Source organism: Diprion similis, chromosome 1 (genome assembly GCF_021155765.1).
Source record: "Diprion similis isolate iyDipSimi1 chromosome 1, iyDipSimi1.1, whole genome shotgun sequence".
NCBI lineage: Eukaryota > Metazoa > Arthropoda > Insecta > Hymenoptera > Diprionidae > Diprion > Diprion similis.
In genome coordinates, this window is record NC_060105.1 from 14,056,291 (window position 1) to 14,200,469 (window position 144,179).

Genomic DNA, 144,179 nt, shown 5'->3' on the forward strand with positions numbered 1-144,179 from the left:
AAGCAAAATTTTCTAACGCAATTCTAACAGCTTCATCGCTTACTTTTAAATTTCAATATTATCCTTTACAAATATTGTTACATTGTTTCCCAAGTGCAGTAATGCAGTAACATTGGACAAGCACGCAGGCACAATGATATTTTAAAACGAATTTCGAATTGAAGTTCTCTTTTTTTGATACAACAAATGTTAATCTGTACATGGGTTACCCTATACGGTAAACATACATTAATCCATTCCCAGTTAAACAGTGTAACTAGGCTCGTTGTACTAAGATTTATAAAAGTTGTGTGGAATTGTCAGATTACGTTTCATTGCCAATAACATTAATGAGGGATTTTTATTTTGTATTGCTATTTCCAACCAATAGAATAAAGTATATTACAAAGGGTAGTATAAAAGTAATTCATGAATTGATCATTATTTTACTTCCTGATTTAAATTGCCCATATTTTTACTTAAAATTCACAAAACATACTCGATTTCACCTGTACCAACCAATGATTGTAACCTTAGTATTCGATCACCTCCAACAAGTGGGCTCCTTTTTCCATATGATACAGTGTTGATTTCTATCAATTACCAGGCGTTGGTATTTCGAGTAAACTAGATAAGCCTAATCGTTCAGTCACTGTTAATTGAGTCTTTGCAGCATCCTTCAGACTGAAGATGTGTGTCAACTCCATCTCTGTGCGACCTAGTGCCAACGCTTTATCAAAAAGTTCAATCGCCTCTTTAAGATTACCTCTGAAATCAGAATGGAAAGTAAGGACTCAAAATTATGAAAATTTTGAAACAATATTTTTTATCCATAATGACACGGCAGAAATCATACCTTTGTACTTCAATGGTTCCCAATGTCTCGTAACCGAATTCACATTTATCATCCAATTTCAATGCTTTGTTGATATACTCGATCGCCTTATTGATGTTTCCATTCCATTGTAAGTGCAATAACCCCCTGTGTACGTGAATGTTGGCATTATTTGGATCTCTTTCAATTGCTTTAGCAAAATAAGAATCTGCCTTAGCGTAATCTTGCGCGTCACATAAGATCTGTATTAATAAGAAAAACATCTGTTAAATTGTCATTTTCTTGAAAAAAAAAAGAACTCATTCAATTGAAGCCGCCATTTATTATTCACTGTTAGTACTTTGTAGAAGTAATTCTGTATTTGAGATGTAATAAGATAAATACTAAGTTTCAAAACAAGAAGCAAACAAAACTAATCTGAGTTCATTTTTTCATATTATGCAGGTAAAAACAAATACATGTTTAATCCTAGAACGGTAACAGGGGGTGAAAAAACACCCCACACGAATTTAAATTCTCTGTCGCAAGGAAACAGCTTGCATTTTCGATTAAACTACAGTTTCGATTGATCACATTTTGGAACTTCCGCAAAGAGGGTTTTGAGTCACATGATTGTTTATTAGAAAACGAAGAAAATGATGCAAATGATATGATGTACCCGAGAGATGGAATTTACAAGATTAGAGCCTTTTTTCACCCCTTGTTACCAGAATAGGTGAGAAAAAAAAAATTATGTTACCGTTATAGAGTTAAAATATTCTTGACCTCGAGATTCGTGTGTAAAAAAAATATGTACCTGTGCGTAGAGTGTGTAGCATTCTGCACAGTCCGGAAATTTCTCAAATGCCCGTTTAAATTCCGTCATGACGTCAGTTACCTTGTTCATGTCCTTTGACACCACAGCATGCCGATAATCCGTATAACATTTTTGAACAAACGCAATGTCAAAATCAGGATTAAGATCCACTGCTTTTTGGAAATCGTCTTTAGCATCATTTATTTTTTCCAAAAGCAGATTCACCTGTAATCAATTACAATGCTAAGTTTTATTATTTTTATTTGGTTTGATAAACATACGGTACCTTTTTATTCTGTGATACAAGAATGAAATACTATTTTTGATCACTGAACTATCCCCAAACTGAAATGTGAACTGATATATAAGGTGACCCGTGTCTACTGCGACAGTGAGGGCTGTTTCGGAGGTCAATGACTCTTTATCGCACTCATACAGTTTATAGGTATCCATAGCATGTCAAACCTATGTTCCAGACTATTTATTTTGAGAGGAATAGTTTGCCCCACCCATGTAGACGAGTAAGTGGATTGGTGAGCAGAAAGAGAGACGATAGAGAAGTATCAGTTCTCTTTTTCTACTTTCTACCCAGTATGAAAGAGTGGGATTCTTCCATAATAAGTCATTCGAGCCCCGAGTCAGAAAATGTAGAGGACAAGCACTGTATATGCCGCTAGCAAATAGTAATGCTACAATTAGACAACCACACCGGTATACAACTATCTTTTTTAGGATAGTTTGTGACGGCTTTGTCACACAGCAATTTACATTTCAGTTAGACTATATTTCAGCGTTCATGATGATGTGCTTACCTGTCCCCTGTGATGGTAAATATCTCCACATTTTGGGTCAATCTCGATCGCTCTTTCAAAATCAAGGAAACACTTTTCAGGGTCCTCTAATTGCATGTACATACTGGCCCTTTTTATCAAAGCATTCACTTTCAGTTCGTCATTCGTACTATTGCTGTCTATGATTTTCGCAAGATCTGCACTAGCGTCCTCGTGATGTCCTAATAATAGATAGAACGTAGCGCGAAGAAGGTATACCTCCATACAAGATTCTGGTACAAAATCAGGATGTTCAATTTCCTCAGTACAGTAAGATATCACATCGTCATATTTCTCTTCCCTGATTGTCTGCTTGGCTTTAGCATAGCCTCTGCAATTGCGAAAAAAAATATTAATACAATTTTGCGTATTTTTTTGACAAAAATCTCCAAACAACATGCATAATCTTTGGAAAATATATCTGAGCTATACAAATCACTTTATTTTAACAAGTTTAAAATAATCTCTGCAATAACCGATAAGACTGAAATTGTCAGCACTGCAACAAAGCAGTAACACTCCTCGATATAGTGTACCCCTGATATCAGGATTTCAAGATATCACATGATTTCATAGATTTCACGACCTTATAAGCGTCACTAATGTTTCCACTAATGGTTCACCACTCAGACTTAGAACAGTAGCCGTTGAGATTGAGTTAATACATGTTAAATTACGAGGATAAAGGATCATTGACTCTTATTGACTGTGAAACGTTAGAGAAGTCCGAAGATGGAAAATATCTTCCTTTTTTGGAAAACCCGTCGGGTTGCAGTAATAGAACATTGTGTATCATGGATGGAGAGAAGGCGATGACGCAAATTAAATTCCCTTCTGCCCAAGAGTACACGATTGTTTTGTGCTACTATTTTTGAAAGATTGCCTGTCACGCACGTCTAACGGGCACAAAAATAAGCAGTTTTTAAGCGCACTTCGCATGCTGGTGAACATACAATATTGCGCTCAGTACAGCCGTTGTGCCGTGCTGTACCGGGCGCAAACTTGTGTCCATCTACTCACCAGTGCATGTTAAACCAACAATTTGGCCCCTGCTTCATATCTGGGAAAAGGTAGTTCTTCAAAAGGGATTGAACGTAAGAAAAAAAAATCGAATTCACTATTTTAGAAGATAGCAATAAAAAGTTAACTTATTAACTCTGAAACAAGTTCACGAAATAGATTTTGGCATATGTTCTCAATTTACGTACGTAGTAGGCTCAGCGATTTCAGGTTCGTCAAGTTTAGTCAGAATTGGGTCCTTACTGAAAGCACTGAAGTATGTTTTGATGAAGTGCTTACTCGGCATAACTGATTTTCTATTTGCCATGTGTTCCTTTGCATGTTGCTTGCCTAAAGTATTATAAACACATTTTGGTACTAAAATATGAGTATTTGAAAATAATCTGAAGCATTTTTCATTAATTCGAGTTACATATAAGAAGGTCATGAACAGTTCAATTTGTAAATTAGAGTAGAATTAAGATTACACAATATTTTTGTTCTACATGAACATTAGAATAAGAAAACTAAACAAACATCACTGGATAGATTTCTTACATACCAAGCTGTTTCAGAATTCTGTCAGCCATCACAAGCGTTGATTGATTAGAAAATTGTTCAAGGATGCAAGCAGCTGTAACATCTTCCAGAACAGACACTAGCTCCTTACTGTGTTCGAGAGCTCGTGCTCTGCGTTGCAGCGCTTTTACATATCGAGGATTTAATTCCAATGCTTTTGTACAGTCTGCTTTGACTGCGCTGTATTTTCTCTGTGTGATAAAATACGTGATTAGATAGCTGTATTTTTTGCATATTTAAGTCTTATAAGCTTTAAAGAAATTCTTTTAACTACTTTACATTACAGGTATTATTTCTAATACATACATTAGTTCAAAACATTACTATATTACAAAATATGACCTTAGGAGGTGGATCACATAACTTACAGCTTAGGTTTAGCATTTTCATATTTTGGTAGCCTTCAGCTAATCAAAAACATTTCCTAACCAATTTTCTGGTTCGATGCTAATGAAATTTAGATGATAAGTTTCAGGAGGTAGACACTGCCATTTCACTGATGAATTATTCGTTAGGCTTGGATCAAACTGTAGCCAAGATAATAACGATTGATCCAATAAAGATATTATAGAATATTTTACATTATCACTGAAGTAGTTAGTAATTCAGTGTTTGTGGTAACCACAAATGCAACGAAATAAAATTTTATGTTCTACACTTTTTTCCCATGGTTATAGTGTCAGTTTGGTCCAAATTTTTCGAATAAAGTGTGGAGTGGAGTAGTAAGTGTCTACCTCCTAATAAGTTTAAGGACGTTGCCTAGTAAGCTCACATGGGAGATTCGGCTTCAGTTTGAAGTTCAACGTTTTGAACTCATCGCGGGGATTATCATAACCATTGTAGAATGGCACAAAATGAAATCTCTTTGGTGTGACGGTCAGTTTTTACCAAAAAAAGATTTTCTTGATGAAGGTTTGACCCGACATGGCCGGCCATTATCAGATCTATAATATTACATACGAATATAACGTACTGTCAATGTCAATAGCTTATAATACAAGAGTACTTTAGAGAATTTAACCATATGACTTGGCCATTACAACAAACTCACAATAAAAACCTTATAAATTTAATGTTCCTGGGGGTACATTAGGTTGTAAAATACATTCGGTAGAAAATTATAATTTTTGGAAAGTAGTAAATTTAAAACTTTTTTCAAGTAATTATGTCGATAAGTATTAGGAAATAAAATGAGTGATGTATGAAAGTTTTAGCAAACGAATGTACTAATTACATGATCTATTACATAACCGTAACTACACTCAAGTCTGGTATTATCAAAATGGTCTGAAATTGCAAGGAGCATCTTCCAGTATGCAAAATTTCGGCTGAGCTGTAACTAGAAATAAACATGTACAAGCAAGAACATCGAAATGCGTAGGTTAAATCAAATACATATAGGATATAAAACAAAAACTGTACATAACATCACTGCAAAATTGTTATAATATAATAGATAAAAGCTGTAATATACAAATAATCACACACCTCTGTACAGTCTGTTACGTATTGACTTTTTATAACTGGGAATCAGTAAATTTTCACTGCTTCAAATTTAGAGGAATGGATATGTAGACCGCATTCTATTTTCTATTTCCTCAATTTCTCCTACTAATAAAAAGCTAAATTTTTACTGCCATGGCCTTTTTTTTCGTTCATCTTATTACTTGCCTTGTTTCACCCATGGTGAATGAACGATCGACCTTTAGAGGGCCGGCACTTTTCTCTTGAAATTCGATATTTTTTAGAGGTTTGATTTACGTATATAAATAGTCAACATGTCCGGTTGAGTTTCCGAGTTACCTGCTGACTCCAAAAAGAGCTAAGCCGGGCCTCTAAAGGTTAAAAACTTGATCGAAGATTTTGAGGAAATATCCGTAATCAAAGGAAGCCCGCACTCTCCGCTTATTAAATCACGTGTTCAAGGACTTCAGAACGTTGCTACTTCTGTTAGGCGGCCTAGGCCGAAAATTTGCGGTTTTATGCATGATTTCATTGGTTTTAATCTTAAATTGGAGGTAAAGGGTATATTCAATTCATCTATATGTTTCGTATAATGCCAAAAAAAAAATGTTGCATCCGAATATTACAACCGAAAATATATCCAATTTTGGCAGTTCTTCAGGTTTTTTATGAAACTGAAAAAGAATGTCAAAATTTGGAAAAATACAGAGCATAAATTGCTCCTTCGTCTTCCAAATGCTTCCAAGATAATTTCGATATCTTTACAAATGATGAAGATAATTTGTATCTAGTGAGGATCTACAATCGCTGACTGCGCAAGAAGTTGGCAACGTCCTTAAATATGAAATGTAATAGGGAATACGAAATTCCTGTACGGCTCTTGACATATATGTTTTTAAAGCATTTTTATTTCCTGAAACAAAGAGGTAAGCAGTGCATATTACGATCCTATATATCCTACCAACTGGTCATAAGCTGCCGCTCTGTTTTGGTAAAATGTTGCTAGATCCATGGTATTTTCTTTCGGACAGGTTTCAATGGCCTTGTTATAAGATAGAATTGCTTCGTCGTATTTTCCAGATTTGAAGTAACTGTTTCCTTCATTCTTGTACTGTGTTGCCTTTTCCAATGGAGTTTGTGCAGGAAATATTTTTTTGAACTGTAATTTATAAATATAATTACCATAGAATTTTATAAGCTTACAATTCATAACCCTTAACCCTTTTACTCACAGTGTGATGCTCAGCGTCCCACCTCGCAAATTTTCAAAACTAAAGAGCCATTTCAATTTCACATTTTATTCCGCTCAATATTTTGGCCTGAATTTTATTACTCGGGGGTTTTTGGGGTCGCTGATCCCGAATCTGAAGTAAGAATTCGATCGTTTCTAAATCCAAGTTGGCGAGTTCAAAATGGCGATACATACAAATTCCAACTTCAGTTTCGTCATGAGCGACGGCAAGAACACCCGAGTAACAAAATTCAAGCCGACATATTGAGTGGAGAAATGTATACAATGCAAATCGATTTTAACTAATGAAAAACGTTATTACTTGTGGTGCTGGGTGCAAGATTGGTCCAATAATGATGCAAGATTATTGCTCTGATTGTAAGAGCTCGTGTCAGTACATTGTAAATATGATAAACTTTACAACCGAAATCACAATGGAACTTGTGGTCTACTGCTAGGTAGTAGAGAGTTCAATTTTATACTAAATTTCTGTATACGAAATAGATTTTGTTTTTTTTTTAGGACTTTTCAGCCGTAAAATGTAATAAGAAATGCTATAAAGCCAAACTCGGTACTACCACTACCTATAATACACCACAAGTTCCATTGTGATTTTGGTTATATGGGATCACCATATTTACACTGCATTTATACAAGCTCACACACTCAGGGAAAAAATCTTCCACCAATTTTGTCAGTAAAACATGGTGTCACGGACGAAATGAATAAATTCAATTAAATAAGTTCGCATGTTTTACTTACATACCTAAACCCGAATATTGTCAACAATTATCGATTTATACTATACTACTAAGAAAAGGAAATCCCTTGTTATCAAATCTGAATGAAAAAACCAGAGAGAGAGGAGAGCTGAGAAGGCAGTCTAGCGAGACAGTCGGTCGAGCAAGGGATCGAAATCGGAGAAGGGGGTAAACAAGTCTGGATCCAAACTACGAGCGAGGCCAACGTAATATTTGGAGCGCTTGATCGGCGAGTGCCAAGTGGCATTCGAACGACATCAACGCAAGTATAGCTGCGAGCGGTCGACTTGTTTAGCATTAGTTCCATTCAATTTAGTTTTGGGTCGCTAGGTCATGTTGACTTGCGTCAACCTTGAGTTGCTTAGGGAGACTCGTAGTAGTCCGTGAGGTAGCGGCGAGCGGCACCTTATCAGGGTTCTGGCGCAGAACGCTCGCCACTTACCCGTGAGCTGGTAAGATTTACGAATCATAACATGTCCTAGGCGCGTCTGTACTAAATCAGTTATGGAATTAAAAAACAAGGGGCAAGCAAACAAGCCATTTTGATTCTACTACCCCTACCTCGTTTATTGAGTCGGAAGTATCGGAAGGTTGGCGGTGGTAGATGTACACGCACACGTACGTATTAGTACTGGGTACAAATAGACATTGGAGTCTGCATGTCCGTCAATTACACATGGTGCGTGATAAGTTTGTCCAGCACTACTAGTAACACAGCGTTTACAACTAGCTACAATATGTGTGCACCGAGTATGTTTTTCGTAGAATTTCCCCTTTACTATTAGTAGAAAACTGGAGTAACCGCACTCACTGTCAGTGCACTAACACAGCCATTTGAAAACGGTTGAAAATACAGTCGACAACTCCAGGGTGAACAGGAACAGCCTTAGGATAACCAGTTGAAAATGCTAAAGAGCTTTTCGTAGTATAATTGAACCTCAAGCACTAATGTTTCAGGCGTTAACGTCACTTGTGCTCCGGGCACTGAAAACTCTCTACTCCTGCGCCGGTACTGACGACATAACTTTAACCCTAACCTCAACCACATAGGATTTCCACTGCACAAAGCGTTGTCTTGGGTGCCAGGCCAGATGATACGTTCCTGATGCTCGTCGTTCATTGACTGTAAGGAGGGTTAGGTAATTTTTTTAGTACCTAAAACAATTTGTTTTCAGCTTCGTGAATGCTAGAAATCCCATTGTACTTGTCGTACTTGTCGAAGAACTCACACTTGAATATGTACATATTCTAAGCTGGAATAACCACCTTGGGAAAATTGGTTCGGATTTTTTGTCACCAATTTGTAGCCGCTTCCCGATTTTGTTGCTTCAACCGTTTCGTTGAAATCGATGGCGATTCCGAGTCAAGATAAAAATATCAAAACCACGCCTAAGAGAGGAATTAAAAGATTAGTAATAAATCAATAGACTAGACCATATTTTATTGCTATTTGGTTGCTGTTGAGTCATAATAATTTGGGCGCATAAATATCAACCTTTGCTGAAAAACCACTATCCCCATACTCTCCAAGCACGAGAGAATTGGGAAACTGGTATGATTTCTTCAAGTTCTTGCGCGCGATTCCTGCTCGCCGATATACTTTCTCAAAAGATGTCTGCGGTAAAACTTTGTTGCTGCACCCCGGCTCTACAAACGCCATCCCCATCCTCTTGAAAGCAATATCTTTTTCGTGCCAGCAATCCTGCGGCGTAAAAAGTAGCAACATTTCGGCGATGAACCCTTTTCCTGCATTTGTTGCTCAAAAAATACGATTCGGGATTTCGTTTCTCTGCAATTTCAGCCACAATCTCCATCTCTGAATTTGTTTCTCGCTAATTTCGGCCACAATCTCCCTCCCATTTTGGTCACAATGTCTCTCCCCAAAATTGTTACTCAACAAATCCGGGTCCGGAATTTTGCTACCCAGTAATTCCGGCCACCAGCAGTTGTGGAAAGAAACAATGTGGCTGAAATCGGAAAGTAACAAAATCCCTGACGCGTATTTGCTGTTATTTGTTCAACAGCAAATGTGGACAGAGAGATTGTGGTCGAAATTGCGGAGGAACGAAATCTCCGACTCGTATTTCTTGAGCAACAAATGCAGGAAGAGTTACTACTTTTTACGCTGCAGGATCGCTAGCACAAGAAAGATAATGCTTCAAGGGGATGAGGGTGTGTTTTACAAAGCCGGAGTACGGCAACAAAATTTTGCCGCCGACATTTTTCGACAAAATATATCGAAGAGCAGAAATCATGCGCGAGAATTTGAAGCAATCATACTATTCTACTAGTTTTCTCGTACTTTGAGAGTATGGGGATAGTGGTTTTTGATTAAGGGTTGATATTTATGCGTCCAAATTATTATGACTCAACAGCAACCAAATAGAAACAAAATATGGTCTAGTCTATTGATTTATTACTAATTTTTTAATTTCTTTCTTATGCGTGGTTTTGCTAACCTCAACTCAAGCTGGCATAGCCATCGATTCCGGCGAAAAGATTGGAGCAGCAAAATCAGGAACGCAACAATAAATTAGCAACAATAGAATACTAAATCTCTATTGCAATCTGTGGGGACAAGAGCCTATTGGGAAACAGGCTGAGAAATAGGAGTCAGACGGGGACGCTCGCGATGACGGACCGACGAGAGTGCAAGTGAAGTGACAATCTGACCAAATCCGGTGTATATGGTGAGACATCACCAGTTAAAACTCTTAATTAAAAAGTGACCATCGGCAGATAAACTCCAAGTGCCACGTATGCGATTTTGTAATCAGCAGGAGACTATTTTATAACAACCAAACTTGAGTTCCCAGGATATGTATGGCGGACATAATTTACCTAACGCACAGGAATGGATAACAAATAAATGTTCTGGAAAAAAAGTAAGACGTACACGAATATTTGACTGGTGAAAATAAACTTGAAAATTACCCTTACGTTATTATTTACGATCTCGTTATTTCACCCAACTCAAAATACTTGTTACAAATCCGAACTCATTTTTCCGACGTGGGCATTCTAGCTTAGAATACACACGTATTGGTTACACCGACGTACGAGAAAGGAGATAAACTGGTCCCGGCAAATTATCTACATTTTTCTATCACACTAACGTCGACTGTCCGTACATGAAACGAATCATAGTTGAATACGTAAGGCTGTTTTCCGAACGAAACAGGATAATCCCGAGAAATCAACATGGATTTATTGCCGGTACGCTGGTGAGCCCTATCCTAATCGCAGCAAGCTTTGATTTGACTCTTGCACATGATAAAGGAGTTATTCCACGTCAAGCGGCACGGATGTGGCCAAATATATACCTCGATGTTGCTGATTCTCTCGCAATTTTTTTTACAGATTCTCTGAGCAAAATGACTGCATCAAACAATTTTTTTTTCAACTCGAATGATTCAAAAGTTACAACGGGTTGAATTTTTCAAAAAACCAAAAAAAATCGAAATCGTGCTCCCCTTTAAATGTCAATATTTCCGGTTCTCTTCGTCGTACAGATTGCTGTCGAAATTCATTTCGAAGCTCTTGAATTGTTCTTTCGTCTTGTTTATTTCAAATTTATGAAATCAATGATTTTCCATTTATTATAAACAATCATATTAATTAAACGTGATTTTCAAGATGACGACCCCCTTTGAAAATGTTGAAAAAAATACAAGCGCGTTCTTTGGTTCATTTTCTAAAAAATCTGAAAATTTGAAAGCGGAACTCCGACGGAAACCATATTTAAAAAGGCAGAGGCAAAGGCGCGGCAGATCCTGTTCGCGTGTAGTTATACGTACTTTAAATTCAAATCAGGTAACAAGCTGTGTGTTAATTTTGCCTTTTATACGATTGGTTTGCGCGGACCCTCAGGTATAATCACCTTTTATTTATCTTTTCAAGTATTCATGACCTCCTTTGACTAGCGAAATGCATTATATTATTTGACTATTTGAGTATTGTTTTGACACTTGCCAGATTCACATAAATTTTCTGTCACGTAGCTTCAAACGACTCACAAGTATTTTATAATCTTCGAAGGGGTTCAAAGTTAAATCATAATCAATCATCAATAATCATTGTGGCGCCAAAACATATAAGTTATGCCTGTTGCATCAACCCGCTCAATTTCGAAAGGCACTCAAGAAAATTCGCGAAAAATTTGCGACGTATAGTTCCGACAATGCTACAGAAGTTGAAAATGAAAAATGTAACAGTCTACAAATATGAAGATTTATGACTATTGTCGGTTGAAACTTGCAAATATGCCTGAAATCGGTCAAGTGCCGCAGAGACTACTAAGCCAAGGAAAAGATCTGTGAATGTTTTGAAACTAATTGAGAGTTTAATTGAATTGGGGATATCACCCATTAGTAAAAGAAAGTTACTGCAGAAGAAATATCCTCAAGACAAATTGAAAAAATTACGCTAAACACTAGCTTCAAAGGTATTTCATATTGAAGGTGAAATTGAAACGTAATCGGAAGAAAATCAACAAACAGTGAAATAATTCAAAAATCAAAGCAAAAGTTTCATTATACAAATGACCGGAAGAAGAAAATTCAATTTTTAACAATATTTCAAAATTGTTCATTTCTCGAAATTCATAAAAACTTCGATGTTCCGACACGGATGATTGCTGTAGCCAAAAAAACAGCGGAAAAACACGAAATTATATCAACCCACAACGTGAACAATGGTAAAAAATTGAACTAAGATACACTGACCTATATGGTGGATTTTGATTTATCTGATCTCATTAGTCGTGTGCTGGCGGGTAAAAAACATTATGCAAAAAGAATGATCAGAAAATACAAAAACAGAAACGACTGATACTTTCCAATTGAAAAGAAACATACCGCACCTTCAAGAAAAAGTACCCCGATTTGAAAATGGGCTTTCCAAAGTTTTGTGAGCTAAGGCCAAGATACTGCGCACTCCCTGGAGCTAGTGGGACTCAATCAGTTTTTGTATGCGCGATCCATGAAAATGTGAAACTGTTGTGAAATGGTGCAAGAATAGCACAATTGACAAAAAATATGCCGCAGCCGTTAAATAATTACAAAGATTGTTTGGAACGAATGATGTGCAACCCACCAGCAGCCAAATGTCATCTGAAGCAGTGTATAAGTTGTCCAGGAGAATGTTTAGTGGTCTGCGATTTTGCAGAACATTATGAGTTTGTTATCCAGAACGCGATTCAGGGTGTATATTGGAACAACAACCAAGTGACGATGCACCCTTTCGTGCCTACTATAAAGAAGACGTAACAATTAAGCACAAGAATTATATAGCAATTTCCGAGTGCCTTGAACACGATACCGTTGCCGTCCATGTTTTTCAACGAAAATTTGTGGAGTTTCTAAAGCATGAAACACGTGAAGTTGATAAAATCATTCTCACTTCTCTGATGGAGCCAGCGCACAGTATACAAACAAAATGAATTTTTTGAACGTAAGTCTTTACGAAGAAGACTTTGGAGTTAGCGCAGAATGGAACATCTTTGCTATTTCACGTGGATAAGGGCCTTGTGATAGCATTGGGGGTGCCCTCATTAGATTAACCGCGAGAAGCAATCTGGAACCATCACAAGAATCGATAAATATTTATCCCAAATTTTTTCTTGGGTTAAAAATAATAAGAATATTCAAAATATCTATATGGATTTCTTCAATAATGAGGATTATATGTATAGAAGAAGCCGTTGCATTACAAACTGTATTCGAATGAAGCGAAGTTAGTACGTGGTACATTAACATTTCATTGCATAAAGCGTATTTAAAATAAAAAAATTTGTTGCTAAAAGATGTATATTCTAATGCACAGAAGTCAGTAAAAGCACTGGTTTTCAAATAAATCGAATATTAATAGAAATGAAAATTTGCCATTTACTTCAAGATTTTATTCAAGTGTACCTATAGTTCTGAAGCTGATGTTGAGTAGTTTACTAGTTTGTTATTTAGTACTGTGACGATGTATTTTATTTACAATAGTGCGGACAAACGGTCACGTTTTCATAAACGTAAAATAAATAAGATGAAAGTAATATTTAAGAGCCTCGAAATGAGTTTTATTGCAATCTGTACGACAAAGAGAACCGAAGATATCGACGTTTACAGGAGAGCATGGTTTCGATTATTTTCCGTTTTTCTTCAAAAATTTAACCCCTTGTAACTTTTGAACCATTCGAGTAAAAAAAAATTATTCGATACATTCATTTTGTTCAGAGAATCTGTAAAAAATATTACGACAATTTCAAAGCACATACGGTTAGAAAGGTATCTCGCTCGACGTCGAATAACTCAAGGGAGAATCCATGCAGAGTTTACCTAGCTACGAAAAGGCATTCAACGGAGGTCCATATTGACTGCTAATTAAGAAACTGGAACACCTAAGTATCCGAGGCAAACTGTTCTGGTGAATCAAGGCGTACCTAACAACAAGAACCGCCTAAGTCAGAGTTGGACATGTGCTGTCCAGGCCCAGGGGAGTCACTAGTGGCATGCCACAAGACTCTGTCCTCGGACCACTTTTCTTGGTTTCATATGTTGCTGAACTATCCGCAGTGCTTGAGTCAGGAAATTTTTGTTTATTGAAGAAACGAACTGCTACGGAAACCCACTCGCCCAACACCTACAGAACGCTCTCAACAATTCGCACCAGTGAACATATAACATAAGTGCCTGATCTAAAATACTAATGAAAATTGGCTCCCGGTCGAATTCGCTGTAGTTTTTCAAGGTATCGTACATATTCTCCCGGTCAAAAGATCTCATGGACACAAATCTCAAAAATCAGTAGTTTCCGAGATACAGGTTTCGGAAGAAAGGTGTCCAGGTTTTTTGATATCAATGGATTTCGTGATGTACATGAATTATAGAGGTTTAAGGGGACTTGGAATCAAACAAATCATTCAAAAAACTGTACGGTCGATTCTCAAATATAGGCAGGAAGCCGTGATTGATTCCATCAATACATTGATTTATTCCATAAACTCGCTGGTTTACTGGAAGGAGGTTCAACGTCAGATTTCACGTGAAGAACGAGACCCTGCGACCCTTGCAATAATTGACTTGTCCTATTTTTGACGCGTGTACGGAGTCCTTTATAACTGTCTGAAATTTAGTGAACCATAATACAGTGTAAATAAACTCAGGTTACGTATGCAACGACGTGAGGGTCGTTTATTCCTGAGCGGTAGGAATCTTTTGCGCTTAAGCGCAACCGGAAAGTCGAGCAGTAGGGTTGAATAAATGCGTGGTATTATTAAAATATAAGTTCGACATTTATTGATTGTTTTAAACGGTGGAGACGAAGTAAACAATTTCGAAGGTACACGAAAAGTGCGTAGGTCAAGAGGTGAAGATAAAATGAATTGGAATGAGCAGAACAAAGCATGAGTGAGTGCAGAGAGCAGAGTGCATGATCAGGGTCTGGAAATGAGAGGGTTTAGACAGGTGTGCACAGGATGTGCGAGAGATTGTTTAGTCTAATGAAATGAAGAGACTTCTAGATAAGAGGGACGAAGAATGAGTTGTAAGTGCGAAGAGAGACTGAACACGGAACACGTACTTCTTCAGTTATTCTGGAGATGCAAATTAGTTATTTTCATGTCAATGTATCATTATGTTAACATTACTAACTTCAGTCTCACAGAGCTTTATTCATTCAACAATGAAATGTTTGTACAAAATATACCAAACACAGTACATTGAGGCATGAATTTTGAATTTATTTCAATTATTCATAGAACTATATGTAATTCAGATTTAAGTTGAAATGTACGAGAGACTTCAAGCTGGTGATATTCACTAGGCTGTGTTGAATTGTGCAAAGTTTAGCCGAAGTTAGAGATTCTACTCAGAGAAAAAAACGTGTCAAGAGATGATTTCAAAATTGCTCAAATGTGAGATGAGTACAAATTTTTCCTCTACACGTACGAATAATGCTGTATTTATTTAACAATATAACAACTTCCAGTTACCCAATTTAGTTGTGCTAAATAATCTCGTCAGTCATCTTTTTGAGGAGTTTTGCGTCTACCCGTGAACAAAAGTCCATTAAGTTAGCACACCCAAATTCAAAATACTGATGTTTTTGTTTGAGACTTGTTTGCTCGTTAATTGCTATATTTTTGGTTTATTCGCGATTTTTTTGCTCAATCCCTTCAGCCGAAGCTGGTGGTGCTACTAGCTTTCAATTAGTGAAGTAAGAATCGACGCAAATCGGTTATTTTCGAAAAACGAATGGGACTTGATTTTTTTGCTCAAAGGCAAGGGGTGAGTTTTCCCAGTAAAAAGATGAGCAAAAAAATCAAACTTGTAATTCGGAAACACAAATCGCGGTGTAAAAAAAAATTACCAATTTCCGTCGATTCTTGTCTCTGATTCCAAACTTGCGTGAATTTAGAGGATCAAAATACAGTGCAGGTTTTCATATGATAATAGTCAACTTTTGGCTGGTCATCTCTTTTCCTGCCAAGGAGATGGATTTTAAAGGTAAGAGGATGAACAAAAAATTAGGGTCATCGGTTACTTGAGAAAATAAAAGGCAAAATAATATGGTAACATCTTCTTTTCTATCTGCACCCGTTCTCCATTTCATCACTGTGGCGCTACTAACTTTTTTGATAGCCAGCAGTACCAAAAATGTTAGCAGAAGGGGTTGAGGAAAAAAAATCGCGAATAAAGCAAGACTATAGTAATTGACGAGCAATCAAGTTTCAGGTAAAAAAAATTAACATTTTGAAAGTAGGTGTAACAACTTAATGACCTTGTTCAACAAGTATGTACAAGTGGAAATCTCAAATATTCCAGGTCAGAAAAACTTTGAAAAGATAAGAGTCAAATTTTTTTCCCTTTCAGAATACTGTCTAACCAGCAAGACTGCAGAAGAAAGGATTTCAGTTTGTAGTTTGTAAAAATTGTAAGATGGGTCATGTCGTTCAGACACAAAATCAGTTTACTGAGGTTTGAACTTGGTTTCGCTACAATCAGATAAGGTTCTCTGCAGTTTTCCTTATCTCTTGTACGAATGTGGTTGAATCTATTGAACATCTTAAGACCGTTGCAAACAGATGTGTCAACCCTAGAACCCCAGCATTAGACCATTTGTGTCAATGCTATAAAATATCTACATGTATGCCGATTTTGCAAAAATTATTGAAAAGTTATTCTCAGCATAGCTAAAAATTTTATCATCTACCTAAGCAGAGTTTGTATCTTTTTTGTAACTCTAAATTCCCTGACTTTTCCAGCTATTCTATCCTGAAAACAGCATTATTCCATTTTTTTTCTTAAGATCAATAATACTTTGTACAAAAACGAGTTTAGTTCTTTGGCAGACTCAAAATTCCAATTTCATTTTCGAAATTCCCTGACATTGCCCTGCTGTAAGAAATTCCCTGGGTTTTACTACGTATACTTTAACATAGTCAAATAAGCGACTGGCACGAACAATCCGTAATTGGGCTTTACAGTTGTTGAAGACTATGTTGGGAGTTCTAAGGTTAAGACAGCTGCATAACAATAATTACTGACCCATTCCTCTGACATTCTGTACAATCTTTTCACTTATGGGGTACATTCATTCATGTATGGCAGGGCAGATAGTAATTATTGTCATCATCGTTATTTAAGAAACTAAAGTTAGCAGTGTCAACTGTAATTTTTCCAGTTTATCAAATTAGAAAGCCTGAATGAAGTAAACTGTGACTAAAATATTTTAGATTGCGGGCTAGATATCAGCTTTGAGTTTTACCATTGACTGTGTTTATTTGTTTTACAAAGTAAACTGAAACCGATCACTTAAAACAAGTATTTGAAGAGTAATTGGTAAAAATGACCGCATGGAAGTCACATACATATTATGCAACATGATCCTGTAGCCCATCAGAGCCGTGTCTTATACCTCATGTTTGAGTTGCAGTTTCAGATAGCAATATGAACCGGCAATTCATAAAAACTTCACAATAGTACGACAAAGGCCGAATTTATTCTAATCTGGATAAAAAATTCGGAATGTAATGTGTCATGTTCAGAATGTAATGTGTAGTTAAGTCTGTAGTGCACAGCATAGCACAACATTTCCACATTAATCGAAGGTGAGTAACAATATTCTAGAACACGGGGTCTCCTACACCTGGTTTCTCGCCTGTCTGCAAGCTCTGCACAAGAACATACACACAGAACAAACGGTGAAATATGTACGAGAATTTTGTTGTTTTAGAATCGTCGGATGAATAGAAATATGCGTGAGCCAATAAATCCATTTCTGCGGTACGTGCAAACGGAGATTCTAACCTCATTTTTCGTCTCGCAATCCGAAACTGTTGGAGAGAGATTGTCACTGTCAATCGATTGTTCCACGTCTTTTGAGGTGCCGTTTTCCTTGCCGGCTCCACCTTTTGACCCTCCTCGACGTCTCGGGACCGGCTTCAAACTGTTCTTATAGTACATATAGCCAAGGCCGAGAGCGACCGGTGCACCGACGGCCAACGCAAGTTGCCATTTCGGCAACGACGAGCCCGAAATGCTGGCCGCTCCGCTGGCTGTTGTCATTCTCTGGAAATACTACGCGATAAATCTCTTTCACTCGCCTAAACCGAATAACAATTTTAAGGTTAAAACCAATCCGAATATTAAAAGAATCAGGTGTAATTCACAATTCACACGGACGGTTCAGCGTCGCCACAGGGCGTCGCCTGGTGTCGCCCTGAGTCTCCAAGAGGCTTAAGCTGCTTTTTCACGTGCAGCAAGCAGCTGGATGCAGCAATAAAAATGCTCTGATTGGTCGATGATTCTAGTGCTTTCTTCAGCATCTTGCTGCAAATCAGAGATGTCTTCCGATCTTAGAGCATATAGTATGTATGTATATGGAGGGAGCCTTCTGGCCGTAAAGCGGGAAGACAGAGACGGAAACAGTAACATGGGTAACATGAGGACCTCTCTCTTTATAAACCAGGAACGTAGCGTACTGAGTTTAGTGCCCGCGTCGATGATAGGCACTTATTTAAAATTTCGTATGACATTTTGAAGAGTGTAAGTTGTCTTGATTGTAGTATATTATGATTATGTATATAATTATTATCGTATACCATGTATGTATACATTTCAATATAATATATAATAATATATTTGTACTCAAGAATTCATCTCAATTGTAACAAAAAAGGATAATTCTCGTTCAAAAGAAAACTTGCTTTACGAATTTGGTATTTGGATCGAATTTCGGGATTTTGGATTTCTAATATCACCTACTTCTGAAAACTCATGCTCGAACCATTTGGTTTGTCACTTTCTGTTTTAAAAAAACAGGTTCTCATGCTGCTACTATGATTGCATTCCGAAATCAGCTCCCACTGCTGTCAACGTTCTTTTATCTCTTTTGCGCTGCCGAGTTTGTGACTAGCTCTGCCTCTGTCCTAGGGAGTTTTTACCATTACCAGCTAATTTCGGAACGCACCCTAATCTATCCTTTCTACGCTCACCGATTATGGGACAGTATAAGACTGGCTCCTTCCATGTGGTACTGTATGCTCTAAAGTTCCGATCACGGACTTAGTTCCGATATTAGCTTTCAGCAGCTTCCAAACCTACTTTCTACTTACAGCAATTGGTTTTGCTGCACACAGCAGAAGCAACTGCTGTAGAAAAAGTGCGTTCCGAAACCGCAGTGAGTAGCGCTCAAAACTCCGTAGAACCTTAGAGCATATACAGTATGGAGGAAGCGTGGCGACGGAAAACCGGCGAAAGAGAGGGACATAGTAAGACGAGTATTTCTCTCTTTCTACACCAAGAGCGTACCTATCGTAATTGAGTGCCCCAAGCACTGCAGCGATATTGTAATACAAAGAACATGTCCTAACATGCAAATGCACTAGGGGGTCAGGCGATTGAAACAAGTCGGTAAACTGTTGAGAAATATATGATTGAGTGACACAAAATTGTTGATACAAACCCTATCATAACCTAAAAAATGAGTAACGTGAAACTTACCGATGAAAACTAATAAAACCTTTTATAACATCTTGCTCAAGTTCGCACGTAGAAACATTTCCCTGTCATGATTTCATTCATTAAGGTGCCGCTGAAGTGACTTGAAAATATCAAATCGTGACGTCATAAATACGTGCAGCGCCTCTGAACGTTGAACGGTGAACTAAGGCCGCTGATTTCATTAGCTTGTTCTGTTAGATCCAACCAATGATGTCAGTTACAGATCGGAACATACTTCTTGTGGACCATAAACGGGCTGCTGTCACATGAAAAACGCGTATACGAATCGAGCCATGTTTACAAAAAAATAACTGATAGTATAAGTTTTCCCGGATAACGTGTGTGCTTTTGTACGTGTAAATCTCCCTGGCGAGGGTGAAAGAAATTGTGGAACAGTGCAATCAGTGAATATTCAACATGCGGTAGTTCCGATCGGCCATGTTTGTTGTCGCGTGATTTTATTCACTTCATCATTCTTTATTATAAACATTATCAGCGATTTGCCTGAGCAGTGACTGAGCCTTAAGGCCCCGCTGACCTGGCATGTCATATATATATTTCGTGACGTCAGAAGCGGGGAAATTGGGTGAAAACGCCTATACGAATCCTGCGATAACGAGAGTATGAATCTTACTCGAAAATATTTTAAATCGTAGCTTGAATAATAGTGTACGTGTGAATCTCAGTCACTGCTCAGGCAAATCGCTGATAATGTTTATAATAAAGAATGATGAAGTGAATAAAATCACGCGACAACAAACATGGCCGATCGGAGCTACCGCATGTTGAATATTCACTGATTGCACTGTTCCACAATTTCTTTCACCCTTGCCAGGAAGATTCACACGTACAAAAGCACACACGTTATCCGGGAAAATTTATACTATCAGTTATTTCTTTGTAAACATGGCTCGATTCGTATACGCGTTTTTCATGTGACAGCAGCCCGTTTATGGTCCACAAGAAGTATGTTCCGATCTGTAACTGACATCATTGGTTGGATCTAACAGAACAAGCCAATGAAATCAGCGGCCTTAGTTCACCGTTCAACGTTCAGAGGCGCTGCACGTATTTATGACGTCACGATTTGATATTTTCAAGTCACTTCAGCGGCACCTTAAGTATTGAAGTCTGCTATAAGCAGTGTTTATAAGCTTACAAGGTATGTTCAACAAACCCAGGGCGCCGGGGCCCTGTGCAGCGAGCGTGAGTGTTCGGGGCGCTGACGTCAGTCAACCAATCGCGAGCGTGCGAGACAGAGAAAGGTACTCGTCTTAATATTCCCCTCTCTGTGCCGTTTTCCACTTACACGAAAGGGTATACAAGGCTTCCTCCATACTGTATATGCTCTAAGCGTAGAAGAGAGGCAGAGTTACTCAGGAACTCGGTAGCGCAAAACAGAAAAGAGATTGTTGACAGCACAAAGATACAAAAAAATCTCCATACACCATTGAAAATGTCCAGCTCTAGCGACAAAATTATCGAGCTGGTAATACTGATGCCTCTGTCTTCCCTGTTCGATGGGTGCGTTCCGATATTGGCTCGCAGTGCGTCAACAATCTTTTATCTCTTTTTTGCCCCGCAGGTCGTCAGTAGGTCTGCCTCTGTTCCACGGAGACCTCAGCGCTGCCAGCTAATTTCGGAACGCATCCAATGTATAATATCCCTATGGAGAAATCCAGCTTTGACGTGGTTCACGTAGGTTCCATCTGCGTGTAATGCAGGGCTCACAATCAGGCTATACGTAATCAGAAGGAATTAAAGGGAACGAATCGAGGCAACAAAAGCAAGATAAAAAAATCCACCAACCGATAAGGAAATTAGTATATTTGTAGACAAATTTTGTCGGTCGAAATTCGTTTTTCATGCTCTACAACGTAGCTCACGTATTGAAATATCGGCAATTTTATACATTTTTTCATTATTTGAGACTTGTGACGCTGCCGACATGGTATTAGAAGACGACGAAAACACTTGGTAAGAAATTAGTTAATCTTATTTAGACGTATATGTGGTTATATTTCATACTGACATTGTGTAACGCTGATATGGACGGTGAAACTATTTATGCCATATATGAGTTCCAACGAGATCCCACCATCAAAATTGAAACATTGCACACAATATTTACATAGCCTGAAACAACTGTCTAAATGTATGTATATGTCTGTTTCGTACTTGTTAATGTGGCCGATTTCGCACTTGAATAGAAATACTGTTTTGCAAAGAATTCACAGCACCGTAAAGGTACCTGTGATGTTCTAATACTACCTGTCTAACCCAAGGATACAAGATGGTACATACATATTTTTTTCTTGCTAGATAATATGTTTACAGTACACATTTTTATATGACAGCTCATTTGCGTACAAATGTTTATCATTAGCATAGTGTAAGTAATAGAAGCCACTTAGTCAAGTCTGCAAACCTTGCAGATTGGTTCAATTCCATTAAATAATTACTGAAATGTACAAACGTTGCAACACATTGCAAACACGTTCTTAAAACCAATGTATTAATAATGGTTTCAAATTAGCACCACATTCAAACTTGTGCATGCATTTCTCTCAGAATGTATATTGAGAAACGATAGAATGTTCTCTTGATCATTGCCACTTGGCATCTTGCTCTAAATTATAAATTCGCTTATTTTCAAAGCTTACCGCATCTTAGCGCATTCCTTTTGGGTTAGTCTCGAATGGCACTGGAAAGTAATTGACTGATTGACTTGAAAACAATTATTTTACCAGGTACAAAACCTTTCGCCATTTATTGAACAATGCTAGTACTCAAATCTGCAATATAGATTGACTATTTTCTATGAACAATTAATTTAGTTATTTAACATATTGTTTATAAGTACTTATACTGCATAATTTATGCGGCACCTAGTCTCACATTTAAACATTTACAATAGGGTTTTGGAGCTTGAAGCAGCGCTTCTTGACACCGAAGCACCATCCGCCAGTGATATTTATGCCATATGCAAGGGTCAACCAGTTCCTGCAAATCTTCGACCCGACGTCTGGCAAGCTTGTTTAGATGTCACGGATCGAGGAAATCAACTTATTCATTTCAATGAAGTTTTCGATCTTCTTGAACAAAATATTCTCAGGGAAGATTGTCAACAGCTAGTTGGTGAGTTATTGATTGCTCAAGTTAAATAACAACGTCGAAAGCAGTGGTTTGAGTTATCAATCAGATTCACTAACAATGACTAACATACAGCAGCAAAATGCGGTCAGGACAATGTTATAAGTTCTTGGGAAAAAGTAATGCTCACGTGGAATTATAGGCACAAAACTGTACAGCGTCATGCTATTTACACGAAGTTCAATAAATTAACAAGACAGAAAAAGCTCACCGTGTATCGAAATCCTAGAAATATTATGGAATATTGTTAGTGTCAGAAAGTTTTCCAGTTGCACTAGAGGAGTGTAACATACAGCTTGGCTGGCGATTTTCTATTCATTAAGGCAACAATACGTTACATCATATTCGGATTCCGTGACCCTAAGAACACTTATGATCACCTTGTCAGTCCAAAATCATTACAGCGAAACTTGCGACGAGGCCAAGATAAAATTGAGCCAATTTAAAAGAATATATGTCGAGTATTCTCACTATCTCTGCGATAGGGGGGGGGGGGGGGGGGGGGGGGGCAAATCTCCCTACCACTGTACCTTTACCAACCAAGTTAGCTAACATTTCCTCTGCACAGTCACAATATTAAATCTACAGCGATATAAACAGCAAAACAAGCACATTCTTGCACAAGCTTGCAAGGATTATGGAAAAATTCATCCCATGAACTTTACCAGAGTAATGGAATGCTAAACTTTAGGGTAAACAACTAAGAGCAACTGCATTTAAATAGTTGTGTCATGGTTCTACAAAAGTAAATATAATATGCTTCTCTCACTCGCCTATAATTAATAACACATAGAACGGTGGTTTATGTCTCTTATTTTGGCTTTACTGACTTAAAATTATGGGTGTACGCTTCATTTGAAATATTATCTTTCCCATGTATTATCGTCTAGCTTTGAGAATAGTTATTAGTATTCCACACTTTTTATCGTCACACTATTTATTTCAATATGGGTGTGCAAGGTGCGTCGCCCAAACCCTTTGAAGTGTAATTGCAAGTTTGTGAGTCATCTCAGATAAATCGTTCAAAGTGCACTATGGGCGCACAATTTATCCCGGTGAAAATAAGTAAGGCGTAAATGATCTATTATTTGCATTACAGCTAAACTTGGCAACGATGATGAGGACAAAGTTTCTGTTGTGTCAGACCTAGAGTCAATACTGACGTTCTACTGTAAAAGTAGAGGAAAACAATATGAACGAGGAAACGGCTGGCTGGAATTGTTGGGTCCTTTGATTGCTCTCAAATTACCTCGATCTGCAACCTACAACTTGTTTGAAGCGATCAGGGATGTTTACATACCAAGGTAACGAAGCCATCCGCATTGCATACAAAACATAAGGTGGCATCATTTTTGCATATAACTTCATGCATTAAGTTACTTTTGTTTTCACCAGTGTAGTATGTTATTTGATTGACAAAATTATTATCTAGTTAACCATATGTGCCGATCCACCAACTTTCAGCCAGCGTTTTTAAATTCGCTTTATGACCCCCTTTAAAATTTTTCCAACATGAACTCCAAAGTGTCTACTTGTTCATCAAATAAATCATCTGACAATTAATGCTTTTATATGTTGGATATGTTTAGAAAATTCAAGATCCCTGGAATATTTATATCAATTTAATAATTATTCCACTTTCATCCCACTCTAAAAATTTTGGGATACATGCCACAATGTTTACTTTTTTATCCAAAAGAATAAAAACAATTTATTTTTTCAACACCTGTTTGGGGAGTTCAATTTTTTAAACCTGTAGAGCGTGCCTTAGGTGCCCGATTTCCGAACACCACGGTAAAACGATTTTGGTGCATGTGCACAACTAAAATACTCAATTTTCTACACTAAGGCTATCTTTGGCACATTCACAGTTTTGTGCTACTCAATTTATGTATTGTGTCATTTGGTATAAGTCACCTAATCCTAATTCTACGTGCTGGCAGTAGTATCTTCATTACTTCTTAAATCAAACTTTTCTTCACAGGTATTAGCAAAGTAGCGTGTCACGTACCACATGTGCAGATTGGCGTAATCTAATTTGTGTGATTACAGTGCCTGCCTTGGGTCATGCTGAATTCACACTAGTACTCGTGCAGTTGCAGCACTTGCCTTTGTGGCTCATGTCATAATCTTCTTATTAATCGGAAATCGCTTACTTATTGCATTTGTAACACAGTATATTATTATACCCAAGTACAGATAGAAAATATTAAAAAACGCGTGGATTGGCAGTTTCTGAGGGTCGATCTCAAAATGAATTTCATATTCGGAAAAAGTAAACTTTTACTCATAAAACACATGAAATCATGTTTCTCTTTCAGAGACAAGAAGTCCTGAAAATTCGATACTAAAGTCCAATTTCAAAACGTGATAAAATTGATCAACGTGTTTCTCGTAAATGGTAAGGCCTAGGGGCCTTAAAATTAATGGATTTTCGTCCTCATGTACACTATGACATATCTAAATTGCATCCAGATCGAAATCTCCACCACCAGAAACTCGCCAAGACTTGGTGAATCGGCCCATATATATTATAAATTTTCACAATTATCTACTTATATTTTATTTTTTCTACATGTTACTAAATATCCGTTTCAGAGGTGTTATCCATAGTTCTGTGTTGCGATTGCTGCTGCTGTATCATGAGCCAGAATTATGTTCATTCTTAGATACAAAAAGGGTGTCACCAGAAGAATATACAAAAGGATGGATAAATACGTTATTTTCTGGAGTTTGTTCGCTCCCGGCTGTCTGCACAATGTGGGATTTATACTTTATGCAAGCGGATCCCTTTTTTATGATGTTCTTATCACTTATCATGGTTGTTAATGCTAGGTAAGAATTCGTAGATTTCTATTTCATACTGCGAAGTAATTTGTTACAACATAATTCGCTTTAATTAACTATATTTCTGTAGAGACACTGTATGAATTAATGACGTCTATGTTCAGGGAACAAATTTTAAGCATGAAGGATGAGGAGAAACAGAGTATAATAAACACTTTAGCAGCAATGCCTTGTGCCTTAGAAGCTGAAGATGTTACAGACTTCTGTTCGTTGGCCCAATACTACGCTATGAAGACTCCATCTTCTTTCAAACAGGATCTGTATTCCATCATGTTCGGGGAGGGTGGCGATGAGAAGTTGATATCTCATGCGTTGTGCTTACCTGTGTCTGCCCAAGAACTCGTCGAAAATACTGTCGAAGTGCCATCTGCACCTAATGGTCCAGTCGAATCCGTCCGGTTTTTCTTAGTCGATTGTAGACCTGCTGAGCAATATAATGCTGGACATTTACCCACGGCGTTTCATTTGGACTGCAACTTGGTACGTTTATTTTACTCTAAAAAATTGAAAATTTCTTCCAGCACATATCAATCTGAAACTAGCGGCTAGATCTCGCAGCTAAACCTGCTATCGTTGATTGAAATAAGGTGGTGAAACTTGCCCTACTAAAAATGTTCATGTGTCAAATCACAAAATGTTTTGAAAGAATTCGGCGTGTAATTCAGGACAAGATTTATCTTGTAAATTGGATAAAATATATAAGCATTCACATAATAAATTACGAAAGCCCGAATCATTAGATATACTACATCAAAATTCATATAGTTCACGATATAGTTGATTATATATGATTTTTAATCTAACCCGATTCGTGTTTTCGTAACTTATCATGTGATTTCTCAAGTATTTCATCAAATTTACAAAATAAATCATGTAACAAATTACCTATTCTTTCAAAACATTATATGATTTGACATATCAACATTTTCAGTGGGGTGTTGATCAGAATTTTTTCAAATATTAATGAAAAGTAATATTTTTATAGGAGGATAAATATAAAACTTTACCACATTATCTTATTATACGCTTGGCTACTAAGTTCAGTTGCTAGTTTCAGTTTGCTTTTGATTTGAACAGATAGTTATCTTGCTAGCCACTATTGAAATTTCCTGCACGTTTGTCGCATAATTTCCATCGTAATTTGAGTTTCGAGAACTATCTAGATGACCGTGATAAAAACAAAAACACTATGTTCATGTCTCAATTGTACGAAATATACTCATATTTCTGATTAAAAGTATATTCGAAATCCGGAATCTTCCAATTCCACTTTTTTTTAGTATCATCTCTGTCAATGTATGTGAAGTTTTAACCAATCAAGCTTGAACGAAAACTCAAAATTTCTTATCTAAAACTGATTTGTGATTTTTAGTTACAAGTTAGCTTAAGGGGTAATACTACCTTTTGTATACGAAAGCAAAGGGTCGTTTTCTCCAATTTATTTTTAATAAATTAATGAACATTTTTTAAACCAATTTTTCATACATATCGATATGAGTAGTAAAGTAAAATAAAAAAAATTTCTTCATTCGTCTTAACACAAAATGGCGGTGCATTTGCAATTTTCAATCTAGAACAAAAAATGAAAAAGATTTTAAGAAACATATTAATTTTTACAAAAATGCCGTCAATTTGAAGGAAAAGTTTCCTTCAAATTGACAGAAAATTTCGCCCTGCAGGTGGTCTCCCGTGGGAAAAAAGAAATTTTCTTTCATCAGCTAGTCCACTGCTATTTTGTTTCAAAATAATTTTAAAAAAAATTTTTGTACTGCAAAACTTATATTAATATGTATGAAAAACAGGATTAAAGAATATTAATTCAGTTTGCTTAAATAAATGCAAGAAAATAGCCCTTAATATCAAGTACACAAGATAGTATTACCCCTCAATGTTATAAGTATTCTGTTGGCTTATATATATTTTTTTTCATCAGAACTCAGTAATGTGGTAATTTGAGCTTTCGATCAATCTTGATCAATCTAAATTTCACATTTTTGCTATCCAAGAATATATAGAAAAAATGAATAGTTGAATTGGGCCCTTACTCGAAATATTTGTTTGTATTCTTTGATGATAAGATTTTTTGATTTGGAAATCTAAAGAGCGAGATTAATAGCACGATTCAAACCTAAAGATGCCTATACTGACGATTATTACAGAATGTTGAAGTAATTTGAAGCAATTGCTTTGAAACGATCATATTAGTAAGGGACCAAATTGATGTAGTGCCTTGATTTAGCCACCTGGTTAATGAATCTAAAAGCACTATTCATCGCAGATGCTCCAAGAACCAGCATCATTTGCAACAGCTGTTCAAGGATTACTTCAGGCGCAAAGACAAGCCCTGGCTGTCGGTTCACAAGCCGGTGGTGAACACCTCTGCTTTCTAGGAAGCGGACGTCAAGAAGAAGACCGTTACACTCACATGGTTGTTGCATCTTTTTTGCAGAAGCATACACAGTATGTTAGTATGGTGTCATTAGGGTATCAAGGTTTGTTTATTCATTAGTTGTTGATTTCACTGCAGTATTGAATTTAAAATGATGATTGGGCATACCTGGAACATTCTGTATAGGCTTTGACGTGATGAACATTTCTATCACTATAGAAGTATATCACTATTGCTATAGTGATGTAGTGTATAAGTATATATACCCATCACTCGTGGTGATTTGTCAGAATGAGTACAGTACATGATGACCACGGTCAGGGAAAATCGGGAAATGTGAGGGGTGGGAGGGGACTGGTCGGGAAATCATAAAAATCGGGCAAAAAGCGCTGACCAAACATCTGATAAAGGCTGGGAAGAAAATTTAAAAATTCTTATATTATTATTGAAAAAAAAAAAATTTGGGCAACCAAACAAAACAGAAATGAAACTTTTCAGCATTACAGAGAGTACCGAACAGCGCTCATAATACGTATAGATCATATACGTGTGTATTAAGGTGGTCCTTATTTAGAGCTCGGACGAATTTTTTATCAGATACCCCCAAATTGATTCCAAAAAATTCAACCACTATTTCCTAATTTGTTCACAGTTTCATGCCAACTCTAATCCTTGCCTGTAGCGGGGCGGATTTCCTCGTTTAAATTACAGATGTTTGGGCTTTATTCTCAGTATACATTTTATTGTAAGAGGCAAAATATTCGAAAAAATATATTACTGCGAAATCTTAAGCATTAAGTGCTACTGCTGAAAAAAAAAGAAATTCACAGCACTATAGTCGGTAATCTAGGTGAATTGGCAAGGGTGTGACAAGTATTCTGGATTTCCTGGTATGATGATTTGAATTTTTCATGAGACAGTACCACCAATGCCCACTAAAATCTCGCAGTTGTAGAATTTTTTGAGAATGATTACTCTCACATTAAAATATATACTGAGAATGTGGCCAAAACACGGATATTGTAAACGAGGAAACCCATTCGCTTGGTGGGAGAGGTGAAAGTTAAGATAAAAATCTGAAAAAATTAGATAATTGTTTTTATATTATTTCGAGCCGATTTGGGGGTGTCTGATAGAAAATTTGCCCGAGCCTTAAATAAGAACCACCCTAATATATATATTTAGATGTGTTTTCATGTAATTTATGTTAGCGTTGTTGAATTTCCCAATAAATTTAAATTGAAATGAAATGAAGAATTGGGGGTATTTTTTAATTGGGAATTCGTAGCAGAAATGAAGACGATAAGAACTGTGGACAGAGGAAATTGATATGGTCAAGGGAAGTTAAGGAAAAGACAGGAAATTTTTTTCAAAAATAAAGTGGTCACCGTGACAGAAAAACCTCGTTTATCAGAGTTAATATGGGGAGGGCTTACCTCGGATTAGTAAAATCTGGGACAATGTGGACAACATACACAATTCAAGTCATTACAAAGTGCTCCCCTTTGTTCAAACCAAATAGCGATACAAGAGTATTTCCTACATAGGCATATCATATTGTTCCGTTTTATCCGAGGTTATCCGTATTATCCAAAGATATACCTCGGTCAATGCAGAGTGCTCGGATGAGATGGGCATCTCAAATAATGCGGAACCTCAGTTAATCGAAGATTGGATAAGCAAGGTTCAGTGCCTGTTGAGGGCCATCATCAGAAGATGAATGACTGAATCAAAATGATTCAGATGAACAGGAATTTAGTGACATCTAATCATTGTCTTTATTTATCCTAGTATCATGTAAGAAGGTAACACGAATCTCATCATGTATCTAATTTTTTAGGATTCACTCTGGCCATTTTTCATTTATTTTGTAATGAGAGCCCTCAACAATGGTTGAAACGTAAACGTGGGTTTACTTATTCTGACCTATCACCTCGAGTTCCTCTACAAACTAGGAAAGCTAAGAAATTTCAAAAAATTTCTCTCATTCTAGCAATTCATGAATATTTTGGGGATGAAGTCGTCACGAATCTAGTGGATCACAATTCGCAACACTGTTTAGTATGCAATGCTAATTTATCCGAAGCAAATTCGAATGAGTCAAGTCCAGCTAAAGTAAGAAACAACAACTCCGATATTTTTGGAAAAATTGGATTGGCAATGAAGCTAAAGAGTCAGGAAGTGAAAGGAAGACTCTTTGACTATATTGTAAATCCATCTGCAAGCGCCAATGGCAATACAGATATTCACAATAAAGATGCAGATTATACAAGAAGATTGCGAAGTAATGCTCCTGTATTTAGCATCGATGAAGATCACGATCTAGGTTAGTCAAAATTAAAAGTACCATATTTTTCAATCATTTATTTAAGTCAGCCACTCCTGAATTGTAAATGAATAACATTCATTAATGAAGTGTACTTTTTTGTGTTACGAAGAAATGCATTTTTTTTTAGATATGACGATGACAAACCATGAGAGCGAAGAGCCTGTTGAAGTGGTGTCAATCCAGCAATGGTTGAAAGACCCCAAATTATTGCATTCCTTCAAATGTCAAGAAGTAAAAGTTAACGGCTATGTATACGAAAGGTAAAACAATACTTTATTATATTCAAAACACTCTTCCCTTTTTCTATTTGCGGGTAAATGTTATACAAAATTTTGCGTTTTGTTTGCGTAGAATTTAACTGATAGAAATCCCTTATTTCGTTATTCTAGTATATTTGCTTTGGATGAAGCGTTACGTTAATCATATATACGAGTCATTTTGCGTCACACTGATTAGTGGATGGACTGGTTGAGGTGAGTGGATGAAATGTATAAAACAGCGGTTCAAGCTTGAAGCTACTAGGTCGCTTAAACAGATTTATCAGTTAATTCAAACAAGTCGATCGCTGCATCCTACAGTTTCCAGGATAGAATTGGGAGTGAGTTAAAGAGGATCGGCAAGAAAATTAAGCCAGGAAACTACTGGGATAGAGTCAATCGAATCTATGTTGATTTCTGACTGTGTAGCCACAGTACCGAACACAGCAAAGGATATTGCGTATTGATCAGGAACGGCTGAGATACCCAGTCAGTATATGGTTGACATGTTTAGTCCACACACCTTTGCTGATGGTTAGAATAGCATTGGATTCGAGAGATCATGTGCGACACGTACTACACAAATATTTTCTTGAAGTTTTGTCAAAATTAGAAACCTAACGGTGATGTCTAGCCACTAAAATATGACGTGAAATGACTTATATAATATATTCTGCTGCTTTAAGTTTCTCAAGAACCTGAAACTCATTAATCTATGATTATTTTACAGTCAACTTCTGGTTATGGACACCCATCTCATTGTTCTCAGAGAGATTTCAGGAAGAAAAGGTGCGGCACATGTGATTGTTAAACGGCCATTATCAAGTATTGTTAAGATAACTTCGAGAAAACGACATCCCGACTTGATCACATTTAAATATGGCAGCACACAAAATGATACGTTACTTATCTCAGATATGGATAGGTTTCTTATTCCAAATGCCAGCGAAGCAACAAAATTAATTTCGGAGCAAATATTGAAACAATTGAAGACTCTTGAGTTACATTCACCGGCTTAGTTTGCAGTGTACTGTGTAATGGGGATTCATTATTTATTTCATAAATTTAATGCTATTCTTATTGTTATTATTATTACTTTATATAGAGTCCCATTTGTAACAATCGTTCACTATTTATTCCAGAAAATTGTGAAATTTTATAAATCTTTAAAATTGAAATTGATGTATAGATTGTTACGTAAATATTGATTGATAGTATAATAAAGTGTAATTTGATAATTGACATATACATTTGTGGCAACCAGTCGATGATATCCGAGTAATGAATAACAACGTTACAAGTATTCGTGTACTTACTTCGCTCTATTTTCAACTCAATTAAAAAGGAAAAAATACTGGACAAAGTTTAACGATTTGTAATGCGCGAGGCGATTTCTACCAGGCGATTAATGCTTTATATCAGGTCTTTATTGTACACTCCCCTAACATATGTGATGATATGTAAAGTAATCGTTCCAAATGTTACTTATAAATTGACTTTTTAATCCTTAGTTATGAAATTGATATCTAATTGCGTCATTTTGTATTTTTTGGCATTTCCGACCAATTTTGTTCACAAAAAAAATTATAATTGTGCATTTTTCTAACGTAATATATTTTTTCTGTGTTATACTTCTAATGTCATTATATAAAGAAAGAAGATGCAAGAATTTTAGTTACAAATTTGTTTATAATTTTGTGTGACTATCATAGTTTGCCCACAAATCTGTTACGTGGATATAATAGTTTCATATAACATTAACAGTCAAACAACTTACGATGTTTTGTTGAATTTTATTGGATGTTGAATCTACCTCGTATCAGTAAAAGAACGTTTCTGCTTTAATTTTGACTCCACTTACAAAAAAAAAAACCTATTTTAATTTAGTGGTTGTTCGAATTGATTAGAAGTAGCCGTATTAAAATGATCAATTTATATTTAAGTATAAGGGAAATTGAATATTAGAGGCAATTGTTGTGCAAATTTTACAACAAATTGATAGTATACTTTCGAAACCAAAGCATACCAATATAAACATGAGTTTTTTTTTTAATTAATGTCACTCTAAGATGTGTGTTCATATTTACTAAATAATAGAAGGTTATCGAACGATTACAAAATTTCTTGGCATCACATCAGTAATGGAGAACCTCGAGTTCATAGTTATGTTAAGCAGTATAATGATACTCAACATGCTTCATGGGTTACTTTTGATTAATGATGTTTGAAAATATTTCAAATTTTTTACCCCAACCTTAGTCACATTTTTTTGTTCTTAATCCATGTACCTCTGATATTTGCAGTTAGTTTGAAGAAACTAAACAAGGTCGAATATTGTATTTACGTCCAAGTCTTCTACTCTTTCTCGAATCTTTCTCGAATCTTTCTCACTCAGCTTTGTCAGATATCAGTACCTACTATTATTGAAACAAAAAAAATCAAGATTCTAATCATGGCAAAGAGATTCTAGCGAGAACTTGGAAAATCCAAGTGAAGTGCCACAAAAATTTTTAGTGAATTGAGAAATAGCTGTGATTTAGATCACTGTTATTCAAAAATAGCTCCATCGTTCAACTCTAAGACATTTGTTTCCTCACTGAATCCTAATATGTCACTGGACATTCTGCTTGGCGAAGAATTCTCCCGAAATAAAAAATTCATCATCAAATTCATGCAAACGCAATCAGATATCTGCTGAAATACTATCCGAGGAAAATAATTAGTTTACAATAATTCTGTGTTTTCTATCTATATTATCTAAGTTTTACATGGAGATATGTTACCTAATTGTGATCTTGCTGGCTTAGTGAATTGTAAGTCCAATTTTTCAAGAATTCAAGTATCTACGTACCAAGTGTTGTTTAAACGCAATGTGTTCCATGAAACGAAGAGAGAGCAGTTTTCAAAAAAATTCACTTGAAACTTGAGAATTAGAGTATCTTCACGTTTTTCATTCGTCAGCTTTAATGTGTCAAATTTTTTGAGATACGATTGAGTCGTACAAAAAATCGAAAAAAGTAGAATTCGTAAATAATATTACTTTTCAAGTTTGAACTTGAAGGCATGAAAAAAATTAATTAGTTTTTAGGAATTTGTATTGCAGTTGTATAATATGTGTTGATTATTTAAATTCACAACATTCTATCATTCGCAACATACATCTAATGTAGTACTTACTTGACTTCGTCTTAAATATTAATAATAATGATAATAATAATAAATTATTACCATGATTATTACTTATCAATCGAAGGTGTAAAACTTTCACAATCGTGATATAAATTAAATATTACAAGTAAAATGGTTTCAATTATGTGTTTGAGCTTAATTTTTTAGTTTCAATATTAATGTTTTATGAAATGAAATTTTCATCAAAATTGCGTACGGCACATCCTAACCGCCAGAGGTGAATGTTTATAAATTATAAATATATTTATCAAATATCGATTTGCATTGTGTTAAATATATTATATGAGACATAGAAGGATTACCTCGTAGGTTTTAGTTATGAAAAAATTTACTATAGCTCGTTATCATGACTAACCACATATTTACATGATGAGTATAGATGTAATATAAAGTATATGTAATTATAGTAATAAAATATTAATACCTATCAATGTAAATTGCCTTTCTATAACTCTACGCTTATTAATACTCGCATATCTATTTCGTTATTAGTTGTAAAATATCGATGCTAGTTAGAGAAGATATTTGTTTAAATTGTGAAACGACTACTTTCGAGTGGACATCATTTGGACACAGTCCATTAGCCCACAGCACTTTCGTACACCATTCATACATGGCATGTTGTCATGGCTGTTTGCATACAACAATTTTAGCAATAGCACATAGCACGTTTGCACAGAGAAACTTCAATGTGTGTACACAGCAATATTGCACACAAAACTCCTGCCGATAACAGTCATTTTGGTGCCAAAAATGATGAATAGGATTCTGCGTCAAAAATTGGGTAGATTTCAGCTATAGTACACTGGACAACAGAACCTGTGTAAAGAAATGTCATGCCTTCAATAATATGACAATGGATCACAGATTTCACTGAAACTTCCAGGGATGTTGTTTTGGCCCAAAATATGTTCACCTGATCCGAATGTCTAATAATCTCTTTTATCAGGATACAAATATGAATGACAGAACATAATGAAGTTTTCAGAATATTACAGGAAAATTCAATTAATAAGTTCTACATGAAAAATGGGACATTTTTTTTCTCATTAAAAGTAGATTCTCATCCAAAAAAAATTGCAGAAAAGGCGAGGAACATGTGTCGCAATAGTTTTATATTTCTTTAGTGCATCACATTAGTGTTTGTCTGAATATTTTTGTTTTTAATGTTTGACAATACTTCTTTCAGTCGTAAAATATCGATGTGTTCCTAGATCATAAAATAAAGTGAGCGGCATGTAAAAGGTGGTATAAATAGCAAGTATTCCTATATTTCATACAACATTGTTTTACACGGTATCAGCACTCAACATTCCCTTGACATAATTTTGTATCACAGTCACGACGGTAGTAAAAACAAATCATTTAAAAAGATCAGTAGGAAACGGCCAAAAGTAAAATAATTTCTGTTTCATAAATTCTACAATTCGTCGTTGCTGCTCAGCAACAATATCTTGTTTAAACAATTTATTGACCATTTATGGGCTTTATTATTATTCAAATTTAATTTTCTTACCGTCTTTGTTGTGGTTGATTTTTTTCAGATTTTTACCTTATCATAAAGTATTCAATATCGCTAACGAGACTCACTTTTGGTTGAGAATGTATAGCCAATTCATCCTTAACGACATGTAGCAGTCGTACCTTTACCGACCGAGCAAACTTATTTTTTTTTTTTTATAATTAATAAACGAACAAACGGAAATCAAAGCGAAATCGAGGAAGGTTACTCATATCCCAAAAATCGTTAAAAAAAAAATGTGTATTTTTTGACACGTGTTACTATTCCCACACTCCCGCATTTCAGGGACCAAAAAGCGCATAGCTGAGGCACCTTCCGCCATTCGGGGAAAAATAAGGAGTAAAATGAGGCATCGTGAGATTGTTTTCATGCAATATTGAGGCCAGGCAATGAGAACGAGGTAGGACTGCTACATGCTGGTTAACGTGCTGTGTTTGACTCGCATGTTGAGTTACTATAATTGTAGTGCTGGACGCATTTAGAACATACCATGTTTTGCCGACAAAATTGATATCAGAATGGGTTAATAAAGGTTTTTATTGCATTTACCTATATAAAGACGTAAAAATAAAAAAATGTATTTCTTATACAGCAATTTAGTACAAAACTAAACTCTCTCCCACCCAGCAATACACCAGAAGAACACTACGATCAGAAGTTCGATCGTGACTTCGGTTATGGGGGTCGTTATGCATATTTACATTGTACCACGGACTTTTCCCAAATCCGTGCATTGCACAAACACGAGCACCGGCACTCGGGGCAAAAATCTTACATCAATGTTGCAAATCTTGTCGGCAAAACATGATGCTAACAAAGCGTACCTGGCACCACAAGTAACACAGTAGGGTATAACTGGTATAAGTAAAACACAGTGCACGGCTTCAGTTACTCACAATCTTAGTCAACGCATAAAACAATCTTTAGTCGATGCATGCATTCGCAATCAGTTCGCACGTCGGCGTTAACGCCAGTCCGTGCTGCGCTACTCAGAGTCTACAAAATATGCGTTGTCGCAACCACTGATTATTGTATCTCTGTGGTCGTAAAAGACCGCAACTACAGAGTTCCACCCTCCGATACTCTCCGCAGTCGCAACATTTAGTGCTAGGTGATATTGTGAAATGATCTGGCTTAAATAACTAGAAACTTGAAATACGCTCACGTTTTGAAGATGGTGAACATAAATTGTCAGGAACTTTTTCCATCGCGATGGTGTGTCGTCATATTCATTTCCTATATGACACTGTTCGTTAATCAAGGTACGTTATTTGAGGTTAAGTTGTCCGCGGTTTTGTTGATTCTCGTTTTAAAGTTCTATATTGATTTCTAACATTTAGGCGTTAAAATCTGACTATAAGAGAAGGAAAAATATTAAAATTTCATTCACACTGTCTGGAAATACAAATATAAATCCCGGCTTATTCATTTCTTTCATTTATACTGGAATCTTTTTTAAAGCTATTAGAGCCCCTTCACAAAAGACGTTAATTTTCGAATTTTTTATCTAATCAGCACGTCAAATGAACCTTTTATAAAAATTCTTTCGCAAACTGGCTTCTTTTTCGCAAAAGAACACTCCTGTAGTTACATTATTTATTGTTAATTGACGTGCATGAAGTTCTAAATGCATATTACACCAAAAATATAAACTAGTACATATATTAAACCAAGGTAGTCGTTTCGTTAAACTTTTTCATGCAAATTGATAAATCTGTAATTTACTATATCACATAGCTTATCAACAAATAGCTTATCAACAACATAGCTTGCTTGGTACAGGATGCTTGAATTATCATTTAAGTGATTGTTCAGAACTTGAAGCACATACATGATAACTAAGTGAGAAGAGCACTGGTTGTAGTGAAAATTTCAGCTCTAAAGGGGTTATTAAAATAACTGTTGTTATGCTTATAAAACAATTAACTTGTCAGTTATTATTCAGTTTATAATGATTGATTAGTAGTTCATAAATTTTTCAGGAATCTTAGTAACATGGTCTCAAACCGAAGGAAATTCGTACAAATACAATACTGTCACTGTGGTAACAATGACGGAGATACTAAAGCTGATTTTATCAATTGGATCTTACTGTAGAGAGTAAGTAAAGACATATATGTCTCTGACTTTTCCATCGAACAAATTTGATAAAAAGTTGAAGTTATCATGGTCAAGAGGATGCTATAATTAGTCTTTACCTACCATGTCAAATTACACCTATTTTAACTATTATCAAAGCCTGCGCCTCACTAATGTGGAATTGCTGTGGTCAGTGTAATTCTCCATGCAATGCTGAATATAACAACCAAAACAAAGTTTTTCGTTTTGTGCAACCATGATGCCAGGAAATGTATTTTTGTAATTGAATTCCCATTTATTATAGCAATACATTTCCTGGCCTTATGTTTGCTTTAAACGAAAGTTTTTTGATACGCTTGTTCAGTATTGTATGCAAAATTGTATTGATTATGAAATTTTCACACTAGTGCTGCATGGGCTTTGACAATGTTAAAAAAAATGACATTCAACCGATTCAGTAAAGATACAGCATCTTTTTAACATTGAGTCAAGATTAAAATCAAATGTATAAGTCAGTGCAATATTTGGCTTAAGGATGTACGGAACATATTTCAAAATACTAAAAATATTTTGAAACTTCATTGATGCAAAAAAAAATATTCATTGACTTGTTTTTATACACTATACAAGTTGACTGTACAAAGCCATGTACTGTGTTATAATCAACTAAAAACATCATTCTCGCGTAGGTCATGTAAATTTATTTAAAAAAATGGTACATATTGAAGCAAAAACACATAGGTATTAATATATTAATATTTCTTAGAAATTGTACAATTTGAAATATTAACTGGCACGTCGTAAATTATAAGCTGAATTATTAGTCACTCTTTTCAAATTCCAAGTAGAAATATTAGTTATTACTGTGATTGAAGTACATTTAAAAACAATCTTATCGTTTACAACAAAATTGTACAGGATACAAAATTACATGTGTTGTGGAATTTTAACAGTACAAATTTATTGTCGTTTGTTGAGTTTTATACATTCGATTCTTGATTGTGATTGATGAATGGATATAGTATTGGAGTTTCATATTGGTGTTGTCGCAGTCCTCTAAAGCCAATTAGCCACCTCCTGCTGAAGTGAAATCCTTGTAGGCTTGTGATTTGTTACAATCGGTTTTTCATCGAATTTCCGAATGAGAATCTGAGTAATTTCATCACCCACATTTTTTACGGATCTCTCGAAGGCAACTCAATCGTGACTTGAGCATAAACCATTTTTTTTCGTATCGCAATAACAATTGAACCTTTCAGATGATCCAATTTTTTTTTAAATTGTCTGGCATCCTTATCTCAAGCCAAGAATATAATTTGATCAATTTAAGACTTTGCTCTACCGATAAGATTTCGTTGGGTTAACTTGAGTGATTTCAGAATTTTATGCACAATTTTAATACCGTTACCCATCAGTTGCTTCTCGAATAATAGCCAATGTATTAATAAAATCGCAAACTGTTTTTTGAAATTCTTCTAAGGTAGTTCTAAAGCAACTCCGTTAGTCAAAGTAAAGTCCAAAAAAATACACAATATCGTACAAACTTTTTAGAGACATTTTAAGGCCGGCGTCTCATAGTTTGAAATCCGTTCTGTTGTGACGTCGCTACGGCCGTTTCCAACGAATCCAGATGTTAGGCACTAGATTCAATCATGAAGGCACAGCTAGACGCACCGTCAGAAGCTTTGGGTCATCAAGTACAAACTAACGATAAGCATTGAAATACAGTGGACAGTGGATGTTCAATCGCGCTTTTCAGAAAAACCAGGAAAGGGATAGCCGTTGGATTATTGAAATAAAAATTATCTTACGTTTTGATGTGACTTGAACTTGGTAAACCGATGAGCCGATGTGATGATAAGGGGTTTAGAGAAGTAACTGATTTTACATGTACTGAATATTTGACTCAAACAGGACTTATTTAATCATTAGAAATACGAGGAGCAATTGAGCTTTTAGTATAATGGAATCAAAGGAATAATCAGGTTCGCTAGTTATTTGAAAAGAGTAACGTCGTAACGGAATTCAAGATGCTAGAAGAGTATACAACGAGACTATACTGACAAGGGGGCCACCAAAGTTCTCAATAACGCATTTTAATGGGCTTCAGGTATATTGAAGGGGGCAGAGGGGTGGGGGGGGGGGGGGGGGGGCTTTCCGAGTACCAGGCTAAGGGCATTTTGTCTGATGAGTCCTAGTTTCGGAGAAGATTTCTGGGAGACCCCCATTCACACGAGATATACCTCTGACATCAACTTTCCGGCAAACATATAGTTGCGTGGACATTGAAATTGCTCAAATATTGCGAATTTAACTTTCGCACCGACAGTGACTGATGTAAACAATATCATTTGAACAATAAAAACTTCTGCGATCGAACTTTGCATTCTAACTTCTTTTCCTGTAATCATTTGTTCCAACATCAGCGTAAGTATATATTTATTTTTCATTAATTTTTACTGATAATATACTGCGCCACGCTCGCTTGCTCGCCGGGTACCTAATGTCAGAGCTGTATCTAGTGCGAAAGGGGTTTCCCAAAAATCTTCGAATCTAGGGCTCATTAGACAAAATGCCGTCAGCCTAGTACTCGGGATGGGTCCCCCCTCAATATTCCTGAAGCCTATTGAAATCCGTTATTTACAAGTTTGGGGGCCTCTTGTGAGAAGAAAGTAGCGAATCTGGTGTTAGGAACCAAGAAAGCGATTCCATGCTCGATGACCATTTTTATGGGAATCGGTAGCTGCGCAAAACGATCTCCCTTTTTACTTGTCTGTCAAACTGTAGCACAGTTTCCCCCTTATTCTAGGAATTGAAACTAGGGCACGATACTCTCGGGACCGGGTATCCATGTTCGCTCGGGATCGTTGCACTCAAGTATTACTACATTGTAAACATTTTATGTTGGGTATAACACTGTTTTGGTATGGTAGTTTAAGCTTCGACATTAGTGTCCTATCTGCGTGAGCTTTGGTGTCGGATACAGTAATTCTCCTGACAACAGCACTACTTTCCCCATTTTCAAAAGAGTTCGGTCCTAGACAGATTCTAAAAGCTGTTTCCTAATACGGTGATTGTAACGTATCAGTTCTCAAGGTGACTAACGTCTTATATGGTATGTTATGCTGGTATTACCATGAAGTGAACTTTATTGCCGCGTGCACCGTCGTGGTTAAGATGCTCTGTCTTCTAACTATAGCTTAATTTTTTAATCTTCCTACTATCCTACTTGTTACAAGATCTATACCTATATTGCAGATACAATAGTGTTTGCTTATCATTTGTTTATGTATGTATATTCCAAACTAACACCCAAACAAATGATAAGCAAACACTATTGTATCTGCAATATAGGTATGCATATATATATATATATGGAGCATTCCAAGTGAGATTGAGGAGGCTTTTCCCTCAGGCAATCAGATCCTTGCATAACTATTCTCGCATTCAATCCACTTCAAAAAGAGTCTGACTTTTTTGACCAATTTTTTCGCTACTGCTTCAGTAGCTTGACGATCGTTTTTGTATAAAAAAGGTATAACAGAAAAAGCACCATTTTTTAAATTCTGCAATTTTTTCCTCAGATTATTGGTCGTAAATAAGTAAGATCTATCAGGATTAGAAAGTGGAATGCAGATGCTTCACATTTTCTTTGTCTTATTTTTAGTTTCTCGAATAAAAAAAAAATAATTCTGTAATTTCATATAATTATACACAAATATTTTTGTTTATTCAAATATAAATATTCAAGATATGGCCACACCATCAAAATTGATGCTGGTTTGGAGTTAAAAATAATTTTTTCCCATTGATTTTGCATATTGATCATTTTTATTAGAAAAAAGATTTTTCTCATTTATTTTAGAAAATATGCAAAATATCTAAATTTTCCAAGACATATTTTCTTTTTTTTCACTGCTGTAAGGAATATTAGTTTTTTTTTTTCTAACAAAAAAATGTAGGAACCCCATCCCACTTTCTAATCACGATACTTATCTTACTTATTTACAACCCAGAATCTGTGGAAAAAATTGCAGAATTTAAAAATTGGTGTTTTTCCTCTTATCCCTTTTTATACGCAAAAACAATCGTCGAGCCACCTGAAGCAGTGGCGAAAAAATTGTTTGAAAAAATTAGGCTTTTTTCGTGAGAACAAATCAATGCGAAGAAAAAAGTTACGCAAGGATGTGATGACCTGAGGGAAATGACTCCTCGATTTCACTTGGACACACGCGCGCGCACGCCTGTATGGGTGGTGTAAGGGGTTGGATGTGGGTATACATGAAGGATACAGGGTTAAATCTTTATTGGTTTAACGGTATATACGTACGGTGAAGGCTAAATAGAGGGGGGGTAGGTGGTGGAAAGAAGGGGCGGGGAAGGAAAAAGGTGAAAGGAAGTGGATAATATCGAGATATACACATACACTAGAGGGCTTCCGCATGCCAACCCACATATTAGGTTTGTCCATGTTGGCAAGGGACAAAATATGATACGGAGATGAAGTTAATTGTAAGAGAGGATGGGCAGCGGGAAAGAGAGCAAGGCAAGGCGTTGTACTAGAACAGTATCTAAAATATAATGGAGAGAAGGAAGAGAAGGCTGGAGGAACCGAAGGTTGGCGGTAAAAGAAAGGGTGGCTTCCTGGTGAAGGGCCTGACGGCGAAGAAGAGAGCCGGAACGGGGCCGTCGGTAAAGAGAAGAGCGGGTGGTGGAAGGAGTAGTGAAGGGAAAGGCAGGCGATGAAAGGAAGGTCTGGATTCATAGGAAGGGTTAAATCTGTTAAGGTATGAGGGTATATATGCGGAGTAAAGGGTTAAATCCGTCAAGGTATGAGGACATATATGTGGGGTAAAGGGTTAAATCTGTCAAGGTATGAGGTCATATATATGGGGTAGGTCTGGATTCGTGACACGGTGGCAGTGGCGGCGGTGGAAAAATATCTTTATAATATAGAGAGATATGTAATAATAATATATATCCGCAAATCCATTACTTTTCGTCGAAAACTTGCGGGGTGGGTCACCGATTTGGCTGCCGACTTTTTTTTTCTTGATAGTAAGCCAGAAAAAGGTGATCCTGAATAGTTGAGCTCAATACGCCCAAGTCTGGCCGCTGGAGAATTTTTGGAATTTTGAAAAAAGTCGATTTTTCAGTCATATTGAAAAATTTATCTCTCAGCTTCTTTATGACTCGAGATTACAACCAAATGTATCCATTTTTTTTTAATGTGACTCGAGTATATTTCCGGTTATATATTTATTAAGTATTAGAAACATATCAAAATGAACGATTGACCTTAAGATATCTTGCGGTAACTTAAATATTAGTTTGTACATCGGTAAATACTGTTTATAGTGCGGTTTGATTTACACACTAAAATATTGATAAATGATCAATAAAATAATTAAATGGATCGTCCCATTAATTTCATGTTCAATGACACTAGGCAAACTGAACACTTCGAAAAAAATCAACACCTGCGATGCGCTATTTCACTTTTGCATTCAACAGACTAAAACCAGTAGTAAACACCACTATGCTAAAAGTGATATATAGTGCTTTGTTTCATTCAATTATGAGGTACGGGGTCATCGGTTGTGGTGGGGCAGCAAAAACGCATCTAGTCTTTTAGATGCATTAAATAGGAAGATACTAAAGATTATGTACGGAAAAGACAGGCTCTTACCGACAAATCAGTTGCATGAGAAATCAGAGGCGTATGATCTTCGATAGCTATTTTGTAATGTTATGCTGAAATTGTACATGAAAAATAAGCTCTTTAGGGTAGAGACTATAGAGCAAGAATCTTAAGGTCGTAAGCACGTAAGACGATTACTCTGCCGGTAATAAAAATTACGACGGCAAAAAGACGTCATGTATACATAGCTCCAATGATCTTAACCTCAGTGTTGTGCCAGACGCGTAATGTAATTCTTCGATCATAGGGAAACGCACGTAAAGAAGATATCGACAGAAAGTACGTGAACTAGGTCCTAAAGGGGTAGCTGGACTACTAAAAATGTCTCGAGATTAGTGACGAGATCATGTCACGTGCTTTAAAATGAGTGCCTTTCTAGTCAATCATAGAAATGGTCAAGGCTGACTGGATCAGATCTTGCTGGTTTCCTTTCGAAGGTTTTTTGAGTAAAACCAAATGGATTTAATTGAGTTGGGGAAAATTGGACCCACCCTGCAATCGGCTCAGTGATTAATGAGTGATTGTTACACGCTGGTCAATTTTTCGTAGACATCCTACATTAATATTTGAAATTTTTACAACAATAAGTAAGGCAAGAAAAAGTAAAATTCACTAATATGAATTAAGTAATAAACGTTGGTTTAATAAATAATTAATACAATGATATTTTCAACATAAATTTCGGCCCAACGTGGGGCCACCTCCGATAAAAAGGATTTATATTGCAGCCAAGGTTAACATTCAAATGTTAAAATCACGCTAAAATTAAATTTACATCAAAATCCATTCACATAAAAATTTTGTAGTCGATTCAAATTAAAAGGGATTTACATAAAAAATTTAAAATCAATCAAGGCGTTATCCTCGACGTTCCGCCAAACGTCTTCCCCATCTTTTCACTACTTATTAACTCTCCCACATTCCTCACAGACCACCATGGTCTCCATCCTGCCCTCCTACTTCCATCCGGGCTCGTGCCACTTGCTATCATCCTTACTTTGCTAATTCTATTCCCCAATATTCTGGATTCTCGCACCTTTCCTGCACTTCAATTCTACCCTCCATCAAAGACACTCTCGAATTATCATCTTTCCTTTTTCCACCCCGCATCTTCTCACTGTACTCTCCATATCATTGACAATAAATCAATTATACACGCAAACTCTTTAATTCAAGTTCTCCACACATCCTCTTATCCTTCGCACATCCTCTTATCCTTCGCACGTGCGCGTAGTAGACGGGTTACAAACCCGAAATAGGCAGTAATAACATCAGGGCTGGGTGCGGATGCGGTCATAGATAGCCGCTCGTTGTGATCTTAATCATCCATCCCGTAACAAAGGTATAAAAATTGCAGGGCTCATAGTGCGTCACTTTTCCTACTTTTAGTCACTTTTTTTTTCACGCTAACTTTTTGTCACTTTTCCTGCAAAAGTCACTTTTTCCAGTTTTTCTCAATAATTCTGAATTTTTTTCCCTTCCATTCTAATGTGGGTACATTCTAAATCTACATACCTATAATTTACTAAGCAATCTGCTGTATCGACCAGTCGACAAATCGATCTGCCATATCAAATGAGCTCCACCTTATTAGACGCCCACAACTTAGTGACATAACCTCCAACTGTGTTTCGACTTTTAGATATTGTTTTTTGTACTCGTACAGATAATATCATCTGAGATTAAGAATCTAGTACGAAATTCAAAGGTGAGTGGTATCCGTATAGCATTTTTAGTTCAATTTATATCTGTTGATCATTTATTTCACTCAACTCTGTACGCCAATCCTTATTCATTCGTTTTATTGTACAACATTAAAACAGTACAGTATTGTACAACAGCAAAACACACAGCCAATGCTAAGACAAAGCTAGACGTCTATCAGCTCCGTCTTACGAAGACACCGTCAACCCTTTCTGAGTAGACACTTCAGGCTTCTGATACTCCATATCAAATTGAACTCTACTCATCTAAATCTGCAGCTACGAAGGCTGAAATCTTGTAGCTGCTCAAGACTATGATATCTGATTGGTCTGCTGCAGCATCCCAAGGAATTCCGGACCTGTTCAAAGAAATGTTTCCAAATAGTATTCTGATTGCATTTACTTTGAGTCCTCCGAAACTTGAGTATGTAATCACGAAAGCTCTTAGACAGTACGTTCGTAAAATCATTTTGAGACGACAAATAACGAAAACAAAAAAGAGTTGCAGGTAGCACTACGCTATTAGTAGGATACCGGGGAATAAGTTGTAATCCATAATTTCGAAGCCGTTTTTCTTGGGCAAGTTAAAGTAGAAGACCTTAAAGAATCAATTTATAAAGCACTGGACAATGCTGGTCTTCCTGTTCATCGATTACTTATGCTGGGTAGCGATGGACCAAGTGCTAACAAAAATCTCTATAGATTGGTAAAAGAACGAGTATAGATTGAACGGAACAAGGGTCTACTTGATATTGGACCATGCAACATCCCCATTGTGCACAACGCTTTTTTGAAAGGTCTTGAACAATTGGGGTAGAACGTTAATCAACTTGCAATACAAGTTTTATACTATTCTGACGGTTGCCAAAGTGCTGGGAAGATTATACCGAAATTCAACAGAAGTGTAGTGTTCCGTCTCATCGATTTATAAAGCATGTTCCATTGCGATGGTTGACTTTACAAGACTATGCACGCCGACTGCTTAAACAATAGGACGCAATTCGTAAGTTTTTTCTAGAAAAAGTACCAAAACAATCATCTTCAAAAGAAAACGATATATCAACTACTTTGAAGAATCTCACGTCGAAAGTAGAAATATGTTTTGTTATCGAATGGGCTGATGTTCATCAAAGTTTCACACGAAAATATCAATGTCACGAACCATTGATTCGCGTTATACATGACGAGTTGCAGGTGCTATTTCATACCCTGGCTGGATGGATTTGCACAACACACGTCGGTGAAAAACTCACCCAAAAAAAAATGGCAACGTCATTGAAAACGTTGAATGTTAAAATATATATTAAGGATGGCCTGAAGAGATTTCAAAATAAACGAGAATTAGTTTCCATGACCAAGAATCTAATACTTGCAGTAGAAAATGCTCACATCAAATACAAAAACTATTTGGAAGAGGTGGCAAATGCAGTAGAGAAAGAAGAAATTAGAAGACACGCAGAAAAACAAGAAATTGACAAGAAAAGAGCTTCGGAAGAAAAAATGGAACAATCCAGGAAAAAACTCATTGAAACAGAATTTCAAAGTGCTGATCAAAAGAAAAACAACAGAGGATATTGGCTGATAAATTGTTCACTGGAGCAATTGGCAGCAAGGATATATATGGAAGGGATACAGTTAGCACAAAGTATGCTTCAAAGTGTAAAACAGCTGAGAGAAGAAGAAGATAACAAGAAAAGCAAGCAGGAATCCATTTATAAGAAGCTCGAAGAAAAAAAAATTGGAATTGATAAATAAGGCATAAAGCAAGTAAACAAGTCAGAGCCAAAGAAGGAAGTAGCAGTGGTATAAAATTCCTAAATGAATGCAACGTCAAAAACAGAAAACTCTAATTTGTCATACTTATAAATTAATATAATATGATAGCATCGTACTGATAATATCTAAGCACATGTTTGAGACGACCGCTTATTATGAGCAATATTTTCCAGAGTCTTGTTTTGTTATTCATTTTTCTACGTAAAAATGTTTATTATATATCAAGTTATGCTGCGTTATTAAATCAAAGTTTTATATAAGCTAAAAAATATTTTGTTCCGTTTCTGAATAAAACTTGATTTATACAGTGCAATAGCAGTTAGTTTTTTTGTAAATACATATTTTTTTCATCCTCATAACTTGGATATGCATGTGCCGGACACAGAACATTACACATACCTAAGTACTCCGTGTAAGTTAACTGAACCATCTATACTCATAAATTTACCAAAAATCATCAGTTTTAATCACTACCTAGTTACTGAATAGTCACTTTTCTCACTCTTATTTGTCTAGTTACCGTCTATAAGCCCTGAAATTATTTATCAAGTCAATTATTGCTAAAATCAAATTTATATTAAAATCAAGATTTACATAAAAATTTGAAAATCGATTCAAATTAAAAGGAATTTACGTTATATAAATTTTAAATTAATCAAGTTATGAAAATTGCTTATTAAGTAAATTACCGCTAAAATCGAAGAGCGAAGGACTCTATGTTGGTTAAGTTTTTGTGTTAAAGATAAAAAATTATGTTTATCATTTAGCCATCTTCATTTTTCTAATTATATTTGTATTTTTTAATTTTGTAATAAATTACTTAAATTTATTACTCTTTCTTTCAACGGCTATCTTATAGTTGGATGTGCCAGAGTGATCTTTGTATTTATTATAATTTGAATGTTTTTGTGATTTTTATGATTTATAATCTTAAGAATTTAGTTTTGTAATTCAATTTTTGATCATTTTTTCAACTTAGTCGCTGTACATCAGATCTTGTTTAGCGATTTGTGAAGCCGTCTCGTGGTGATCCAAACTAGAGAAATACACTAGGAATTACAACCAGTCAATTATAACTTTCACTCGTATATGGGGTATTCCACGCCAACTCGACCAGTGTTAAACCCCGACCATCTTAAAATCATTTCATGTTTTTTCTTAACATTCTACTCGGTAAAAAACGTGACCTGAATTTTTTTCAAATTTTTTTAACTAAACTGTTCATTTTTTATAAATATTTGAATTTGATTGCGAATGCCCATTTTAAAAATGTGGAAAAATTCTCAAAAATCCAGTGAATCTCGCAAAACACCCTCCGTTAAGGAAAACGTGGGCCGAATTTTTTTTTATCTTTTTTTTTATCACCTAATTCGAAATTTTTTCATTTTTAAACCCAGAATTCAACACAGGATGAAAAAGTAAGCGTCAAATAAGGGTCAATTTACTTGTAAATGTTCGGTTTCACAAATACGATGATGTGCCACTCTAGTTGGTTGAAGATATCTACTATTATACCGAGAGAGTGAAGCGAATTCCTGGTCCTGCTGAATCGGAGTGGGACAGTTTGAATATGGCACCGTGATTAATAATCTTGAGAATTAGGAACAAGGACGCCACCAAGCTCAACGTCCATGCACCAAACAAATATCGAACATTATCATGAAATTATTAAATTCGTTAAACTCTCTTGGTGTAATAGTAGATGTCTTTTACTAACCGAAGTGGCGCATGATCGAATTGGTGAAACCGAACATTTACAAGTAAATTGACCCTTATTTGACGCTAACGATTTGATCCTGTCTTAATTTTGGGTTTAAAATTTTTTAAATTCCGAATTAGGTGATAAAAAAAATAGAAAAACATTTTACCTACGTTTTCTTTAACGGGGGTGTTTTTTGTAATTCACTGGATTTTTGAGAATTTTTTCAGAATTTCACAACTGGACATTCGCAGTTGACTTCAAATATGTATAAAATATAAATGGGTTAATAAAAAAATTTGAAAGAAATTCACATCAGATAACCGGTAGATGAGGTTATCGGGAGAACAATTCATAGTCATCAGGATAAATCTTTGTCCCCAGATAGTTATGATCGTCGTGATTCTTGGTACCTTGTTTGCTTGCACTGAAGTGCGGAATACAGAGTTTGCAAAGAAAAAATTAGCGACAAGTAGCTTATCGTCTGATTTGTATAGAGTTCGCTTGGAGTACTCCGTCAGGAACGCGATTTTCAAGATTCTCGTCAGTTGTGCGTCCTTGTAACGGGCGGTTCTAAAATGCCACGTTAAACTGGATATTCGCTGATCCAAAAATGTAATAAGTTTGTTATATTATAATATAATTTTTGTGCATGTATTAAAAAAAAAACATTTTTACGATGAATATGAGTGTAATACGAAAACAGGTATGATCTTAATTAGATCTGTAGAACTAGCAGAGCCATGTCAGTACACCATCACAAACATGATTCATCTATTTGTTGCTCTTTAATTGCTAATTAATTACTCTAAAATGGATTTTATTGTTCCAACCGATTTCTGGAAAATTCTTAATTAGTATGTGGATTATTAGACATTGAAAGTATTTATTTCTTATTCATTGCGAATCACTCACCTACTGGCTACCACGATCAGTACAAATCCGAATACAAAATTCGCAGAATGACGACTGAAACACTCGGCCAGGAGCAGAATCGCGCGAGAACAACTCGATGCACTTCAGGTTTATATTACGAAGCCCCAAGATCGAATACCAAAATTCCACTATTGCGTGTCGAAAAAATTCGTAAATAAATTCGAGGGGCTTCGCGAAGTAAACCGGAAGTGCGTCGAGGTGTTCTAAGCGATTCTACTCGCGGGCGAATGTTTCAGTCATCATTTTGCGAATTTTGCATTCGAATTTGTATTGACCATGGTAATCAGTAGGTGAGTGATTCGCAATGAATAGGAAATAAATAGTTTCAATGCCTAGTATTCGAAAGCGATTTGTTTGCGTTAAATTCCGTTAATTTCCTGTTCCATATACTTTTTACGAATGTGCTGGCGTCATGTGAGGCTGCTGGCTCCGATCTCCTACAAATGAGCTCGTATGGTGTAAAAAAAATTAATTCTTAGCCAAATAATTAGGTATTCACAAAGGATAAACAACAGCGGTGTCAGTAGTTTGATAGCAATTAAGTAGCAATAAATAGTAGCAATTTTCAAATATTTATTAACTTCTTTTTTCACCTATGGGTCTACCAGCTTCACGTTACGATAGCTGACCCCGATTTTTCGGAAATCAGCTGGAGCAATAAAATCGATTTTAGAGTGATTAATTAGCAATTAAAAAGCAAGAAATAGATGAATCGTCTTTGTGATGGTCTGCTGACATGGCTCTGCCAGCTCTACAGATCTAATGTAATGCAAAATACTCATATTATCGGTAATATCGGTACTTTCTCTCCCTGCTAGCGGATGTCAGACAGAAAAGGCATCGTTATATTTGTTCATCCTATACATATTTGCATATCATAGACCTAGATTTCGAAATGAGAATCAAAGAAACACAGTTCAATTGTAAAATAATTTTTTTTCCAAGAAATAAAAACTTCTCAAGATACAGATGAATTTTTTATTCATGCCTTGTGCTCCCTGAATATTTATAAGTCATGTGGATAATACCAACAAAAACTGGTAAGATACATGCACTAGAAATGGTTGAAAAATTACTAAATCACAAGTGTTTCGTATATGCTAATTTTTTTTGTTAATACAGTGATAATTCAGAATCATTGAATGTTCATTGTGCTTAAAAATGCTTCTGTTATCGAGACTCGTACTTCGAGAATATTTCAAAAAATTTTACGATGCGTTTTTTTATTCATTTTTATCGAATTGACAAATACAATATAAACTACTCCGTAACCAATCTAATTATCATAGCATGCCAAGCGCTAGATGTTTTGGCACAGAATCAAATTTAGATAACGCAATTTTTAATTAGATGTGTTAGTGGGTGAGACCTAAGTGTAAAACCAAGTTTTCGTAATCTTAGATCGCAAGTTTTTGCCGCCATCTTGAAAGACACGTTTTTATCGATATCTGGTGAACGGTCCGCCGGACGATGGGTGTGGCAAGAAATTTTTTTGTAGCAAAATTGCATTTCCTATCACTTTTTCCAATAACCTTTTCATATATAGTTGATATTTTTCGAGATATAGTTACTTTAAAAATTTAAATTCTGATTTTTGTTAAATGTCTCGTTGCGGTTGAAGATACTTAAAAAATGATTAAAACTAAACTTGTAAAACATAAAATCCTCAACAAATTCCATCGTTTAAGTTTTTTTCCGTAAAATTAATATGTAATGAGATATAGTGTAATAAATGTCGCCGTTATGTACCTATGCGAAATTACTATTCAGCGAAAATGTTGGTTGGAGTATACGAATAAAAACATAATCGAAATTTGTTGTTACGAGATGGATAACGATATTACCTACTTGATTTATGAGAATTAGAAATCGTGCTAATCGCAATATTTGATATTGATACTAATAATAATTTTTATCTAAAGAAGGAATATGGTGTATAGAAATAACGTTCGGATATTCCTTGTGATATGTGTGCCAATTGACGGTTCAGCAGACTATATCTAATTATGTATTAATATTACGAAAAATATTTGAATGAAATTTATTGAGAATTTTATCTTCTACAAGTTTAGTTATTATCATTTTTTGTGTATCTTCAACCGTCAACGAGATATTTAGCAAAAACCAGATTTTGAATTTTCAAAGTGATTATATCTCGACAAATATCATTTATATCATCATAAATATTTGAAGATAAAAAAATTATCAGAAAAAGTAATAGGAAATTCAATTTTCTACAAAAAAAGTCGTTACCATTTCCATGCTCGGTACACCGTTCACGAGATATTGATAAAAATGCGTTTTTCAAGATGGAGGCTAACACTAACACATTCTAATTGAAAAAACCGTATCCAGATTTTACGTTTTGTAGAACTCATTTTGGTACTCTGACGCGACGCTTGGACTATACGGATACACCGAAGTTGCGTTCCACATTGTTGCATTCAACAAGGTGTACCAGAGACGTGTCATAGGCCGTTTCGTTTCTGATGATTATTTTAAGCTTTTGATGCGTCCGAAGCAGAAAAAGCGGTTGAAGAATAGCGTCAAATATTCAGTCACCTCCGGGTTCTCGCAGCGAAAACATCCACGTCAAGAGAAAATTAGCTCTAGAATTGATTGTAGTTCCATGAAAATAACAATTTGCGATCTTTCGATTATATTAACGGTTATTGATTTACATTTTTTTAGAGAACGCGTGTGCATGTGCGTTTTGGGCAGTGTGTCATTGAACTGTTTCAACAATGAAATGCGGACGGCCTCGTAAGTTGGACACTCACCGTATTATTTCGACTGTGTTGGCGCACAAATCGGATGTGGTCTCCGATTTAAATAAAATTATTTCCAAACAAGACAGAGTGATGCGAGTGCTATCGGACAAACTTGACAATCTCAATCAATCAACAACATGCCTTGTTCACCTTTGTTGTAAATAATAGATACAATGTCAAAGATCTTCTGATCCGGTTCCGGAAGCGATAGTGATAAAATTTTCCGAAACATCTATCCTCGGTGACCAATCTACTTTGGATACATCAGCAGTATCTGCAAATAATGAAAACGTTCAGCGAATGGTTAATATCACGTTTGAGAGAGCAGAACTGGAAGCGTTGCTGTTAAAGAAACAATGTTGTCGATCAGAAAAGACCACAGATTTCCTTCCGAGAATATTTAGTTCTCCATCTTGGCAAGTGGCAGGAGGCTGTCACAAAACCACACTGGAAGACCTGCAAAAACAAATGCGGTTTCCATTTTAAACCTAATAAAATTTATAATGATGAACTCGAAGTATTAGGTAAGTGTAATTGTGGTTCAGTCATAAAAGAGTTGATCGAACGCTTAAACCTAAATGCTGAAACAAATGCGATGACGCGTATAACAAGTACTGGTGAGGATGAGTGCGGAAAACTATACTTGCGAGATCCATTACGTCCAATGCTGGAAAAATATTGTACGAGACAAACAAAACTACCGAAATTCATCGAGCAGCAGAGGCAGACCGAATGATGTCTCTTGATGACCCAGAACCTGCACACTTGTACAAGGATGAGGCATTAAGGAAGGCAAAAGGAGAGTACCAGACGTCACTCACGTTGGACAAATATCCCGTAACATCCATTCTTCTTGCACAGTTGTCAGCACTCAAATATTTCATCCATTGTGTCGGTTCGAATCCGTTTTTTGTGCATTACTGGTTAAACTTGCAGAAAAATGTTTACAAGCAATATTCACTTTCTGAGATGTCCTCTGTAGCAATAGATGTCATTTGCCGCAAAATTATTCGAACCGTTGGATTCAAATCGAAACATGTTTTTTTGTACACATGTGTCACCAATCACCCAATGCAGAGAAAGTTCCAAACACACAGATGCTTAGTAAATCACCCAATAAAAATTCAATATGCTATTGGCTAATAGAGTGGATGAGAACCGGAGCTCCACCTCTAAAAGAGGTTGTTATTAACCGTGACGAGTGTTCACCAATTGCAATTTCGTTGACGAATATGCCTACAGGTATTGGAGACAATCTTATATGTCCGTGTGCTATATCCGCATGGATGTAGCTCACTTTATCACGGCTTATGCAAACCTTTTGAAAGTAGCCATCAATCCGAAAATTAAAATATTTTATATGGCATCAATCGGGCAATTAATACTTACGCGTACAATCTGCGATGCGGAAAATATTTTAATCGCCATGCTTATAGATAGCTCGAAGGAAGACCAAAAGGGTTTCTCGAAAGTGGGGTGATCTCCTGCTTGATGATAATCCTGATTGCATAATTCCTGAAGTAGTTGCACATGATATCGTTGGAGAACCTGAAATCGCGGATACAGAAAATGTGAATAATATGTGGAGTAATTGGGCTTTAAAAATTTCCGATAAGGTCTTCACTGAATGTCTCGACGCGGGAAATAGTGTGAACGCGCACTATCTTCCACGATTCGCAGATCGCTTACTGAAGGACATGAAATGGTTTCTGCTATGCTTCTGCGTTTGCCGCGATCAGTTCGGTTACGGTAGAGTTCCTGCATCCAGTGCAGCCATTGAGGTAGAATTCAATAACGTCAAAACCAGACTCCTTTCAAATGAGACGTTACCGAAGAAGAAAGCGGATCACATGATCGATTCCAGCAACGCAGAAAATTGGAGCGGACTAGCAGCGAGCCTTGAAAGAAGAAATCTAGATACTAGCAAAAGAAAAGAACTTGACTTAAAACCAGTTTCTCTTACATGAGAAGATAAAGCAGGTACCTATTTAAAAAAAATGGTAGTTCATTGACTCTACGAGCGACCAACTTTGAAGAAACAAGGTCACCTTATCACACACTTAGGCGTTTGATAGTATATTCCGAATTTTCCTCACGACAATTTTTGACGGTGCTGACTTTTAACCTAAATGGAACAGGTTAACGCGAATGAATATCTTTTTCAAAATGATTACGAACAGAGCAGAAACAGGTATCACAAAAATAAAAATACCTACCATTTGAGGACCGAAAGCCTAGTTGCCATATTTTCGACGGAACCCAGGTTTCATAATACCCTGAGTGTAATGTACGAAGCAAATGTAGAGTACTTATGTTCCCGATTATTCAAAAGTACATCGTGTGTCACGGAAGTATCTTCCTGCGACGAGAAATGTCCACCGAGGATTAAAGGGTTTGCTACGACGCCTGTTCATTCCAAGTATTCGCTGGAAGACGACTTCAATAAAATCATCGAAGACAATTTCTTACTGCTGGTCCCCAGCTCCGCTGCCAAAAAAAACTCGTGGAATTGAAACCACTGCCCCACCAACAACTGGTAAGGAAATAGTTTTTACTAACAAAATTTTCTTCATATTTGAACATCCGAAACATTTTTGGTGCATACAAAGAAACTCGTTGCTGAAATTATAAGAAAATTCTTTAAAAACATGCAGTTTGCACATACCAAACAACGTTTCTTAATATTTTTCACATATTTTTCAACATATTAAACTTGAATATATTCAATACATATTCCCAGCTATTAGTTATAATAACGCCAATAAAGATATTATTATTAGAAACTCTATTTTGAGAGGGTATATACGAGGCGACGCGACGGCTGAAAATGTGGTTGCATTTTGGAAATGAAATCTCGGTAACCAATTATTGAATTTACATGTTTTGCAGTACCCCACGATTTCGAGTTGTCAGTTGATTTGAAACGAAAAATACGAGCGGATTCTTAAAACACAATACGTGATGTTCTTTACGACGATCTACGTAATAAAAAAAGTCGTAAATTCCTTATCCAGGGACTCGATTTCAATTTCAAACGGTTACCATTTTTTTCAACATAATCGTGGCAAAAAAAAATTATGTATTGTGTTTTAACAATCCATTCATATTTTTTATTTCAGATCATTTGATAATTCATAATCGTAAGCACCGCTAAATATGTCACCGAGTAAAATGGTTCACTATATCGTTATTAACAATGTTTTGTATTTTTTGATTCTAACGAAACAAAAACATAAATGAACCTTAATCTACATACTTTATATAAAAACAAATCCCAACCGAATTGAATATTTGATTGTCGGGATATAAATTCCGAAAATCCACCTACTTTTTCAGTCGTTTACTGCCTGGTTTCTTGTACGATAATCATGAAGTATAATCACACGTAAAATAACGAATATGTAAGTCAGCAGACAGATGAGTAGATAAGTCTCTAAAAAAAAAAGAAAAAAATTTTGAAGTATTCCACGCTAACTCAACAAACGAATTTTCCTTCCCCATTTTTGATGTAGTTCATAATTTTGCATACGATTTTCCTGACTCTGAATAGCTTTCATGAGTTATTTCACATTTTTCTCGCCAACCGTTATTTTTTTATAAATGTTTCAAGCAATTTTAAAGATAATCATTCATTTTCATGAACCAAGCGGATTACGACGAAACACATTTACAAAAATGAACAATTATCAGTAAAAACACCAAATTGGGCAAGATTAGGAATTTTTATTTTTTGAAATTAGTCATATGTACAAAATTAGTTCCCACTTTCAGTTTTGGGCAGAACGATCGTCTTTGATGAAATCGCTTTTAAGAATTGTTCCAAATATTAAAAAATAGCGTTCTGTGTCGACCCTCAAAAATTTATAAAAAAATTATGGTTGGTGAAAAAAATCCGAAATAATTTAGGAGTGTCATCCAGAATCAGGACAATCGTATAAAAAATTATGAGCGAAATCAAAGATGGTAAGGGACAATCATTTGTTGGGTTGCGTGGAATATCTCATAAGCACGAATGAACAAATTAACATAAATTAACATAAAAATTAACATAAATTAATAAAAACGATGATTTTCAAATAATCAGTAAGTAAATATCGTTTACAGGAATGTTCCTCATTTGCGATGTGTACGATTTGGAAGACAGCACAGTTCACAACTCAGCTCTGTAAGATTCGAAGGTCATTTCGATTGAGGGGTGTCTAGACTGGAAACTACCCGGGGCACGAACAAGAACATCGATTCCTGAGCGCAAGGATATAGGATATTATTCGCCGATTTGCTTGTGACCACATGAAACGTGGGTACGATATGACGATACCGAAAAAATGGGAAAAACGTATCAAACAATTTCCCTGAAAAAGTGCATTTAATAGTATGTAGTCCGTGAAAACAAACTTTATGAGTTAGACCAACATTTAAAAGGGACCTTAATGCGTACCTGTTAGCTTTAAGAAGATTCCTTTTCCTTAACTCGATGTACCTGTTAGTTTTAAGAAGAGTCCTCTTTATTTCTCTCACATTGTGTATATAAATGTGCAATAGTTCAAGTATGTGTGCATTTATGTATAGCGTTTGGGAGTTTATTCAAATTAGATATTAGAATTAAAGCTTCAATTGTTATGGGTGCGTAACACCGAACATCCATGAGCTGCAATAATAAAAATCACTTGTATTTTCTGAGTGACATAGAGTTAAGATCAATTTTTTCATCACTATTAGTGAAGTTGCGTATTTTTAAAAATGATGTTGCATTCGATATTCGCATGATTTAATATTCGGTAATTTATCGCCATTAAGGTGGATTATCTAAATACAGATTCCTACAGGAAATTTCACGCCTATATAAAGTGAAAGAAGATGGAATTTTCCTAACTCTAATCGGTTAAGAGATATTTAAGATGACTTAATGTTTATAGTCGAATATCTCGTAATCGGATAGAACTAGGAAAATTCTATGTCTATACTTTTTTATACAGCGTGAAATTTCTTATGAGAATTTGTATTTAGATAGTTCATAAGTCAAGTTGCAAAGGAAAGATGAGATACAATCAGGTTCTACGACGGTATGCACGACTGTCTCAGTATAGACAAGATAATGGTCGAGGGGAGGGAACGTATCCAATAGATAACACAAAAAATGCAGATAATGAGGTAATAAAATCAAGTGTATTAACAAAAGATCAAGAAAATTAGATACAGCCAGGGAAAAGAGCCAGATATTTGCGTGATAAGCAACAAATAGATACAGTTGTGGTTTGAGATACCATTACTTTGAATTCGTAACAATCAGCAAGGCTTACAACAATCGATTATAGATTGACTATCATGCAAGAACAATATAAGAACAATTAAAGTAAATGCTAACAATTTGAGTAAGACCGAGTTGGAATATCAAGAGAATAGTAATATTACGAGCAAGGTAAAACAGCAGTTAAAGTTAAGTTAAGTAGTTAAAACATCAAGGTAGTATCAGCGATGAAAAAATCCAGGAAATTGAACAATTCTGTCAGGACAAAATTGAATTGAAAAATTACAGAAGCAAGATGATCGAAGAAATAGTGACAGAAAAGAAAGTAATAATTTATTTATAATATGCGTACCAAACAGTTTCAATCGTCGTCACTGTCATGGTTAATTACCGGATTAACTTAGGCGAAGACAAAGATTGAAATTGTATGGTACACATTTTATAAAGAAATGAAATTTTCAAATACATATAGGACTATTTGTTTCCAACCTACCACGTAACATTAATATCAGAACGTGAATTTGAGTGACTTCCAGTGTAAATGTGACACATTGATACTAAAAAAAATTCATTTACCGTGCCTTCTGATTTGATATTGGGTCACATTAAAGGCTATCTAGCTAGCTAACTCGAGGTGGAATCTCGAATTTCGTTTTGGAACAATGTGTCTGTATATATAGTTGTAGGAGCGTGCCTGGAAGTGAAATGAATCGACCATAGAATACCCAGATACTGAAAAATTCCGGAAAACAATTAAAAACAGCGGTTTTTCTTTTCTTTTAGACAATGGCGCACCAATGCGAATAATCTGATAAAATTAGAGGTTTTGTACTTTGATGACATACTCTTTATAAAAGATAATGATGGTTACAAGTCTATTATATCATAGTGAAAACAGGAAAAGAAAACTTGATTTTTTTTCTACTCGGAATTAACCAACATGGGTTAAAAAATACTTTTTTTTTACGTATTCTGACTAGTTCCGCGTTTGTGATTTTTTTAGTACCGTAGCTTCAATTATGTCGAAGTAAAAAAGGAAAACAACCAAAACGCAATATTTGACAGTCCGCAAACTTCTGTGTACTGTGCATCGCAATTCTATTTCTCTACAACCCCGAACACTGTTTGCCCCATTCATTATTCCCATCAAAATTTACGTCAAAAGCAGTGCATAAACATGTGTAACAGTGTATCGTCTTGGTTGATTCGAACCCTCTTCAGCCGGATGCTCAGAACCGACCAAGGTCAGTTTTAGAAGGGAGTTGAGTAGAGTATAGAAATAATCGGACACTTGATTAGTTCAATAATAATACTTTATTCTCCACTTTCTAGGAGATCAATAACATAAGAGAAACAGAAATAACAACATGTTAGCGAAGCCTCAATATCATAGCTATGGTTGAATACCGTTGTCCGGATGGGTCTAGGCTAGAACCCGAAGGTCTTCTCTGGGTCCGCGGTACCTGATAGTACGAGAGATGACGATCAAGATTTTTCGGTCATCGTTTCCCAGATAAAACCATATAAGATCGATAGAAAACACCACCGTGAACTCAAAAAACCGATTTTCAGACATTTTGTGCATAGCTGCTGACCTAAGCCCATTTTCAAAAATGCAAAAAAAAGCCAACCTCGGTCATCGTTTCCCGTCTGATATTCGGAATGTAGTTAAATGAGAGCCCTGAGATACCGGAAACACGGTTTTCAGAAAAAAATCTTATGACCGGCCATTTTGAGAGCATTTCAAAAATGTAAAAAATTTAGCTGACCTCGGTCATCGTTTTCCGTCTGAAAACTGCATTTCGGTATTATTGGTAGCAACACGAACGATTTAAAAAAAGAAATTGAACTGGGAAACGATGACCGAGGTTGGCTTTTTTTTTGACATTTTTGAAAATGCGCTCAGGTCAAACGCTACACGCAAAATGTCTGAAAACAGCATTTTTAGTAATAAAATAACAAAATCTATGTACATACATTTTCAATATCAGACGGGAAACGTTGACCAAGGTCGGCATTTTTTTTTTCTTTTGCATAGCAGTAATCACCCCCCGCGACTCTGCTACATTTCTGAGGGTTGGTCATAGTGGAAATCTGTTTCAGGGTGATCTAATCTATCGATTCTATATAGTTTTATCCGGGAAACGATGACCGAGGGTTTTGGTTCTCATCGTACTATGAGATTGACTGTCGATTGGCCGGACGCTAGATGGCTAGGATATATCGACCGATCGGAGATGTCGGTATCTTAGGTGGCAGGTGCCTGCCCGACATTTACGGCACTAAGGCTTAGGGCCGAAGGGTTCGGGCATTAGCGACGAGGTGGCAGCAACGGGTCGGTTTTTGGTTTCCCGCGGTTTCCGGAATCTGTATACTAGTTACCGGCCCGGCTGCCAATTACCTTGCCACACATGCTTGCATTTTTTGACTGCTTGGGAGATACAAGTATGTACAAGATACAGATGTCACGAAACGATCAGGATTAATCGTAAGCAGCAATAAAACTGAAGCGTCGAATCATTATGTTCAGTTAAAAAAATAGTTGTAATTCAGAATTATCACATGAGCTTTTTCTGAAATGTTGTGCAGTCGATGCGTCATAACATTTCACAGGAAAGTTAGCTTTAGTTCGATATATTGCTTTCGCAAAATTACTCACACGTTATGGCACGAGAGAAACTAAAGTTTGACGGATCACATTGCATTAGATATCAAAAGTTGATTCTTGGTATCAGTATGACAAACAGGTTTGTTTTCTTGGAAATGAAGGTAAAAATACGAAACAAATTTCTTTTACGTTTACGTCCCCAATTCTTGCTCACGAAACACAGAAAATTAGAAGACAATTCAATTACATATAGCGATACTAACAATACCTGTGTATCCAATGATTTGGAAACTGTTGAAAAATTGGTCGTATTACCCTTTGTTGCAGGCCTTTTTGAGCCATTGAAGGCATTGAATAGAATTGTCACAATATATAGCATCCAGTTTGTTGGAACTAATAATAACTATTGAAGATATGCTTCCCTAGGATAAATTTTCAAATGTTGTTTATAAGATTCCTTGCACAAACTATAACAGTGTGTGTATTGGATAGACTAGATGAAAATAAGTTTTCAGAAAAAATCAATTTTTTGACGTCCAGATCATTCGTTGATCATTGATGGATTGGCCCATATGTTTACGAAGTGGCGTATATATATTTATTACAAACTTTGATCTATTAGATTCAATATTCTTTTTTTTCCATGTTTATTTAGTTAATCCAATAAATTTATAGCTCTGCGATAGGATAAATTAAATAATTTGCCAAATTTGCTGTTTCTATTATAGCACAATTCTAGAAACGAGCAAAAACTACATACTCTTTACTCCATCCAGCTGCTCTTCTAATCATTTCGATATTGACTCCTTTTCTCATAGCAGTTGACGTTGATGCATGTCTTGTACATCTCTCGAGGTGGATTCTGACCGATTCAAGGCCACCGGTGTCGTTTGTTACGCAGGTTGAATAGATGGTAGCAGACGACACCGGTGGCATTCAATCGGGCAGTTTCCACCTCAGAAGGTGTACTATGAGTTATAAATAAGCTCGTGTCTACCCCATCCTGCTCTAGTATTTCTTTGATCCATCCACTATTTTTAACAGTAAGAAATAATCTTTTTTCATCTTTAGGACGGATACTCTTTGTTACTGTTAGGTATTGCTTTAGAGTTGTCGCTGTACAGAGCTGTGGTTTGTTTCTGAAGTAAGATAAATTTAGCAGAGGTTGGAAACAGTTCACTCTAGAAGTTTTTATTCTTTCTGTAATCATAATGTGAATTATATCTTCTGATTCTTTGATAGCATCGAGGTTGCGGGGTTTGATGTAACTGGAATTTGCTTAATCCAACAGTCAAGATCCCAGTGAAGGGAGTTTGGTAGTTCCATTGTTTGACCAAAGTCGTTGTTTGAATTTCGTAATGTCGAACACTTTTGCCTCTCTAGTCCCTTAGTGTACAAGGGTCCATATTTCATTGATATTTAATTGATATTTTTCAAAGTTCAATAAGAAACCTAGTGATTCTAATAGAGATCTAGTGTCTCTTGGAGGTTAATTAGGCATTATTTTCCTGATCTACCAACTAACAGGAGATCATCTAGGTATATCGTCGATATAAGATTCTTCAATCTTAATTTATGCACAGCTGGTTTTGTTAGTTCCGTGGAGACGAATGGAGCGGCGCAAAGTCCGAATGGTAGACACGTAAGTTCTTACAAATCACCGTTGAAGTATAATCTGAGGTATTTCCTATGATTCTTGTCGACAGGAAGTAGAAGATACGCGTCTTTTAAATCCAAATAAACTGTGAAACAATCCTCAAGCATTAGATCTGTAGTTGTTCTGTGATTCTCCATTTTCAAATGAGAAGGAATTATATGCTCATTGAATTTTTTCAAATTAAGTATAAACCTTTTTTCACTGTCTGGTTAATCAACTACAAAGTAAGCTGAAACATATTGACCTTTCGTAGATTTGCACTTCGAGACGGCTCCTTTATCTAATAACTTTTTAATTGCTATTGAATAATTTTTTAAATCCTGCTTAGACAGCTTAGGTTCCTCTCGAATTCAAGTTTTTCTGACCTTACAGGCCAGAGGAATTTGATATTCGAGTAGCCAGTTCAAAACTTCTTGGTCTGAAATTATGCCCTTCCATACGTCGACATAATCTTTTAATCGACCAGTCAGCATCTTGACATTTATCGACGAGGTTGACGGCTGCTCCTCTCGCACGACTACCTGCCTTTCAGGTTGACCCTTCTGCGTTGTGGCATCTTCTAATTGTTTTTGGGAAGGCCTTTTCAGTATAAATGACTGGAACTGTCGTTACCTTTGGGATGAGATGCAGTGTTGATTTTTGAGCCGTTATAATCGGAGAAGCGACGAGAGGTTGTGGTGGACCATTGCCGTAACTATGGGGAACCTGGAACCGACCGCCCAGGATGTTGAGTGCCCACCCCAGAAATACAAAAAATTAGAGATTGAAAAATTCTCTTACACAGCGATTACAAAATATCCCCGAAAAATAATTTTAAAAAGCTAAAAAAAAGAACGCCAAGTAATTTTAACAGTGTTCTTTTGAAAATAAAACTTTTCAATATAACATGAGATAATATAGTCATTGAAAAAATTGAATAATTTTGGATGTTTTCTTTTTGAAATTTCAAAGAACATGGAGTGTCGAAATTAGCAATCTATAATAGGTAGTGGAAGACAAGCCAAAACAATCCTTCGCTAGAAACGTAGAAACGTGTTCGAATCATAGAGTAGACCGAAAAACGTTTACATTGTTCTGTGGACATATAGACCTACGTAAACCAATAAATTAATACATACGCGCTCGCTACAATATAATAAAATATGTATATGCGATATATGTATAAGTATGCGCTACTGTCAGGCACGCTGCGAGTAAGGACTTGCGTGGAGAAACGAAAGTCTATGTCAGATTCTGATAACCATAAGGTGGATACGTGGACTATTCGGGAGGTGTCAAGCGTAACGGCAAGCAGCAATCCAGTTTCAACTTGAAACGATTCGTTTGGTTACAAATTTTTTGGCTACTTGACTAGTCCCGTATTGTGTATTGTGATATATCTATGTAATGGTATTGAGTCTCACAATCAGTGTAGGTAAGTTAACAAAATTAATTTTTATTTTACGATCAGTCTATATATCGTATAGGTATAACATATACCTGTCATCCAACCCATTTTCAATTATATGCAATACTATGTTTTTTTTTCAATTTCGATAAGCTTATTCATGAATGTTAGGATTACGATATTGTACAAATTACTTTTTATTTAAAGTACATGTTAGAATATGAATAAACTACGAGTTTGGGAAAGACAATTTCGACAGGTATTTGCACATAAATAAAAGTGGGATATAATAAAATGTTTATGACATAGCAAATTAATTTTTGAATGCATTTATTCTGCATTGGATGGAATTATTGGAATTGGAAAGACGGCAATGAACGTATCTTACTTATCAATTTGACGACAATTTTTTTAGTCGACGTTTGTGTCTTTAATTTCAAGGCAAAACATGAATAAGTTTAAGGACATCAGGAGGTTTTTTAAAACTTCTAAAGACACATTGAAGACAATGAGATAAGTAACGGAAGAAAACTGTGTCTAGCTCAAATGAAATTATTGAAGCAGAGGCTACTGAAGAACAACATGATTCACCAATAAAATTTTCCTTGCCAACAACATCGTCGACCGTAGATAACGTAATCTCAGTTGTAAAAATTGGTAGTGAACGCAAAATACCGTAGTAGACGCAAAAATCGGAAACGATCTTGGCGCACTTTCGACGGGACCATCTCAACCTCGCTTACATTTTCCGCAAACAAAATTTCGTGACAAGTGACGCTCATTTTCAGTCAAATATTACGGAAATTATAGCTGGATCGAGTATAGCGTAAAAGAAGATAAAATCTACTGTTTTGGATGAAGGCAGTTCTCGACGGGTAATATACGGGATTAGAATTAAACGTTTCCCAAAAGCGCATTCAGAAATTGGAAAAAAACTACAGAGCCTCTAAAAAACACCTTATAATAGAGTTAACACTGGGGAAAAGTAGCTTCATAGATTTGCCATCCGATACCAACGCATGTGAATATTGGGAAATCAAAATTTATAACCACATCATGGATAATATTATAAGTAACTGGAGGAAGGGATTTGACAACTTGCCCGTCATACAATTGAATCGTTCCATTGTAATGGTATCATATCGTTGACTCATTCTTAAAGTTGGACTTGATACACGGAGAAGCTTTCATCCAAAATTTCAAAGACATCCTAACAATCCAATAACTTCATTACAAGCTGGATCTTCAATTGTTCAGAGCATGATGGAAAATGAAAAAACCGAAATTAATCTGGGAAATTTGAAGACGGAGGTGAAGAAAGACTTCTGTCCCAATTTTTATGAATTATTGCAAGCAGCTGGAGTTCTTCCGGTAAGCGCGGCTGGCTGTGGGCAAAACTCTTCCACCATGCGTCACATTAAAAAATGGATACGAACGACAATGTGCCAGCAGCGACTTTCAAATCTGTCTCTGCTTAATGTAGAGAATGAAATTGTTGAAAAAGAAATTACAGCACACGATGTTTTACCGATTTTTGGAAAAAAAACCTTAAAAATGAAATGACGGTAATCTGCTGTATCATTTGATAAACAATTACTAAAAAAATTAAAATATTTGTCCAAAGTGTGGTGATTTTTCTCTCAATATTTGTGTCAAGCGAAGTAAAGAATAGGGCCCCGCCACCCTGACAAAAGTCCTAATTACACCAATGTTGTAGACGTCTTGGCCAGATCCTTACTGGAACTTTCCATGGTCTTTGCCGACTTTATTTTTTCCGCAAAATTATCACTAAAAAGTAGGAAGTCCACTGTGCTTCCGGCTGCTATTGTTTTTACCAGCGGGTTCAATCCCGGAGTTATCAAGAAACGTTGAGTGATTAAACAGAAGTGGTGCAGATTTGTCAGGATTCTGGAAGCATCTCCCAGTAAGAAAATTAATTTGATGTTTCAGCCGGTGGATTTCTGTTCATCTCCCAGAATAAAATTTCAGTCAGGACAACTCTTATTGCTGAAAGTCCTGTACCAAGCGTATTTTGCGCTAACATCTGGTAGCTGCCTTTTTTCAACGAGATACCGTTTATTGCTGATCTGACCTCTGGATTAACTTGTCACCGCACCCATACCCTCAGCAGCTGATAGTTTCGGATTATCGGGTATTTTTTCAAAAGGTCCTGTTTTATTTCCTTCGATAGGCTTTATTTCATTATATTCGTCCATCGCTGAGCTAGTGTGGCGTGAATTGGAGGATCGGTGAGGTTATCATTTGACGGATTCTCATCCAGCAGTTCCAGTACGAATCCATTTAGTTGTTCTTCCTAGTTTTCTTTGTCTTCGAGCGCTTGTGGCGTATCACTCTGCCGGCTGCTGCTACGAGGTGTTTCGCCCTGACAGTTATAGTTTACGTGTCCGTGGCTTGGGCTTCGGGGTGCTCTCTGGTAGCCAAGACTAGAGTCTCGGCTAGATTATGGCTGCTCGATTTTCTGGATTCTTTGCTAGATGAGCTTACTGATGTTTGCCTTCGACTACAACGTGTCGAGCCTCGTGGGCGTCATCGTCTCTGTCAGGAGATTCCGAATCATGCCTTTTATTGTGCTTATAAGGAAGCGTTGTACACCTCGAAAACGCGGGGAAGCAAAACTCCTATACCGCTCAGGCGATCAGAGTGAAACTTGGAAGATTAATGCCTTATTTTGGCAAAAAGTGGAGCCTCTTTTTACTTTTTCAAAATTTTGAAAACAAATTCACAGATTGGGTACCACCCACAGAAATTGGCCAAATTTTCACAGTTGCACTGAATGGATCGAACTCTCCCGTATGATGCCAGTCGGTGGTGATGAAATCCCCGCGTTTTCGAGGTGTACAACGGGTCTTTATAACTCACTAAAATTTTCTCTTCTCCGATTTTACCCCGTCTTTCTGTTTACAATTATACTACGCGGCATGGAATACCGAAAACCCGGTCAGAAATTCATTTTAGGTTTTTATTGCGAAATGCCATGTAAAATCGTCATCCAGTTTTTCAGTCGGTAGAAACATATTTTACCATGTTTTGATTAGCTTGAGGGTTGAAGTAAGTGATGTCAACTCAATGAAACATTGAACAAAAATGACTATTTTGCAACCTTGGGATGACTGAAGTAATAGATTTACCGAAGTATAAGTACATTTCACTTTTATTACGGTTCACTGAATTTCAGATAATTTATAAATTGCGAATAATTTTTCGTAAAAATGAAACGTTATATGAACAGTACGAACTTGAAATTCATGAGAAGACGAAGAGTGGGATTATCTCACGAAATATGGGGATAAATTTGGAAAAATATGCATAGAGAACCGAACAAATTAATTTTTTGTTGTCACACAAATTTTTCAAGTTTCTTATTCACATACAAATGTGATCTACCAATCATTATTGTTCAGAATTATACTATATTACTTTACTAAATTAGGATACTTTATTAATTAGTTACAACACCATATTATTATCAATTTTGATTTGATTCATTGAATCCATACTACCATTTACTGTGTCATCATCCAGTGGTAATTCAGATAAGTCCAAAAGAATTAATCAATAACAATTAAAACAACAAGCATTAGAACAATTAAATGTTCCAATAAGGGGAGGGTAAGATGCGTGCATCATCGATTCGACCCATCTTTATTAAACGGGTAGGTCGTGACCAGAAGAGTAACAGGTGCAAGTAGTAAGGTTTGCTTCTCAACCATTTTTGAGAAATAAATTAAATGAATTATCAATTGATTAATAATCAAAATTAAAAATTAAAATTAATAATTCAAATCTTAGTGCGTTCATGTGCATTTTACGTTCGTGAAGCTACTAAGAGCGTGACGCAGCGGCAAAAGCGAAAGATCGAATTAATATGTTACGTGTAGTAGACTGTTGCTAAAGAAAGTAATCCATTTTTTTACGCGTGCAATGCTTAAACGTTCATTTTAATATCATTCCAAAATTTCGAATACATTCCTTGCCCATGTCATAGAGGTGTCTTGTGAACATGTGACTTTTTTACCTCATAATATATGTAAAAAGTCATTCTCGAGGTGACTGAGAAAAATTGGATCGAAATAGAACTAAAATGCTTTTCAATGGATGAATTGTTCAGACAATAGGAAACTAACTTTTCGTTACATATTATAATTTTGCAATTATCTCGAATATTAGCAATTACAATTTTATGTTTAGAATCAACCTATCCTGCCCCATATAGTATCAATTCACACAATTCATCAATATCACACAAAAGATAAAAATCTCATGCTCCGGAGTTGATTTTGGATTCAGAAAATAAAAAGGATAGAATACTCTAACAAAGAACGGAATAATACCGTAATTGGAAGATTTCATTTGTTTGTAAATAAAAAGATGTGTACATGTTTGTCTGTGTTCAAATTTCAATAGAAATAATATTTATATGCTACTTCAATCGTCTGCACATATAACATTAAATCATGTAGCTGTAAAGATCTGTTTTTTTAATTATGTGTTTCAGTCACTCTGTTATCTCACTTGTCCAAGAAATCAGGAAACATAAGAGAGGTAAGCAGCTCATAAAACAATAAATCAAAGTTTAAAAATTATATATACTCATTGATTATTGTTTTCATGTTTCAGTACTTCTGCTGTATATGGTTCCATCATTTTTATATTGCCTCTACAACAATTTGGCCTTTGTAAATTTGGCTGCTTTTGATCCAACAACATATTATCTTTTACTCCAATTTCGTGTTGTCATCACTGGGATTATTTTTCAGGTACTTATAAGTATTTACTAAGAGAAATATCTCTGTAACTGTTAACCCTTCATTATGCGCGTACGGGCCGTAGAGACCCCAGATCTTAAATTTTTTTTTTCCGTTGCTACAATATTTTTTTCTGGCGCTGCCATTTTCAGTATCTCCTACGAACCATCTGATATAGCCATTCTCTATGTTGGCGTGCTGTTTTCGCTATTTATTCCATAGCTATAAGTTGTTAAACATCGTCTGTATTAAGTATTTCTTCAAATATTATCTGTGGTACAGAATTAAACATACATCTATTTCGTTGTTTATGTCATTTTAAATTTTAACACAAGTTGACGATCATATCAATAATATAAAGTTGGGAATGTATAAATATTTATTATTATTATTTTACGACGAATCAACTTTTTCAAAAGTTATTTAATAATAATAGGATCAATAAAGGATGATTTCGCAATCGTTAAATTTTACTTTTCTACTAAAGAGAAACTCAAAATTTACCTAGAACATTTTTTTTATCTACAAGAAATGATTGTTTTATATTCATTCTTTATAATTTTGCATTTTTTTTTTTAATCGGAACAATACTAGTTGATCTCTGGCCACTCTGTATGTGCTGGTTTTTGTGAAAAAAAGTTTCATCAATTTTAAAATGGCTCTTTTAAAAAAAATTTTAAATAATTGAACTTCCATTCTGAGCCTGAAACTACCCAAAAATAGTTCTTGGTCAAAATCGAGAGGGGTCTGACCGATGACCCCGTGAGTTAGGCTGAAATACCCCGTACATATGTGGGTGTGTCCCTAGGTTTCCGAATGTTCCTAATAAATCTAATTCCAAATCCGTCTAAAAATTCTCGACATTCTCGACGAGACTCGAGAGAAGTCGAGAAATCTGTTTCGAGATTTCTCGAGGACGCGGATGAGACGACAATCTTGATGCTAGGGACGTGAAATTTCAATATAAAAAATTTCCAGTATGAAACCTTTTATTTGTATTGCAGATGAAAATACTGCTTTAACAAAATGGGGTTTCCGAAGACCCCACGCTCTATGGGCGCTCCGAAAGCTGGCGTGTGTAATGAAGGGTTAATGATTACGGATGCCTTAATAAAACAGAACAAAAATTTCTAGAAGAAATTGCAAGCTATATGCTTTTATTATAATAATTTTGAGATAAATGAATTGAAAGACTTTTTCGTAAACTGTTATTCTCAACAATGATTCCATAAAATACCGTCGTTAGATTGAATGTCAATTTAGGTGATCTTCAAACAGCAGTTATCAACCAAACAGTGGATTTCACTGATGCTTTTAACATTCGGTTGTATGATCAAACACGTCAACATAGGATATGGTTCCAGCATTTTCAAGGGCTTCCATTTCAGTGTGAATGCCCTGTTTATATTGATCCAGGTATGCTTAAGTTACGCCCTTCTAATTCTAATATTTTTACAATGAACCGGCAGCGTATATGATACTGATGCTTCGAAGGGAAAAGTATTTGAAATCTAATAATTGGCGAGATTGTCAGTGGATTTAGATTTATTTAATGACAAACTTTGTACATTATTTTAGTTCTAAAAACGATCCGTGCAATGGCGTTTATTACGTATTAGAGTATTTTACTATTTGATCCATGGAGGGAGCTGAACAACCGTGTAACTGATCGGTAGAGGGATTGCAATGGTTTCTAAAATTAGACAAAGACAGAAACAAAATTTTGTAAAAATTCATCCACCAAGAAAATACATGAATATCATATACCCTGACTAAAAAACATCCTGATTAGAATATGTGGTAAACCGGTGCGCCGGCCAGAAATTGGCGATTGATGTAATTTCTATACTCATCCGTTGAAATACAATTAAGATAACTGTGATTCGTATGCCGTCGGATAGTTGATTTTTGGATCCTTTGAAAACATGATTTTCGCTTTGAAACTCAATACTAATTTACACATATTTCAGGTGCTGTGTTCGTGCCTGGCCGGAGTATACAATGAATATTTACTCAAGGGCCATGGAGCTCGAATAAACATTTTTGTACAAAATGTGTTCATGTACATTGACAGTATTTTTTGCAATGCAATAGTTCTTATAGGCCAAGGTATTCTGACGGACGTTTTTGAACACACCGATCTCAGTATTTTGACTCAGCCGAAAGTTATCTTAATCATAGTGAATAACGCGGCTGTGGGTATAATAACGAGCTTCTTCTTGCAATCTTTGAACTCGATTTTGAAGACCTTTGCCAGTGCATTGGAACTCGTATTCACTGCTATCCTCTGCTGGATCTTATTTAATATTCCGATTCATGTCAACACTGTTGTAGCCATCGCAGTTGTGAGTTATTCCGTATTCTTGTACTCTCAAAATCCAGTGCAAAATACACATCCAAAAGTTGTAACAACTGATGCATCTGACAATGAATCATTAATCTCCTCAAAACAAATGCAGGCGGTTTGAGGCTAGATTAAATTTTATGAAAATATTTTTCATCAGTCAATTTAGGGACCGCAACTCCTTATCAATAAAGTATTTATTAACAACCTAGTTACATAACTGTAGATTTGAAAAAAATTAGTGATTTTCAGTATACTGCTGAAGAAGTCGGGGAATCTTATTAGGGAGTTGAAATGTATGTCACAATAACTATCCAACAATTAGCAAATTTCATAATTTTTTGCTTACTTGGTTTTTTTTCAATAAATTAAATTATAACTTATAAAATCTAAAATTAGACTACAACAAAGATTTTATAATGCAGTGTAGCATAGTATATATTTATTTGCTTAGATCAGTATAATATACAAAGAATTTTACAATGGAGTGTTTGTCCCATTTGTAATGTCTATTTCTTTAATTTCGCGAAAGATCAAATTTTGTAATAATTAAGCACATGACTTATGATGTAAAATTTGTTTTATTAAAGCTAAGAGTTCTCCGGGGTGGAATTATTAAAAGAAAGCGTTACCATGTGTAATATTTCTTATATTTGTGTCAATGGTACCTCAATATAAACTTACAACAGATCATTCGTACAGATTTTAAATAATAAATAGATCGCGAGCAATATGCTGACAAAAACGTGTAAATTTTAAATTCTATAAAAACAAGATACACGAAGCAAGACAAAAATTACAAAAAAATAGGCGACATGATTCTTAGACCGGGAGATGGTGACAGTTTTCGGGCAACAACTGGATACAGTATGGCGACCATACAGGGGTTTCATTACGTAATTGAGGAATCGAAATAGCATGGCCGTGGGGCTGAAGGCTGTCGCACTCTCGCTGCGATGTAACAAAAAAAAATATGTCGAAGCGAATGTTTTCAGTATGGCATTTGAATTTTGCAAAATGCTAAAAATGGCGTTTTTGAGCGTCTCGCGCGCCCCCTATAAACTGTCAAAAAATCGAATCGTTCCACGGAGACCTTTATTTCAGCGATATCTTTGATTTTTGAGGGTAGCCAACAATTTTTAGTATTTTTGATTCACCCTATTATTATTGTGACCAATAGCTGCTGGATGCCTGCTTTATAACTCGAGGAAGACGTCGAACGCACAATATTTTGCAATGTAACGTATCTTTTTATAAAACAAGATCGGCGCCACATATGTGTTTGAAATTTGATATTTGCATTCTTTGCACCTTGAAATTTATTTAAAAATTTGTGCCATACTGCAAAAAAATATTTTAACTCTGCATAAAATTTCACAATTTTGTAATAACAATATACGGATTGACCCATCCCACGGGTATGGCATAGTCAAATTTACATTTCTGATCTTAAAAATAACTGGTGAACAAAATTTTAGGGTGTATAGAATCGTTTTGCATCAACAAATGAATCTGCTTCTTTGCGGTGGTATGGCGGCTATTTGGAATCGACGGAACAGTATGGCATGGTGAATTTCGCGATGATGATTACTCGAAAATAATGAGTTGAGAAGCGAATTGGCCTGCAAAAAATAGTTTCAAAAAAAGAAACAACAAAAAAGTGTTCCCATTGGTATGGCGGGCTATAAGCCCCACCCCACAAGTATGGCATTACGCTAGCACAGAATTTATTTTTCATCGACTACAGAGAAATGAAAAAATTTCTGTGCAATAAAGTGTTTCGAACCCTTAATTTACAGAACAATTTTAATCAATTATCCTGCGATAACGGCCCCACTCCAATTGCAATGACCATGCTTTTTCGATTCCTCAATTACCTAATGAGACCCCTGTATGGTCGCCATACTGTATCTAGTTGTTGTCCGAAAACTGTCACCATCTCCCAGTCTATCAGGTTTAACAGCTCAGCGATGACAGGATAGACCACAATGTTTAAACTAACAATAAGTGCAGATGTCTTATAGCCTCATACAATATTCGTATATAATGGCTTAAAAATATCGTAGTGGGTTCTAATTCACACAGAGCAAGAGTTTATTCCTATCGTAGTAGTAATTGACTATCGTAGTAGTGGTATATTTTTTATAAATTGCGGACGATGACTGTTGAGGTGGGCGTCTTACTCCATTTCATGGTATAAGAAAGTTGATTGCAATATAACAAATTTGATTGTGGTAGAAGGGTCTTCGTATACAAAAAGGCCGAATCAAAGTGAAGCGCAGCAATTGAATTGGAAGGAATGCTCATTCTAATGAAACAAAAAAGAGGATTTGTCTAAAAGAGAATGCTAATTGTGCAGAAGATATAGGATAACGTTAGCTTACCCCTTTCGGCAAGATGAATTATGCGATGCCAATACTTGCAATGTGTGAATTCAAACGGTCTATTTGTATAGGTATATTATTTAATGATTGACAAGCTGGTGTAAACACAATGGTCCGGTACTAAGGCAGTTTCATCTAAATCTGCCACGATTGAGGATCGTGATGTAATTATACAAGAGCGCACAAAGAAGAGAAACTCTAGTTATACTAAACTCTAGCTATAGATAAAAATATCTCTATAAAGAAATAAACTCTGAGGGAGAGATACTAAGAGATACCTTTAAGGGGCATTTAAATCCGTTACATAGTTGTATTTTATGCATTATTTCTTTATAAGATCAAATACGGCTCGTGCCTTATAATATTTTTTCCTTTCCAATTGTATTAAGATGTATGCCATTTGATTTGATGAATTTGATTTATAAAATATACATATATGTTGTAACGATAAGGCGTAGCTTGGTTTTGGTAAGAGAAAGAAAATTGCTGAGCGCCAGATGCAACTGCATCAATTTTGAGAAAAGATGAAACAAACGTTACGATAGTTTTGCACAACTAACTCAGATAGAAAAGATACTGGTAGAGGGACTGTGTTTAGCCAAGTATAACACGAAATTAAAAGTAAGTATTGCGTTAATAGTATCGTATATTGACAAGATGGCAGAAAATGCGATACACTGACAATCAGAGACAGGAAATTTAGACAATTCAATAAAATAGATAATAGTACGATAAACAAGAGAGCAGATATTACTGCGATACGTGATACTATTATTTGCTGATTAACAATCAGCAAGTTTACAATACAGTACCTACTCGTGCTGTAAAGAATATTCGTATACATTCTTGACATTCTTGACATTAAAATAATTGTGTACTGTTTCACTATTATACTTTGTGAATCCAAACAATTTTATTTCACATGGACAAAATGACCTGTTCAAAATGATTGTTTTTTTTGTCGTCATTTGTGGTGTTTACGATTAGTAGTATAAAATAATATATAAATATAAGCCTCACAACGCATATAACAAATAAAAAAGTAACTATCAGCACCGAAGTTGTACAGAAATTCCGCGCTATACGCAGAATCGCAGTCACATGCAGAACTTTCAATCTGTCCATGCGTTTCAACTGATTGTGTATAGAGCATTTACAAAACCGAATATATTCCATGATTTCCAAGTATTTTATTTTAGTATTTTGAATTCATTTCGATAGTCGCTTTAGTTAGATTTTATCACGATTTCTGAAACTTGACCGATTAATCCGATAATATGCAATTGGCGTATATCTTTATTTTGACCCCGTGAAATCATACACGACAATCAGCAAACTACTGACTATTCTGTAATAAAACGCATAACAGGTTTTTCTCAAACTATCGAGATGACTTTCAGTATGTCGGATAGCAAACCATGTGCAAGTGGGACACTATTTTTACGTTTCTTAAATTCGACCTAAACGAAAGGCGGATGTTCACTGTATCGACAACACACCATTTATCCGTCTGTTCGCTAGATTATCTACTCACCAATAGAAGTCTCCACTTCCATATCCAAGTCCATTGTCCTTTTAAGTGATTTTGTTGTTTCTGAAATGTAGATATTGCTTCGTTATGACATAATATTCGCAAAATAATTAAGATACCCAATAATCGATTCAATTGCCTGTTTGTGAATATACATTTCCATTATCTTGGCGCAAGTAATGCAGCTTATGCAAACTTTCTTGGTCAACTGAGACTAGAGCTGTTGACATCCGGAGAATGTACTACGTAATACATTAGTACTAATAAATCATGTACTACGTACAATAGGGAATATCACACATCTATACATACCCCTCCCCCTCCCCCCCAAGCGTAGGGCACGAAGAAAAAACCTTCTTTCTCTCTACTTCTCAAGAATTTTTCAAGGATCACGATATTTTCAAAATTAACGTTATCAACATCATTAACATAATTAAGATTACCAACCTCTAGTATACAAATAATTTACACAAGTGATTGAGGCATGCGTTAATTATCTATATATATACAAAATCCTTTATCAAACATCAAATATTATACATACCGTGAATTTTTCCATTAGCGAAACAATCGTGCGCCTATGGCAGACAATCGAAGTTACAGCCATGTCATACCCTTAACCAAAAAATAAGAACTAAAACATTTTGGTAAAATCCGCAAAGTAATATCCATTCAACAAAGCATAAACACTGTATTAATTTACTAAAATGTGTAAGATAATATGTATTTAACAAAACATAAGGTCCGAATTAATTTACTGTAATTCGAAAAATAATATACATATAATTCTTACAATCCATACTAGAAGCACAAATTGCGAGTTATTGTATTTATTTTTATTTTATTGACCCAAATTCATTACGTATGTCGCTCGTTCCACGTCAAACCGTACACTAAATTTCAATCAATGACTCCGATTTTTTTTTAAATTTTACAAATGCATTCTACTAATGAAATAATGAAACACATGTTTCGCAAAAAAAAATTGCGATTTCTCTTAAAGAAGATATGCATGGTTGAAAATTGCAGGAAATCACAAAAAACGTCGTGCATGCGAACATTCAAACTGCTGTATTTTCGAATCCATTGGTCGTACAAAAAAATGCAACATATCGATTATGAAGATCTTGAATCATTCTATGCACTGATATAATTCAAATTCGCATTTGACATTATTAAATAATTATTATTTTGTTTATAAATTTCATTTGCTATTTTGATCATCAACTCACCAACTTAAAATGTTGAAAGAATATCATCACGTTCCCACTTCAGTTTTGAGAAAACAGTAAAAATTTTAAAATGGAGTTCGAATGGGGTCTATTTTTTTCATTACTCCAGAAGAGTGGTACCGTGCGGTGCGGCGGCTTAACATGTAGCACGGTCAGCTTTCGTCAGCTCAGAGTACGTTTACACAGCAAAGCTATATAAGTAAAACAGAAATAGCATACCGCATGAATTAACGAATCCAGTGAGTGTTTATGTTTATTTTTCACGCACATTTACAGTAGTCATTTACGAAAGTACTTAATCGCACTATTATCACACGCGCATTACTCATCACAGCATCCTCAAGATTCTGTACAAAACTCCAGTGTGTCTGGACGACGCAGAGATACTTGCAATAAACAAAAAGATGAATTTCCGCCTTCCGCGGCGATTTACAGTTAAACTAAGAATGATACGTGATTTGTTAATAGGACTTATTTAGCAGAGAACGGTACGACAAACAACTTTTGTTTGAAACTTTTTTTGATAAACTCGAGAGAAAAAAAAATAGAAGCCCGGACCTATTTCTAGACGCAAACTCAGTGTTACTTTCCTGGGGATCAGATCTATCCATCAAAAAATCGCCAGCTCTATGTTATTCGAGAAAAGAAGTCATGTACATTCCGACTGGACTATCTTTCTTGATGATAGTAAGGACGGTTGCATTTCCTTATTTATCTGTGGAGCACGAGAGAGTTGAAAATTTTTTGGCGTCGGGAATTTTGATAATAGAGCTTTTTTTTGATCCTCCGGAATACCGACCCACCTTCAGGGGACGAGGTCCATTCGTGTTCTGTATATGTGGACAAACGTATCGCAATACATATGTGCTTCATTCAGACGTCAATGTAGCCCGTAAACATGGTCAATTTTATATTATTGACAACGAAATCGCTAATACAGGACGACTGCAGCATCCCGGTAAAAGCGATTGCTTACCAGAGGTATTAAGCGTATTGGATGATATGATACGAAGGGTCAATTCGTATGCGAAGATGTTTAATAAGTAGTGTAGCAATGCCGGTTCTACTTACAGATTCCTGTTACCGATATCTTCCCTAGACTCAAACCCTTCTCTGCGATGACGTTACAGTCCGCTGTACCGACCGAAGATCAAAATCGCGCTACCTGTTCATCGACCGAAGTTTCAACCTTACCGACAGTTTTATCAGCCGAAGGTCAAAATCTTGCTGCTTTACCGCCAATTTTATCGACCGACGGTCAAAATCACGCAGCCTTACCATCAGTTTCGCTGTTATCCCCCCCTACCGACGATCGAGGTGTAGCGGAGACGTAAACCCTTCTGTTCCTCGTGCGATCAGCGTACCCATCTCAGGAATGTTCCGGTTAATCTTGAGCGGCTCGCGGTGTGATATTTGACACCCTACATTCCACAATTAATAGTTTCTAGAATTGTTTTCATTAACCGAGATGTCTGCGGTGATATCAATCACCCCACATTCTATTCCCACGATATTAACCACGTGGCATTCGACAATTATTAAATCCGAGAATTGCTGGTGTGAATTACGTGACATTCCGTTCCCACGATGTCAACCGAGTGATATTCTTAGCAAAAGAACTACTTAAAAGTCCAAAGTCCGATGTGATATCAACCACATGACCTTCGTTTTCCTCCACCAAATGCTTGACTCTTATATAACCAACCCCAGTGTTGATGTTTTGCAAGCAAATATATGTGATATCGTAGGGTGGTCCCCATGTTCACTGAATATTACTACACCATGGGCACAGACACACGTACAGCTCGCCCTATAAAAAGGATTACCATCACGGCAATCGATCATTCAAATTTCAACTCATAAAGCTCACGTGAGAAGTCAGAAAGATGGAATCCGCGAAATGTTTGAAATTTATTAACATCATGGAATCTGCGTACAAAATCTTCGCCAACAACAGAAATTCAGAAATGGATTCAATTTGGACCGCAAAATATCGGGCTTCTCAACAAAATTCTGCGAAAGGCTTCAACGATTGGTGAAAAAACAAGAATTATCACAACGATCAAACTCTTGAAATCGCTAGCCGGAAAAATTTAAACGTCTTTAAAAAACGGGTGACGGTACGCGCAAGCGAAGAAGCGATAGAGTACACTGGGAAGATTTGGAGTCTGATTTTGAGGAATGAATTCGAATCGGTTCCATTGTCAATTTGAAACATAAAGATGTGAAGAGATTTCTAGAAGACGCAAAGGTTCTTCAAAGGTTTCAAAACGATGTTTGAAACTCTTCTGATCTAATTTGAATCAGGATTGAGAAAAGGGGTGGAAAAAGTAGGACGAGCTTGAAAGAGTCGCGGGATCTCACGGGTCTAGGATGATTGGATGAGGATGTTAATTAACATGGGGGTAAGGTTTCTGATTAGTACGTAGGATCTTGGTGGGGAATTAGCGTGAGGTGGTTGGTTTAGAAAACAAGCGGCGATGCGCTAATTGGCCGCATGATCATTAAATAAGGGTGCTATCTCTGATTCTGAGAATGAGGTTTTATCTATTTCTGAGTTATGTATGATCTCTCTTCCCACGCTTCCAATGTTTAGTCTACTAGATTATCTTTATTGAGTGTCAAGTTTTGAAATTTTAGTGCAAGTGTTTATTACCTGAGGTATTGCAGCTGAGAATCGTAAATTATAGTTTAATGTGAAAGCTAATGTTAAAAGACATAACGGTAAAAATGTGAAAATATATGTACCATATATATTTGAGCCTTATTAATGAAATAATGGTGAATATTAGAATTATTGATCTAAGGGTAATGCATATTATGATGGTAATTGTGTATGTAAGTATTAGCTAAGACATATGACAAGAGCGCGTAAAGCTCTCTTGTGGTAACTATGCGTCGATAAAGATAGGATGCAGAGAGGGCGCCACCGTAGTTACCGACAGGGATAACAAAACATCAGAGAGAACAAAATCAGACTTCGTAGAGAACAGAATTAATCCAGATATTATAGAGAAGTTTAGACTCAGTGAGAATCAATCGAACTTTTAATCAAAGCAGAACTCAAACGAAAATCGTAGAACCAAGTTATCGAATAACTAATTCAATCATCAGTAGCTTAAAACAGTTTATCATTGTTATAAGTAAAAATCAACAGTTATTAACCACTGTAAACTTTACTATTGAAACCTGTGAAGTTTGTGTAACTAAATGTGTATAAAAACCAAGTGTTGTCGTCAATAATTAATTATTCCAGTCAAGCATAGTTATGGTTGGCACGAGCTCAAAATAACAAACTCTCAGAATTGGTAGGTGAGCTGAGTGTGAAAGCCCGAAACGCAGATCAGAAAATTTCCCAGACTCATAATCAACCACTACACAAGTCAAGAACGCAACTTAAATCACGCAGCGAATCAAACCTCCTCACGACGTCCTTCTCAGTACGTAACATCATTACCGACGGAACTACTCCGTGTTGGACATGACTCCCTATAATACGGCGTTTAGTCTTCGCGCTTCTGGTAGTTTTACTCTAGGAGTTTTTCGTGGACTTGATCACGACTTGATTAATGCTAAATAATACTGTTACAAAGGGTGCAATCAGCCGTTTGACCCCCCTACCGGTTGATCTAGTAGTCGGCTTGTGCCGCCAGAAGACTAAGCTTTCTAATATCTTAAAATGAAGAGGGTTTTAGGTCTCGGAAATAATTCAACTGCTTCTAATTTTTTGGGGTCCAGTCGCACATCATGTTCTCCTATGATGTGTCCGAGGTATCCGACTATTCTTTTTAAAAATTCACAGTTATCCGGCTGGAGCTTTAAATTCGCTTGTTTTAATCTAGTGGCCAATTTTAGAAATCTTTTTTCGTGTTCCTCCAAAGATTCAGCACATAGTACAATATCGTCAAGATACACGAACATCTCAATCCCTTGTAATTCTGTTAACACTTGGTTCATCAAGGCCGAAAGGCATTTTATTAAATTCGTAGTGTCTATAGGGCGTCGTAAACGCTGTTTTTCCGTTATCATTCTAGTCCATTTGGATTTAGTGAAAACCCTAAGCTAAATCAAATACAGAGAAATATTTCGCTCCTCCAAGTTGGTCCAAAATATCTGTGATGTTGGGTAGCGGATAAGCATCGCCTAAAGTTTTTGTAGCCTACTACCATGCGCCATCGTTTGTTTCCCTTAGAATCTGCCTTTTTCGGTACTATCCACAATGGAGAGTTATATGGTGATGCTGATGGTTGGATAATGTCGGAGTCTAGTAGTTCTCCCACTTGTCGTTGAATCTCTTCTTTATGTATTGGTGGATAGCGATATTGTTTAGTGTTTATTGGTAAATCGTCTGTAGTAACTATTTTATGTTTCACGACAATAGTATTTCCTAAGGGGTCTCCCGGTGTATGAAATATATCTAAGTTTCTGTGTATAAAATTCTCTATATTCCACTTTTCTTCAGCGTTTAAGTGGTCCAGGCGTAAAAGTAATTCTAAAATTTCTGATCTATTTTTAGTTCATTCGTTGATAGCAAAAATGTTCTTTTTATTTAAATTGACCTCATTGTGATTTTCTTTGGATTTGGCTGATTTTTATCTATTGTTCGTATTTGAATATCGTTATTTGTATGATCTCCTGGAATTTTTCCTTCTTCGATTAGATTTTCGTTTACGGCGTTGATCTCTCGTGGTCGTAGTATTGTTGCCGAATCGTGGTATATTGTATAGACTTCCTGGCGCTTTCCATTCTGGAGATTTCTACGTCTCCAGTTGATTTGTTAAGATTGGTGAACTCGTAACTTGTTCACGGTTCACACAGGCATATTTGAATTGGTTCATTCTTCGTAGATAAACTTTTATTATAAGACTTCCTTTTACAATTTGCAGGCTTTGCAGATTCATTTTCCGTAGATCCGTTTTTCATAATTTTATAAGATTCATTTTTCATAGCTTCATTTTTCTCAGATTTACAGGGTTCGTTTTCCTTTATCATAATACTCTTCATAGATTTATTTGATTCATCTTCATTTATCGTAGTATTCTTCGTAGATTTATTTAATTCATTTTCATTTATCGTAATATTCTTCATAGATTCGTTTGATTCATTTTTATTATTCGATTCATTTTCATTTATCTGAGTATTTTTCATAGATTTAATTGCTTCATTTTCATTTACTGTAGACACATCTTTCGTAGATTTATAAGATTGATCTTTCGCAGTATTTTTCATAGATTTAATTGCTTCATTTTCATTTACTGTAGACACATCTTTCGTAGATTTATAAGATTGATCTTTCGCAGTATTTTTCATAGATTCACCATTATTTATCGTATGTTCATTTTTCGTAGATTCATTTTTATTTTCCATTAATTCATTTATCGTAACATTTTTCATAGATTTATTCACTTTTATCATAGATTCATTGTTTGTAAATTTATAGCCTCCATTCAATTTCTCTTCATTACCAGATAGTTCACTTTTATTTCCATGAATTCCTTATCATCGTCTATTTTTTCCAGTTCAAGCGGCGGGATTCTCAAATTTGCTTCTGAATTTGAGGCATTAATCGCGTAGTGTTATGCCTTCTTATTACGGTTTGCCACGATTGCGTTCCCTATATAGACATTTGGGCCTACATCTAGCAGGGGTAAATATCCTTCAGTCAAATCAGTCTCTACGAAGTCTACACAGATGCCAAGCCGTGTTCTCGTACGGATTACGATTACCTTGCCTGAATCTACAATATTTTCTATGTCCCTAGGGGATTCAGAATTTTCTCTTTTTAATTCAGGATTAGTATATCCTACATAAGTGTTAGATTCTGCATCTGGGAGTGGCAAAATTTCATTGCGTACAACGGTCTCCTTAATTCTGCGACTTAATGACTGTGACTGTGTTCACGAGAAGCGTTGGAATTTCGATTTTTTGAATATTGGTTGCTCGAGTTTCGCTCTGGATTTTGATTTTGGGGATAATATTTTACGCGTTGTTGCTAATTCATGTCGCATGTCCGCGTTGTTGATTTGAATATTGGTAATCATTTCGCGCTGGGTAATTCATTTGATAGCGTTGTTGATTTCGGTATTCCGATCTTGGGTTATAGTTATTTCGCGGCGGGCGAGTATACGGTTCTTCTGGACAGTTAGGATGATTTCCGCAGCCGTTTGCCATTCCTTGAAGATACAGTACTTGGCTGGGGGTTGGACGATGGACATAATAGCTTACATCGCAATTGCATTGACAATCATATTCGTCATGCTCTTCGGCTTCGCAGATAGCGCAAGTTTGAAATTGTAATTAGGTATCGTTAACCTTGGCTTCGTTAATTTTAGTGAATTTTTCTCCTCGTCTAATTGTTAGTTAAAAGTATAAAAATGCCCAAAATAAGAGCGGTAAACTTATTTGAAATAATGCTCTCAGGCGGAGCTACAGGATAACACTTACTAACTTATAAAAAATAATGCTCTTGGGCGGAGTTTAGGGTAACAGTTACAGACTTATACAAAAACTTACATAAAATAATGCTCTCCGAGTCCAATCTGCACCCGTTTATATAGGGCTCGAGCTCCTAGGCTCCTGTACAATTTTGGGTGACAGATTTATTACATTGAGTCACCAGTGAAGATTTTGGGGGTAGCTGGACTATGATTGGTTCCGATCAAGGTGACCTAATTAGCTTCTTGGTTGTTACCTTATGTGGCATGCTTTGCGTAGCACGGCCAACTTCTAGCTTGCTACCAAAGCTCCCTTTGTTAGGATTTGTAATATTTAATAATTTTGAATTTGGGTGTCTTCGCTGGTGGCTCCATATAAAGACTCTAAATTATCCTACAGTTAAGAATATTCTTAATATTAGATAAGTAGTCAATTATTATAAGGATTACCTAAATTTAGTAATTGTGTGAAAGGGTCGCACAGGTGTGTGAGATTGAACAGGTGTTTGGGGTGTATTGTGTATAGCAATATGAATGGCAATGTTTTGCGGGGCTGCTTCATCTTTAAGGTTTATTCTTAATATTTATTATTTAGTATTTAAGGTAATGTAATATTTGCCGATAGGCTTATTCATCTACGATTGAATATACCCCTCAAGGCTCCGCAACGTTGCCAGTGCAGCGCACTGATTCTGAGAATTTGGCTTGCGTCACCTAGCATTACTTAGACGGTGGTGCGACATCTCATGAACTAGATTCGCCCGCAGTACAAGCTTGTAATATTATTTGAAATCAAAACTGTTTCATCAACTTAGGTTTAGCTTATGATATCTCTTTAATACAGGAATAAGCGTAATAATTTCCCAGATACTTAGGTATTCTAATAATAGTGGATTAATGGTAATAATTCAATATTCAAGATAATGATATTGGTAATAACGCAAATAAGATAATAATTGAACAATTAGCAATGCTGTTCTGATTTAGATACTTTGAGACATTGAGATACGAATTGATGATATCTAAGTATCAATATTCTGATATTGTAAAAGAAATGCGCATATATGTATCCATATGTGTATATTGCAACGTGTAAGTATTGGATGCAAGCGTCATACAGTCGGGCATAGATGCTGGTTGGTGTACGGTATCATTACCGATGGAACTACTCCGTGTTAGACATGACTGCCTATAATACGGCGTTTAGTCTTTGCTCTTCTGGTAGTTTTACTCTAGGGATTTCTCGTGGACTTGATTAATGCTAAATAATACTTTTAAAGGTTCAAACAATAGCTGCAGTATTACTAAGGTTCTGTAAGAGGATCTCGCGACCTTTGAGGTAAGTATATCCTTTCAATTAATGAAAAGTAGTTAGATGTGTCTAACTAGGTAATATCTAGTAACTTTTAGGTTAGTCGCAAGATTCTCGTACTGAAGTTAGGTGTGGTTAGTTAGGTTATGAAATAGAAAAGGAAAAAATTGTAGTGGGGCAGTCGGGTGTGTCAATATAATCCATGTGTAACTATCACCAGGGTGTGGTACAAAAAAGTGCGTTTCAAATTACAAATGAGAGATATGTTGATTACAAGCTATTCAAAGAAAGGAAAACAAAAGATAGATAGGTAATTATTGATTAATGAATAAAATTACGGAAAACATTGCATTATACTGCTTCATATATTGTATTAATGATAACAATTCGTAAGTTTTTCTCGTTACTCCACTTGATGCACAGTTATTCTTACACCGTGGTTAGATAGCTACAAGGCTTTCTAACTTCCAAGTGCCACACAATTGTCATTTTGAACGCAACAAAGTTCCAGGTTTACCAACTCGAAATAAATTTTTGTCATTAAAGTACTGTGTGTAACTGAGTACACACCTTGTCCCAACAGACTTGGAACATACTGGCTTTAAGACCCCCACTTGAAGTGTATGTGTAGACCAGACGTAAAGGTTGAAGGTTGAACCTTCATGAGCAACCAAGCGTAGCAGCTGTAGTAGCATTTCCCATTATCCAAGCATTCTGATTGGTTGACCAACCTAACCTTCATCAAACAATCAGAATGCTTAGATAGTGGGAAATGCCGCTGCTGCTACTTTTACTGCTCATGAAACTCCAACCTAACTCTTAATTTGTCCGGAATTGACTGTTACGACGTCATGAGAAAACGCCACCGTCGACCCACCTGTCTATCTTGCACCGTGTCTTCAGTCAACGTCTCTTCCTTCCATAAGTAGATCAATCACTTGAAATACCCCGGAACGCCATTTACGCCGGTTGTGTGTCCAACTTTATTTTATTGTAATCCCAGTGCCTAGCGAAAAACGTTGACTGTGACAAGAAAAGGTTCGGTTCGGCCCAGAAAGTTTCGACATTAGCACATGGGTACCGGTCTGAGTTTCGCATAGCCAATAAGAAGAAAGGAGAAAAAGAAGGCAACAGCTGATCTGTCCTCCGAAGTAGCACATGCTTACGCATTAAAGTGGCTCTTGAATATCGTTGTTTTATCAGAAAAATAATGAAGTTTTAGGGCAGTGCGAAGCGTAAAACGTTGTTTCGGTTAATATATAACCAGTTTTGCCTACCCGGGACATGTTAGATACCTGCTAGCCGCTATAATATACTCGGTCTTACCATTGTCTGGAAAAAATGGCTGACCGCGACAGTGCATCCGAGAGCGATAGCAGCTCGATTGACGGTGGGCCGATAATGATGCCCCCATCGCCAGTAACGCGGGAACAACTTCAAAAAAGGATAGAGTCCCTTCAGCAACATAATCGCGTCCTGAAAGTTGAGCTTGAGACGTACAAGCTGAGAGTGAAGGCGCTGCAGGAGGAGAATCGTGGACTTCGGCAAGCGTCTGTCATCATCGTGAGTTTCTTAGCTCTCAATGACACCGATTGCAGTTATCGGACACAAATGCGTCGCATTTATGCTGAGTCGCAATTCACACTCTCATCCTCAAATTTGGTCCCTTCGGTGTACCTCCAGTGAAAATTTGCACAAGCTATATCTCGATTTTTACTTTTCAAATCCTGAAACTACTTGTCTTGTCATCTGAATCTTTCAAGTATATCACGGAGTAACCGTGATCCCATTATTCTTTCATGACTATACATCCATGGACACTTAGTGCTTATCTGTCTCATCTTGCAAATTCTATTGACTTTTGTCCTTTTCTATCCTATGTTTGCAGGGTTCGTACATATAGAGAAAACCTGGAAACCAGGAAAACTCAGGGAATTTCTTACGGCAGGGAAAAGTTAGGGAATTTCAAAAATAAGACTGGAATTTTGAGTCTGACGAAGAAATAAACTCATTCTTGTATAAAGTACTATCAATCTTGTAAAAAAAATTATACTTAAAATTTTGTTTCTTGCACCACTTCATACATTCTATATATATTACTTGATAAAGATCCTTTTTTTCTTCTTTTTTCTTATGGAAAATCACCAGCTATTGTTTGCAAATTAATCATAATTAATCTTTGCAAAAGATATCACTATTAATGTGTATAAAAAATTTTCATTAGTCAGCATCCATTTCTTGAAAGGTTACTGAAAAAATCTTATTTTGAGGCTGAAATACCTATAAAAGTTATCAGGCTGAAGTTTGCAACTGAACGTAATGATGCATCTTTGGAAAGAGTCGTTATTCTGCAACTTTAGGACTAATTGAAATTTAGTCAACTGTTAATACAGCATCAACAAACTGAGATGTTGTAAATTTAACTTCTTTCTGATGTTCCAAAGGTAAAAAATAGTAATTTTTGTTTCAACGTTTCGATACATTGATGTTACTAACCTCGTTAAAATGTTAAAAGTTGGGAAACTTAAGATTTTAAAAAGTGTACGAACCCTGATCCATCTAGAAGTCACCCATGTATTTACCCATGTGCACGCCACTGTGTTGCGTCAAATTCACCATTATACCTGTCTGAAATTAAAGATATACTGTAGGCAGAATCATGATCTGACAATACCTGCATAAATCATATTTGCAGTAATTATAAATATCAAACATTTCTATCATTGGAATGAACTATCACATTTTATCACTGATTGGCAACTAACAATTGTTTTTACCGCTAAAACAGACTGCTTGTCCGCTGTTCTGTAAGAACCTGTAGTTTTTTTTCACTACTGTTATTCTTATCAGCAACACCTCATTCGTTAGTATTTACTATAAGCAATGACAGTTTAAGTTACCGAAAAGTTGTCAACTCAGTGACTGTAAAATAAAACAACAAATTCGATAAAAATATAGAAATTGTGGTAGTCCAAGAAAACTATAACCTTTAACCTAAAGAATTACTTTTTCAATAAATAATAACAAGACTCATAAGTGTTGGCTATAAACTTGACACTGCTAGATATTTTTTATTCAAGAGTTTTTTTTTTACCTTCTGCACCTGTGAACTGAGACAATATGTTGAGGAATTGTTAACATTTCAGTAAATTTCCGAAGCAGTTATATTTTGAAAATTTGATCGACTTCCATTTTCAATATCATGCTCGAAAATTGCTGTGAAAAATTCAGCAATAGTGGTGATATAATTGAACATATTGTGTTTGATGAAGACTAAAGATATGTATAGAAATTTATAAATCTTTCAACCATTCGCTGGGATGTTACCCAATAGAGGTACTGACTGAAGGTTGTTAAAAAGAGCCAGCTAAATGGGTTATTTTGAAACTTGGTGCAAAGTGGGCAAGGAACGGTAAGGGAAGCTTTGGTACAGAAATTTCCTACCCTTACTGACTTTATGAACATTTTAAGCTCTATAAGAGAGCCGGTAAACCTTGCACTATATATACAACTATTTTTATAGAACATAAAAGTATCTATAACTAGCTGTCCCTAGTAATCTTCAGTCAACAGCGAAGACAGAGAGTGATACAAGTCAGGAAAATCGGTAGAAACTCCATTATTTGAGCCTTTTTTCCCAAACCGTTAGTTATCCGACCTATGCCTTGTTTTATTTGATTATTTGATTCTCATTTTTATTTATCCATTGACCAAATAATAGAACCTTCGGGTAAAGTAAGTTATGGTTTGGGTAAAAAAGTGTAGATAGGTAATTGAGATTTTACGCATCACGATTTTATGTTCAGATTTAGCAAAACATTTGAAATTGAGCAGTTTTTTTTAAAATTAATATGATGATATTAATGTTGAATGATTTCTTAACCTTACCTTGAGCAATACGTGTAAAAATTCTCAGTGTCGAAGGTCAATTGAAGGGAAAGTCAAATTTGTCAGGTAACAATGACTATTCTTTTGCAGACAAAAATGTTATATATATATACACTTACAAGGAGACCATAGGGTAGTCGGGTCTTCGAATATCTCCATACTTGTGGGGACAGGTTACCTCTTGACTACTAAGTGCACAAAGCCATTGGGCTAGCAAAGAATACCTGAGAAAAATGTCCTTCTAAAATATAAAGTGACTTACAACAAGACTGACTAACCTAGACTACCTATGTACAAAACTCAAGTACATTTTTTCTAAATTCAAGTCGAAAATATTGTTCCAAATGACGAAAAAAAGCTGCTGGCCAAGTTTCAGCAGATTTAGAGGAGCCTCATCGCGATTTTCTATTTCCCATTAAAATAACATGGGAAAAATTTGTTTCATTTTTTCGAATTTTGTAACTCGGCAACGCATTGGTATACTGATAAGACTAGAACGTTTTTTTGTGGGGAATTGACGGCTCTACAATCATGCTATCATCAATAAATCTGCTCTTTCAAAAGTTATTTACGGTCAAAGGTGAAAAGCCGACCTTAAATAACTTTTGAAAGAGTAAATATATCATAAAATGATAACAAACCTATTTCGTAGAGCCTAGAATCCCCTACAAAAATATTTCCTGGTTTTATCAGTATACTTACACGTTACCGAGTTATGAAATTCCAAAGTTGAAAAAACAATTTTCAATATTATTATAATGGGAACTAGCAAGTCACCATGAGGTACCTCTACATAATAATATTGAGATCCAAAACATAGACAGCATCTTTTTTTCGTCATTTGGAACAATATTCGCGGTTTTTCTGAATTTTATTTATTTTTTTCTAACAGTTCAACCGAGCCAACGGGTAATGAGTTGTACTGGCCTATCGTTATCCATAATTTTCTTTTTCGTTTTTTTGTGATCGTCAGAATTCGAATCTAATTGTGCGCCGCTTGGGTTTATTACATTTGTAGGATCGATGTTTTTAATGTGTTTATTATCTTCTGTACTTGGAAAACCTAAAAATCTTCATTATCAGTGCTCATTGAAGTTGTTTGATTTTGATGACTACGGTCAAGCTGTACCTGGGATTGCTTCGACGGCAGATTCTGTCACCTGTTTCCTCTTGAATTGTTATATTTAGGTGGAAAAATGTCATTTTTTTATAAATTAATTTCAAACTTCATATGCTATGCTTTGTAAATTTAGCTACACTAGCTTTTGAAAATAGTATTGTTTAATTTCTAATCGTTTGTGTGAAACAAAGAAATATTATGATTTCTAAATCCAAATTTGTATATGGAAGGTTCAAATTTCTGGAGCTTTTAGTCATCAAAGCCACCCAACATTACCGAAGTTTTATGGAATTTCATAGAAAGATAAGGGAAGGCTGAATTTTTTTATGGTAAAAGTCACCTAAGGCATTTTATTTGAGCAAAAGTGTCACCGCCATGTTTGTAAAGCTCTTGAAATCCGATCAATTCTCACCTTAATGGGTCTTTGTGATTTTAGCAAGCCAAGGCTGAACAAGAGGAGGAATTTATTAGCAATACATTATTGAAGAAGATACAGGCCTTGAAGAAGGAGAAAGAAACATTGGCCCATCACTATGAGCAGGAAGAAGAATGTCTGACGAACGATCTGTCCCGGAAGTTGAATCAGCTACGCCAAGAAAAGTGCCGTCTTGAGCAAACATTGGAACAGGAACAAGAATGCCTGGTGAACAAACTAATGCGTAAAATAGAAAAACTGGAAGCTGAGACTTTGGCCAAGCAGAGTAATTTGGAACAACTGCGTAGGGAGAAAGTTGAATTGGAAAATACATTGGAACAGGAACAAGAGGCCTTAGTTAACAAATTATGGAAACGAATGGACAAGCTAGAGGCTGAAAAGAGAATGCTGCAAATTAAATTAGATCAGCCTGTATCGGACCCAACTTCACCTAGGGATATCAACAACGGTGACACTGCTACCAACTTGAGTACACATATTCAAACTTTGAGAAGTGAGGTGGCTAGACTAAGACACACGCTTTTAATATCACAGCAAGAACGTAAGTCGCTCATTTTTGCTTTTGCTTGAAACCACTCTTGCTTGCATTAATAAGATATTAAAAGTTAACTTCAAAACTGATAACGTTATTATTTTTGTTCAACTTTTAATTTAATTTAATTTAATTAATATTACAGCTGACAGCGAGTTACTTTCCTTATTTTTGTTGAATTTTTTTAGAACTTTTGTAGCATTTAGAATTAAACTTCAAATTTGAAAGTATAGGATCAATTTTTATTAAAGTGTTTTCATCTTGCTGAACTTGTTTAAAATTTTGAAAAATAATAGAAAACTTCATTACTTTGATGATAAAGTAGAGGCAACCATATTGCATAAAATTTGATATAGTTGCTCACATTGTAACACTGAAGTCAATTTTTAACTAATTTGATTTTCGAGACTGTTCATAAATTACATACGTCCATTTTGCAGCAAATTTACTGCCCTTGTGCTATGAATCCTACGTAAGATTTTTAACTGAAAGATTGACTGTGAAATGATGACTTCCTCACACTCAATGATCTCTCAATACACAAAGCTGTATTTTAAATCGTTATCTTCGTTTCTGTACAGTGATTTTTAATATTTGGTGACTTTTCAAAATGAATCATCAATATTCTCACTTTCCAAAAAGACATTATTATACACTCATACGTGTCAATAAAATTCATAGTGTTCATGTCCACATTCTTAACCAACAGATACTGAAAAGATGAAGCGTTATGTGAATGAAGAAAAACAAGTTCGCGAAGAGAATTTAAGGCTTCAGAGGAAACTGCAATTAGAAGTTGAAAGACGTGAAGCTCTGTGCAGACATCTTTCTGAGTCTGAGTCAAGGTAAATATTTGATTTATTGTATTCAAAGCCATTACCAATTTTATACATTCATTCAGTGCTACTTATGAAATTCAAAGCAACTGCACATAGAACCACACATGCGTCATTGCACGTCAAACCTCACACCCTCGAAACGATTCTATTTCCTAATTTTACGAAAGGTTGTGAATATATTGTCCTTGACTCGAGAGAATCGCCCTATTTTCGGAGTTCAATGGGGCCGTTACTTTAAAGAAATCCACAGAATAGTCGTGCTAATTTTTTACATACATCCATTATTTTTCTATGATGAAGATTTCAAACTTCATTGGATATTAAGTAAGGAACACGCTTGTATTTTATTTAGAATTTCAGGTCATGTAGATTATGGTGCAAAATCCATTTGAATATTTTCACCAATAAAAAATCTCGCTTTATCCTGAGGGAAGTAAAATTTATATACAGGACATTCCACGCCAATTCGACATGGGTTTTACCCTTGACCTCTTAGATTTGGCACGCGATTTTTTCTATGAATGTTCTCACTTTGAAAAGTACCCGGTTTTTTTTCTACTCAATTTGAATTTTCTACAATTTTGATATCTGACGCAGGTTTTTTCAGAATTTTTTTCAAATTTTTAACTTTGTAGGGTCGATAAAAGCATTTCTAAAAATTGTAGAAAATTCTAATTGAGTTGAAGAAAAAAAAAAGCTGAGTACCTTTGAAATTCAGAGTAATCGTAGAAGAAATCGCGCGCCAAATCTAAGAGGTCAAGGGTCAAACCCAAGTTGAATTGGCATGGAATGATACATATCATAAAAGAAAATTTCATTAGCTTCGAAATATGCGGGTTTACATGACTGTCATTTTGCTTCAATATTGTAAAGTTTTCTGTGTTCTCCAAATTTGACTTATTCAACTCGTTGGTAAAGCTTACAAAAAAAAAGATACTGTGAGCTCTCCAGGGTGTAGTAACTTCATAAAACATGAAATTTGTGTATATTTTTTTTCTTGATTTGGTGAACTGGGTAACATTACGTCCTCCAAATAAATATAGCCTTTCAGACTTGAATAGGTTAACCAAACATACGGTCTAGTCAAAATGAGACTCAGAAAGTCAGTAACATCACCAGAACTATTCTATAAGTCATCTGAACTTTTTGAATTCACTACTGAATATTATTTATTTCGTGAAAAAGATGTGTCATGTATGTATTAAAGCAAACAGCCATGCATGTCTATACTGGCATATGTAGTTCATTGTTTATACACGACTTGGCAACGAGTTAAAAATTGCGCTCAAGAGACGAACCATTAATTGCTCATAAATATCTAAGAAGACTTTTAAAAAATTCAGGGTGAAAAAACTGTTATCTACCTCTTTCAATCAAAATTACGTGTTTTAATTGTGCTATTCTTGTAACTACTCCTTTTGCACTAAAATATATGATTGTGAGTTAAAAAATGTTCATCGAATAGTATAGTCAGAAAGAACATTTTTGTGATCAATAGAAAAGATCGAAATCCATTGCAAAGGAATTATATATTTTATTCATTACAGTCTTGAGATGGAAGAAGAACGACATTATAATGAGATAGTGATGTCTGGAGGAAACATCAGAAATCGCACAGTTTCTAGTCCAATTCCATACAACCCTTCACCCAGCTCTTCTCGACCTTTGAGCCCAGGTAAAGTTTAAAAAAAAATACAATTCCCCATGAATGTACGTGAAGTTCTGATCGGTCGAGTTGGATTCAAAACTGAAGTTTCCATTTCTGAGCTCCAGCAATAGACTTCTGCGGAAAGAATGGAACCTAATTAGTTATTTAAGTGTAGACAATAGTGAAGTTATGGCTGAATATAGCATTCATCTATAATTTGATCTGCTATTGAAACATGTTGATCAACCACAGAAATTCAGAATACATCATCATTAACCTCTAACAGTTCAGGATGAATAAGCCCTACCTTCTGTGTCAAATTTAGATTCTAGATCACTCGTGTCTACCACTGATTAACAATGCAGAATCTTATTTTAACTTTACTGACTTGATTGTGATTTTGGATATTCCGAAACCATTCGAATGGTATTGACACTATGATTCCTTGAATACCCCTTGATTATTATTTTATTAAATTGAAAATCAAGCAAATGTTTGTCTCATTACAGTGCCCATTCTTAGTAGTGCCGCTTTCCCACTTTCATACTCGGTTGTTGTTCCACACTGCCTAGTCCAAGGTCTTCTGTCAACCACAATTCTCAATAGTACCTCTCAGCAAATGCAACGTCTTGCTCGCTCGTGGGTGACTGGTGGAGAGCCGCCAATTCGCGGAAAATCGCTTGCCCTCTTTTATTGTCGCAGCACTATCGAGAGAGTGCACTGTAGTTGACTTTTTGTCAAACCTTGATGATTAGTTAATTTCAATTCTTTTTTGACTCACAACCAAAACTTTGTAGGTATCAATATAGTGGGATCAACATCACGTGACAGTTTCAATGCAAATCGATGTTACGCTTGTGGCCAGCCCACTGTATTGCCGTTTGCCAGTTCATCTCCACCATCAGGGGTAAGTGAAATTTTATCGGAATTAACCCTAAAATTGCACAATATGTTGTTCGTGAAACAAACTGGACACTGGGTCCGTGCTGTAACAAATCTGAAAAATTTTAAACTCATTATTTGAATTCTTTACTGAGGGATTCAATGTTGATCTGGTCTAAACAATCATTTTCTAATACTTGTCTTCCGCTATTTTTAGATGGAAATGCAAAAAATACGTTTCATTGTATGCACAAAAATAATCCAATGTGCAGCTCTCGGGTTAAACCGATATGTTTGCAATTACTTCACAATATTAATGACATTTGAGTATATTTCTTTTTGAAGTTCAGTTATTTATTTTTTAATCCCTTGTTTACTCGAATATTGTGTTGTTTATGGACTGCAAATAAACCTCTAAAAAACTTTCATTGGAACAAATGGCAAAAATCGTTTCTCCATTCCAATAACGTACCATTCAGTGTACTCGGGCTTATATTTCCAGATGAAGTTTTTAAATAAGTCGTTAAAAGTGAATGACATATGAATAAGTGGATAATTAATTCTAGGGTCATATTGTTGCACCAACCGGTAGACGCACATCAGATCGTTTCGTGAAACCAGCAATACCGCCAACAATTATAAATGCTGGTGGCACTCCAATTTCATGTCCAGCAACAAACACATCTGCTGGCTCGCCGATGGATATCTCTAAAGCATAATTTAAACAATCCTAATATACAGAACTGGTTATTCAATTTTATATCTTGGTGCACATAGTGCACTGTGCAGGAACGTGCACAGCTCAGCATTGAAGTTTTTTTCGTTTTTAATTTTTGAGTATTGTACGTTACATGAGAAATAAGCGGATGAACAACCGATCTTGAAAACAACGTATTAAAACTCTTCGCAAAAACTCATGTCAACATCATTGTCTTTCAGTTAACTTAGAGTAGATCTTTGGAAGAGGTACGAAACTGTTTTTAAAATCGTTAAAGGAAAGGTAGAATCTTCAAGGTATTGATATAATTTCAATTTTTTCTCAGTAGCTAATTTACAGCACAAATTAGCAAGTACGTGTATCTTAAGCTCAAAATATCACCAAATATAGATGATCGACTTGGGTTTTTATTGATGTATTGCAAATTTTTTGAAAAATCATGTGGCAAAAGTCTCGTATTTCGGATCTAAAAGTTATACTTCGATGATGTTTTTACTAAGTAACACACATCACTATTGAATATGAGAAGAATTCACATTGGACAATTTTGATCATAATTTTTGAATCTGTTCCGTATTTTCCTTTTCATAAGAATATATGAATTACTTTTAATCCTGTCAAACTTGAGAAATAATATTAACAAAACTCTTGCAATTCAATTTTTCTTATGTTTTGTCAAAGGTTGAATTAACGGTTGCCACATCGGCATCTCTGGAATCTTATAACCAAATGTCTTTTTTTAATGATCTTCATATGAAAGTGACAGTTAAATATCCTTAGCAGTAGCTTCAAAACCTTTCTATGCTAGCTATGACATGTGTATACGGACTCATTTGCCCGTAAACTGATGATCGATCACTGACTGATAGAGGTTTCAATAAATGGCCTAGGACATCTTATTGAACTGTTACAACAGTCACAGTTTCTTATGTTGGATGATGTTTTCCATTATGACTTCCGATGCTTTATTGAGCTAAGCAAGAATCGTATGTATGGAAGAATCTTCTTTTATCCATCTTGTAAGTGAATGCTTGCTCCATCTCACCTATCTGCAATTTCCATACATACGTTCTCAGGCTCAATTAATAGTTCTTCTACTATCTCTTTTACACTTTATGACCCCTTTGTTTGTCTTGAGAACCGGTTAAACATATAAGCGAAATCTTTTTCAAAGATTGATAGATACTGATCTATATTAAGCTCAAAATCTACTATTTGTTTTTTTTCTTTGACTTGTGTTTCCTTATCACAAGTCATCCCGCCGATATTTTTCTTTGGAGTAGCCGGTAACATAATGCATGTGAGTGATCCGTTCTTTTCTATTGGAGTCGTGTACATTTTTCCTGCTCTTGTCATGATCTCTTTAGATCTGACATCGGAGATGATAGGATTTTGATCAAATGATCACTTGGCATGTATAATTTTCTCGTAGTTTATCACAACAAGATCCTCCTTTACAATTATTTGACATCCAACTTCTTCATTCCAAGTTACTTTAGCAGCGAACTAATTCTCTTCAAAGCCAAAGCATAAATTTTCAGCGCTGATTAAAGCCTGTTGCTGAGGATGTTTGGTAATCTTGGTAGAATTGATGGTTATCTTCAGAATATCCTGAAGAAGTCCTTGTTATTTACTTGAGCAAGAAAGGCTTCTGACTCAGGGTTACAGTTAGACCCTATCATTTGCCATGTCTCTGTAAAGTTTAGCACTACTTCTAGGAAGGCATCATCGCAGATTTTATCTACCGTTCTGTTTAAGCAGATAGATCTGGTTTGGATCAGTGTGAGTTCTTCTGAACGAATCTATTGAATGTGTATATTGTCCTTCCATCAGCTTTAGTCTCTTGTAATGGACTTGTGCGATATAAAATGAGACTAGAGTATCTTATACAATTTATTGCCACATTCAACTGCTTAGGGTGTTTTACAACATAATATGAATCAGTATTTATATTTTTTAAATTAATGTCTCTATCTTGATATTTTCTTGCTGAATGAAAATGAATGAAGTATTAATACTACTACTACTACTGCTTTTGAAAAGAGACATCTGTTATTATTATAAAAGTGGCTTTTATTCTTTGCAATCTCTGTCATATCTTGATGCGACTAATCAACTTTCAAACGAGCTTGCAGTTTATCAAATAGAAAAAAAAAAAAAAAAACTAATTCAGGAATAACAAATAAGAAACACGCGAAGCATTTGATTTCGAAAAATTGCGTATCAAAATTCCAATGAATTCACATAACACTTGCTGCAAAAATTGATAGTACCTAAAAGGTTTTTAACAATCAATTTCAATTATTCCAAATGTAGCTGCATTTTTCAACTTTATGTTGTTTTAAAGAAGAACTGCATGAAACAACTGTAAGTGATAAAAATTAAAAAACCATGCAATGTTTACGCCTTCCACGAATTTCCTATACATAATTTATAACTGAATGAACATTTGTTTTAATTGAAGAGTAGGATACGAACTCTTGTAATCTTTATAAATAACCCATACACTGTGTGAAGTATTGTAGGTTGTAATGATCTATTACTTCGTTTATAACTATAACACACAATTTCGAATATCGACAAAAAATACCGACCCTTACATGACATGATGTATAACGCCTAGGGATATTGGAATTAACGAAGAGTGTGAGCTTTTCATTACTTACCCGAGGCTCCACTGATTATTATTCAATTTTGTTTTCCTCACTCACACCTAAAACGAAAATATTTTGCACGGCGCTCTCCATAATATACTATAATTATACCTGCCACGTATTTAGGATGTGACAATAAATCTTTGAAGTTTTTAATATCAGATCATACATATTTTTTTTCTTTCGTGTATTCAACATGCCTAAATGTAATCGATAGGAGTTAAATAATTGATGTTTTAGGAATATAAGGATTGTTATCTGGCTGGTTTACTGTCAATTTTTGCTTTCAATATTTCAAAATTTGCTGAGAAATCGTACGTTTGTCTATTTTTAACTTTTTTCAATATATTTAGTCATGCCTATATGCAACAACCATTAATTAACGGAATGTGTATTCTTGTGCTTACGATGACCATTAATGCTTCGCCTGGGAGCAGGTACTTTGGCAGTAAACCAGCAATTCACCTGAATCCGCGTTTCAGGATGATTATCTGATAGATATATACTAATAGATATGGCCTTCGAACTGCCAGTATCTCTTATTTTTTGAACTGTGATTACTGGATGTTACTTAGTAGCTACAAATAACACTTTTTCTTTCTAATATTAGATGGATTAAGCATATTTCGACGAAATAGATGCTCTTTCCGTATCTTTATCATTTTCAAATTAATATTATATCGTCGTCGTCGTCATCGTAGTCTTCGGCGCTATTTTTATAGCCTTGAAACTAATTTGCAAATTACCTCCAAGTCTCGGTTTCGTAATTTTGTTTTTAGTATTCAAATAAAATCATGTCATTGCCTAAATATAAGATATCAGCAGTTCATGGTCGATATACGCAACACTCGCTAAACATACGTTTAAAATATTATTACCTTGATAATGACTCGTTATTTAATATAACTATTATGTAATAAGTGATCAACTTGATCAACTGGTGAACTTGCACTTAAAGGTGATTTACTAATATATGTCATTATTCAAGAAATAAGATCAATGAAAAACATTATCTCAAGTGTTATTCACCTAAAACTCTGCTTAAGGGCTATCTTTCAAGTGAGAAGTATTAACTTGATTATGTAAACCATGCACTGAAGAATCCTCCTAAATTATCTTTGCTCGTATTCAAATCGATTTTGGCCGTCCCATTAAGAGTGTTGAAATCAGCTTCACCACGGTCTTGGTCAGTTTTGATAATAATAATAATATAAATAATAATACGCCAATTGAGATGTCGCTTTGATGGTCATCGATTTATAATATAATAAAAGTAACAGAGTTTATTCGCACCTTTCAAAGTAAAGGAAAGCTAACCGAGAGAAGAAATAACTAAACTTTGGAATTTAGATCTGTAAAAATATTATTTTTTTCTGTTAAACTTGTTTTGGCGCTTGAACAATAAACAAGATTGATGGATAATATTTTTAACTTTCTATTCGATTTATATTAGTGAAATAAGCTTAGGTTGTGTTCTTGAATGTACGATGAGACTCACAATCTCTTATTTATTCCGTTCCTATTTGAAAAAAATTTGTCGATGAGGGGTGTTGCCCACTTATTATTACTATTACTATTATTATAATTTTGACAGGTTCTGTAATGTATATTCAAAACATAAAATTAGTTGATAGATTTTTTTATACTAACTAACATTATTTGCACACGTTAAGGATTGTTATTTGTATAGCCCTGATCAATGGACCGAACCATTGCTCTAAAAAATCTAAAAAATTATGTGTCCAAAAGAACAGATAAAAATAACATTTTATTTTACCATAATTTTCATTTTCAATCGTCCTAATACAATTTCAGTTTTACTGTTATTGCACAGGTGTATAGCACATGCATGTGTTTACATGCATTATCAATTTGATGCAATAAAGTATTACATGGTGCATTTTTATTTCATTTTCACAATCAAACCAACATGAACTGTTTACAGGAATCTGTGATTTCCATCACAAAACGAAAAACATTACTTGTTATTGTTATTATTATTCGATGAAAACGTAGTGTCATTGGCAGTGAAATTTATGTATTCTGCCTCATGTTTCCACGAAACACACCATCTTTTTGCTATTTATCGGATCTTAACAGATTTGTGTGCACTGTAAAATACTGATATCGATAAACAGATTTCTCTCACCAAAAACCAGAAAAAAACCTCTCATAAACTGATTTTATGATCACAAGACCAGAGTACTGCACGGTAAGCTATCCGATTACTGCGATTCTTACATCCCACTAATTGTAAGGACCAAGCCTAGCTAAATAATGTTTGACATTTACGAAGATCAGCAACTTGATTCAGCCACCGGCCTGTTTTAATTTTTTTTTTAAACTGAGATATCAATACTATATTAAAAACTCGATAAAACTGTTAAATTACATTGCTTGTGCAAGATGTACAAGTAGCACAAAGTAAATGATACAACCTAAAAAATTGTCACTATTTTCTCTAAGCAGCATATGAAATTTTGTTCACTAACAATGAATTTCTTCATGTCAAATTATTTTTATGTCGCAACTTTCATTCGTTTTTTTTTTCCATTATTCCTTTTATTTCAGCAAATATTTTCACATCAGAAAAATTTTGTAGAATTGGGCAAAGTATGTTGCTTTGCAATACATACATTCAAAGTAGTACAGAATAATTTCCTCGTGTCAAAAAGATATATCTGTGTGAAAAATGCATAGAAATAACCACATTAGTCACAGTATTACGCTATGTAATATTGGATAAGGTAACATGGCTTGTGGTAACATTGGTAACAGAGATTGCATTTATGATCCATCTGTGGTACAATTTGTGTAACCTGCAACTATTTTAAGCTTGAAATTGCCAGTCTTGATATCACTAACCACATTGTTAATGAAATAGAATTTTCAAGAGGGCACGGCCAACTGAGAATATTTTGTAGGGGCCATAATGCATCTTTTGGTAGAACAGCAATAGGTTCCAAGCGGTAAAGGTACAACAAAATTGCAGCAATGATACCCTGAAAATATTGACCAATCATTATTGCAGGCATTGATAGAGATTGCTTCATATATAAATTGCATTGAATACTTGCATTCAAAATTCTCATGCTGTATGTAAGCAATAGTCTCAGCTTCATTCTCGACATCATTAATGTCTCGACTGAAAAATGTACATACGATTTATTGGTATACAGGATGACCTAGAACTATCACCCCGCAGCCTACCTATGTATTCTTTGTGAAAATCTGTAATTAAAACTGTCTTACTTCTTACAGAAAATTTGCCGTGTTTGAATTACAGCCGTTTGGAAATGGTCAATGCAATAGCATCTGATGAGGGCTCAGTACGGGGCTGGCAGGTTGTCATACGCTCAGCAGTAGGGTGGTCCTTATTCTTGGCATATATTTTATTGTAAGAATGATAATATTCGAAAAAATCTGTAACCGCAAGGTTTTAGTACCATTAGAAGTACTATCTGAGAAGAAATTCACATGATTATACCATGCAATCTTATTGAATTTCACACCCTCGAAACCTGATTTGTTTTCCATTTAGAGGAAGTGCAATTTGTCTAGATTACCTGATATGATGATGTGAATTTTCTCAGATAGTAACACTAATGCCCACTAAAACCTTGCAATTACAGATTTTTTTGAATATTATCATTCTTACAATAAAATGTATGCTGAGAATGTGACAGAAATACGTGTATTTCAAATAGGGACATCCACCCTCTCACCTGCATGGGTTAGAGTTGATAAAAATCCAAAGAAATTAGAGAAATATTTTTAACTAATTTAAAGTTGATTTGGGGGGGTGTCCCGAAAAAATCGTCAATACCCTCAATAAGGACCACCCTACTCTGCAGCTGTCCTGGGCCATAAGATGCTATTACATTTGTCAATTTCATACGGCTGTAATTCACAAAAAACATACTTCCCATCAAAACTCAAATACGTTTTAGTAGCAGATTTTCGTCTGGAATACGTAGGTAGCTTATGGTACTATAGTCCTGAGACATCTTGTATAATAAATAACTACTTCAAGATATTATCATGGCAATAATGAAAGTGAGGACTATAGAGCATCACTAGCATTGGTTTTTTGTTCCTCGAATAATCCTTTGGTTTCATATTCTGTTTCATATGACATAAGCAACAGTTGCAATGTAACTCAACTATGTACAGTGTCGGGATACTTCTTTCATTAATAATTAATTTGAAATGTGTATTTTATCCAGAAATTCATTTACCTATATCTATATTGTAGTCTGAATAAATTGTGTTTACCAATGGTAACAATGCTCAATGTGGAGTCATACCTCTGGTGGATAATTTGGCTTCCAACTTGTTACACTGACGTTGAAGCCTTGCATACTTGGCAAATTCATCAACCATTGAAATTTGTTCCATTTGACGATTGAGCTCAATCAGATCTCTATGTAGGGGTTGGTCTGATTCAGCTTCTTTAGTTATACAACCTGTGAGCTGATAGTAAAATTATTGTTTGAATATTGCAGTGTTGAGGGAATCCTCATAATTGAACTTGAAGTATTATGTGTTGAATATTGCATTAAGACTGGCTTGAAGAGTTGATGAGAAAATCAACAGCCTTACATTACTGAGTCTACAAAACCGAATGTACTTTGATGTGCACACAATACTGAGAATGTTCAAGGTCTTATTTCTGTGACGATAGGTTTCTTCCTTGATGATAAATTTTAAATGTATATTGAATTTGCAATCATTTTGAAGTACATCTTTTACAAATGTGAAAGGAGATATTGATTCCTCGATTATAATGGAATGATTAGGGATTGTGAGAACAAAAATCCTTATCATTCTCTCAATATTTGAATAGATGTGAAATATTCTATCAATACGGTATGTGCAAATAAATCAATACTAGGAAAAGTAAACAAAAAAACCATACTTGAAATAAATACCGTTGGTAGCAAAACCAAAATGACAAACTAGATGTGTGAATCCTTGCTGAATACCAATTCATTTTACGTTACATGTTTAGGAAGAATATGGAAAGCCATTTGAAATTAACAATTGCCTAAAATATTAAAAGTAAACTCACAAACTTAGCTATTGCCGGAATAACGAGTTCCAAAACGCAGCTAGCAGTAGAAATAATAAAAAGATAATTCATCTTTGAAATACAATTTGAATTTCAGTTATTGATTACTGAACTTCGCTAACTTTATATTCTACTAGTACTCATTAGTCATCGTGTTGTGAGATTTCATTCCCGTAGATTAATACGTGCATTGAGGTTATCGTTAATTATGTCGTTGTCTGGAGATTGCTAAAGACAGCCAGCAAAATGAGGTGTTTTGAAGCTCGGTGAAACCGGTGAAACTATTCGAGGGACCAAAGACATAAACGGAACGACTGATTGCTGACAGCGCTGTAACCACGGTCTTTTTCAACATGCGACCGGAACGGCTGTATGTTTTATTGCTTATATAACCACTAATAATGATGAGGCTATGTGATGTCTTATACACAGATCTAGTGTCTATATATATCAGTGATCTAGGGCCACGACTACATCAGAATCTCTAGTGTAAGTGGTCTGTCTGCGCGTCATATTGTGACATCTAACGGTCAATTCCGGACAAATTAAGAGTTAGACTCGAGATTGAGTCGCAAAAATGAACTGGGACGTAACAATCAGTAGTTTGGATCGCCACTATCGATTTATCGAACACTAACGTGTAATGAACAAACATAAGAACCCACGTAATGGAATTATAGTTCAATTGTTATAAGTATTGAATAAGAAGGGGAACTCGATTAAGGCTACGTTCCGAAATTAGCTCCCAGTGCTATCGGCAATCTCTTATCTCTTTTGCGCTGCCGAGTATGTAACTAGCTCTGTCTCTGTCCTAGGGAGTTTTCAGCGCTGCCAGCTAGTTTCGGAATGCACCCTAAGAATGATGTTTTCGATCAGCAGTAGGTGACTTGGTGGAGCTGTTGCACGGACCGTGAGCTGTTGCGTCTCTGCCGGTACCACAAGGGAGCCTTACGCGCTCTTACCATATGTCTTAGCTAATACCTACATACACAATTACTATCATAATATGCTCTACCCTTAAATCAATAATTCTAATATTCACCATTATTTCATTAATAAGGCGCAAACATATATGGTACATATATTTTCACATTTTGACCGTTATAGCTTTCACATTTACGATTCTCAGCTGCAATATCTCAAGTAATAAACACTTGCACTAAAATTTCAAAACTTAACACTCAATAAAGATAATCGAGTAGACTAAACATTGGAAACGTGGGAAGAGAGATCACACATAACTCAGAAATAGATAAAACCTCATTCTCAGAATTAGGGATAGCACCCTTATTTAATGATCATTTGGTGAACCACCGCATCGCCGCTTGGTTTCTAAACCAACCACCTCACGCTAATTCCCCGCCAAGATCCTACGTACTAATCAGAAACCTTACTCCCGTATTAATTAACATCCTCATCCAATCATCCTAGACCCGCGAGATCTCGCGACTCTTTTCAGCTCCTCCTATACTTTTTCCACCCCATTCTCAATCCTGATTCAAATTAGATCAGAAGAGTTAGAGAATAACTTTAGACATCTTAGAAAACAGAACATCAGAGAGAATAAAATCAGACTTCGTAGAGTACAGAAATAATCCAGATATTATAGAGAAGTTTAGACTCAGTGAGAATCAATCGAACTTTAATCAAAGCAGAACTCAAACGAAAATCGCAGAACCAAGTTATCGAATAACTAATTCAATAATCAGTAGCTTAAAACAGTTTATCATTGTTATAAGTGAACATTAACAGTTATTAACCACTGTAAACTTTACTATTGAAACCTGTGAAGTTTGTGTAAATAAATGTCAAAAGCAGTCCTAAGCGATTGAAAAAGTTCGGTAGTACTTAGTGACTCAGTCTGCTTTTGACGGTACTCCAAGTAACTCGGTTTACGATACAAAACCATGCACAAAGCTAATAGGATATAATAGGCAGTAAGATACAAAAGTGATAGGCAATACCAGCTCAGAAAGAAAAGATGACGATAGCAAAAGACGGTAGAAATTACAAAAGCCATTCTGGCATAAAATTACAAGAATATCAGAGAAAATCAGAGGTACTAAAGATATCTATTGGGTAGTAGGTGCGGAAACGATAGAAACGGTAGCGATAGCGATAGAGCAACGATAGAGGAAGAAGAAGGAAAGCTGAGGTGTCCGGTTCACCGATCCCGCCGTTGTCGACGGGTGATTCTTCTTCCCTTTTGATTGTTCGTTTGCTCCCCACTATAATTGGTTCATCCCCCTGTGGCGAATATCGGTTACGCGTTTTCTACGATCACCGCTAGATGATGCGTAATGTTTCGTTGACACCACGGTCTTACATACAGGTCTGGGGACTCGTCGAAATTTGCGTGGTGGGGGAAGTACGCTTACGCTGTAGTTTTTGTTTTTCAGCGCTACCGCTAGTTGGCACTAATGGTAAAGTAATTTGCGCAAACATAAACTCAAATTTTTCAAACAATAAGTGGTGTGCGATGATGAAGTGATAATGACACACGTTATTCTTAAAAATATATAACCATGTACGATTTATGCGATTTTCACTATTTTTACGTACATTTGGACCACGTCATTTGCAAAGTTTAAGAAATTTGAGGTTATGTTTGCGAACATTACTTTACCATTAGTGCCAATTAGCGGTAGCGCTGAAAAACAAAAACTGCAGCGTAAGCGTACTTCCCCCACCACCAGAGTCCCCAGACCTGTATGTTAAGACTGTAAGACCGTGGTTGACATCAACTAGTATTTTTCTTTGGCTGCTCCGGCATACGATCCAGGTTGCCTATCATTAGGGATTCCCTTGACAGAGGCAGGTACGTAGGCTACCTCTGCAAGGTTACCGAATGGAGTGGAACACCTCAATGTTTGCCTCCACCCTTATGGCCTCCACCGGCTGCGTCGTATAAACAGTGGCCGTCTGCCCACGATATACCAAGGATATAATAGGCGGCGATGGCTTACAGCAACTCATTGTTCGTGAACCGTTACTCACAATGATTGTAGTCCTAACTGATGGGAAGGTCGATCCTCGAAACGAGGGCTTTATCAATCCTGAACGTAGTGTTTTGGGGTCGTTTTTTTTTAAACCATTAGATATTGGCCTTATAACTTTCTCCTGTATTAAATATACATTTTGGTGACGTCACCAAAATATTTTCTCCATCTCGCATGAAAACATGTCAATTTAACATATTATGAGAATGCTTACCAAAAATCAGCTCAAATAAAATGATTCTAAGAGGTCAGTAACGATTTTAAAGAATTTCTTGAATTGGTAGAAGCTCAATTTTTTTTTTTCTTCTTTTGAATTTTTCCCTTCATTCTGTTATTTTCTACGTTTGAAGTTATCAATTTGCTAAAAATTTCAAATTGATGTATTAATTTATAGAGGTCAACCAAGATTTTTTCAACTGTCCAAGTAGGCACTTAACACGTTTTCAAGTCACTGAACCTCTATAAATTCGTACCTTAAGTTGAAATTTCAGAATACCCACAATATCTAATGTAGAAAATGATAACATGACGTGAAAAAAGATTTTTTTTCGAAATTATTGAATATTTATTCATTAAGGTACAGTAGTAATATTTGTCATTGGGATTTTTCTTCGTGTCTCATTTGTGTTCTTCAGGATATCAACTTGAAGGGGAAAAATACAGTTGGTTAATATTTATGTTTACAGATCACTTGAAAACGTCTTTAGTACACTACTTTAAGAATGAAAAACATTTTCAGCGACGTCTATAAATTCACATTCTGAGTTGAAATTTCCAAAATATTCACAATTTGACAGGTAGAAAATAATAAAATAAAGATAAAGATTCGAAAAAAGTAGAATAAAATTGAACTTTTATCTATTTACGAAATTTTTTAATTCTGAACAAATTCATTTAATCTTAAACCATTTTGAACATTCCTAAAAACCTTGAGCGACTTTTCAAAATTTTCCAATGGAGCTGACTCTTGGCAAGCGTTTTCAAAACATGTCAAATAAACATATTTTTATGCCAGATTGAAAAAAAAATTTAGTTTTTTTTAAGGCCAGCTGAATACTCACTGATATATGACAGATTTTTTGGTATATCGAAATTTCGAAATTGGAAGGTAACGAGTCAACATGGAAGCTTAAACAGAAATCTGTAGTGGGTCGTCGGTGAAAATACCTGGGTCCCAAGTCAGCTAAAAGTGCGATGCGTGAGTTTGCAATCGTGGGATTTCGAAGACATTTACTTTTTCGGATATCATGAAGAAATATTCTTTTGAATTTTTTTCTAGAAGTGCGGCTCTCTATCGTATAAATACCTTCACCTGGCCACTTCAAAAAAGTGTAACAACTTTGAGAACCCGAGGTGCAAGGGCAAACTTCATATAGGTGTCTCGATAACGTGAAAGAAATCAAAATATCTTCACAGATAATCGCATATTATCAGACTTCACGGAGTTTTTCAGAATGACGTATTTCAAAAAGTGAAAAAAACTGCTAAGGTCTGATCATCTTAAAAAATCTACGAAAATATGATGATTTATTTAACGTAATTATAAGACGAACCGCGTTGAAAATATTGAATAACCAGAGACTTCGATATTTTCATTGCGTCAACCCTTTGATGAAACCGAAATGACGGCACTATATTTCCGTAGGGGTTGAATGAGGAAATGAAACTGGGTAAAGACTAGTGCTGTACGATTTGGCCGGCCAGTGCAGTCAACTTGGCTCGATTGCTGGAAGTAAGTCAACTTTAACAATAAGCTAGCAAAAATGGTTTGCTTGTTCGTTGCGTTGACTGAAGATTCTTCAGTCAACGTTCGCTGGTTCGCATTCGAACTTGCTACTGAAATGACTCTTGGTGGGTACATGGGTATATCATCTTTCAAAAATCATTATCAATTAATTGCCCAAGGCGCCTGAAAACTTAATTGATCTGTCTTTAATAATCAGCGAAGCAAATAATGAAAATCAAGGTCAGTCAAATAGTGATATTTATTTGGGTGAGTTCCTCAACGTAACTTGGTAGGTTCAGGATATGTTCGATTGATTTGATACGTAGCACTTCGAGAAAATTACATAGACAAATATCGTGATTTGAGTGACGTTGATTTTCATTCTCAACTTAGCTGATTATTAATGACTAATTGACTCTTTGGGCATCTTAGGCTATTAAATGCAAATAACTATCTAAAGATAACATTCCAGAACTTATTTCAGTAGAGAGTTTCAATGTGAATGGAGATAAATTAATTAGTTGTCGATTTTGTCCATTTTTAAGTCTACATGAAGAGAAAAATCAAGCTTTGAAACGATGGAAACATCTCAAGCTTTGAAGGCTTAGAAAGACCATCCTTTTAAAGGATGAATTCAACCTTCTGAAGCTTGGAAGGTGTTCTGCTCGAAACGCATGAAATTCATGCTTTTGCAGCAAGAACCTCGTCGTTTAGGACCATGAATACCACCGGGTAGAAGCTTGCAGTAGCTCACGGTCCGAAAGCAAGACTTTCACGGTTCTAAACTGTGAATCTTTTGGCCTCGAGTGTTAATAAGCCGCTAGAGCAGTGAGGGGGAACGCTCGAGATTCACAGTTTAGCGTTTAAACGATAGACTCCATGCTTTCGGACCACGAAGTCCATGCGGCTAAAGCATAGAAATGGATCTCCTCCTTCTAGCCCGTGAATAGAGTCTTGCTTTTAAACGATGAATTCACCGGTTAAACTCGTGAAATTCATGCTTTGAAAGCATGTAAAAATTACAAGATCCGAAAGCATGAAGGTTCATCGTTTCAAAGCTTGATTTTTCTCTCCGTGTAGCTGGTTGAAATTATCTGATCAGCTAATTTTGGCCGGCTAGCTGCGAGCGTAGCGCTGATTGTATGTAAAACATATAGAGTTTAGTGGGTATACGTCCCAGTTCATTGTCGCCATGCTATCCAATGTTGGGTCTAACTCCTAATTTGTCCGTAATTGACTGTTGGACGTCACACGTGCCCTGCTGCACCGTACCGCATTCCGCGTGCATGAAAACCTAGTGTTATCTACGCACCGTGGAGGACGCTAGTCAGCTATGGGTTGCCCACGTGGTTGCTTGACCGAAGAACGACCAATAATATAACCTAAAATCATGTGTGAGTTAACCTGATTTTACGAACGTTACCTATTCTATCACGCTGGAATTTTTTTAAATCAGATTTTGAATAATCATGGGTAAAAAAGGATACAATTGGAAGGCACGGAAGGTGACACAAATTGAAATTGACGATACCATAACCAAAAAGGTACGTACAAGTAAAAACCAGCTTAAGAGTAATACAGTTTTTGTTTATAAACGATCCTTGTTGTTTATCACCCCTTTAAATCGGACAATCTCTCATTGACAGATAGCAGTTGACATTGGATCTAAATGTGAGAATTATGACCAATGTAATGCTTTGGTTATCCCAAGCGAGAAGAGGAAAACTAAATCCAAAGATAAAAAAATTACCACAACTCGTTTGCTCTCTCAAAAACGTCGTAAGGAATTGGAAAAAGTTGTTGATCGTAAAAGAAAAAAAGCCAATGTAAGATATAAATCATTCATTTATATTCTTTTGGTATAATCACAATATAACTGATTAATTTCATCAGAGGGCAACGCTTTTGGACAAGTTAGCTAAAGTTCAAGTGTCAGAAGAAGAGCTCAAACAGTACACAACGCTTGCCGCTGTACAGACGAGAGGCTTAAAGCGCCACTTCAATGAAGTGAACAAAGTGCTCAAGCCAAAACCATCCACGTCTGAGCCTGAAGAGGATCAAGTAATTGTGAATGCCATCAGAGGAGCTAAACAAACCAGACTTTCTATTTTTGGTGCAGATGGAAAACAAAATACGCAGTTTGATCCTAACGTCGTCGGCTTTGATGTAGAGATAAATTTGTTGCTACCCACTCATTAATATACCTTTAAAGATAAATAGGCTACACTGTTTGAATCAAAAGTTAAGAAAAATGGAAGAACTGTTGAAAAAATCTCAAGCAGTGTTATTTGTGCTAATGATAGTGAACAGAAACGAAATAACATCCCTACTGTGTATTAGAAGCAGCAAAATATCAGCATCTAAGAGAAGATTTTGTAATTGGAGGCTTCAAAATACTCAAACTTCTGGGTTTTCATCAAATTCAAATGTTCTTGGTTCAAATTTTTCATCGATCATCTGTCAGAAATTCAAAAACCTTATATTATATTACTGTTCTTATGCACGCATCCAATTATTGGTGAAGAATTTTTGAATCTTAGTTATACAAACCTATTTTTATGTACTCTGAAGAAAACAAAACAAGCCCAAAACTATTAAAACCAAATAACAAAATCTATAGTTGAATTATTTTGCTTGTTCTACTTACAAAACCTTTTCTCAAATTATTACTATGTTGCCTTCTGTTATTCAAATTTGTCCAGAATTATTCTAATTAAAAAACAGGAATGTTTTTTTTTCGCGTTTACTATTTTTTGTGTTTCCAATCATTTGCAAAAATAACGCAGCTGGAACATCTTCAAATGGTTTTATATTGTTACCTACCTTCTGATTCAAACTAATTCATGCTTAAAACTTTTATACATGTGACTGAATTGCTGAAACAGCTTGAAAGTAGAACTGATAGAAATTTTCAGAACTGTAATGAGACTTTTGCCTCTTAATGTATCGATTACTTTTTCAGGAATCTAGTGATAATGAAATCGAAAGTGAAGATGAGACTGAGCATCCGAACAGCACGACTAAACCTGCCAAAGAAACTGCAAGTGATAAACTTCAACAAGTAAAAGATGATGTTATAGGAGATAAACCACATACAGCATCAGATAAAAACCAAGATAAAATTACTATGAATAAAGTTGCATTTAACAATGTTGACCCAGTGCAGCGAAAACCAACCGTTTTTGTAATGTTGGATCGTAAGCCAGAAATTCAGGCTGCACGAATGAAGCTCCCTATCTTAGCGGAGGAGCAGTCAATCATGGAAATGATCAATGACAATCCTGTGGTGATTGTAGCTGGTGAAACTGGAAGTGGTAAAACGACCCAAGTGCCACAATTCTTATATGAAGCTGGCTATGCTAAAGAGAAAATGATCGGTATCACAGAGCCGAGAAGAGTTGCAGCGATTTCTATGAGTAAGCGCGTGGCAGAGGAAATGAATCTTTCATCTAAAGAAGTGTCCTTTCTTATTAGATTCGAAGGCAATACTACTTCTGATACAAAAATTAAATTCATGACCGACGGTGTATTGCTAAAGGAAATTCAAAGTGTACGTAGGTATTTTTCTTGATACAAGCAATTGAGTGGGCTTGAGATAATCTTGTTTTTTAATATCATTTAGGACTTTCTTCTCAACAAGTATTCGGTTATTATTTTGGACGAAGCGCACGAACGAAGCGTCTATACAGATATCTTGATCGGTTTATTGTCGCGAATCGTTCCTTTGCGAAATAAAAGAAAATCTCCATTGAAATTAATTGTAATGTCAGCAACATTGCGCATCGAAGACTTCACAGAAAATCCTAAACTCTTCAAAGTCAAACCACCAGTCATCAAAGTTGAATCAAGGCAGTTTCCCGTTACTATACATTTCAATAAAAGGACTAGTCAAAATTACGTGAAGGATGCGTTGTACAAGGCAGTCAAGATTCATACTCAGCTGCCGGATGGCGGTATTCTTATATTCTTAACAGGTGCGATTTTGTTCAAAATTTTTTCCCACTTGACAAATTTCATCTATTTACTTATCTGGAAAACATTTGCTTTGCTTTTTTAGGGCAACAGGAAGTAAACACAATAGTGCGTAAACTACGTAAAGCATTTCCTTTGAGAAACAAAAAATTCTCGATTAAACAACAAGAAGTAAAAAAAATACAACAAGACGAAGAAACTGGCAGCAACAACAGCGAATCAGACGATGGTTTGGATATGGATCGAGTGATAAGAAATGCCAGGAAAAATAAAAAAATGCTGAAGGAAGTCAAACTTCCTGAACTTAATCTTGATAAGTAAGTGCATTACTAGGCAATAAGACTGATGCACTTTTAGACTGTCTGAAGCAGGCCTAAAAATTTATTGAAACTGCATATTTTCTCCTACCAATGTCCTATAATTTCGTAAAATTTGAAAGAATCATAAGTTCGCTACACGATTAAAGATTAGATTTTGCATGAAGAAGCTAAGATATCTATGAACTTGAATGATTTGGATTAACTGAATGAAGTCATTAGTAGATTTGCGACTGTTTTTTGTAGTGTCGATTGAAAAATTTTATGTCATATATTTATCTCCAACTTGATTTCTCTGCGCAATTCATTTAGATCAGTGAAGTTATTGTATTGTTTGAAGTTTAGGTGATAAAAAATGGCAGGTAATGATAAAAAACTCGAAAAGTTTATAAGACAAGGACGGGAATACAATCAGCCATTTCTAAAAAAATATTTCACGTAAATTGGAAAATAGTTGTATAATAATAATCAATTTTTCTTTTAAAATTTAGGTACTTGGCCTCTTGGTCATTAAAGACAGTCATAAGATTAAAAAAATAACTAATCACATGCCTGGCAAATACCCAATTGTTTGACCAGTCATGTAATTTCTTTGGAAACAAAATTTTGTTGCCAAAGACGTTTTTCAGCTAAATTCACTTATTGGCTTCAAACAATTTTTTTTCTATCTGCTTATTGATATAATTATCGTAATGGTATCCTATAAACGTGCTAAAAATCTTCTAAATCTATTTTCATAGTCTAGTGAAAGAAAATGCAATACAATTCCAATTGCCTAATTGCTTCACTGCTTCGATTCATATTTCTTCTGAACCATATTTCAGTTATGCTGTAATGCCTCCAGATGATACAGAGGGCGATCTACTCGATACAGTAGAAAGTCGGGATACAGACGACAAAGAAGAAGAAGAAGAAGCAGAAGAAGAAGACGATGAAGAAGATTTAAAGCATCTCATGGGGCTGTCTTGCACACAGCCAATGTGGGTGTTACCACTGTATTCACTTCTTCCGAGTCACAAACAAGCAAGGGTGTGTAGATATATTTCGAGTCTTTGTTCCATGTGGGCCAATCCACTAACTTTCAGTCAGCCTTTTAGGGTAAAAATTTCGGTTTACATGAATTTGAATTTGTCATAAGGTAAACTAATTTTCAGGCTTTCAGTTTTCAAATATTTTGGTTTTCTTAGTTACAGGAAACACATTGACCAATTTCATCACGTTCTTGAAATGAACCGTTGTCTTCAAAATTCAAATTTTTAGTACATGCTGTCGCCAGTGTATTATACCGGCCGAAAATAGATGATTTTTATTTTTTCCCGTATCCAAAAGTAGACATGAAGTGTATCCAGAATTTCTGATAGTGAGATGAAAGTAGGAATATCATGTATATTCTATCATAATCAAATCGGTATGAATATTCCAGAGATCTGAAGATTTATGAATATATTCTACATCTCTGTAATATTTATAACGATTCTGTTATGAGCCTTCTTATCCCACTCTGAAAATTTCGGGACGACCTACTACTAAATGTTGACTTTTTCACATAAGATTAAAAACAATCTATTTGTTAGGCCTCCGCATACAGGAGACTGAATATGTTGAAAAAACGTGTTTCTTTCGCAGTTCCTACGGCTATATCTGAAAATATACTTATTCCATAATTGGGAAGATCAGAATTTTTTTACACAAAACATGCATTAGATGACAAAAACGCTGAGATATTCGGAAACAAAACTTCAATTCGATACTATAATAAAATTGATCAATACGTCTCTCATAAACTGGAAAACCTGAAACCCTGAAAGTTAGAGCATTTTCATATCTAAGTGCACACTATAACGTATCTAAATTGGATTCAGACGAAATTTTGTTTGTGAAAGACTGGCTGAAAATGTGTGTACAAGCTGCGAGATGCTAATTCCAATTTGAATTTCTCAACATTTTTCGCACGACAACCTAAAAGGGTTTTCTTTTATTAGGTATTTGATTCACCACCTGAAGGCTGTCGATTATGCGTTGTATCGACAAATGTTGCAGAAACTTCCCTCACAATTCCAAATGTAAAATACGTTGTGGATAGCGGTCGCTGCAAGACCAGATTATATGACAAAGTGACAGGTGTTAATGCATTCCAAGTATGTTACACTAGCAAAGCTGCTGCTAACCAGAGGGCCGGACGAGCAGGTAGAACTGGACCGGGACATTGTTACAGGTTGAAAATTAACAATAAAATTTTCGATGAATTAGCTGTAATGTGGGATTCAAAAGTCAAAGAAAAACCTGCCTAAAAAGTTCTAAGAATATCTTTGCGTCAATAATGGTCGAATAGATCTTCGGTATTTAATATTTGTTTCTAACGTTTTCAGACATATTTTGTTTGCCATAGAGATATTCAGAGATCGCCTATAAAAATTTTCGCAAACAGTTATCTTCAGAGTTAATTTGCAGGTAAACTTTGGGGATTTCATTAACGAGTAAAATAGGATAGATTATACCTAAATCTGAAAATCATTTTGAACGTTCTCATTACCAAAGCTTTTCTCAAATTGTTGATATTTTAGCTTGTGTATGCGAATTTGATCTGACTCATTGCTATTCCATATTAGGGATGTCGTTTTAGTCGTTTTTACTACCGTTAGGTGCATATAACATTGCTGAAAAGTTTCAGTTTCCTTTTTTTTCTAAATTTTCATCTCATGAATTATGAATAGAAGAGTCATTCAACAGAGACAAGCGCTGTTCAATTAATGTGTAAATAATGTGTTTTGTTGTAGATTATACTCATCGGCAGTTTTCAATGACCAGTTTGAGCAGTTTTCTATGCCTGAAATACAGAGGAAACCGGTAGATGACTTATTGTTGCAAATGAAAGTCATGAATATTGATAAAGTCGTCAATTTTCCATTCCCATCGTCACCAGATGTGTTGCAATTGAAATGTGCTGAGAAACGTCTCTGCATCCTCGGAGCTCTAGATCAATCCAAACCTGGCAAAGAGAGTAAGTGGCTATGCAAGAGGATGCGATTTGTGTATTGGAATCTAAATAAATCTTCGATATCTATTTCACAGACGAATATTGCGCCAAAGTAACACCACTTGGCTATAGCATAGCAGCATTTCCAGTGGCACCTCGATTTGGTAAAATGCTGGCATTATCGCAGCAGCACGATCTGTTACAATACACAGTTTGCTTAGTGGCTGCTTTGTCTGTGCAGGAAGTGTTGATTGAATCTAATCCGATGCAAGGTACTACTAAGAATCAGTGGACTCAAACGCGTCGAGCTTGGGCAGGATCTGGGAACAGTTTGCTTCTGGGTTGGTTTAAAATAAAAACGTTTCATTTAAAAACAGGTTCAAAAATCTGGCATCGAATATTACTCGTAGTTTTATTGTAACATTCTTGCTTAGGGGATGCAATGGTCTTAGTTCGAGCCGTTGGTGCTGCAGAATATGCTGGATCAAAAGGGACGATAGTCAAGTTTTGTGAGGAAAATGGACTACGATACAAGGCTGTGACAGAAATTAGAAAACTTAGGCAACAACTGACCAATGAAATACTCCTAAACATACCGGATTTGGATTTGAATGTCAATCCAAGGTGAAAATTCACGTTGGTCTAAAAATTAATCAAAAATATGTTACAGTTGAACTCAAATGCGACTGTTGAACTCAAAATTCAACTTATTTTAACGTTTGAAATAGAATGAATCCTCCAACGGATACACAAGCAAAACTGCTTAGGCAAATTCTACTCTCTGGTATGGCAGATCAAGTCGCACGCAAAGTTTCTCCAGATGAAGTTGAGGAAGATCAGGACAAAGCAAAATGGAAATATGCATACAGGTATACTCCTTTGCTCGACTTGTGATATTATATTCCATTTGGGTGTTTATATTTGCACCCATCTGGAAAACTTTACAATAAAAAAAAAACCTCGCGCAATTTCTCTTTAATCCAATGTTTAAAGGTGCCTTTTGAAATTCGAAGTTGATGATTTAAATAAAACGAGGTAGATTGTATATATATATTTTTTTTTTCAAAGTTCTTATCCAGCCATATTTAATTAATGATACGTTTCAAAAGCATTTTATAAAGAATTACAGTCCTCACGAAATTGTTATTCGAATTTTTGTCGTAAGATCAACAGTCCAGCCACTATCAACATTCAAAGATGAATATTCACACAAAACTGACTTGCAAAACTAAAATAACTTGTTAATTGTTGCAGCTATGTACTTTGCTTTGCAAATATTATTACGAAGAATTGCATTGCCTTCCAATTCTTAATTTCACTTTTTATCATCAAGTCTATAGTTGAACCACTAATAATGTTCAAAAATGAATTTTTACTCACAATTGATTTGCAAGGCTTATAACTATTAAACCATTCGAACTACGGATTTTACTGAATGAATAATTTGATAGAGAATTTATTCTCTTTACAATGCCTACAGGATCAAACTTGTATTATTAAATGCGGTTGAGTGATAATGAATTGAAAAACCATTACGTCTCCCCCACATTATTGAAAAAAAACTTCGAATTCCAAGAGCGACCTTTTCATTTAAAAGACATCCTTCTTGATTTTTGTTCCTTTGTACAGCAAGTTCTTCAGGTCAGGACGAAAAAAAATATGTTCCCTTCAAACGAGACAGCATAATATTCTATTAGATATTATATTTGGATAGAATTTAATGAGAAATTTATTTATTTAATTATTTATTCATAAAAGTCCACGAGTTAGAACCGTAAAACACAAGTTCTTACATAAAGGAAAGAACATTAGTCTGGTGTCAATAACAATCTATACAATATAGGTATAATGAAACTTAATGCAAGCTGAAAAATGTTAAAACCTTGTTTCAGATGTTTGGAAATGGAAGATCCAGTATTCATGCACTCTTCGTCTGTTCTAAAAAAAACTTGCCCTGAATGGGTAGTTTACCAGGAGGTTTATGAAACTAATAAAATATATATGCGAGGCATCACTGCCATTCAGCCAGAGTGGTTACCAAAATTCGCCACATCCTTATGTCAGCTGAGCGAACCTCTGAGTGACCCACCTCCTAGGTAAATTTGGTTTCGTATCCACTTGGCAGACTAAACTTTCAACTTCCATTCAGTTTCTCAAATTTTTCATTCCGCAATTTCAGGTACGATCCGGCAACGGGAAAGGTGATGTGCCGTGTAACAGGGACCTTTGGTCGAGGTGGATGGCAGCTACCGCTGATTGAAGTAGAGTATCCAAATTCCTTGGAAGGCATCAAGTGGTTTGCCCGGTTTTTTTTGGAAGGTCAAGTTTGCCCGACATTGAAACGATTCGCTTCCTCACTACTTTCTACACCTAGCACAATGAACAAGACGTGGGCAAAGTGAGTTAATATTTCGATTCAATGTGGCAAAAATTGTTTAGCTCATTAAATTAGTTTTCTCTCTTGTAATCGGAACCCTAACAATTGAATAAGTATAATTTCTGTTTTGGAAAATGAATGTAGAAGATTAATTTATCAATTATTAATAGATTACTGCCGCGAACTGAGGCGATCACAAAAGCGCTAATGGCTAATCAAGTTTCATCAAAAGATCAACTGAATCACATTTGGAAAACGGATCCAAAGTGTAAGTACTCTTTGTGGTATTGTTGAGAAATATTTTTTGCTGAATGATTCTCTGTATACAGTAACGAAACGTTTTCATGTCGCAAATACGTTGCAATAAACTAAAACCGTTACTCAATTTTTTTTTTAATCATAATCTCGAAGTTCGACAAATGGTTTCGTCATTGGGAAAGTTTTAAAACAAAACGCAGTTTTGGTACAGATACAAATCTGTTCTTCTGTTAATTACTGGCTTTCGATAGTCGCCGGGTATTTTTTCACGTGATCATGTTTACTGGATTCGTCAGCCGATGCTGGTCGTTTGTCACGATTACTGAGCTGCATCCCATATCTCAGCTTCCATCGTTGTAATCATCTTTTAATGACTGTGAATGATTGTTTGCCAGCTGATTTTTTTTTATTGAAATCAACGTAATGAAAACCCCGATTTGCAACTTTTGTGTAAATCATCCAGACAGCCTCGAGGAGATTGTTAATCGGAACTGTTCCCGTTTTGCACTTTTTTTTCCATTCTCTCCACCCTTACAAAAAATTCTCCGGAAATTTCATTATTATCGAACACGTGTGGAGTTTTGCAGATAAATTTTATGAGATTTTTCAGAGAAATTTTTCCGAGCTTCGTGCTGAAAATTGATGAATATTACTAGAATTCGTCGAGTTTTTCTTATAGACTCCAAATTTTATTCTTCAGATCGACTGCTCTTATATAAAAAATGTTAAATTTTGCTGAATATTTTTGTACTTTTTAAAGTTTCTCTGAAAGTTTCTGCAAGTGTTCAACTCGAAATCTATTTATTTTTCACTTAAAAATATGTATATCATTTTCATGGACATTCCTGCAAATTTATCGCTCATGCGAACTGTACGAACACAGGAGATTGACTGATAAAATCCCATAGTCGTGTGTCCCACACGCTCTTCTAACTAAAAACAAACTGAAAATAACACTTCGATTGGTTGAGCGAATTTGTTTACTCGTTATGCAATTGCATCAGAAAAGTGCACAAGTTTTCGGAAACTTGAAGAATAATGTGAAAAAATTCAGATAAACCCGCGGAAATTCGACAGAGCAATGTGCATATTTGGGTCATACCTAGATAGTCCATCAGAATCTCAATATCGTGATACAATTTGCAGCAACTATTAGACAATTGTGTGAAAGAGTACTATAAGATTCAGCAAAATTAAGAGAAACTTAGCGAGATATGAGCTTATTCAGAGTGTGTCTATTAGTTTCTCAGTAACATTAATCATTTCTCGAGAAAAATTAAAAAGTTGTAAAAAAAAAATAAGGCAAACCATTTACAGCTATTGTAGCAACTGGTAGAGAATCGCATTCTTGCAGTATGAATTTACTTTAGCAAAGTTCAGGGTGTTTAGCGAATTTTTGTCAAAATCGACAGAATTTCAAAAGTATTTTGAGAAATTTGTGCCAGGAGTGCAGGAAAATTGAAAGAATGTTTTTACATTCGAGTTACAATTTTTTTAAAACTTCCTCATTTTCACCACATTTTCTGGATTTCTCTTCATCTTCTCACATCTCTCTGAGAATCTTTGAACATGTATAGTTTGGTACAGAAATTTTACGAACTTAAGCAAATAATCTTCAATTATCGTAATTATGCAATCTACAGTATGTAACAATCCTACCTTCATTTTCTATAGTCTCATATAATGAAACGTGTCTGTGTAGAAAGTTTGCTTCGTTTGTTGCAAGTGTTGTTGCGTTTTTACCAAAAATTTTCACGAAATAATTTTTTTGCAGCAATGTACAGCAATAATTATTATTATTATCATATTAGAAAAGTAAACTACGAAATGTACTCAATGGGTAAGAGTAGGACTATTCTATGTCCTTAATTGTAGAACTTCTTTCTGTATCAAGCATATGTTGAATGACATCATAAGTTGACCATTTGATTTCAATTGGCCAAGCTACTTTTGAAATTATTTGCGAATATAAATTTTTTTCTGTTTGACCATAACTTGAACATAGATGACCTGATTTAGATTGGATTTAGGCTATTGATTCGGCTTGATTTTGTTCAAAACTCGTTAGGTTTTAAGCAAAATCAGGCGAGATATTCCTGACTTATCACAAAAATTAAACCTTTAATAAAGAGATTGTTATTATGTATTGACCAAAAGCCGACTGCCGAAGGGTTAATTACTCATCAATTTGATGTATACTTGATTTTAAAGTTACAGTGATCTCAAAAGATCTCAGAGATCTTAGGGATTACAAAATATTTCAAAAAATTGAAAAAACTTCAGATGATTTCAGAAAATTTCAAGAAATTTCAGATGATTTTAAAATATTGCAAAAGACTTCAGAGAATTTCAAAAGACTGCAGACGATTACAAAAGATAATTTTAGAAGATTTTGAAAGATTTTAAAAGATTGCAAATGATTTCAACAGATTTCTGAAGATTTTGAAGATTTCAAGAGACTTTAATAGATTCACGGAAAGGTGTACACCAAATTTCACGTGTGATTAATCCCTCAACGATCGCTATGTCTGTGAATTCAACCATCGAAATCAAATTTTCGAAATGTGTTTCAGTTCTTTTGAATGCATACCAAAAGTGGTTACCGGAATCGGCGCAGAATGAGGTTCAAATACTTTGGCCACCATTATAGGATATGTTGTGGAGATATGAAATCGAAATGATTGTAACTATTGTCATTGTTATAACTGGAATCTGGTGCAGATGCAGGGTGCTATCATAATAATATGATAGATACAGAAGATTATTTGTAAGATACACTAAAAATTATTCCGTAAGTAATTATTTATTGTATGTAATCACAATTTTAGAATCAGATGTAGTGAATTACTATTCACTTTCTACAAACTAATTCAATTTCATAGTAATGTGTATACTACGAAATTTTCCGTCAATGAACTTAAATAATCCTAATGACTACACTGTTTCTCTGTATTTATCATTCTTTGATATAATAATCAAGCAATAAATTTATTAAAACTAATTCACCTAAATTCTATTTTTCGGGCTTCATCCCGACACTATCCAATAATAATAATAATAATAATAATAAGTTGTGAATCGGCAGTGTCGTAGCTAAATTCATATAACATACTCTTATCCAAAACCATAATTATTAGAACAGGTTCTAATAATTTCGTAAAGCTCAGTAGATTCTTAGCAAAGTAATGTAGATGCTATTTGTTGAGAGGTATTGCCTGTTTCTTCTATTTTTCTGCGTAACGCTATGTAAATATTTTATTTGTGGGGTACACACGTTTGTAGAATGCCAGTGTCGCAAAAAGGACAATCAATCAAAATACTCTAAACATTCGTTCAATTATGGGTTTTTCGTCACAACATATTATCTCACATACAGTATTATACAGTAACAAATACAGTATTAAATTACATAAAAAAAAGAAAATCCTACAAAGTGCATACACAAAATCAACTTGTATAATGCAGCTTGTGCATATCAAGAAATTAATCAATTGATATTAAGCTGTTATAAATAGCTGTCTAAATGGATTGAAAATAATAAATTATTCTTCTTTCAGTGGCTTCTTGTCTCTTCTTTTCAACGGATTATTTTTACATTCTTTGTAAATATTGTTCAGATCAAACGCTGCTTTGATGTTGTCCTGACAATTAGATAAGCATCAATTTTACATGTTATCAAATATGAAAGAAACTAAAGAAAAATTATACTTACAGCAGAAAAAAGAAACTTTTGTAGTTTCCCCCTGTGATCAGCATGAGGACGTCTTTGTACTTCTTTTCCTTCTTTAAAAAGTATTAGAGTGGGCAGCTGCCGACTCATGCTAGAGTCACTGATGTTATATTTTGCTCCAGCATCCGGATATCTACCGATATCAACTTTACCAAATTTCAAATTGTCCAAAGCATACCTGTGATATAAATTTCGTATTATAGAACCGACTGAGACTAGGAAAAAGTGATATTAGGAAAATACCAACTCTGCAGATAATTGTGCAAATGTTGGAGCAAAGTTCACGCAAGCCGGATTCCACACTGTGTAAAATGCAACCAGCCAAATGATTCTGTTATCTCTTTGAAGTTCATCTTGGAGTCCAGAAGCTGCACGCAAATATACAACGTTTTCAGGACCTTGGTAAGTTGGTTCTGGTAATACAAGTCCGCACACTTAAACAAAAAGATTATATGTCAAGCAGAATATATTCTAGTGTATACAAGGTATCTCATTTCAAACTTTATAGCAAATTAATTCAACAGAGAATTTTGTGGACAATATTAGATAGAATGTGGATAATATTATTAATACATTAAATATTTCTGGGCAGTAAAATCTTTGAGTGTTATTTATCCTTGTTTAGTTTGATCAACTTTTATACCAAAATTTTTCTGCCAAGTTCATAAGTTGGGAAAGTAATCGAAAGAGGTTTTGTATCAATAAATACGTACGAATGAATATTATTCCAAAGATTATTCCCATTCGCACATCGGCATGGAGCCAGAGAATCAAATTAGCGATTTTTGTGTAGATAAAACTGGCTGATAGATAATTTATCATGGTAACACTGCCTGCCTTGCGTGTTCTGATCATTATTACGATCATCAGAAAAAACAAGATCTCAGTTTCTCGCTGAAACATTAAAAGTCGTAAAGCTGGGCTAGCTTTTCATTACCGAGTATTAAGTAAATAGAAACATTTAAGGCCCCTAGTATTTACAGAGTTAACCATATCTTTGTTTTAAAAGACATTAATTCCATGAGTCGAGAACAGATTATCGCACAAACACGTCTTTCAGTGTTGGTTCATATACTTTGCCTACACAACAGGAAATGGGTTTAACTACCGCTGGTTAAGCAAAGGATACTCTTAATCATCTTATTAATAGAACATATACTAAAATTGCTTTTTAACTTCCATGTTTTTTGGATAACTTGCGAGATTGCAAAATGAATAACTTAAAACTCGTATTATTCACGTTAGGCCAATTTCAATCAATTTACGGCACATACCCCGCTTAATTCACACTCGGATTGTAGAAATAAATAATTACACAAGACCGGTAAGCGCTTAGCAACGATGTAAGAAAGACTGATGATTATATTGACTAGGTAATACGGCTTTATTAACAAAAAAAGATCCTTTTTGAACGACATTATTCAACTGATTTCCTGCTTCTGAATAGGTTATATGCACTGATATATATATGTTATATGCTCTTAACCGCAAGTATTAACAGAGTCCTCCCTTCACCCCTTCACCCAATCAGGGGAACGTTAAGCCAGGGTCTACGGAACAAAAATCGTATCTAGTTTCTGGATTCAAGTTTGCGCAGAGGCTGAAATCCACTGATATATATACTAGCTGGATCATGTGTTACATCCCTGCCGGTAACTACGACGGCGCCCTCCCTGCATCCTATCTTTATCGACGCGTAGTTACCTCAAGAGCACTCAAGAGAGCTTACGCGCTCTTACCATATGTCTTAGCTAATACTTACATATGGGGAAATCCAAGATATTTCGAACGGTCGCGAACCCTCACCCTCTTCGATTTTTGAATCAATTTTTTCTCTTGTAGTCCTAGACCTAAGGAACATTGGTGATTTATTTTAGATTTTTTCAAGCTACGATTTGGAAGATAGGATTTTTTGAAAATCTCCAAATAATAAAATCTCCACTGTTTCATAGAGTTCGGAATCAACATCAAGGTATTCTACAAAAAAATGTTTCCTACAAAATTTGTCAGTATCTGAATGTGCTTTGAAATAAAAATATTTGTTGATTTTTCTGGATCCCGGAACGATGAAATATGTCCTCCAAAAAGTTAAAATCTTGAATTGCAAAAATACGCCGCTCTCGATTTTATTCATTTTTGGACACAAAATTCTGCATAAAAAAACGAAACTTTTGAGACCATGCGGAAGTTGGGCCGACACCGGGTTCAAAAGTTACAGCGAGTTCAATTTATACAATTACCATCATAATATGCATTACCCTTAGATCAATAATTCTAATATTCATCATTATTTCATCAATAAGGCTCAAAGATATATGGTATATATATTTATATCTTTCCACATTGGCTTTCACATTAAACTATAATTTACGATTCTCAGCTGTAATACCTCAGGTAATAAACACTTGCACTAAAAAATCAAAACTTAACACTCAATAAATATAATCGAGTAGACTAAACATTGGAAACGTGGGAAGAGAAATCATACATGACTCAGAAATAGATAAAACCTCATTCTCAGAATTAGGGATAGCGCCCTCATTTAATGATCATGCGGCCGATTAGCGCATCGTCGCTTGCTTTCTAAACCAACCACCTCACGCTAATTCCCCGCCAAGATCCTACGTACTGATCAGAAACCTTACCCGCATATTAATTAACATCCTCATCCAATCATCCTAGACCCGCGAGAACCCGCGATTCTTTTCAGCTCCTCCTACTTTTTACACCCCTTTTCTCAATCCTGATTCAAATTAGAGCAGAATAACTTCAGACGTCATAGAAAGCAGAATAACTTTAGACATCATAGAAAGCAGAACAACTTCAGATATCATAGAGAACAGAATTAATCCAGATATCATAGAGAAGTTTAGACTCAGTGAGAATCTATCGAACTTTCAATCAAATCAGAACTCAAACGAATATCACAGAATCAAGTTACCGAACAACTAATTCAATCATCAGTAGCTTAAAACAGTTTATCATTGTTATAAGCGAACATCAACAGTTATTAACCACTGTAAACTTCACTATTGAAACTTGTGAAGTTTGTGCAAATAAATGTGTATAAAAACCAAGTGTTGTCGTCAGTAATTAATTATTCCAGTCACGCATAGTGATGGTTGGCACGAGCTCAAAATAGCAAACTCTCAAAATTAGTAGGTGAGCTGAGTGTGCTCCGTGCTCGCGTGATTTTATGGGTATATTTTGTAAACAAGAAATTATGTATCTGAATGAAATTTCACTCAGGAATGTTTAGAAATGCAAAAACTCAGTTTGTGATTAGCATACAGGTTATATGGTTGCATTAATTGTTTTGTGTAAATTTTGTAAAATTAATTAAAAAATTATGAATAGCCCATTTTGAGGGTGAAAATTTATGCGTTGAATTTAATTTTCTCAACTGCACATATTTTTTTCATGAAAATGTAATTATTCAACTTCACTTTGCCACTGACCCCGTTCAATTTCATTAACTTGTTAAAAAATGAGAATTTTTTTAAGAAAAGCGAAAAATTTCATTTTCCCTGGAGACTTTGTTATTGAAATTTACAGGAGCCGACTATGGAGGGTAGAGAGAAGAAGGCTCAACTTACAATCAGTAGTTGTGGGTCGCCAATACCGACTAATCACTAAAGTGAAATGGGCAACATTGATAAATTCGCGTAATGGGGTCTTGGATGATTTGAAAGGAATTCAATATAATGGAAATTTAAGTCAATTTACCCTTGTTGTTCGAACTTGGTGGTACTGCACAACAGGTAGCTTCGTGGAGCGGCAAAGGACCAGGTAGTTGAGGTGTTTTAATTAAATTGAATGATTTTGATTTTTAATGCACTTAAATGTTTATTAGTTTACGTTATAGTTAAGAGTACAAATACACAAGATAGTTCTCTCGGATGGAGCGACAAAGTATCAATTATAAAGTTAAAACAATGCTCTGGGGCAGAGCGACAGGGTAACAGTTTAAAAGTGTAGAATAGTAATACTCTCGGGCGGAGCGACAGAGTGACGGTTACAAACTTATGGAAATTAATGCTCTACGAGTCCAATCTGCACCCGTTTATATAGGGCAAAATCTCCTATGCTCATGTACAATTTTTGGGTGACAGATTTATTACATTGAGTCACCAGTGAAGATTTGGGGGGTAGCTGGACTGTGATTGGTCCCGATCAAGGTGACCCAATTAGCGTCTTGGTTGTTACCTTATATGTATGGTTTGGCTTGCGTAGCCTGGCTAGCTTCTAGCTGGCTACCAAAGCTCTCTTTGTTCGGTTTTATAATATTTAATAATTTGAATTTTGGATGTTTTTCGCTGGTGGCTTCATGTAAGGACTCAGAAATGTCTTTTAATATTAGGTAAACAATAACTGTTTTGTTGATTATTGAATTATAATAATTGTGTAAAAGGAACGCACAGGTGTGCAAGATTGAACAGGTGTTTGGGGGTGTGTTGCGTTTAAGTATGTATAGTAACGTTTGCGGGGCTGCTTCACCTCCAGGGCTTATTCATAATGTTTAATATTTAATATTGAAGATAAAGTCATATCGGCTGATAGGCTTTTCATCTACGATTGAATATAACCCTCAAGGCTCTGCAACGTTGCTAGTGCAGCGCACTGATTCTGAGAATTTACGTTGCGTCACCTAGCCTTAGGTTGACGGTGGTGCGACATGGTATGAACTAGATTCGCCTGTAGTACAAGCTTATAATATTATTTGGAATCAAAATTGTTTTATCAACTTAGGTTTGGCTTATGGTATTTCTTTGATACGAGAATAAGCGTAATAATTTCCCAGATACTTAGGTTTGTGAGAATAGTGGATTAATAGTAACAATTCAAATATAATTGTGATTTAGATTAATAGTAACAATTCAAATATAATAATATTAGTAATAACGCAAGTAATATAATAATTTGATCATTTAAGAAGAATGTTTTTGTTTAGATATTTTGAGATATATATATATATATATATATATATATATATATATATATATATATATATATATATATATGTATATTGATAAAATTCAATATTCTGATAATATAAAGAAACAAGTATATATGTATGTATTTATACGTGTATGCAAGCATTGGATATAAGTATAGATGTAAGCGTAGCATTGTCGGGGATATATGTTGGTTGTATCTATGGTATCGTTACCGACGGAACTACTCCGTGTAAAACATGCCTGCCTATAATACGGCGTTTAGTCTTTGCTCTCCTGGTAGTTTTACTCTAGGGGTTTTTGTAGACTTGATTAATGCCAAATAACACTTTTAACGGTTTAAATGATAGCTGTAGTATTACTGAGGTTGTGTAAAAGGATCTCGCGACCTTTGTGGTAAGTATATCCCTTCGATTAATAAAAGGTAGTTAGATGTATGTAACTAGGTAATATCTAGTAACTTTTAAGTTTATCGCAAGATTCTTGTACTGAAGTTAGGCGTGGTTGGTTAGTTCATGGAATAGAAAGGAAAAAATTGTGGTGGGGCGGTCGGATGTTACGCAACGTTACAACAGCGCCGCATAGAACTTCAGCGCCGCGTTGAACCTACTTCTCTCTACCCTCCATAGAGCCGACCTTTAGCTGTGGACTACTAGGGACATTTTCTGACAGTCGCGATTAGTATTGCGTCGGCTGCTCAATCAGGTGGTAACTGTCGGCCAATAAAATTCGAACGAGTTGATTCACGAGTTGACTCACTCAGCATAAGCTGCGCACTTTCCTCATGGACACATGGAATACAACAAGGGATATCAGGGCTATGGAGGGAAGAGAGAAAGAGGCTGAACTCGGCGCTTTTTACATGAAGCCAGTTGCGGCAGAAATTTCGGCAAATAATAGTTCTAATTCTTGTCAACGGCTGCGCTGGCGCAGGTTATTCTCGGATTTGTAATCAGAAGTGGGGCTAACATTATGACGTCCTAACAGTAAATCTCGGACAAATTAAGAGTTAGACTCGAAATTGAGTTGCGAAAATGAACTACAATCAGTAGTTGTGGGTTGGCAATATTATTTGTCATTGTTATCAATATTATTATTAATATTATTAATCACTGAAGTGAAATAGACAACGTTGATAACTTCGGGTAATGGGATTCGTTGACTGAGGATAACGAATCTTATAATATTACTTAGATTCAAATTTATTTTATCAACTTAGGTTTAGCTTATGATATCTGTTTAATATGGGAATAAGCGTAATAATTTTCCAGATACTTAGGTATTATAATAATAGTGGATTAATGGTAATAATTCAAATATAATGATATTAGAAATAACGCAAGTAAGATAAGAATTGAACAATTAGCAATGATGTTCTAATTCAGATACTTTGAGATATTGAGATATGAATTGATAATATCTAAGTATGAATATTCTGATATTGTAATGTTAAAAAAAATGCGTATATATTGTAACGCTAAATTCTGTTACCCTCTGACGAGGACTTACCGTTAGTACTTTGGCGCGATTCTCCAATTATTCGGTACGATATTTTAAGATACGAAAAGACACTCGTTGGGCGCCAGACGCTTCAGCGTCGATTTTTCGAGAAAAGGAAAAATACGATACGATAACAATTATTAGAGAACCCGTTGTATGGCTGGCTAGGCTCAGGTACTCACACGAATTGGTAGAGTGGCGGTATCCAAAGGCAGTTACAACAATTACGGAAATAAGGAAGTAAAGAAATCAAGAAAATAAGCTCGAATCAAGTAAATTAACAAGTCAATCAGTCGTGTATTATTAATCAGTTCACAAGCGGTAGATTAGTCAGATTGTTACAGAAAGTTAACAAAAGATAATTAGTCAACGAGAGGGATTTACAAGATTTTCGATGAAAGAAGCTAAGCGATAATTCGCACAAAAATAATAGTTAACAAGAGAAATTAGTCGCAGGTCGGGAGAAGCGATGTAATACGAAAAGTCTACTTAAGGCCCCGCTGACCTGGCATGTCATATATATATTTCGTGACGTCAGAAGCGGGGAAAACGTCATTACGAATCCTGCGAGAACGGAAGCACGAATCTTACTCGGGAAATTTTTAAATTGAAGCTTGAATAAAAGTGTACGTGGCTAACTCAGTCACTGGTCATGCAAATCGCTGATAATGTTTATAATAAAGAATAATGAAGTGAATAAAATCACGCCAAAACAAACATGGCCGATCGGAGCTACCGCATGTTGAATATTCGCTGATTGCACTGTTTCACAATTTCTTTCACTCTCGCCAGACGGTTAGCCACGTACAAAAGCACTAACTTTATTCGGGAAAACTTATACTATCAGTTATTTTTTTGTAAATATGGCACGATTCGTAACGGCGTTTTTCATGTGACAGCAGCCCGTTCATGGTCCACAAGAAGTATGTCTCGATCTGTAACCATAGAACTTATACTACTGGAAGGGGAATAGCCCATCTCGGCAATGAGTGGAAACTGACGCCAACATGTTGAGACAAAGATATATCTCTATCTCCGTTCGTAACGTCCAGTTCCCCTTCCAGCGCGTACCCCTCACCTGTATAGTCACGCGCGCAATTTGAAGTTAGGGTTAGGATAAAATTTTAATTTATTATGTATCGCAAGAATAATTTTGTATAAATAATATGAATAAAGGGGTAAAAGAGTATGGTTGTTTTTTATAATTCAATTGAGATGGTCGACAAGAATGACAACAGAAAAAGTACTAATTCGTATGGCAAACAAAATTAGCTTTCCCGAGTATAAAAATAACACTATAACCTAAAAAGTTCATTGGTCTTATCAAAAACATTACTATTGATTTACTTACGCATGATACGATACAGTTGCTGTTGTTTGTCCGCACAAAATGCACTTACGTGTCATCACTCTTTTCATTATATTTCAAATTTGTCTACACACTCTAAAATCACTGAAAAACACACGCCGGTAACCCTTGGTTACTCTTATAAGCTATGAGTGGATCGTCGCGGGGTGGTGAGCTGAGAGGGGGGATGGACGTTACGAACGCAGATAGAAATATATCTCTGTCTCAACATGTTGGCGACAGCCCAACAACCGTATTCCCCTTCCAGTAGTATCAGTTCTATGTCTGTAACTGACATCATTGGTTGGATCTAACGGAACAAGCCAACGAAATCAGCGGCCTTAGTTCGCCGTTCAACGTTCAGAGGCGCTGCACGTATTCATGACGTCACGATTTGATATTTTCAAGTCGTCAGCGGCGCCTTAAACTAGACGTCACTGGGCGACGTGATTTTACCCAAATTTCAAAAGCAACACTACGAGAATTGTTAATTCGTTAAATTAAAGCAAGAGTGAAACTTTAGCGAAAATCGGTAGTTGACGGAATTGACGATAGCTTAGAACGATAGTGACAAGAAAATAATATTTAAATTACGACAAACGGTAATTAGCGAGAGAGATTGACAATGAGATATAATTCACAAATATCGGTAGCTTATACGAGAGAATTATTCACGGCAAGTGAATCGATAATTAACAACAGTCAAAATTACGATATTAAATTAACAAGGAAATTCGAAATTATAGTAACGAGAGAAAATACAAAAATTATACTAGATTGAGAGATTTAGATAAGGGATTGCAAAGTAAAAATAATACACTAAATACACCTGGTTACAATAAGCAACTTAAGATAGCACAAAGATACGATATTCGGGAACAAGAAAATATTACAAGACAATGAGAAATGTAAATCAAATAATAAGCGATAGAAAAAAAGGTGCAGTAGGATTTAGCGGCTTAATCTACACTCAGCTGTACTCCAAGTAGCTCGATATACGATACGAGATTTCATGCACAAAGCAAATAATATAAAACAAGCGATACGATACAATGCGATAGGCAATACTAGTAAAGAAAAGTAAAGATAGCGATAGCAATAGACAGTAGAAATTACACAACCATTTCTAGCATAAAGTTACGAGAAGCAAAGAAAATCAAAGATACAAAAGATAGTTTATTCGGTAGTTACGAGGTCGCTCACGGTAGGTTTTCGGAAATTAATTACGAAACGAAATCATGCAGTCGCACGGCGGCTTACAGCACCTCAAGTCCGTGGACCATGATTCACAAAGATACTGGCATCATTCGATGCAACCAAAACGATAATTAAGATACGATAAGAGAAACCGAAATTAGAGCAACTTCATAACGGTACGATACATAGGCGAAAGCCTTACCTTAGTCGGCCGCGGTAGTAAGTAACACTGAGTTTAAATTAAAATAAACTTAAAGAAAGCTAAAGCGAGAGAAGGAAGGAATTGACTCTGCAGGAAGGAGTGAAGCTAAAAGATCAAAACGATAGTGGGTGAGAAAAGGTAACGATAGCGATAGCGATAAAAAAGGAATAGGAGATAGAGGAAGAATAAGGAAAGTTGAAGGATTTCTAAAGTAACGAGAGCAAGATATTCGAAGCTGTCTCCTGGCGGGTTGAGCGTAGAATAGGCAGAGTTCGGAGTCCGGATCAGCGACCTCGCCGGTGTCGTCAGGTGGTCCTTCTTCCCCTTCGGTGATCATTCAATCCCCACCATAATTGGGTCATCCCTCTGGCAAATATCGGCTACGCGTTGTCGACGATTACCGCTAGATAAGCGTAGTTGACATCACACGTACTTTTCTTCGGCTGCTGCGTTGTACTGTCCAGGTTGCCTGTCATTGGGAGTTCCCTCCACGAAGGCAGGTACGTAGGCTACCTCCGGAAGGTTACCGGATGGAGTGCAACTCCTCATTGTTTGCCTCCACCGGCTTCGTCGTATAGGCAGTGGCCAACTGCCCACGATATATCACGAAGACCATGCAATCACACGGCGGCTTACAGCACCTCATCGTCCGTGGACCATGACTCACAATGATTGTAGCCCTTACTGACAGGAAGACTGCGTCCATCCTCAGAACGAGGGCTTTATCAACTTTGGACGTAGTGTTTTGGGTTCGGTCCGGCTCCTGGCCGGTAAGTCGGTGGACGACAGGCTGCGGTCTGCCTTTAATGTCGAACTTACGGCATCCGAAAAAGTATGCATTCAAAGTTGTACGGGAGATTCATGTTTACGGAACGGTAGTTGAATTCGTCGGTAGCTGGAACTGTAGTTTTCGGTAGTTGTCGATCCCTCGGTGAATCAAAGAAATGTGTTGATCTATCGATGATCGTGGTTGCGGTACCTGTTTAGCTTGCGCCGAAGCGCGGGATTACAAAATTTATACAGAAAATGTTAGTATCTAGTATTTTTCGCCTCTATCGTATCAAGCTTGCTTGGAGTAGCCCGCCAGGGACGCGTTTTCGGTAGTTTCCTTCAGATTTTTAGCCTTGTAACGGGCCATTCTGAAATGCCACGTTACAATATATATGAGAAATAGCGTTGTGGGCGCCACGTAGCGGCGAAATGAAGAGTTACTATTTTTTTGAGTTTTTGCATTACCAGCAGCGCCGAGTTCAGCCTCCTTCTCTCTACCCTCCATAATCAGGGCACTCCACTGTACATACATCCGAGCGGAACGTCCGTATGTTTTATTGCTTATAACTACATTTGTTACCGACCTTTCATGCATGCCGGTAACTTCTTACTGACATTACACGCATACATTACCGGCATGCGCATAATGTCGGTAACAAATGTCGCCAAAATGAGATTTCGGTGTTCTTCGTAATCGAAAGCCAAATCAGCTGCCATTTCATCATTTCACCAACAAATCTCATGGACTGGACTCAAAATGTGTGTTTTATCACCACCAAGTGGCATCATACCGGGTTGTTCGATCCATTCAGTGCAACTGTGAAAATTTGGCCAATTTCTGTGGGTGGTAACCAATCTGTAAAACTTTTTTCCAAGTTTTGAAAAAGTAAAAAGACGCTCCACTTTTTGCCAAAATAAGGCATTAACTGCCCAAGTTTCACTCTGATCGCTTGAGCGGTATAGGAATTTTGCATCCCCGCGTTGTCGAGGTGTACAACGCGTCTTTATAAGCACCTTGAAACTAATTTCCTTCATCGCATCGTTGAATGAGGATATCCTCAGTCAGCGATCGCATTGATTCAACGGTCACGAAAGAAGTACTTCATAAAAGGTAAGGAAAGCTTTATTCCAATAAATTACAACAAATTTCCCTTTTCCCGGTTTTTACCCAATTTGTCGCGAATGTGCGCGAATTTGTCTACGTTGTCCATGTCACTTTAGTGATTAATCGGTATTGGCGACCCACAACTACTGATGTGAAGTCTAGCAAAACTTTCGCGATAATTGCTAGTAATAAACTTGGGGAATTTTCGTGGAGTGCCGCCCTACTCATCTCGTCACACCACATCGCGACACCTACTGAATAGGCAACGCGCCAGACACAGTAGCAACAGCATTACCACTCTTTAGCATTACCAACAAACGACGCGCGCACCACGCAATGCATTGTCGGAAATAAATGGAGACCGGCGAAAGATTGCGGTGAGAAAAGCCAGCTTCTTTTAGTGAATAGTCTCGTCGAAGAATATTACGTTCCTCATCTAGACGGTAAGGAAATTGGTATTGTACAATCCATCCATGACCTATATGCCGGGCACTCAGTGCTTCTATTCCTTCGTGTTTTGCCTGACTTCGCTTCGATATTACACTAAAAATGCACCTTCTCGTACATCGTACATAATTAGCAGATTTATAAACTATTTTCAACTTAGAACCTCGCAGTTTATTTGAACGAAACGCTCTTACCGTATTTTGGCCGCTATTTATCACGCTGTGAAACATTTTTCCATTCTGTTATTTATGTAATCTTATTTCTGTTTCAAAAATTGCTCGATATTTTTACGCGACTTGTGTCCATTCATTTCTTCCTTGACTAACCTGCTTTTGCATTCGATGTAATTATAGCGCTTTACCTCAGGTCGTTTTCAGACCAAACGCCTCAACCAGACCTCAGACCTTTCTTGCAATTCACCTAACCTAAATATACCCGCCTAAACTGGCCCGTCATGATTATTCAACCCGCAATTTAACTGAATTTGGAATACCGAATTCAATATTCCAGGTTAGAGTGTATCATGCGCTGCGCTTACCCATTTGGACTGCGTAAAGTTGAACCGCTTAGAAACCAAAATTTTCAACCAAGTACAAATATTTGTATATTATTTTATTTATATTCTTATATATTTACAGTTTAGGAGCAGTAAACTAGCAGAGCAATGTCCGATTCCAGTGATTTGGATCGGCAAATTGAACAGCTGAAAAAATGCGAGATTATAAAAGAAGCCGAAGTTAAGGCTCTGTGTGCCAAAGCCAGGGAAATCCTGATCGAAGAAAGTAATGTACAGCGAGTCGACTCACCTGTTACTGTAAGTTGGTCAATGTACCCGTAAATGTGCCAACCTTAAATAAATTCCCAAGTCACTATAAATGCGGGAAGTCTGCCAGAAATCTGTTTAAAATATTATATATTTATTCTTCAAAGTAAAGGCCTGATTACCATGTAAATACTACTAGTAATTCTCAGAATGTATTTCATTTGGATATTGATGGCAAGATTGAGAAAACTATTGTCGGCTGTATATTGGTCCTCAAATTATAACAGAAAACACTTAGTGTTTCTTCTATCCCCTGAAGAAAAGTTAAGAACACTAATTTCACGGGTTTTCTCGCAGTAAATGGCAAAATTGACTGTTTTCTCTTAAACCAAGCCAGTTTTAGCTGTTCGGGTCATTTCTTTTTTCATTATATGATCGCTAATCTTTGAATAAAAAATCATCAGAAAATTCTAATATTTCATGAAATACAGTTACAAAATGGAGATGTCATACACAGCATGAGTTTTTAATTTCACTAACTGATATTAATTATAATTTTCATATAATTTAGCATGTAAATCAGTTAAATTTTCAAAATTTCGCGAAAACTTTTTATCAGTCCAGCTGAAGAACATTAAATTGATTTTACCAATTGATAGTCAATCTTAAAGTTTTATAATTTCATTTTTGTACAACTTCCAAAGAACTATCGTTCCCCAGGATCTACTTCCCAGTCTAAAAATTACTTTAAAAACATAACTCAAGCTGATTTTTTACAAATCAACAGATTACGCATTGATGATAAAAAAGTTTTATTTTTTCCACTCTGATCTTTTAAATTTGTTAGCAACTCATTCCAGCAAGATTAACCACAAATTTATATTTTTTAGGTTTGCGGTGATATACATGGTCAATTTTATGATCTGAAAGAATTGTTCAAAGTGGGTGGCGATGTTCCTGAAACAAACTACCTTTTCATGGGTGATTTTGTTGACAGAGGGTTTTACAGCGTTGAAACATTCTTGCTTCTTCTTGCTTTAAAAGTACGATGGTATTCTTACAAGACAGTTCAGCTATATTGATTACACACTATACGTTAAAATCTATTAGAAATAAGTATTAAAAAAATTATATATTAAACATATCAAGTGAAATATCAGACTTAAAAATTTTGTGCAAGTTATTCAGTGTACAATACACAATTATGACGTTTCTTCGTTTAAATTCGTGAATCATAATGTTTGCAGGTTCGCTATCCGGACAGAATAACCCTGATCCGTGGTAATCACGAATCGAGACAGATAACGCAGGTTTATGGTTTCTATGATGAATGCTTGCGTAAGTATGGAAGCATAACAGTGTGGCGATACTGCACAGAGATATTTGATTACCTGTCCCTTTCTGCAATAATCGATGGGAAGATATTCTGTGTTCATGGTGGTCTGTCGCCCAGTATTCAAACACTGGACCAAATTAGAACAATAGATAGGAAACAAGAGGTATGTTGTCTAATACAGATTATGCTCTATTTTTTACTAACTTTATATTATGCTTCATATAAAAAATAGTGGCGATACATGCTCGACAAGTAAGAGAATATGAAATTGAAAGAAGAGGGTTAGCCACAAATCTGCTTTTTCATCGATTTTATCAGATAATGATTATTTATTGAGTATTTATCAAATTACTATATTCATGAGCTACAAAGATTTCTTTGAAAATACAAGAATAAAAAATTCTGCAATTACCTATAAACTAAAGCTAGATAATGATGGTTTATTTTAAATTATATAAAAATTATTGATTTAGTTGCTTCATGCAATTTCATTCTATAAAAGGTCATATTATTGAGAAGACCATTTTCTACAAAGTCACTAAAATAAATTTTCCTTTTTCCTCATATCACGAAATCCCACCTTGAGATTTTATCGCCACCACGAGGTAGTAAAGAAAAAGTAAAACACAGAGTACTTTACTTCCATTCTTTCACAATAATTTCAGGTACCACACGACGGTCCAATGTGTGATTTACTCTGGTCAGATCCTGAGGACACGCAAGGATGGGGCGTTTCTCCTCGAGGCGCTGGATATTTGTTTGGCAGCGACGTTGTTGCACAGTTCAACTCTGCTAATGATATAGATATGATTTGTCGAGCCCATCAATTAGTCATGGAAGGGTATAAGTGGCATTTTAACGAAACAGTCCTTACAGTTTGGTCAGCACCAAACTATTGCTACAGGTAATTTTTCTTGTTTAATTAATCATCGAGTCACTACAATACACTTCTATACAATTTAACAACAGTATTCAACCAAGAGTATCAAAACATTGGAAATGGGTTTAAAAAATATTTATTAAGGGACAAATCTTATCTTTCATAGAAGCTTTTGATAACTGACATTTAATTTTTTTTTATATCACCTTTCCACTTTAACCTGTCGTTACTAGCGTTACTTGCTTGCCTAGCGAATCTCATTGTGCGGTGAGCATTGTGCCATCCATGTTGAATGAAATGCAATATTGCCACGTCACAATATAGTAATGAGATATTTCTATTAAATAGCTTAATTGTTTATTTTGAAAATAAATATATGGAATATAAGAACCTTCAAATCTAAGACTAAGTAAACACACTGATAAACAGGACAGATGGAATTTTTGTATTTAAATACTGATCAATTTTAAATTTTGCATTTTTACTTCATACAGATGTGGTAACGTAGCAGCGATATTAGAACTGAATGAACACCTCCAAAGAGATTTTACCATATTTGAAGCAGCGCCACAAGAGAGTCGAGGGATTCCCAGCAAGAAGCCTCAAGCCGATTACTTTCTGTGAGATTGACTTATTTGGCAAGCAACGTGTTTCACTGCAGTTAAACATTGACTCGAAGCCAGCTCGTACTTTTACGTCCGCTGAAATTGTACTAATTTCGAACACATTGGCTTAGTGCGACACGGTGAAAGTTTAATTGTATACAGCATCTCAGTGGGGAAAAAGTAGTCTTAATTAATCCAATGTGAGTAACGTATTTCCAAGCAGAATCTTGCAGTTTCTAATTCGCCATGTTATTCCGCATTGGATTTCACGGCTTCAAACAAATCTTGGCATTTGTTCTATCAAATTTTTCCTGTCTGTAAAAGGTTTCTCCATTTTGTGGGCAAAATGTCCCTAAATCTTGCGAAAGGAAACGATTAAACGTTTGTTGTCGGATCAAGGAGCCTTAGAGTTTAAGTAAAAAAGTATTCAAAGAGGAAAACTCGTTCAAAAAATCTTCAGCAATGATATTTGCGCCAATGATGACAAACGCGAATAAATCATCTCTAGTATGTAATAGAGATTATAAGCAAATTCGAATTACATAAGCTAAAGTCATAAATAATTTGAGAAAGGATTGTCTCAGTATAGTGTTCGAAACAATGTACTGTATTGTTTTTCATGGAATTCTAATGTGTTTGTGCTCATTGTGCTTGCTGTCCAGAACCCCACAAATTGTGTGAAAAACATTCCAGAAATTTCACATTCTAGTATAGTTATAATGCACAAATGTAATTGTTGACGAACATATGTTATACCGTATTCATATAAAACTATTTTTATTCACTGTGAGGATAACTTATAGTAACATTTTTTCCAGACAACCTAGAAATCTCTATGATGAAAAAATAAGCCCAAAAACATGAGAATCGGATTAAAAGCAACTCAGTTTAATCTCTTTCGACATTCCTATTACAAAATCTTATCTTGAATTTTTGATATTTTAGATTGTGTTATTCGGATTTGCTCATATTGATTTCCATGATATAGGTATTAATAGTGTTTCAAGTTCACAATCATTGGTGCAACTAACGTTGCCGGATTTTTTTGAATGTTTTCATCTCTGCCAATATTTAATGCAGCCTCTATAGCTCATTTATCTGCAAAAGCACACCATCTGCTTGTGAAGCTGTGGTGAGTTTACGATTTACAGCGAGGAATGGTTTTGACTTAAAATCTATGATGATTCAATGTCCATTGTTCTAGGACTTAGTATTGGATAATAAATGTATCATATTAAGAATGTCTGATGTGAAAATATATTGATTGTGAACCCGATCAGACAGGATCATGGTGTATCTAAATTTGAAGCATTTAAATGGAATGTTAATGTGATTTTAAACTTTCATTCTCCGCATTACACCCAATTTATGTAATCGGTCAGAAAGTTTGTACAAATCCAATATATTCCGGAAGATTTATTCAAATGGGTCATTTTAAAATTGCGTTACATACATACATACATACCGTTTATCGAATAACAGTTGTTGTGAGATCAATGAACCAAACTTGAAAGTCTGTCTAGTGATAAAATTGATTGCAATGTCAATTCCCCAGTCACATGTCAACTAATATCTCTGTTCAATATTGAATTTATCCGTCATTGTAATAATACGCCTACCACTTCATTTAATAAACAGTAAAAGTAATTATCAGTTTTTACATACTGTTAAAGGGTATATTATTATACTGATGCTTGCTAGAGCCTGATTTTTAATTCGTAAAATAGAGCTAATTGTGTTCTAGGTAGTAACTATTTTTTACTGACTATTGTAGACTTATTTTAAACTAGTTTGTAGGTAACAGTGGTACAATAAAATTAAGGAATAATTTTTACAATTACTCGGCCTTTTTGTTTTGTTCAAAATCCTACGATTATTATTATTGTTATTATTAATAATGTAAATACACGAACATTTGTACGTCTTCTTTTGTGAGAATTATAATTTAATGTTATTCTTTTGAAAAAACTCTCGAGTACGAATGAAAAGAAATTGGGAAAGGCGTAAAAAAAAAACTTGTTCAATGATATAGTGAAAAAGAAATCACAATTGTTTTTTCCAATAATACAATGTGTCAAGTGGGCAGATATTAATTATCTGCCAATAACTCTAGAGCAAAAAAATTGTGATACAAGGGAAACAAAAGAGAACTACTTACATAATTAAATTCTGTTCATTACCCATACTGACCGAGTCATTTTTTTTACCATACGAATTTTTATTTAACGCCATCACGGCGAAATCTGATTATACGTTGATGAATCCGATAATGAAAAATTTATGCATGTCACACTAAAGTTACTCGATCGGTAAGATTGACTTTTAGATCTATATAATTATACGACGAAGTTCCGGTAGCTTCGAAGTGTAAGTAATAAATTTATACGGTAATATATTTCAAACACGTATTGCAGAAGCTTAACGTCATAACGTCATCGGAATTTGCATCACGTCCCATTGTATGTATGATCGTCATAATCGACCATGTTAAAATTACCCATCCATTTAGTATTGTCCGAGGAAAAAAGTTTCCTTCGTCCATTTCTCGAGTGACGATCTAGCCGCGGACTCGTATCGATTCGATTTCAAGAATTCAAACGATTAAATAATTGCATAAATAATAAATTACACCGTGACATCATCGTCGAGTTAAACCCAAGTTGGCATACATGTCGAATTTAGGCATTACACTATTATCCAAGGAAAAAACATTCGGAGATAATAAATTTTTAGGTTAATTCAATGCAACCCTGGTAATAAATTCGCAATTCGTCTAGTCAGCGATGATTAGTTATATCCAGTGTTTCTTCAGTCAACGTATCCAGGTTATATCGCATTGTGCTGTGATGTTCGCCTGTTTTTGCAAATGTGAATGATTTTAGTGAAAATCACTATATATTGTTTCGTGGTGAAAATCATCGACGAGGCAAGTATATTCAACATTTGTAATCTAATAACGGAGACGAAGCAGCAAATAATAAGAGGCGGAAAAGGAGGAAAAAAAACCAATCGTTCGCATACGCGTGTTCGGTGTTAGTAAATACAGCAGAGCCGTACGCACAAACGCGACGGCTGCTGTCAAATCAAGGCGGTTCCTTCGCTTCTTTCGTCTACTTTAGTGTCTGTGAAGTGGAAATGGATATTCATTTGGTGAATTACGTGATTTCCCAGCGATTGTTCAATCAAGTTAAATATCGTCAATTGATTTCTTGCTGTGTTTATTGTCATCCGTGATAAGGTACTTAAACCGTGATAGCTGTAGCTTGCACCACCTACATTCATCAGTTGCAACGAAATAAGGTGTTTTCATTCCCCATTTTTTGCTGCATACTTTAATTCTGTCTTCGTCTCTGCATGTTAGACATTTATGAACGAACACAGAGACTTGTCATAACAGTAATGAATATTGTACAGGTAAATCCTTTCCGCCTCTCTATGGGGTCTTGAAATTGAATATTGTATGGCGTTTATCGAGCAGATGAATTTCAATTTCTATGTTCAATAAGAGCAGCGGTGAACCTTGAAAATCAGTTCGCTAGGTATTGGAAAGTTCTTTTTTGAGCATGAATAATACGTTTCATCATTCACTAGGCTCACTACTTTCGCCTTTTTATATCTAGCTATCTATATTCAGTCTAAAAACATGCTATGGCTGCCTCGGGATCACGGGAAAACGAGGAGGACCTAAACGGAGACTCAGGGTCCGAAGCGAGCAGCATCTTTCAGTCTGGATCTGTTATTTCAACTGTACCTGACAGGCATGGCTTTTTGGGAGGAGCACAGTATAGTCCTGAACCGTAAGATTTCCACTCTCAATAATCTGCAAAAGTTTGATCAATTCCATTCATCTCTTGCCACTAATTTTGGTAATTGTAAAATTGGTGGAAATATTCTTGTTATGCTGACACATGTTGGGTTATTATTACAATGCCTACATGATTGAAAGTGGGGGAAACGCCTATTGCGAAACAAGATAAGATAAAGTGATCGTTAGTTTGGTATTTCATAAAAAGAATGACTAATCCCGATATATACATATATAATTCTGCCACTTCATATGGTAAATAAAGGTGGCTTAAGATCCATTTCACAGACTTCTCTTCAGACCTACTTTTTTTTATATCCTGTTGAAACCTATCCTCAAGCTAGATGATCAAATTACCAGTCTTGATATTGATACGAACAATAAATTCTAGCTGGATCCTGAAAAAAACTGACCTGTGATGAAAATTTCTATCATAGAATCTGGCCTTTTACTGTGATCATAATCCTTTTTTTGCAGGAAATCGATTAAAGTATAATTTGTACTCGAAATATTCATTATCTAGGAGAAAAGCACTAACCGAACATTTTTACCTGAGTTTAATTGACAACTTCTTTCTCGCAATTATCACGGAATTTATCCAGTGACGTCAATTATTTGGCATTCATTTTCCAAAGCCAGGAATAAATGAACTGTCATTCAAAAGTCTGCTTAGAACTTTAACCTTAACTTTATTCTAAGGCCTTGTAAATCAAAATGTGAACTTTATATCATCAGATACTCAATAGCTGTCTAATAACTACTGATTATTATTTTCTGAAAAGAAGACAGATCGTGCCACCAGAGGTCATACTTCGAAGGGAGCGAAAATGGCTACGAATGTTGGGAAAATGGAACAATTTTATGTCAGTGAACTATCGTAAGGTCAGAGAGAGATGTCGAAAAGGAATACCGCCATCTGTAAGGCCTCGCGCATGGCTCTACCTCTGCGGAGGAAAACTACTGATGGATGAAAACCCACATTTATATGCAGAGCTGGTTGCCAGACCCGGAGATCCAAAGTACATCGAAGATATACGGAAGGATCTTCACCGGCAGTTTCCTCAGCATGAAATGTTTGTTGAGAATGCGCCTGGCCAACAAGAATTGTTCCAAGTTCTTAAGGCCTACTCCATTCTCAACAGCAAAGTCGGCTACTGTCAGGCTCAGGCACCCATCGCAGCATTCTTGCTCATGCATATGCCAGCCGTGCAGGCTTTTTGGTGTCTCGTTGCCGTTTGCGATAAGTATTTAGTCGGTTACTACAGTCAAGGAATGGAAACACTGCAGCGTGACGGAGACATTTTGTTTGCACTTCTGAAGAGGGTGTCTCCAGTTGCTTACAAACATTTGGTCAGTCAGATCTTTATTATACACATTAGCTATAATACTGCTTTCTTCGTTTTTTCTGGTTTTAAACTATAAAATTCTCATGGATACTCGTCGCTTGTTATTACAGAAGAAACAGAAGATGGAACCAATTTTGTACATGACTGAATGGTTTCTTTGCGTTTATACACGAACATTACCTTGGGAGAGTATTCTACGCGTTTGGGACATGTTTCTTTGCGAAGGAGTAAAGATTATCTTCAAAGTTGGACTAGTTTTGCTCAAGGGTTGTCTGGGTCACTCAACTCTCACAAAACACTGTCCAACCATGTACGAAACTCTTCAACAATTGCGGAATCCTCCTCACCAGCTCATGGAGGAGGAGGTCCTCGTGAATCAGGTAAAATATTAACATTATTCCACAGATTATGACTCTAAAGGTGGCGCGGCCACTTGAACATAGTTGATTAAAATCATTATAGAGATTGAGTGCTCTTTTGTTGCTAATTTGTTGTTAAAATTCCGATTTTGTCACTCTTGCCATTTCGGAGAATTCAATGGCGGTGTTAGGTTGAAAAAAAGTTGGCATCGCCATAAGTAAAAACCGAAAATAAAAATAAAATAAAAAAGGCATGTTTAGTTGCTGAAATTTCACGTGACAATGCATTTGCAATAAGTAACTCCGGCTTGGAAAACTATCTCTGGTGTAGTGAAAATACGAAATTATTCGAAATATCCCTCATTTCAGCAATTACGCGATCGAAATTTAGTTTCAGAATTACAGTCGGACGTCTCAATAATTCTGCCCAGGCCTCTAAGGGGAAGAATTTTTTCAGGAAATGAGGTACCCCAACTTTGCCATCTTCGCCAGTTGCACTATTTGTTTTCCGTCTCTTTTATCTCGCTGCTACATCTCAATAGGACCTGCCGCTTGAGTGGGGTAACGCTGCAAGGGAGAACTGGGGGAAGCGGACATATTCAGGGAGGTCTTATTGAGATGTCGAACTGTAGTTGCTCTGTAATACTCGGTCCCACGATTTTTTAGCTTAGCTGCAGTTGGCCGCAAACCACCCATAGTATGATAAATATCCACAATTTCAGCAATTACAAGACCTATATCTATTTCTAGAATTAGTTGCTCTGTAAAACTCTACTGCGCCATTCTGTTGCTTACGTATATGTGGTTGAAAACCATTACTGGTGTGATAAAAATGCGAAACGAAGGATATCTTGCGTGATTTCATACTTTTTTCAGAATCTAGGGATAGTTTTTGACCAACTGCAGCTGAGCTACAATATCGTGGGGTCGAATTTTGCAGAGTAACTAAAAATACCATTTTTATTTTATTTTTGTTTTCATTTTTTACTTATGTCGATGCCAACTTTTTTTCAACCTAGCATCTCGATGTAGATTTCAGTTGATCGTGCTCAAGTGGTAATACTACCTTTAGAGACACCCACAGATTGGGTAATAAAATGAGTTTCCAATAAGAAAAAAACTATTCAGATTGGAATGAACAGTTAGTATAATGATAAGCATATTTTTATTCCAATACAGATTCATAGACTGAAATTGAGTGAAGAAGACTTTGAATATGAGCACCAGAGGCAAGTGGTCCGTAGAAAATCGAAAGACCAAGCACCTCCGCAGACTACGATGAATGGAACTGACTGATTAAAAAAAGAAAGAAAAAAAAAGGAAATAACAGCTATCAAGAAAAGTTCTTGAACATATTCACTGAAATACGATGTGCCTTTTCCATAAGTATATCATATAGGTATGCACATATATGCAATGCACATAATGTGAAGTGTATGAGTATAGACAATAGAAATATTCATATTATTATTATTATTATTATTATGTTATTAATTATTATAATCTATGTTGAAAATGAAAACACGGTGTCTTATGCACATTCCCACAGTAGATAAATTTCATACTTAGTACCTTTGTTCTATTCACATTGTTATTACGATTGTTGATAATACAAAACAAGCACAATATTTCTTTTATAGGTATATCATATTAATTAATATAAAAACAAAGTATTTTGTTATAATGTATTATTATTATTATTATTATTATTATTGTTGTTATCAATACATGCTCCATTGTCAATATTTATGTACAAAAAAATACGAAAAAAAACTTGTACACCGTACTACATTTTTAAATGAAACTTATATTATACGAATATATTACAATAAAAATATCAACATACAGCTAATGAGTGCATATTGGGACATTTTAGAATCGAAGATAATGAGTCAAAAATTCCTTTAGAATCATTCAAGTCTGTGGAATCAATCCACTCACGTCATCTTCTCTTTATATATATATATACCGTATCATTCACTATCGACTCAGTGCAATGGCAGTGCAGTGGTAGGGGCAGAGGTAGTGCGGTGCGGAAATTTGGGAATACGAATGCGAGAGCTCCATATACTTAGCCCCTCATCCACCCCGATTGGAATAGGTCTTTCAGAAATCGTTTGTTGGTCGTTTGTTGGCGTTTGATAGTGTATTCCCAACGTTATAGAAATGCAAACATTTCAGAAACATTGATACTTTCACCCTACTATATAACTCGATCGTTTTCGAATAAACGGCTGAATTCCAAACTTTGATGATATGATATCTAACACCAACAAACGACCAACAAACGATTGCATATTGATAAAATTGCGTTTCATCAAAAATACGATTAATGAACGGCCATCCTCACTTAAATTCCCTAGGTAAATTTGTTTTAATCATTGTAATAAACCATTGACTATTAGACGTCGGGATTACACTATCAAACAGCAACAAACGATTGTGTTTGAAATAAATTAAAATTTATGAAAAATAGAAATTCACTAAAATTAGCCTAGGGAAATTCCCTAAATCTGGGTAAATTTCTCGTAATCGATAAAATTCCCCAGAAACATTATCGTAACAAAATTGTTTATTTTTTTACGAATAAACGGCTGGATTCCAAACTTTGATGCTATGATATTTAACACCAACAAACGACCAACAAAAGATTGCATATTGATAACATTGCGTTTTATCAAAAATAAGGTTAATGAGGGCCCAACCTCACTTAAATTTCCTAGGCAAATTTGTTTTAATTATTATAAATAAACTATTGACTATCAAACGCCAACAAACGACCAACAAACGATTTCTGAAAGACCCATTCCAATCGGGGTGGATGAGGGGCTTAGAGCATGAGCTCCATGCGAACGTTCAGTTGGAACGTTCACAATGGATTAGTCACTGCCACCCCCACCTTAGAGCATGTAATCCATGGAGAGAGCCTTCTGGCCATAAAGTGGGAAGGCAGAGAGGGAAAGAGTAACACAAGTACTTTTCTTTTCTAAGCCAGGAGCATAGCGTTATCAATTTAGTGCTCGCGTCAATGATACGCACTTAATTAAGATTTTGTACGACATTTTGAAGAGTGTATGTCGCTTTCATTATAGTATATATTATGTATGGTAATTACGTATATAACTATTATCGTGTATCATATACAATATGTTATATATATTTCAATATAATTTGGAGTTACCTTGTATACGTTATACTGACATTGTATGTATGTACAGTAATGTTCATCGATGCATGCACTGTGGCTAACTTTATTTTTTCAGTTTTTGTTTCTTTTGTACTCGTATTTTATGTGCCTATGGCCGGTGAAACAGTTGCACAGGAGAAATGGGAGAAACCACGACGACAGCCTCTCAGCGCTGTCATCCATGTAACCTCTGAGATCGCGAGGGCACGAATAACCTCTTTCACAAAGTGCATAACCCGTCATTTTAAGTATAAATATTCAATTTTATCATATTTATACATTCGTCGAGTCTTAAATTGACGGCTTATGCACTTTGTGAAAGAGGTTATTCGTGCCCTCGCGATCTCAGAGGTTACATGGATGACAGCACTGAGAGGCTGTCGTCGTAGTTTCTCCCATTTCTCCTGTGCAACTGTTTCACCGGCCATAGGCACATAAAATACGAGTAGAAAAGAAACAAAAACTGAAAAAATAAAGTTAGCCACAGTGCATGCATCGATGAACATTACTGTACATACATACAAGTTGTCTATAAGGGTGCGTTCCGAAATTAGTTATTAGCGCTAAAAATTCCCTAGGACAGAGGGAGACCTAGTCACGAATTCGGCAGCGTAAAAAAGATAAAAGATTGTTGACAGCACTCTGGGAGCTGACATCGGAGTTGTCCTGCGACCTTCACATTTCTTAAAGAATTTTATACCAAAAAATTGCTTCCGAATTGGTCTGGATTTCTGGTGATTAGCGGATTCTAAAAACCATGGAATTTTCGAAAAATTCTTGCACCGAGTAATTGCTTCTTAATTGTTCCCAATTCTTCTATCATTTTTGTGAATACCTTCAGCGTAGTTTTCGGATAAATCAGAAAAAACAAAATAAGAGTTTTCGACACGCGAAGCGTTATCCTCAGTCAACGCCGCTGAACTGTTACGAAAAATAACCCAGGGTTATAAGTCTTTATATATCCTCAGTCAACGAGCGTTGTTTATACTCATGTCTTATGTATATGCTCTAAGGCTAATGTGTTGTTAGGTCAAAGATCGCGTAAAAATCGCCATTGTAACAGCTTATAAACAAAACCCGCTAGGTAGTGCAGGCTGTCTCAAAATTTGATATGATCCAATATTTACGTACGCATCCGCGTCTATGTGTATTTGCTTCTTTTCAGGTTATAATTGTCGACGCCAGGCCTATTTCGTTTCGATCCGCCTTTTCGCATTGAACGGGTACGTGTAAGGGGATTTCTTGGTAGGAGATCACAGGTAAATCGATTAACGAGTTATCACGGCTTGTGGAATAAAGAAAACACTTTCCACGTAGGCTGGTTAAATTTCTCCTCAATAATACAGCCCCCGATTGTAGTTAGGACTTGAAAACAAGCCAAACTGGTCTATTCTACTGTGCCATGTGTTTGACAACTCATTGTAAACCGTGCACAATTGCACATCAGCAATCACACGTTTGTACCGTTTGATTTCACAGATTCAGTGTAATCATGAGCCGATTTTTTG

The 144,179-nt window shown here is 35.7% G+C and overlaps 10 protein-coding genes across 13 annotated transcripts in view; 7 read left to right on the forward strand and 3 right to left on the reverse strand.

Moving 5' to 3' along the window:
* Positions 1-299: 299 nt before the first annotated feature.
* Positions 300-18,189, reverse strand: LOC124404156 (mitochondrial import receptor subunit TOM70). The gene is made up of 8 exons (XM_046878081.1): positions 17,773-18,189; positions 6,444-6,641; positions 4,002-4,209; positions 3,649-3,790; positions 2,423-2,771; positions 1,611-1,835; positions 836-1,056; positions 300-747 (listed from the first exon to the last, which is right to left on the reverse strand). The coding sequence occupies exons 1-8, from the start codon at positions 18,028-18,030 to the stop codon at positions 576-578; spliced, it is 1,773 nt and encodes a 590-aa protein (XP_046734037.1). The 5' UTR covers positions 18,031-18,189; the 3' UTR covers positions 300-575.
* A 2,971-nt stretch (positions 18,190-21,160) lies between these two features.
* On the forward strand, positions 21,161-31,682 carry LOC124404155 (TBC1 domain family member 23). The gene is made up of 9 exons (XM_046878065.1): positions 21,161-21,444; positions 22,385-22,605; positions 23,720-23,924; positions 25,219-25,455; positions 25,572-25,947; positions 27,746-27,959; positions 29,850-30,182; positions 30,313-30,445; positions 31,173-31,682. Exons 1-9 carry the CDS (start codon positions 21,416-21,418, stop codon positions 31,459-31,461), a joined length of 2,037 nt encoding a protein of 678 aa, XP_046734021.1. The 5' UTR covers positions 21,161-21,415; the 3' UTR covers positions 31,462-31,682.
* Positions 31,683-36,224: 4,542 nt separating this feature from the next.
* Positions 36,225-70,066, forward strand: LOC124404184 (UDP-galactose transporter senju). Its single transcript, XM_046878126.1, has 6 exons — positions 36,225-36,415; positions 37,136-37,253; positions 67,235-67,281; positions 67,357-67,496; positions 68,748-68,900; positions 69,455-70,066. Exons 1-6 carry the CDS (start codon positions 36,328-36,330, stop codon positions 69,950-69,952), a joined length of 1,044 nt encoding a protein of 347 aa, XP_046734082.1. The 5' UTR covers positions 36,225-36,327; the 3' UTR covers positions 69,953-70,066.
* Positions 70,067-83,643: 13,577 nt separating this feature from the next.
* On the forward strand, positions 83,644-93,416 carry LOC124404163 (coiled-coil domain-containing protein 6). The gene is made up of 6 exons (XM_046878094.1): positions 83,644-84,284; positions 88,166-88,706; positions 89,407-89,542; positions 91,084-91,211; positions 91,982-92,091; positions 92,633-93,416. Exons 1-6 carry the CDS (start codon positions 84,063-84,065, stop codon positions 92,783-92,785), a joined length of 1,290 nt encoding a protein of 429 aa, XP_046734050.1. The 5' UTR covers positions 83,644-84,062; the 3' UTR covers positions 92,786-93,416.
* A 4,669-nt stretch (positions 93,417-98,085) lies between these two features.
* Positions 98,086-100,637, reverse strand: LOC124404208 (guided entry of tail-anchored proteins factor 1-like). Its single transcript, XM_046878160.1, has 4 exons — positions 100,510-100,637; positions 99,746-99,911; positions 98,516-98,583; positions 98,086-98,440 (listed from the first exon to the last, which is right to left on the reverse strand). Exons 1-4 carry the CDS (start codon positions 100,579-100,581, stop codon positions 98,264-98,266), a joined length of 483 nt encoding a protein of 160 aa, XP_046734116.1. The 5' UTR covers positions 100,582-100,637; the 3' UTR covers positions 98,086-98,263.
* Positions 100,638-106,617: 5,980 nt separating this feature from the next.
* LOC124404129 (probable ATP-dependent RNA helicase kurz) lies at positions 106,618-118,136 on the forward strand. Of its 2 annotated transcripts, XM_046878030.1 has the most exons (17): positions 106,618-106,778; positions 106,881-107,060; positions 107,128-107,400; positions 108,197-108,784; positions 108,857-109,208; positions 109,292-109,523; positions 110,348-110,552; positions 111,506-111,738; positions 112,301-112,524; positions 112,596-112,841; positions 112,935-113,124; positions 113,229-113,369; positions 114,393-114,596; positions 114,680-114,898; positions 115,048-115,145; positions 117,709-117,791; positions 117,857-118,136. In XM_046878030.1, exons 1-16 carry the CDS (start codon positions 106,704-106,706, stop codon positions 117,783-117,785), a joined length of 3,537 nt encoding a protein of 1,178 aa, XP_046733986.1. In that variant the 5' UTR covers positions 106,618-106,703; the 3' UTR covers positions 117,786-117,791; positions 117,857-118,136. The 2 variants fall into 2 exon arrangements, with proteins under 2 accessions (XP_046733986.1, XP_046733977.1); XM_046878021.1 differs by having other exon boundaries at positions 117,709-118,136.
* A 353-nt stretch (positions 118,137-118,489) lies between these two features.
* On the reverse strand, positions 118,490-120,345 carry LOC124404199 (thioredoxin-related transmembrane protein 2 homolog). The gene is made up of 5 exons (XM_046878150.1): positions 120,140-120,345; positions 119,579-119,759; positions 119,113-119,299; positions 118,848-119,043; positions 118,490-118,776 (listed from the first exon to the last, which is right to left on the reverse strand). The coding sequence occupies exons 1-5, from the start codon at positions 120,281-120,283 to the stop codon at positions 118,678-118,680; spliced, it is 807 nt and encodes a 268-aa protein (XP_046734106.1). The 5' UTR covers positions 120,284-120,345; the 3' UTR covers positions 118,490-118,677.
* Positions 120,346-130,260: 9,915 nt separating this feature from the next.
* LOC124404192 (serine/threonine-protein phosphatase 4 catalytic subunit) lies at positions 130,261-135,814 on the forward strand. Its single transcript, XM_046878138.1, has 6 exons — positions 130,261-130,386; positions 131,029-131,204; positions 132,044-132,196; positions 132,401-132,652; positions 133,155-133,393; positions 133,864-135,814. Exons 2-6 carry the CDS (start codon positions 131,055-131,057, stop codon positions 133,991-133,993), a joined length of 924 nt encoding a protein of 307 aa, XP_046734094.1. The 5' UTR covers positions 130,261-130,386; positions 131,029-131,054; the 3' UTR covers positions 133,994-135,814.
* Positions 135,815-136,880: 1,066 nt separating this feature from the next.
* Positions 136,881-141,112, forward strand: LOC124404171 (TBC1 domain family member whacked). Of its 2 annotated transcripts, none has more exons than XM_046878114.1 (5): positions 136,881-136,900; positions 137,609-137,771; positions 138,562-139,129; positions 139,236-139,505; positions 140,664-141,112. In XM_046878114.1, exons 2-5 carry the CDS (start codon positions 137,623-137,625, stop codon positions 140,778-140,780), a joined length of 1,104 nt encoding a protein of 367 aa, XP_046734070.1. In that variant the 5' UTR covers positions 136,881-136,900; positions 137,609-137,622; the 3' UTR covers positions 140,781-141,112. The 2 variants fall into 2 exon arrangements, with proteins under 2 accessions (XP_046734070.1, XP_046734062.1); XM_046878106.1 differs by lacking the exon at positions 136,881-136,900 and adding an exon at positions 137,115-137,274.
* A 2,732-nt stretch (positions 141,113-143,844) lies between these two features.
* Positions 143,845-144,179, forward strand: part of LOC124404141 (eukaryotic translation initiation factor 3 subunit C) — a 5,212-nt gene continuing 4,877 nt past the window's right edge. The window contains exons 1-2 of one of the 2 annotated variants that reach the window (XM_046878042.1): positions 143,845-143,930; positions 144,151-144,179. The exon at positions 144,151-144,179 is cut by the window's right edge and continues 77 nt beyond it. In XM_046878042.1, coding sequence (XP_046733998.1) covers positions 144,164-144,179 — 16 coding nt within the window. In that variant the 5' untranslated portion in view covers positions 143,845-143,930; positions 144,151-144,163. Of the gene's footprint in view, positions 143,931-144,144 lie in introns of both variants that reach the window. The other variant, XM_046878051.1, reaches the window with a different exon arrangement.

Excerpts from the sequence above, each read along its gene's own strand:
- LOC124404156 (XM_046878081.1), bottom strand. The coding sequence starts at position 18,030 with ATGACAACAGCCAGCGGAGCGGCCAGCATTTCGGGCTCGTCGTTGCCG. Across the intron at positions 6,642-17,772 it reads ATTGCGAGACGAAAAATGAG|TTCAAAAAAATATTTCCTGC; the intron begins GTTAGAATCTCC and ends TATAAATTACAG. Across the intron at positions 1,836-2,422 it reads TTTACCATCACAGGGGACAG|GTGAATCTGCTTTTGGAAAA; the intron begins GTAAGCACATCA and ends AATTGATTACAG.
- LOC124404155 (XM_046878065.1), top strand. The coding sequence starts at position 21,416 with ATGGTATTAGAAGACGACGAAAACACTTG. Across the intron at positions 23,925-25,218 it reads AGGGATGTTTACATACCAAG|AGGTGTTATCCATAGTTCTG; the intron begins GTAACGAAGCCA and ends TATCCGTTTCAG. Across the intron at positions 30,183-30,312 it reads CGATGAAGATCACGATCTAG|ATATGACGATGACAAACCAT; the intron begins GTTAGTCAAAAT and ends ATTTTTTTTTAG.
- LOC124404184 (XM_046878126.1), top strand. The coding sequence starts at position 36,328 with ATGGTGAACATAAATTGTCAGGAACTTTTTCCATCGCGATGGTGTGTC. Across the intron at positions 36,416-37,135 it reads GACACTGTTCGTTAATCAAG|GAATCTTAGTAACATGGTCT; the intron begins GTACGTTATTTG and ends TAAATTTTTCAG. Across the intron at positions 67,497-68,747 it reads TCACTGGGATTATTTTTCAG|GTGATCTTCAAACAGCAGTT; the intron begins GTACTTATAAGT and ends ATGTCAATTTAG.
- LOC124404163 (XM_046878094.1), top strand. The coding sequence starts at position 84,063 with ATGGCTGACCGCGACAGTGCATCCGAGAGCGATAGCAGCTCGATTGAC. Across the intron at positions 89,543-91,083 it reads CTTTCTGAGTCTGAGTCAAG|TCTTGAGATGGAAGAAGAAC; the intron begins GTAAATATTTGA and ends TATTCATTACAG. Across the intron at positions 91,212-91,981 it reads TTCTCGACCTTTGAGCCCAG|GTATCAATATAGTGGGATCA; the intron begins GTAAAGTTTAAA and ends AAAACTTTGTAG.
- LOC124404208 (XM_046878160.1), bottom strand. The coding sequence starts at position 100,581 with ATGAATTATCTTTTTATTATTTCTACTGCTAGCTGCGTTTTGGAACTC. Across the intron at positions 98,584-99,745 it reads AGCCAAATTATCCACCAGAG|TCGAGACATTAATGATGTCG; the intron begins GTATGACTCCAC and ends TACATTTTTCAG. Across the intron at positions 98,441-98,515 it reads ACAGCATGAGAATTTTGAAT|GGTATCATTGCTGCAATTTT; the intron begins GCAAGTATTCAA and ends CAATATTTTCAG.
- LOC124404129 (XM_046878021.1), top strand. The coding sequence starts at position 106,704 with ATGGGTAAAAAAGGATACAATTGGAAGGCACGGAAGGTGACACAAATT. Across the intron at positions 111,739-112,300 it reads GGACCGGGACATTGTTACAG|ATTATACTCATCGGCAGTTT; the intron begins GTTGAAAATTAA and ends GTTTTGTTGTAG. Across the intron at positions 114,899-115,047 it reads ATGAACAAGACGTGGGCAAA|ATTACTGCCGCGAACTGAGG; the intron begins GTGAGTTAATAT and ends AATTATTAATAG.
- LOC124404199 (XM_046878150.1), bottom strand. The coding sequence starts at position 120,283 with ATGTCGTTCAAAAAGGATCTTTTTTTGTTAATAAAGCCGTATTACCTA. Across the intron at positions 119,760-120,139 it reads CCGAGTGTGAATTAAGCGGG|CGAGAAACTGAGATCTTGTT; the intron begins GTATGTGCCGTA and ends TTAATGTTTCAG. Across the intron at positions 119,300-119,578 it reads CTTTGGAATAATATTCATTC|TGTGCGGACTTGTATTACCA; the intron begins GTACGTATTTAT and ends TTTTTGTTTAAG.
- LOC124404192 (XM_046878138.1), top strand. The coding sequence starts at position 131,055 with ATGTCCGATTCCAGTGATTTGGATCGGCAAATTGAACAGCTGAAAAAA. Across the intron at positions 132,197-132,400 it reads TGCTTCTTCTTGCTTTAAAA|GTTCGCTATCCGGACAGAAT; the intron begins GTACGATGGTAT and ends TAATGTTTGCAG. Across the intron at positions 132,653-133,154 it reads CAATAGATAGGAAACAAGAG|GTACCACACGACGGTCCAAT; the intron begins GTATGTTGTCTA and ends CAATAATTTCAG.
- LOC124404171 (XM_046878114.1), top strand. The coding sequence starts at position 137,623 with ATGGCTGCCTCGGGATCACGGGAAAACGAGGAGGACCTAAACGGAGAC. Across the intron at positions 137,772-138,561 it reads GCACAGTATAGTCCTGAACC|AAGACAGATCGTGCCACCAG; the intron begins GTAAGATTTCCA and ends TTTTCTGAAAAG. Across the intron at positions 139,506-140,663 it reads AGGAGGTCCTCGTGAATCAG|ATTCATAGACTGAAATTGAG; the intron begins GTAAAATATTAA and ends ATTCCAATACAG.